General features: G+C 41.7%; 10 protein-coding genes across 54 annotated transcripts in view; 7 read left to right on the top strand and 3 right to left on the bottom strand.

Moving 5' to 3' along the window:
- Positions 1-4,508, bottom strand: part of clasp2 (cytoplasmic linker associated protein 2) — a 55,309-nt gene extending 50,801 nt beyond the window's left edge. For 10 of the 20 annotated variants that reach the window (XM_034544602.1, XM_034544601.1, XM_034544607.1 and 7 more), the window contains exon 1: positions 3,409-4,506. In XM_034544602.1, the coding sequence (XP_034400493.1) occupies positions 3,409-3,606 (198 nt within the window). In that variant the 5' untranslated portion in view covers positions 3,607-4,506. Of the gene's footprint in view, positions 1-3,408 lie in introns of all 20 variants that reach the window. The other 10 variants (XM_034544589.1, XM_034544593.1, XM_034544596.1 and 7 more) reach the window with 2 other exon arrangements.
- A 183-nt stretch (positions 4,509-4,691) lies between these two features.
- On the bottom strand, positions 4,692-20,214 carry fbxl2 (F-box and leucine-rich repeat protein 2). 3 transcript variants are annotated; one of them, XM_034544616.1, is made up of 14 exons: positions 19,655-20,214; positions 14,970-15,031; positions 12,110-12,164; positions 11,264-11,338; positions 10,799-10,893; positions 10,160-10,324; positions 9,611-9,737; positions 8,661-8,735; positions 8,420-8,547; positions 8,056-8,116; positions 7,894-7,938; positions 7,472-7,528; positions 7,138-7,350; positions 4,692-6,736 (listed from the first exon to the last, which is right to left on the bottom strand). In XM_034544616.1, the coding sequence occupies exons 1-14, from the start codon at positions 19,682-19,684 to the stop codon at positions 6,629-6,631; spliced, it is 1,296 nt and encodes a 431-aa protein (XP_034400507.1). In that variant the 5' UTR covers positions 19,685-20,214; the 3' UTR covers positions 4,692-6,628. The 3 variants fall into 3 exon arrangements, with proteins under 3 accessions (XP_034400507.1, XP_034400506.1, XP_034400508.1); XM_034544615.1 differs by having other exon boundaries at positions 8,420-8,550; positions 19,655-20,184; XM_034544617.1 differs by lacking the exons at positions 12,110-12,164; positions 19,655-20,214 and having other exon boundaries at positions 8,420-8,550; positions 14,970-15,021.
- A 5,696-nt stretch (positions 20,215-25,910) lies between these two features.
- On the top strand, positions 25,911-37,151 carry susd5 (sushi domain containing 5). Its single transcript, XM_034545349.1, has 6 exons — positions 25,911-25,992; positions 26,921-27,098; positions 30,510-30,619; positions 31,810-31,998; positions 33,651-34,616; positions 34,833-37,151. Exons 1-6 carry the CDS (start codon positions 25,911-25,913, stop codon positions 35,783-35,785), a joined length of 2,478 nt encoding a protein of 825 aa, XP_034401240.1. The 3' UTR covers positions 35,786-37,151.
- Positions 37,152-39,534: 2,383 nt separating this feature from the next.
- Positions 39,535-44,593, bottom strand: crtap (cartilage associated protein). The gene is made up of 7 exons (XM_034545258.1): positions 44,006-44,593; positions 43,156-43,305; positions 41,719-41,890; positions 41,381-41,509; positions 41,153-41,298; positions 40,469-40,552; positions 39,535-39,936 (listed from the first exon to the last, which is right to left on the bottom strand). The coding sequence occupies exons 1-7, from the start codon at positions 44,465-44,467 to the stop codon at positions 39,859-39,861; spliced, it is 1,221 nt and encodes a 406-aa protein (XP_034401149.1). The 5' UTR covers positions 44,468-44,593; the 3' UTR covers positions 39,535-39,858.
- An 834-nt stretch (positions 44,594-45,427) lies between these two features.
- On the top strand, positions 45,428-55,900 carry fkbp9 (FKBP prolyl isomerase 9). Its single transcript, XM_034546012.1, has 10 exons — positions 45,428-45,752; positions 46,652-46,797; positions 48,445-48,634; positions 48,721-48,866; positions 49,568-49,757; positions 50,776-50,921; positions 51,422-51,611; positions 54,051-54,196; positions 54,430-54,593; positions 54,705-55,900. The coding sequence occupies exons 1-10, from the start codon at positions 45,550-45,552 to the stop codon at positions 54,879-54,881; spliced, it is 1,698 nt and encodes a 565-aa protein (XP_034401903.1). The 5' UTR covers positions 45,428-45,549; the 3' UTR covers positions 54,882-55,900.
- A 410-nt stretch (positions 55,901-56,310) lies between these two features.
- LOC117738883 lies at positions 56,311-84,902 on the top strand. Of its 2 annotated transcripts, none has more exons than XM_034545027.1 (48): positions 56,311-56,582; positions 57,888-57,956; positions 59,092-59,116; positions 59,244-59,261; positions 61,092-61,157; positions 61,548-61,675; positions 61,755-61,868; positions 62,286-62,343; positions 62,428-62,475; positions 62,722-62,790; positions 63,519-63,658; positions 65,072-65,203; positions 65,283-65,340; positions 65,453-65,533; positions 65,682-65,741; positions 65,923-65,957; positions 66,116-66,184; positions 66,299-66,323; positions 66,424-66,447; positions 66,772-66,837; positions 66,931-67,070; positions 67,396-67,512; positions 67,737-67,794; positions 67,979-68,023; positions 68,116-68,172; positions 68,260-68,405; positions 70,579-70,680; positions 70,780-70,828; positions 70,923-71,003; positions 71,560-72,120; positions 72,203-72,280; positions 72,469-72,605; positions 73,364-73,465; positions 73,583-73,640; positions 73,753-73,871; positions 74,007-74,946; positions 75,050-75,171; positions 75,269-75,382; positions 75,550-75,607; positions 76,089-76,217; positions 76,976-77,158; positions 77,327-77,599; positions 79,780-79,854; positions 80,259-80,392; positions 80,498-80,653; positions 82,319-82,376; positions 82,454-82,534; positions 83,066-84,902. In XM_034545027.1, exons 1-48 carry the CDS (start codon positions 56,556-56,558, stop codon positions 84,451-84,453), a joined length of 6,873 nt encoding a protein of 2,290 aa, XP_034400918.1. In that variant the 5' UTR covers positions 56,311-56,555; the 3' UTR covers positions 84,454-84,902. The 2 variants fall into 2 exon arrangements, with proteins under 2 accessions (XP_034400918.1, XP_034400917.1); XM_034545026.1 differs by having other exon boundaries at positions 77,324-77,599.
- A 7,570-nt stretch (positions 84,903-92,472) lies between these two features.
- si:ch211-199g17.2 lies at positions 92,473-98,798 on the top strand. 9 transcript variants are annotated; one of them, XM_034545076.1, is made up of 13 exons: positions 92,475-92,649; positions 93,684-93,738; positions 94,104-94,181; positions 94,268-94,410; positions 94,500-94,622; positions 94,715-94,772; positions 94,906-95,199; positions 95,936-96,072; positions 96,199-96,315; positions 96,436-96,493; positions 97,030-97,095; positions 97,220-97,344; positions 97,466-97,600. In XM_034545076.1, the coding sequence occupies exons 2-13, from the start codon at positions 93,714-93,716 to the stop codon at positions 97,490-97,492; spliced, it is 1,251 nt and encodes a 416-aa protein (XP_034400967.1). In that variant the 5' UTR covers positions 92,475-92,649; positions 93,684-93,713; the 3' UTR covers positions 97,493-97,600. The 9 variants fall into 9 exon arrangements, 7 of the variants coding, with proteins under 7 accessions (XP_034400967.1, XP_034400970.1, XP_034400969.1 ...); XM_034545077.1 differs by having other exon boundaries at positions 92,476-92,649; positions 97,439-98,798; XM_034545079.1 differs by lacking the exons at positions 97,220-97,344; positions 97,466-97,600 and adding an exon at positions 96,637-96,686 and having other exon boundaries at positions 97,030-97,102.
- A 579-nt stretch (positions 98,799-99,377) lies between these two features.
- LOC117739438 (regulation of nuclear pre-mRNA domain-containing protein 1A-like) lies at positions 99,378-107,728 on the top strand. 2 transcript variants are annotated; one of them, XM_034545843.1, is made up of 7 exons: positions 99,378-99,801; positions 101,918-102,047; positions 102,713-102,819; positions 103,652-103,746; positions 104,032-104,158; positions 104,731-104,906; positions 106,624-107,728. In XM_034545843.1, exons 1-7 carry the CDS (start codon positions 99,651-99,653, stop codon positions 106,720-106,722), a joined length of 885 nt encoding a protein of 294 aa, XP_034401734.1. In that variant the 5' UTR covers positions 99,378-99,650; the 3' UTR covers positions 106,723-107,728. The 2 variants fall into 2 exon arrangements, with proteins under 2 accessions (XP_034401734.1, XP_034401733.1); XM_034545842.1 differs by lacking the exon at positions 106,624-107,728 and having other exon boundaries at positions 104,731-106,597.
- A 120-nt stretch (positions 107,729-107,848) lies between these two features.
- Positions 107,849-116,845, top strand: si:ch211-13c6.2 (uncharacterized protein LOC100000125 homolog). 4 transcript variants are annotated; one of them, XM_034544955.1, is made up of 13 exons: positions 107,849-108,155; positions 108,334-108,402; positions 110,396-110,420; positions 112,793-112,879; positions 112,966-113,105; positions 113,228-113,347; positions 113,443-113,488; positions 113,990-114,962; positions 115,119-115,215; positions 115,332-115,397; positions 115,502-115,603; positions 116,074-116,329; positions 116,466-116,845. In XM_034544955.1, the coding sequence occupies exons 1-13, from the start codon at positions 108,102-108,104 to the stop codon at positions 116,699-116,701; spliced, it is 2,271 nt and encodes a 756-aa protein (XP_034400846.1). In that variant the 5' UTR covers positions 107,849-108,101; the 3' UTR covers positions 116,702-116,845. The 4 variants fall into 4 exon arrangements, with proteins under 4 accessions (XP_034400846.1, XP_034400847.1, XP_034400849.1 ...); XM_034544956.1 differs by lacking the exon at positions 110,396-110,420 and having other exon boundaries at positions 107,869-108,155; XM_034544958.1 differs by having other exon boundaries at positions 108,103-108,155; positions 108,334-112,529.
- Positions 116,846-117,319: 474 nt separating this feature from the next.
- On the top strand, positions 117,320-138,677 carry nfyc (nuclear transcription factor Y, gamma). 11 transcript variants are annotated; one of them, XM_034544941.1, is made up of 13 exons: positions 120,608-121,316; positions 126,169-126,225; positions 128,022-128,128; positions 128,287-128,358; positions 129,819-129,932; positions 132,132-132,227; positions 133,295-133,471; positions 135,139-135,180; positions 136,255-136,323; positions 136,665-136,823; positions 137,156-137,260; positions 137,367-137,426; positions 137,955-138,677. In XM_034544941.1, exons 3-13 carry the CDS (start codon positions 128,030-128,032, stop codon positions 138,072-138,074), a joined length of 1,113 nt encoding a protein of 370 aa, XP_034400832.1. In that variant the 5' UTR covers positions 120,608-121,316; positions 126,169-126,225; positions 128,022-128,029; the 3' UTR covers positions 138,075-138,677. The 11 variants fall into 11 exon arrangements, with proteins under 11 accessions (XP_034400829.1, XP_034400833.1, XP_034400838.1 ...); XM_034544938.1 differs by lacking the exons at positions 120,608-121,316; positions 126,169-126,225 and adding an exon at positions 117,320-117,430; XM_034544942.1 differs by lacking the exons at positions 120,608-121,316; positions 126,169-126,225 and adding an exon at positions 117,337-117,430 and having other exon boundaries at positions 128,290-128,358.
- The last annotated feature ends 1,984 nt before the right edge of the window (positions 138,678-140,661 follow it).

Here is a 140,661-nt window from a genome sequence, read left to right as displayed (position 1 = left end):
GGAGGTTTTCTCCTTCAGGTAAAAGTCTGACTAGGGGTGAGGAGAGAATGAGGGAGGAAAGAAGAGGGGGGTAAATAAACATCTGATGGGCTTTTGGGCATCATCTCAAATAATAATAACCATCAGCGATGTGTACCAGGACATCGCTGATGGTTATTATTATTTGAGACTACAACCTTGAAAACATCAGTGTGATGGAGGTATGCTGGAGGAAAGAAACCTGTAAATATTTAGCCCATGAATGGCTCTTTGTGAGAACTTGAAGGTGGGAGCGTGTGGGGACTTAGCCTCCTAATTCACATACCATGTACAGGGTTTATTCTGGATTCACGAGGGGCCTGAAGTGATTTAAAGGTCCAAGGTTCAGACAGCAACTTAAAAGTGCAAAGATGGTGACTAGTTTGAAACAATTACACCATTAATCTATCAATCCCCAATAAATTAGTCAACAAACAATGTAAGTAATTTGGCAAGCAAAAAAAAAAATGTTTTGGTTCCAGATTCTACATTTTCTGCTTTTCTCACTTTTGGACGATTGTAAATTGATTGTTTCTGGAAAGTTGGTTGGACAAAATAAGTTATTTGAGGTTGTATCAGGCTCTGTAATGGTCATGTTTCCCTACTTTATGACATTTAATACATTACGATTAATCATTATAACAACACAATCAACAGAAAAGCATCAGATTTAATAGGTGCTTACAAATAGAAATGCAGGGCTCTCATATGATTCATCTCTGTGCAATTGGTAAGCATGAGGTAAACTGCTGTAACGCTGAATTTGGTGATACACAGCGATGGCAAAACATGCATTTTGTTGTGTGGTGCAAGATTACAGTTGCCTTTTTTTGTCATGTTGGCAATTATGAGAGGATTGCTCAGAGTGGTGCCCAACATTACTGAGGATGATGGCAAGAGAATGGGAAAGAAAAATCATAACTTAATTTTTTGTATTTGATCTTAGATATTTGACCAAACTTCAATAACCACCTGGAGTTTTTCTCCTCACCACTGATAACACTTATATACTCATAATAAAGCACCCAAAAATATGTGGCAGTGTTCTACTAGCACCCGTAGGAAGAGTTGAGTTTACATGAATAGCAGGTTTAGAGAAATATAAAAAAACAACAACATATCTAAGCTGGATTGGATACATTTAACCGATAAATGCTCACTGTAGAGAGTTTGTGCACTGTATCCCACAGTTTGCGTTGTGATTAATAGTTAATTAATAGCATGATTTGCATGTAAAACATAATTACGAATATCCGATACTCAATCTTAAATCTAAACCAAATCAATGTTTCTGGTCAGGGCAGCCTGGTAGTATCAACCCTCCATCAGTACAGTCATCTGGTTCGGCTACCCATAAATGCAGCATGCAATATTAATGCCCTCTGTTTTCATCTCTGGGATGATGCGAGAGCTAAGCGAATGAGAGGGGGAAAAAAGAGAGACCCAGACAAGCACACACAAGTGAAATGTGGCAATGAAGAGGGCTATGGAACTGATGAAATGCAGTATTTTATTCATTCCTAGACGAGGAACGTTGGTGCGATAGTCGCCTTTTTTCCGAACATTTAATGTATTTATGAATCCAGACTTGTGATTTTAACTCACCTACCTGTACCCCATTTCTTCCTCCCGTGCTGGATTCTCCCTCTTTTTCTCCATTGTTTGTCAACACTGCATAATCTGTCTATTCATCCCCCACACTCTGTGTGGACTCAGTCAGCATCTTGTTCACAGCTAACTTTTTCGTCCTTTGGCCTGACAGGCAACCAACCACTCAGCATCACTAAAAGCCTGCTGAATGAGGCCTCAGGGGGGGTCATAACTCACCCGCTCATCCCTGCCAGAAACTGAGCTCATGTTACTGTATGTGTCTTACACAAGAAGGAACAAATCTGAACAAAGGGACACGCAACTTGTTACAGCTGGAGAATAAATTACTACAGGTGTATTTAAGAGGTGGCAATAGTTAACTTTTTCACATCAAACATTTTGAGTCTGCTCAGTCATTTCAGAGGATGCCGGAAAACTGCATCACGTAACCACATTCATCAATCAATTGATGTATAAGTCTAAATAGCAAACTGTTTCCCCGTTTCTATGAATTTCTACGGTTAGCTCATATAATCACTTACACACTATTGGAACCGTGTATTTGTTATGAGGGGCTGGATGCAAAGCCAGAGCATCATGGGAGTGTGGATTCAGAAATTGGAGGACGCTTATTGGAAAATTGTTGAAAGCTAAACCTAATGAGTTAAGTCTTTGTTTGTCAATGACAGAAAACAAATGCTCATTAAAGTTGGTTTGGTGTTTGAAATTACAGTTGGCGATTGAAATAGCAGTATTGGCATGTATTTATCTACCTCTCGGTGTAAATGGAAATGAAGTTGTACTAAAAGGATTATGACAACAAATAGGCAACCAAGTCAAAATAAAATGTTCTACCACTAGAAAGAGAGACTAAGAGAGCATGCTTTCTTTATGCTGAATGTAAAATGTCCACACTCTTACAGTCTTTCAAACAGTTCAAAAAAATGACTCAGGCTTCAAATTTCAGCCCACCCTGAAAAACATTTCAGACCGTTTTGTCTTGCTGTCTGGTTCGGGGTGATACCTTGGCAAAAATGTCAGATTCCAACGTATCTGACAAGAGTGACAAAAGAGTGCAGATAAGGCCTCCACAGAAACACAGAAAGCATGAAGCAGGAGAGAGAATGGGGAGGAAAAAAATGTGAAACGGGAAAAAGAGATTGAGAGTGTCCGTATGTGTGAGTGAGGGAGAGAAAAAGAGAGCCGATGGAGAAAGCAGAAGGGTACAACAATGAGTCTGCTAACCCCTCCCCCATCCCATCCAGTGCTACAGTAGTCCACAGACCTGACAATGGGTCCCCGTCAACACAGACACATACGTCTCAGCCAATTCAACAATATAAACTAACAACCCAGAGGAATACCCTGCAAAAGCCCTACTCTGTCACTGGGATGACATTTCGAATTGTCTGCCTTTTGTGATCCAGGAATAAACTACGAGAAACACACACCCGTAAGCTTGTTCTAGGTTTGGTAAGAAGATGTGCTGTACATAAAACTGCTAATTAAAATGTGTATCTTCTGACTTAGATAAGAAATGGGGGTACCAGTTTGGTCATAGAGATCCTATAGTCCTCTTCAGACCACTTAGGTTAGGTTATGACAGCTCGTTTGAAAAGCCATTTCTCTGCTCAAGTTCATCGCATTGAAACCAAACTCTTTGCACGTATCACATAATTCACATTACTGCCCTCTCTTCCAGCTCAATGGGTAAATTGGTGGAAAATCATTCATGAGCAGCCCGAGAGGATGACTGCTGCAGTGACACTGCGATAACCTCTTAAGAGGATGAGCTCTCACCTTGAAATTGCTGGAGTTCACCCATCCCGTCAGCTCGTCCATGGTCTTATCCAGGCGGGGTTTGTCCTGCTCCACGTCCGGGGAGCGGTTCGGGTCATTGAGGTAGTCAATGAGGTCCTGGCCGACCTGCAACCTACGGGTAACATCTTTCTGCACTACCTGCTGGTAAAAATAGTCCATGTTGTCATGATCCTCCATTGGGCACTCAGTGCCGTGTGGCCAGCCACTGAAGCCGGCCGAAGACAGGAGACAGTGGTCACTGAGACGGGGTGTTGTGGACCGAAATCGGTTTTAACTTTAGTTCCGTGGAGGGGTCGAGAGCCTGGACTGTGTCTGATTGATGTTTGATCATCAACATGCAATCCCTCATAGAAAAATACTTTAGCGCTCAAAAAAAAAAGCTCCACTTTGTACGACAAAGACGTAGCTCGCTCGTTTCCTTATTATACAATGTTAGCTCAGAAGGTTGAATTAAAACTGCTAGAAAGTTTAGGAAACGTGGCACGGAGCGGCTTCCTTCAATGCATCAAAATCAAAACAAGCCAGCAACCCCGGTTGGCGAATTGTTATGCTAACAGAGACAACAGCTAGCTGGTTAGCACAGCGACCCAAACAAGGATGAACTGCTCCCGTCAGCTAGCTAGCTCACGTTAGTTTCCCTCAGGCCTCGCGCCTGGCTCCACTTCGCCTTTCTATTTCATGACCACGGGCTGAAAAAGTCTGCTGGGCATTCAGCCGTCGACTCCAGGGGCGGTAAAGTTGCACCAAACGTCCACAAAAAGGGCTCAACTCCAGTCCCGCGGTAACTGGTTTCACTTTAATCCAGTAATAATCGCGGCCGCCACTAAACCCGTTAAGAGGCGCTGAAAGCTTGCGCGCTGCCGGTGACTGCAATTCACCAGGAGGAGCAACCGATCAACGATCGGGCCGATGGGTCCTCGGGCGCCGCACAGCTAGCCAGCAGAATGCCTGATGGAAAAGGACGAATTACCAGATGTGCTGTGGACCTCACTTGCGCCTAAATAAGGACATATACACAATAAGTAAGTACAAACATGGACTATGTGTTTCATCCATTCTGGCTAGATAATGTATGTTTTCTATGAAAGAGTCATGAATCAAACAGACCGCACTCTCTATGTGGGCGTGTCTGCCGTCTCCGCGGCTCTTGGGTGACATCTAGTGGTTTAGCTAAGATGTGGCCTGTGTTTCAGTTTGCCGCAGTTTACTATAAATTACTCTTTACATACTAGGACACAAAATCTTACACTGGAGAGACAAAGCACATTTGCTAGTAGTCACTTTATTTATTCATTATTTATTCATAATTTTTCTCATCATTTCTTTATTTTCTTAAACATAAAACTGTTATAACAGCTGTCAAAGAGAGGACATTAGTATCACAGCCAGTCACGTCCGTCATGTATCTGAGTCTTTCTTCATCTTTCTGTCTGCTCTCATTGTTTCAGTCCTATCCATTGTCCTGCCAATCTACCCAGTCTTTGAGCACTTGGCACTACACAGCACATGCCAGTCTCTTGTTCAGCGCTAAAAGGTGAGCTTCTTCTATTTTTTTGTATTTCCAGTGCTTTGAGATATTTCATGCCCAATACATGTGTTAATCTGCATGGCAAGACAGATAATGTTGAGATCCTGTTGATCAGAGGGAGTGTCTGTAGAGAGTGAAACAGCTGTTGGTTCTGAGGCTTTTCAGTCACTGTATTCCTGCTGTGACATATGTTGTGTAGAATTAGATGAGTGGGAATTTGTCACCGATTAATTTAATAGATCTACCAGATCTATGTTATATGCTATTTACTCTAACTCATTTAATATTGTATCTCATGTGCTGCTTTATTAAGCAAGTGGAGTTCTTTATATCCTACATAGTCAGTATATTGCCAATTGCACAAAACCTCACAGAATTAACTGTCAAATACATACATTAATTTGATTGTCAAAAAAGTTGAGGTGCCTTTGCTCACATTCTTCAAAACTATTATATCAGCTTTAAGCAAAGTCCCATTCATTTGGAAGCAAGGTTGCACCAACGTTCTCCCTGATTAATATCCAAATACCACAGTTGTATCAGTGTTGCTAAACTCACTCTGAATAGTAGGACACTGGAAACCTACTGATGTAAACAAGTTTGTCTGTGGTGCTAACCTAATTCAGGATGTAAACAAATGCTTAAGTGGTCAAATGCACAGGGCTACTGACAGGATTGGATAAGGGCCAACATAAACATGTAGAACAGAGAAGAGGCCACTCATCCCAGCAGCATAAAGAGTTAACATAACACTTTTCGACGCTTAGGCTCAGAATCATAGGTCCTTATTTTGTTAAACAGCAACAGTTGCCTCTTTTCAATTTAAAAAACAATGACAAACATATCTCCCTCTCTGAATAGACAGGCATGGACAATTACAATAAGCACTGAAGTCTTATTCTTATTTTTTTCCATTGCAAAACATTCTCTGTACAAACACAATCTAAATCTCAACAAAAGTTGATCCGATGCACAAATATGTGACATGTCCCATTCGGCACCTGTTTTTTTTCTCTTCCACACGAGAGAGTTGAGCTGGCTGTTCCAAAGCTTCACTGAAGATCACCATTACCCACAAGCCAGCTCTCCTCTCCCTCTGTGCTGCATGTTTATTGGTCAAAGCAGAATGAATCACAGGATGGTCACATAGAGGTGTCATTTGATTGGTTGAGATGATAGTCCACAGAGAGCAAACGGTTGCCCAAGATGACAACATTGTCTTTTTTTTGTTTTTTGAACATGGTGCATTGTAGTTCCACTGTTCAGACCCCCTACCCCCATCTTCAGCTGACCAGAGGCAGTCCTCTTTACCCACAGGTGGGAGGAGCAGGATGGAGTGGAGAACCTGTTTCTGTCTTGAGAGAGAGAGAGAGAGAGAGAGAGAAAGAAAGAAAGAAAGAAAGAAAGAGTTCATCCGTGTTGTTTCCACCCGCCCCTCCACACCCAAATCCAGGGCTGCTGCATCCTTATTGGTGAGCAAGAGGAGAGAGGAGGGGCGGGTTCAACTGATCAGGGGCAATCAGCCTATGTATTGATCACTGATCAGGAGCAGTGAGTGGGTCCAGCCCCTCCTCACCCCTACCCCAGTCCCCCCTCCCCCCCCAATCCCATCAGCCCATATCAGAGCAGCAAGACCTGTAGACAGAGGTGGCCCCCCCTGGCCCTCCACTGTCAGAGGATGATGCAGCAGCGGCACAGACGCTGGCCACCTCCATGTACAGAGGGAGGGGGTGTCACTGGGGCAAAGTAGGCGTGGACTTTGATCTCTGGAAGGTGGGCCTGTGTAGGGAGGAGGTGTGTTAATACAAAAAGGTATAAAAAGACGTATGATTAGGATTCTCTTCTGTGTCCAGTCAACTATTTTTGGAAATACACTTATTCGCATATTTGATAAGAGTTAGATGAGATACTCAATATCACATTTTCATACTGTATGTGAGAGTGGTTTCGATCTTCTCATCCAACTTACTGCAAGAAAGCAAACAAGTGTATTTCCCAAAATGTTGAAAGGTTTCTTTCAATCCAGTATAAACTACAGTAAATACTTTTACATAAAATAAAGTGGAGAAGAGGAGAGAAGGAATTTTAAGAACAGACTGATCTAATCCACAACAAGAGCAGATTATATGTAATAAAAAACAGCCTATATTACCCCCCCCCCCCCCGCGATTTCCACTGACCCGGATGCGTTTGATGCCAGCCCTAGTGACTTGCTGACAGTCGTAGAGCTCAATGCGCTCCAGGCGATGGCAACTCTTCAGGTGCTCCAGGGTCACGTCAGTGATGAGGGGGCAGTTGTCCAACTCCACCACTGTGAGGCGCTCTTGGCCACAGGTACTGCTGCTCAGAGCTCTGATACCATCATCTGTGATCAGCTCACAGTGGGACAAAGACTGTCCGAGACACACAGCAAACCAGGTAAAAGAAACACAGATAGATGGATTAAAGCTCCATACATACACAGGATTCGGCAGAACCTGGCAAAACATCTGAACTGCAGGTGTAAATGTTTACCAGTGCTTGCAGGTGAGGGCAGTGGATAGACAGTTGAACCAGGGTGTTATCTGTCACCTGAGGCGGGGACAAGCTTGATCAACGAACTGTTCCAACATGTCTTAAGACAGTTAATTCACAGTTTGAAAAACATGTTTGTGTCTGGTTTTGTATCCGGTTAAAAACTTTTTCTCCCGTGTCCCTATTTAGCTGTCTCCCTTTCTGCTGTTTGTCAAAAACAATTTAAATATTAAATAATTGGACTGCTTATTCTCTCTCTTGGCCGGAGACATACCCTGCCATGCACACAATCCTGTGTGTCTGTTTAATCCAATCTCTACCCAGACAAATCAATCAAAGCCAAGAATAATTCCAGATTCAAGATAGATAAATACCATGAGCACGATAGTGGGGATAAATAAGGAAACAACAAATTGTCTTACCAAAATACATTCTTCTAAGTCCATTTTTTCGAGCTCATGACAATTCTGTGAAGCAAAGCAGAAATCATTCAACTGAACTCAGAGATATTGAGGAGAAGAGGTTATCCAAGAAAAGGTTCACGGACGAGAAAACAGGACAAAGAGAGCAAAAAGGAAACTCACCCTGGCCAGCACAGTGAACCCGGCATCTGTAACATGGGAGCAACGTGCAGCTTCAAGGATCCTAAGAACACACAGACGCAAAAAAACACAATGTGTAAAGGGCGACTTGGAGATGTTTTAGCGTGCTAAGATCTTAGACCTTGTCAGATCGTAATCTTGTCTGTTTTTATTTCTTTCCACGCTTTTGCGTTGCCCTAAAGTGATTCTGGCATTTACAGGCAGCTACAATTCATAATGCGCATGTTGATTCTAGACCATTTTTGGGAATTGACAGTAGTTCCAGTGCCTGTGCATGTTTTGTGGATCCTGAAACAAGCTTTTGGATTACTTGTAAAGGACGGTGGGAAAAGTGTGTTTTTCTCACTTGAGTCTGGGACAGTTGAGTCCCATTGCAGTAAGGGAGGCATCAGTGATGTTACTGCAGCCAGACACACAAAGGATCTGCAGCTTGTGGCATCCTCGACACAGACTGACCAGGCCTTCATCAGTGATCTGCTGGCGGCAACAGACATAGAAGAGAAATTACAATAACATGGAGGCATACGGACACATCCATCTCGCATTATCATCAGTCTGCCCCTCCTAGAACCAAATGTGTGTCTTACTGTGCAAGACTGCATATTGATGGTGGTGAGTTCTGGGCAGTGTTTCTGGAGGTGTTTCAATGCTCCATCTTCCAGCTGGGTTAAGATTGAAAGAATGCACAATATTGTTAACAACACACCTGGATAAATCCTTTATATGGGTCTGTGTTTTTGTGCGTTGATGGGAGAAACTTTTATTCAATTACATCCTCTTTTTCCAATGAGTTAAATCAATTCACGTGTGATTGCCCTGAAAAATGATGAATGGGGGTTTCATGGTATTTGTCCAGGCAAGAAAAATAGACTATATGGTTAAAAAAACAAACAACTGAGCACACAGTCGTAAGAAAATATTGGCCCTACTGAGGCAGCAGAAAAAGAAAATGCCAGCCTGACACAAACCACTACATTAACAAAAGACCAACCAATAAGATTATGTAAAACAAAATCCCAAATTCAATTGGGATGGAAAATGTACTGTGTTGGGAACAGTAACTAGGGAAAAGGATCAAAGTACTCCACAGTATGGCCAGCTTCAATATGTCAGCAGTGGGAAAGGAGTGTGGGGTATAATGTGGTTTGTTTTTTATCCTAATAATATGGGATAATTTACGTATTTGTTTTAAGTTGACTGTATTTTAACCATTTGTTTTTAACATAGTGCATTTGAGCTGTCTTTACCACCAGAAGACCCTGTTTATATTAAACTGTAGTCAACACTGTCCTCTTGCAGCAGGTAACACAACATGTTGACATGATGGGAAGATTTTAGGTAAATAAATCTTGGGATTTTGCAGTGAAAATTTGTTGAAAGAAGAAGTCTTTTATAGATTTAGCAAAAACAGAAAGTTGAGTAAGTGTTGCATTTCAAAGAAAATATTTCAACGTGATATAAAAGGACTCTGGAAATGGTCCAAATGCATAACAATTCCAAAAAAGAAAGCTTAACTGAAAGAAAAAATAAATTGTACCTGTGTGCAGCCTCGGAGGAAGAGTGCTTGTAAACCAGTGCAGCCTCTAGCCAGAGCCTCAATGCCATCCCGTGTGATCTGGTCACACCATGACAGGTTCAACATCTCCAGCATTCTGCAGCCGTCACTGAATATCCGCACACAGTGAAGATAAAAACACACAGGACATGTGACGATGAAGATATGGCTTCAATGGCATGAGGAAGAGCAACAGAACGGTGATCACTTTTAACTTGGCATGTTGGACAATCTCTTTAGTCTTTTCTATGTGTGTATTGTATATTTGTATCCGTATAATGTCACCTGTAATGTTTCTGTGTTTGTTACCTGCCAAGAGACTCTGGATGTTATCTAGCATTCTCGCTAACTCAGGCATCTTTTCAGCTTGTGTGTTATACTAATGTTCATTACTGTAATCCGTCCCTATCAAATACACACATACAATTAAAAAAAATTATTGTATTTTATAATATTATTCAATATTGCGTGTGTGTGTGAGAGTTATGTTATATGGGTGTAGGGAACCAGGGCAGTAGGTATAGGTGCTACCTGACGGCCTTGAGGGAGTGGTTGCTGATGGACACACAGGAGGTGAGATCTAGCTGCTTGAGTTTATAGCAAAACTTGCTGAGGCTGAGACAGGTGCTGTCTGTGATCTTGGTGCAGCCGTTCAGGTTCAACACCTCAATGTTTCTGCAGTTCTGAGCAAACGTCCTGGAAAACAGTCAAACAGTAGCGAGGGAGGAAGGGAATTACTCAAGAGTCGCTTCATTGAATAAATAAGAAGTCAGATGCTCGGAGTTGCTCAGGAACTAATTAAAAGTCATCTCCAGGCCCTCTGGAGGTTGTTGTACAGATACTGTAGCTTTCCTTTTTTTACGAAAGACTTACTCTCGAAAGAACAGCTTGTATTTTTTTTAAACAGTTACTTATAGAGGTTCAAGTGAAACCATTAAATTAACATTAAAACCCTTATTGTTCTTTAGTTTAAACGTGTGTGTACACAGTAAAGTGAGATTAAATGGAATCAGAGTCCCCTGAGAGCTGAGGAGGCTCAAACTCCTAATAATCACTTTCAACAAAAACAGCGAGTAAACAAACCAACAAGAGATGAACGTTTTAAAAAAGGTCAAAGCAAGGGCACATTTATTACGTGAGAGTATGCCAGAGTGACAATGACAATCTCACTTCATGGAGGCATCTCCCACGCTTAGGCAGCCCCGGAGGCTCAGCTGCCTCAGGAAGCCTCCGCAACGCTTTGAAATGTTCTCCACTACGCGGCCCTGAAAGACACAGTGATGGAGAGAGAGAGAGAGATGGAGAGATAGAGATGGGAAGAGAGTAATATGACTTTGGCCACGGGACAGAGGATCAGCTGGGACGTCACAGTCCGCACCAAAGCCTAACGACCCAGCGTTAAGCCTTGTGCTGGATAATGCTACTCCACACACACACACACACACACACACACACACACACACACACACACACACACACACACACACACACACACACACACACACACACACACACACACACACACACACACACACACACACACACACACACACACACACACACACACACACACACACACACACACACACACACACACACACACACCCTCACCCCCTCACCCCCTCACCCCCTCACCTCTATGTCTGTCTGAAAGTTGAACAAGTCAATCTTCTGCCAGTTACTGCCGTCCAGGGCCAGGACATTCCACGCCTGAGAGGATGACAGACAGGTTGTTGACAGAGACAGACATGTGGCTCAGACAGAGGTAAATATTATAATATGCAGGAGAAATGAATGAACTTGGCTTCTTTGTTCACGGAGCAGTTGCAGAAGCTGCTGGTTTCACTTCTTACATCCATCCATATCCGCTCTAATGTTAGAATTTGCTTCTTTTCTCGTTTTTTTTTAGATAATTGTTAACTGATAATATTTGGGTTTTTGGACACTTGAAGACCTCACAATGGGCTCCAGGAAATTATAATAGGTATTTTTCACTGTTGTCTGATACTTTGTCATATCAAGACAGAAAATAGCCTGTTGACCAACTTTTACAATAATTGAACATTTAGATACACGGATCACATGCATGAAGCTCAGTTTACAACAGATAAACTATAAGATTAAAAACCTGTACGTACACAGAAATAACACTTTCCTAATAGAAGCACGTTGGAGTTTTTGTACGAGAAGCAGCCACCACAGCGCTGCATTCACAGTGCACGTGCACATGTCTTTGTTATTATTCACAGATAGCTCATTCATAAATGGCTTTCAGCTGGCACTTTGGCTAAACAGCGGCCCATTTACTCTTAACCAGCAGATGGCACAATATTATAGACGTTTCTAGAGAACTCAATAATGGTAAACTAGATTAAATGTATCCATAAAATAGTTTAAAATTACATTAATCCATCCATTTAAACCAATGAGTGCGTTAGTCCACAGTGGGTGGTTTGGAAGTGTAGAGAGGGAAACACTTACCTTGGAAACTTGGGCACACCTACAGAGTGTAACCACATCTAGATAGGAGAATATTCTAGAAATAGACAGACAAAAAGAGCACGAGTTTGTCACGATCCCTCTCTGATAAAGAGCTCACTTGTTATTTGAATATCTTTCCTCTAGTGTGATTTAAGACATGTGTTTTTGTGTGTGTCTGTAGAAAGCGGAACAATCCCCTGTGGTGTTTGGTTGGAAGCAGGAGAGCCCCACAGACAGGCAGTGTTTGAGCTGTGGGGCGGTCGGCCACAAAGGGCTGCATGCAGCAGGCTACTGGGTCAGCTCAATCCATTAATCTGCCAATGAGTAATCTCTGGCACAGACAGGCAAGGCCACAGACAGACAAACGTACAGACATGTACAGTAGGACGAACGTACATGAAACCTAACACGTATACCTCGTCTGAGATCCCCGTGACTAAATGTTTACTGCTCATAGAGGTGCCTTAAAAGGGCCAATCTATATAAAATTTGAGGTATTCAGAGAATTGTCATGGTGCCAAAGCTTTGAGTGCAGCTGGGGTCTGGATGTCCTTTTAACCCTAGGAAACAGGAGCTGGCCATTGTTTCCTCCATATAGACGCGAACAAAGGCTGTGTGTTGATGTGCGTTGGGCCAGGGCACGTTGGGACATCCATCAGGGACTACATGCACACAATCGACAAAGCAACGCAAAGACAGACACACACACACACACACACACACACACACACACACACACACACACAGTCCTTGGAGTGATTGCAGGACACCAGAGAAGCTGACCAATCAAGCAGGTGCTTATCGATCTCCCTTCTAGTAACTGGTTAATGGCTGTGACGCTGATCATTGACTGACTGACTGTTTCAATCAAACACAATCTGACTTTCCATTATGTGCGCACGAGAGGCGTTTTACTGATCATAGAACAATTCTGTTAATCATACTCAGAGAAAAGCCACTCAGTCTGATTTGGTGAGACCTGTTAACCTATTTTACGTTTGCGCTCGATAATAAAAGCATAATGGTTGAGAAGAGCCCTGATGTTTTTGATGGAGACAGACTGTTGAAGACAGACTATATGTGTATCACTCACTTTTTAATAACAGGTAATATAATAGAGCAAATTCAGACGTCCCACATATGTGTTTTACTTTATTTCACACAAGATAGCCCTGATATCGCCTCTGAACACAGACAGAACTGAAAATATGGATGTTGCCTTTGATTGCTTCGTCAAATTCTGCCTTTTTTTCCCCGACATAGTACATAATGGGATTTTAATGGAGCATATTCCCATTTGGAGACTAAATGTACAGTTAATATAAGAGTCAAGCCTTCACCGTGGTTGCTAACTCCAATCTCACATGAATTTGTGAGTTGGTGGGGAAGGTGCTGAGTCAGGGCTCCTGGGTAAGAGGAGCCTGCACCACTCGGCGCTCTGAGGCTCGTCTGTCAGTCAAGGCTCTTCGATAACACGGGACAGTTTTCACAACTTGTATCCATCCTGCATGGCCTAGATAACAGCTGTTTACAATGCACCGCCTGAAAGGCAGACACACGTTAAAACAAGCTAGATACTCGGGCTCGCTCACAAGTGATACATTAAACATAAACAGTAATGCTAATGAGAAGGCTAATTAAACAAATTAACACACTAAATAACAAATATTCCTATGGCAACGTACTTGCTACTACATACAACATGGGTCATCTACTCCAAACCTTTTTTTGAGTCTCAAATCGCTTTGTTTATTTTGTGTCGATTAGTCAATCCACTGAAAATATATCAGCAGCTATTTTCGTCGTGTTTCAAGCAAAAGTAACGGACACTCGTTTGTTTCAGCTTCTCAAATGTGAAGATGTTGTTTTCTTTGTCATAGCTACAAACCTTTGGGGATGGGACTGTTGATTGAATAACAAAAGCAACATAAATACTTGACATTGGACTACAGTTCATTTTTATTGACAAATTTATTAATTTGTTATTAATGATAACAACAATAATTGTAAGATGTAGCCCTGTTTTAATGCCTTAAGAGGAAAAAGGGTCCAGTTTTTCTAAATAATAATAATGTTCTACTACTTCTTGAGTAGTAGTATTTTTTTTTTTCTTGTTTCATTAATCATCTGATGAGCACTTAGATTTATCTTGCAACACATTGTCGGGGTACCGATCCCTAGGCTGGGAACCTCTAATTTATTACTAATATATAATTCTAAGAGTGGGTTGAATAATATCCTGTATGTGTTTTTTGTGTTCACAATGTCTTTACAGAGATGTATAGTCGCATTATATGAACAAACCAGGGACAAGATAATGTCCATATTCTGTGAGACAAGGTGACCGTGGTCTCAACATGACACATGTGACAGTAGCTCATGTGCCAGCGAGTGCATGTGAGTATGTGTTTCTCTGCCCCCCAGTGAAAGTAGTGCTGGTGGTAATGGGTGTACTGGTAGTCTCTGTGGAGCACAGCTGGGGCAGCAGAAGAGCACAGCACTGTGGAATTCCCCACCAGCTAAGATGAGCCATTTACACCACACATACACAGACGTACAGTTTGCATAGGCCCAGGAGTGTCTCAGGACAGGGTTACTTATTAGCTGAAGCAGCCTTGAACAGTATGTGTGTGTGTGTGTGTGTGTGTGTGTGTGTGTAAAATTAGGTTTTGTTAACTATGTGACCTACAGACCAATATTATTGTCCTACAGCAACAGTTGCACATGACCCATAAATCTGACATAACACACGCTCTCACATGTGTTCATCCTTCACGCTGATTTATGTGTGCGTGTGCGTGTGTGTGTGTGTGTGTGTGTGTGTGTATGGAGGGGGAAGATTTCTTATTATTAATCTTACCTAAGAAGAAGCTCTTTTGGGAGCTTCTTGTTAATGGGCGCTTCGTCGCTGTTTGAGAACACCTGCCAAGACACACAAGAAAAACAACAACTATTAATGTGTGCGTTGTGTGTTTTAGGTGGTTGATAGCAATGATACAAAAAGGAGACAAAAGTTGTGTACAATGGCAACAGAGATCAAAACATAGAAAGCACATTATCAGATAACACCCACTAGAGCAAATACACACACACACACACACACACACATATATACATATATATATATATATATATATATATATATATATATATACATACATACACACACAAAATTATTTGGTTTTGACAACTCAAAATGTGTTTAGAGCATCAGTAAAAAAGTAAAGTATACATATTCTCATATGTACATTAAAAGCACTTTGGGTTACTTTAATTGTACACCTTTGTGTAATTTCAATGTGATGGGGGACAAAATTCATTTGATAACATCCACTGCATCTCAGCAAGAAAGCATAGAGAGAACATTGCTGCTGTAACCTTGGAAGATGCCGATAGGATTTCTTTAAATATACATATGAGCATGTGAGTGTTGGTTTATGACAGACTAGAAACCATGTGAACCTATCCTTTAATAAAGACATTAGAACCGTACATCTTTACAGCTACTAGTGTGAAATAAAAGGGAATTACTTCCTTAAGTGGTGCTAATAAACAAGCCAGAGCCACATTTGGCTTCCCACGTCCCCTCCTTACAAAAGCTTATAATTCTGTTAGCCTGGTCAGCTTGTTGGCATGCTCATCTCAATTAGTCTACTCGCTGGATGTCTGGCCATCTGCTGAGTGGGGCACACTCACACACTCACACACTCACACACACACACACTCACAGGTGATTCAAGTCAGACCTCTCTGTGAGAAGAACAGAGGCAGAACATTCCAGATCAGGTGGACTGTATTCAGCCATGAATTTAAATTGCGTCAAACACCCACATTGTCTGTGCCTCCGCATCCTGCCAGTGATACACGTGTTTCCTCAAAGACTCAGAAACCGTATCTAATGAGGGTGGAATCCCCGCTGTTTCAGACACAAACACAAACACTGAAATGTTAAAACACAAAGGGGAGCCAGGAGGAGCAAAGGTTGATTATTAAAACGTCTTGGCTCCAGCCATCTCCATAACAGATGTGAGCTCCCTCGAAAGAGAAAGCAATAAAGGAGAGGGAAGATGGGAGGAAGAGGGAGGAAGGGGGAGCAGGAGGAAGTGAGAGACAGAGGCAAACAAAGAAATGCTGCTACAGTCAGGAACTTACAGCGAACATTAGGCCAACGGTAATTATTAAAATCAGGGTGAAAAGAGAGGAGTGAGAGGGAGTGAGGGAAGGAGGAAAGGCCATTTGAGAGGAAATGAGGTCCAAAATAAAGTAGAGAGGGAGTTGGTCCAGTCAAGGTCCAGCAAAAGATTAACAAAGCTAGTTGGAATTTGTACATCCATGGTGAAGTAACAACACAGCAGAATAAGAGCTTTGAAACAGACCGTAGCCTATATTCTTAAACCATATGCAATAAAAGCTCCAGGATACAGTTAAAACTGTTTCCATTATTGGTTCCCACATGTATTGAATAACACGTTCTCACAATCTACCCATGAGGGTTAGGGTCAACTACTTAATGAAGGTTCAGTCAAATCTCTGAAGAAAAGTTTCAGAATAAAGCCTTCATCTCTGTTATGTGACTTTCAGTTTCAGTTATATGGGAATGGTAGGAAGTGACCACGCCTTCAGTTAATTGACTCAGTATGTCTCTAAAGCCAGAGGTGGTTTAGGAATAAATTTAGACTTAATTCCAAACCACCTCTGGTGTGCTTCATACCCGATGGCATTGAACATAGGCCAAATAATCTTTTCAGGATATGGTTTAACTGTGCAAACTGAAACAACTTTTATTGTGCATCTAAATGCTAGACGTTGAAGTTAAGGACATTTCAGATTTTTGCTGAGACAATTCTTTAAGTCATCCACATTTTTTTTTATTCAAGTCTGTTGCTATTCTCCCTTTTATATCATTGTTGGCTACAATATGACAAAAAGATTATTGCATACTGTCCTTTAAACTTGCTGTCAGAGATATTTAATAATAACAATAATCTGATGTCTGTGCACCTGAGGTCTTCTCCTACGCACCCGTTGACCTACAGGTGTGCTAAAGTTCAGCTCTTTTCATATCCACTGCCACAAATGATACTATACTAAATCATACTCAAACATATTCCCTGGAGCTCATCAAATATCTTGTTTTGTTCAGCCAAATATTTAAAAAAGATAATCAGTTTACTGCAGAATGAGACAAGGAAAGGCAACTAATTCTCACATTTGTGATGCTGCAACCACTAAAATGAATTGCATTTTTGTACTTTGACGAATAACCTATTATAAAATAGTTGAGTAAATGTCAGTCGTTTGACGTTAGTCTGATAGACTAATCATTGCATCTTCAATATTAATGTAAAATGATGATGATGGTGATGATTTTGGATTGCTGGTCATACATAAATTTCAAACGTTTTTTTATAGACTAAAGCGTTAACCAATTCATCAAAAATCTAATCAATAATCAATAAATAATCGTTAGTTTCAACCCTATTTCATATACATTTGATTTGCATGTCAATGGGCAGAACATTTAAAAATTATGTGTAACCCAAACCCCGATGGAGAGGTTTTCGGGTGGAAAGGCATGAACACAGTATTTGGTGATCTCAGCCGTATAGTTTTGACATTATGACGGCGAGGTTCATCTCTGGTACACATGCTTCCTTAAAGTTATCACCTTTAGACCTTGTTCCCTGTGCAAGCAGAGCAGCATTCCCAAGCAGGGAGTTCCTCTCTGTAGTCAGACTCCTATTCCTAGTAACTGTACAACTGGATAGATGTGCCAATCTGGTTCATGAACTTGTATTGCAGGCCAGAAACTGAACACATAACCCATAACCTAATTGTATCATATTTGCTTTTATGTTGCAACTCTAAACCGGAGCCATGCAACAACTACAAGTGGGCTTGTTCCAGGTGTGTATTATAAAGCATCATCTCAGGTGTAAGGCTATAAGTCAACCCTCCATTTCCTCCGTCCGACACACACACAGCCCCACCAACTAGTTTCTCACCACACACTGGTGTTCGTCTGGGTCCAAGAAGCTTACAGCGCACCACCGCCTTCTGTTCTCATTCCCCCACACGTAGACACACAGGTTCCTACTACTGACAAGCTAACAGCGAGCTGAACACCTGATGGAGAAAGTCAAGTACTATCGAGTCAAACCCAAAAGCATCTCAACAACGTGAGAATCATATTTCAGACGAGCATGCCTCACAGCTCAGGAGGACCCATCACAGTTGGACAGGAGCTGATTGAAGGTTTGTACAGAATTGAGATGATAACGTTGACAGAGCAAATCATGATTGTTACCACAAGTTATGTGCATGAACTGAAGGCATGCGAGCTAAACTGCACTTCAAAGCCTTCTGTAAAAATGGATGCAGTGGTGGAAAGTAGCCAAGTAGGTTTACTCAGGAACTGTACTTAATACAGTTGAGGTACATGTACTGCACATTCATATTTCACGCTACGCTATGCTATAAATATTGTACTTTTTACTGCATTATAATAATTTAACAGCTGCGGTTTACATGGTCACATTGAAAAGCAACATTTTAAATACAAAGTATATAATCATCTTTTAAAATATGACATATTGTTATGGATTAAACTACCCAGTAATAAAAAGTGATCTTATACCGCAATCGGTTTCGACAAAAGATTGTACATACACAATAATGTGTCAATAATAACATAAAGTAGTATAACACTGACACTGCCTGCATTATGAGTTTATTTTTAGATAGGTAAAATAGATAAAAACAAGTAAAATGCATGAATGCAGGATTTCTGCAGAAGTGTTTTTTTCCACCTTGAGGTATATTGAGGTAAAAGAGCTGAATACTTCTTGCACCACTGCACCGAGCTCCAACACACACACACACACACACACACACACACACACACACACACACACACACACACACACACACACACACACACACACACACACACACACACACACACACACACACACGCACACACACGCACACACACGCACGCACACACGCACACACGCACACACGCACACACGCAAAGGAGAGTGTGTTTACCACTTTCCTGCTAAATTATCCTGGAAAGCTTGCGAGGACACATTCACAGCACTCATGATATATGTTATGATGTTACCGATTCTTTAACACCAAAAGGACAATCTGCAGTGTGTCAGACAGACACACAAACCTCCGGTGGCACCTGTCATTCACAGGTATCACAGGAGGTGCCTCCGTGTTGTCTCCCAGACTCCAGGGGATGACTAATTGAATGCTGTTCACTGCTTGTTTTGACAACATGACTCTCCACCTGCAGCCCCAGTACCCAGGCTCATGTAACCCCAGCCTCGGCCCTGATGTACGGACTATCCTCGGCTACAGCCCTCCTGTCCCGCAGTCCTGAGCTCCATGTTGTCGCTGTCGACTGTCGATAGGACAATAACAGGATTTCGGATTACCCTTGACCAACAAAACGCCTCGGCTCATGCCTGCATGTAAAACCAGGAGCACGGTCGACCACACGCACACACACATGTACACGTCCCTCCGTCATACCTCGAACCGGCCCTTGGTGATACCGTTCATGTCTGCTGCGGCACGTCCCTGCTACACACCGCGCAGACACCAGTCGAGCCGTTTGACGAACGCCGTTATTGTTTCGCCGTTTTATTTTTGGTCGGCCGGAGTGTAGGAGCCGAGCTGGAGCTGGGTCCTCACGCCCTCCCCCCCAGCCGTCAGCGAGGCTCCCGTCTCCGGGTCAGCGAGGAGGTGCTGGTGGTGAGGGCGGCGTCAGTGCGGGGCGGCCTGCGGTAACGTTAACGGTCGTGTTGTCTCGGAGACCAGCGGCTCCCCAGCGCGTCTCATCACAGGGCTACCGAAATAACAATAATAACATGGACGGTCTGTCAAGTGACTTCACTTCCGCCTCTCCCTTCATCGCTCCAGCGCGAGTCAGCTGGCCCCGAATCCTCGAAGTTTGCTAAAAACACACGAGACCCGTTAAATGGACGTCGGCTTTCCTCTCTGACGGCACCCCGCGCGCATCAGGCACTCGTGCGGCGGTTGACACGGACGTTTTCCTCAATGTTTTCTTTTTTACTTGCGGGGAAGGGGAGGGCTTCCGTGACGTCATTGCTGCGGGAAAAGCACGCGTGGTCGATTTGTTTTGATTGTGGGGTCTTGCGGAGATTTAGGGGGAAATTACAACAACGGGTCCTTTTTGGCCGCATTCACCGTGGCAGGCACGGATATCACAGCACCGAGACGCGACCTGACACCAACCCGTGGGTCTGATTAAAGGAAGGAAACACTCGCGATCTGTGGACTCCAGATCCAAGAGCCAAGCTCCATTAGAGATGTGTAACACGGTCACATGAAGGTTTCGGCCTGCAGACACACTCCCAAAACATACTTGGATCGACTTCTCTGTCACTCCTGTGTTAGGTCCAGTGCTTACGTATCAACAGTGGTAGAAAACTCCTTCATTGAAGTACATCAATGTAAAAAATATTACACTACAAGTGAAATTCTCCTTTCAAAGTGTTTTGCATTAGATTATGTATTAGATGATGTAATATATAAAATATGAACATATATGATTATGATCCCTGATGCATCGATGCAGCATTTGTATTGTAGTTTCTTAAAGTATAGCTAAACTTTTTTGGTAAACTATTTTATAGTGACAGGATAATCTGCAAAATAGAAGAACAAACGCTAAAAGTTAAAGACATTCTGAGTTTTAAAAAAAAATGTCACACTTAAATTCTGTTTTGAACTCAAATCAACTAGTGCAGGTTAGGGAAGTCAAAATATGAAAAAAATAGTCTATATAAGTATATAAATATATAATTAATATGCGTTTAAAACAGGAAGAAATATTCATACTAAAATGGCAATTCAATTTGTATTAGTTTAGAAAAAAAGACTTTAGCGATCATGTTTCAAAAGACAATCATATAAATATATAGATAAGTCTGTCCAGTCAGTAAAAGGTACAGTATTAAATTTTTTTGCAGGCGGAAGTTATTTCACTGCACTGACTTTGATTCACTTGTTTTAATATAATTGTAGTTAAAATGACCTCCAGCATATCCAACACAACAATAATGCACAATACATTATTTTATTATATGTGTATAACACTGAAAGGATCCGAGCTGCAAAAAAACAACTTTACATTTTGATACTTGGTGCATTTTGTTTCTTAGATGTTGAATCGAGGACGTTTTTATAAATAATCTAAATACTTCTCCCACCTCTGTAACTGCAGGTGTTGCAGACAGGGCTGCATATATACTAAAGTGTGAGTTACACATCCAAAATTAAATATCTTCACAGATGTTCTCAACCTCCACAGCTAGAGGGCAATCTTATGCAATATTATATATTCTGAACTGTTGAGGTATGATCACTTGTTGTGATAAATCATTATTCGGAGGGAAAAGAATGGAACATGCACTACTTGTGCCTTACTTGAGTAGTTTCATTTTCTTTCATTTTATACTAGGTAAAGATCCTACTTTTTACTTCACAACATGTCAGCTTTAGTTCCAAATTAAAATGAATATGTAATATCCGTTCTATCCAGTTAAAACCATGTATCTCCAATTTGTTGTGATTTTGAATTAGCTTTATCTGATAAACTGAAGGATTAGGTGTTCTTTTATGGGTTGAGAAAACTCCTACTTCTTAAAATAAATAAACTATTTAAAGCCCCCCTTGGATTACAGTACTTGAGTAGATGCACATACTACACCACTGCCTCCAGATTAAGGGTCCTGGTATTGCGCATGCTTGTTCACTGTCATACTGTCCACTGACTACTGGGACTTGTGAAAAGAGCCATTGTTAATGTTATCAGTAACACATGTGCTGTGACAAAGGCCTGGAAACCAGTGTGTTTGTCCCTCTCTAACAATTGCACCAGATGTCAGTCACACTCACACAGATCCTGATAAGAGGTCTAATTAGGCAAAGTGAAAACACCTGTGTGGGAGCAGGTTGATGCAGCTAACACTACACCTGGTGAATAGGGCGTTCCTTTCTTTTGGTCAACACAATACAGGTGTAACTATAATGAGATAATTAACTAAATCATATTCAGGTGTGGTGCTGTGGTTTATGCTGGGATGACTGGTCCACCTGGGCTCTTTCCTTCCCTCTTTCCTAGATGAACCTAACCACAACTGAAACCAGAGCTATTTGATAAGAAGGTTTAATGAAGGAATTATGACATCTGGCAGCATTGTCTGCCTGCAGCTGCAGGTCTATCACTGCAGAGTCAGAAGCTTCTGCAAGGATTTGATTTTAGCCCTGCAACCACTGATAGAAGTCTGACATGATATTTAGAAAGGTTTGTTATTATTAAGTTCCTGTTACAAAAAGAATATTAGCGGAGAGAGAATAATATCTGAACAGAAATAACAAACTTGTTTCTGGCATTTATTTGGACTAACAATTATATGAAAAAAGGTCATGAAATACAACAGTCCCTTATTTATTTTGGGTCTAGCCAGAAAATAATATAAGGAGGTTTTGATGGCCTTATTATATATGGAACGTTATTTCTTGAATTTGAGTGAAGAATATCAGAAAAACTAAATACCCCAAAAATATGTCCAAAAATGTAAACATACTGTGTATCCTTATAAACAGTTTGATTATTTAACATAAATATATATATATAACAGAGAGAGGACACACTTTGTGCATGCATGTTGGCATGAACACATACATTTTATGACGCTTGTGCGAAAATGTAATTTTTCATCGGCACGCAACTCATTTTCAATCCTTGTGCCACCTAGTCTCACCGCATTGCATGGTAATTAACATCTCTCATCAAAAGTCAAATTCATTAACTCAGCTCTTTGAATAGCTCCGTGCCCTTCTCATCCTGACTCTGCTGTGGCTGGCAGCTCAGTGTTGAATGTGTGCTGATGTCGAGCAAGGACATCTGTGAAACACAGATACTGCCCTCAGCTGCCGATACAGGGATTTTGATGCTATTAACTTCTGTGTCTAATTAAAGACTTCTTGTCATAATCAGTATTTATTGCCAACTCCTATTTTGTATCCATCTGATTAAGAACATGTTTGAGTGTTTTGTTCATTTTATTGCTGTTTGATTACAATTTGCTAAGTTTGAGTTTAGTTTCAATTACTCTGTTCCCTATGTGTTCTTTAAAGTGCTAAACAAAAATGTTATTGTGTATTGTAGCTAAAACACACATTTATTTGCAGGTTCAGACACAGATATTGACTCCACAGAAAACCATTCTACCAAAGGAGTATGTGTTGCCATGTAATTAGAAATTCTTCAACCTAAAACAAACCGTTTAAAACCCCATTGGTTTGTTTCAAAAGTGTATTGTCTGAAAGCTCATGAAAAGTTGACATTTTGGAAAAACATGTTTTTCAAATGACAGCGACACACACACACGCCACACACACGTATCAATCATCTCTCTCAAAACCAATTTTCCCTGCATGCTGCATCAACTCTTGCTGTTCGGGTCCCCCCCCCAGCTTCTCATGGAGGCTGTTGCTATGGAGGCAAAGCCATACCCTCCTTTGTCCCTGGGCTTCACCAGTATGACCAATGATTTCCTCTGAGTCAGTCACACACCTGTACTACACCTCATTCTGACAGGACATGTCTCACATGGGAAGTCACTGGTCTCACACATACTCAGAGCGATCCTGTGGTTGGCGTGTGTGTGTGTGTGTGCGTGTGTGTGTGTGTGTGCGTGTGTGTGTGTGTTTACTTCAATAGCACCCATTTCTGATGGGGTGTGTGTACTGGAAGTCCTGTGAGATTACGCACCTGTGTGAAGGACACCTGCAGCAAACATAATTCTCACCAGCCTCTCCGAGACATTGCATGTGTGAATCACTGTCTCTCTCCTCCATGCCATCACTCTCCCCTCTTTGACTGCCACCTCTCCAGAAATAGCCCCCAGTAGTGTGAGTCAGGATCCCAGCCCGGGCAGGGGGGTGGGGGGGGGGGGGGGGGGGAGGAAGTAACAGAGAACAACAGAGCGGCGTGGGTGACTCCATTGGGGCAATTGTGAAAATGGTAAAGGTGGGATGTGAAAGGAAATAATATAAAGAGATGTGTATGTGTGAATCCTCAACTAAAGTGTCACGATTTATAAATGGCTGTTTAAAAAATAATGTAATTCCAATTGTTTTTCTGTATTCGCACACACACACACATATTGTTGTCAGTCTTCTCTCCCTCCAAGTCACAGTCATCATCTTTACTGCAGGGAGCAGGAGAATAGTCCTTTCCTTTTTAATGTTCTCATCTTCTCCCCTCCTCCTCCTTTGTTGTTTGGATTTTTGTGGCTAATTATGACGATTCTTACTATTTCCTTACATTTCAAAGACCAAATGACAAATCAGTTAATCAAGACAAATAACTAATAATCTGTTATTAGTTGCAACACTGACAATAACAATAACATGATGCTTGCACATTATTGCATCAGAAATAATAACATGATTTATAACACTACCCACTTACAGGTATTTTTAGGCAATGAGTACTTATTTATACTTTAAGTACACTTTGCTAATACTTTTACGTATACGTTTACTTACCAGTAACATCTTCTTCAGCAGATGATGCCCAAATGTCATGAAATGGTAGATGATCAAATTTCCATTTTTCTTTTCACTTCATGGACTTAAAAGTTGAAAGTTTGGAGGAGTTCAGAAATGCTGTTTGATCTTTTACATTTCTATTATAACTCAACGTCCACCTGCTGAGGGAAAATATCTGAAAGCTACAGAACAGCTACTAAATGGGCATTTTGGTGGCATTCCTTCATCAAAAAATAAACTTTCCGCTTTAAAATATCTAACTCTTATCTTGCATTAGATATTTATGCATATATGCATTTGAAAATGAGTGGGAAATGCTTCTGTGTTGACAAGTGCATTTACTTTTCTCAAAAAACATATGCGATAACTTTTATTGTCTAACTACTTATTGGTTATAATGTTGCTTTAGGTTCAGTGGTGTGGATCCTGTATTGGTATGCGTGGGTTATCTTCACCTGCAGATTCACCAGGACAATGTCTGCATGCTCCAAAAAGCTCTGGGCTTTGGTCTTGATCTCCCTCACCAAATGGGACTCACACACATTAACACACACACACACACACACACACACACACCGCTCAATAGAGGGAAGTTTTGCCTCGCAGAGGGGACACTTCACCTTAATTAAGATGTGATGCTCGAAGGATCAGCTCTACTTGTGTGTACTGGACCCGAGAGCCCTTATTAGCCGCTGGATGTTAAATAGTCTTTAAATAGCAATGCGGTGTGAGTCTATACTCTTCAACACAAATACACACTTCCTCACGTGTATAACATTTAGCTGCGGCTTTTATCCATGATGCCACATCTCCTCCCCTCCCCTCTCTCTCTTTCTCTCTCTCTCTCTCTCTCTCTCTCTCTCTGTAAAGGAGCAGTCCGGCAGTCTCTATGACCGCCTTTGCCCATCCTCAAGATTTTGAGCTGTGACGTATTTACTAACAGGGACACGCGAGCTTTCACACAGACGCTCCATCTGCTTGCGGGGGCGAGTATTTGGGGGAGATAAACGGCGCCTCGCTGGTCAGCCGCTCTTACCGTTTTCTTTCCGGTATCATCCTCACCTGTCAACCCGCGGACCTTCCTGCTGCTCAGTGTGCTCTCCTCTGATACTCTGACCTGCAAGGTTGTGAATACACAAGTCGGTTGGAAGTTCTCGGACACGCTTTGCAACAAACAAAAGTGTCTTTTTTCCCCCAAAAGATGCTGGATCGTTGTAACAAAACAGCATTGCTCTTTGGATGCCTGGCTTGTCTCGTGGTGACCTCTGTTGTAAATGCAGACGGTAAGTTCATATTTTTGTACTTGAAGAAAATCATGGAAAGATATAGCCTCCAATGCAAATGAGACAACAAACCACAGATCACAAACTCACAATTTATTCCTAAAGGCAATTAGCCCACACTCTTTTATTGGAATATCGAATGAGTTTCCTTTCGTAAAGTTGGGGGTTGGCGATGCACCGACGGTTGCTGACTGGGAGGGGGGGCGGGGGGGGGGGGGGGGGGGGGGGGGGGCGCGCTAAAGAATCGAACCCTCGCCTTGCACATGTCGTAATCATCGCCTGTATTTTTTCTTCCAAATGTAAAATGTTTCCGCAATAAAAAAAAGCAATTTTCGTTCAATAAAGCAGTGCATATTTCCAAATATTTAGAAATCTTAACAGTTAAGAAGTTAAACATTTGCTTTCGTGATTCTCAACACCAACTCATGATTAAAAAGAAGGTGTTCAATAAGTTTCTTATTTCTATATGAGCTTTAACTCTATACGGTCAATCTTCTCTGCTGAGATCTGCTCCAATGCACTGACATGCTGCTGTTATAGAGTCATCCTTTACACACAATAATTGGACTTGTTTATCAACCTTTTCACATCTGCCAACATATATATCTCATGACATATATTGTGAAATGTATGGGGACCTGTCATTTTATGATAAGGAGAGAAATGTCTTAATTAATTGATGATTTACAACAGTAGTTCAATTTAAATGCAAACTTAAATGCACATCTGTATTGTGGCACACATGGTTTTACATAGATTTTGTGATCCGTCTCAAAATCCATATTTGTCATATTTGTCTTCAGGTAAGACACACATTTAAACTGGCGCTCATGAAAATGCGTGTGACATGCAATATAAGGGGTTAATAAGAGGAAATAGGAAGTTCCAAAGGTGTTCCTCTTACTCCTGGCTCTCTCTCTCCTCTCAGGTCGAGTGTTCGTGTTGGACCTGAGAAACTCCTCCGGCCTGCAAGGCTTCAGAGACGCTGAGGGGGCTTGTGCCTCTCAACAAGCCCACTTGGCATCAGCCGAGGAGCTCCATCATGCTGTGGTGGAGTGTTTCTTCTCCCCATGCACCCGTGGGTGGCTCTATGGAGGCACAGTGGGGTAAGAAAAGAAGTATCGATGGTCTTTGTCTGTTTAAGGAACATGTTGGGCGTCTTTAGATTTCTAGAGAGGTCAAAGGTCATTTTGGTGTGCGCGCTTTGAGTGTGACAGCGGTTGCAGGAACGGATGAAAGAGAAAGGAAGTAAAGGCAGCAGCGGCAGTTATAGAGAGGAGGGGAAGATAGAAGAAGAGAGTGACACATTTCAGGGGGAAAAGAGAAAAGGAGAGAGGAAGAGAGGGAGAAAGACTCCTCTGTTCCCTCCTGCAGGAGGAGGGAATTCTGAGCCGGGGTGTCATGTCGACAACTGCCTCCATTTACACCTCTCATCTCCACGGTAACATGACACACAGCTTTCAGCACCCATAGACAGACAGATTCCCATGCAGACAAAGACACAGGGCTGATCTGGGCCTGCAGGGAGAAGATGCACTGTTAGTTTATCATGAGGGGAATGACAGTTTGTATGCTGTTCTTTGGGGTAATGACGGCGGATACATGAAAAGTATGTGGTCTTTGTGGTTCCATTATAAGGTGTTTTCAGGGCTGCAAGGTTCATGCTCTACAACATTATATAGTTAAAATACTGCCTTGAATCAAAGATGAGTGACTGCTTTTGCAATATAAGCATATTTAGTGTGATGTATTAGCAGTGATTGAATATTATATTAATAAGAATGCTTTATTTTGTATAGAATTAGCTTGAATTGAGGCCAATCACGTTTGACATTTGTTCCCGTTCAGCCATCGTTCTCTTCCATACTTGACACACGGGAGAAGTTTCAATTGGGAAATGGATAAAAAAAATCTTAAACCATTTTCTTTCTATGCCCCCTCCCCCCATTTCCACACCTAACTCATTCAAATTGAAAACAGAAACATATTTCGCTACTTCTTTGTAAAAATTAAAGTTGTTACAATTTAATTTCATAGCAATCAATAGTTGTTGAGATATTTGGGTCTGTACTAAAGTGGTGCACCAACTGCCAAACCACCAGACAGACAGACCGACAGACTACCCCTAGGGCCACACCTCAAACATGGCTAATTCATGCATGGATAGCACAAGCATGGTTCAAGAATGATTATGACTGAATAACTACAAATCTGTGTAATGTTACTATCAGTGCATCAAGTGTGTTCAATGAGCTAAAGAATATATTGGATGAATGTATAATAAATGGTGGTTTATAAAGTAATGACTTGAAAATTAACATGAAATATAAATAAATATGTGGAAAGGGTTATTCAGAGGAGGAATCATCAGTGTTATGAAACTGAACCTGCTTCAAAATGGCTGCCCAAAAAATGACGAATGTCTGGTCACAGGAAAAGCTGACATGTTTGTTTCTCTTTCCTTACGCTGCCTGCTCTCTGCGTGTTGGCCAGTGGACATCAGCGTTCACACCTGCTTACCATGTTTCACATTGTATCACCCACCTAAGGCTCTGTGTGTCCAATCTGAGTTCATCTCTACGACCCATGGGCTCGCTCTAAGTGAGCAGAACACATCAGAGAACTTCAAGGTTCATACCTGAAGAGAAGGCCGCCAACCACATTTTTCTTCAGAAAGTTTCTTCTTTCTACTTAAATACATATTAGTTTTTTAAGGAGGACTGTAGTCCTTGACATAATTTTTAGGTCTGTCGCATAATAACAAATGCGTTTCAGATTGACGTTCCTACCTTAATGTCTTCCTCTTACCTGTCAATCATAGATCTGCTGTCACGGCAACCAAACACAATAATGCCAGCAAACTCATACAAACATACACTTGTCTTTGGGTTTTCCCGGTAATAGTTATGTCATGCAAGGGGAGGGTTTTATCAGGTGAAGTGTCTCTGATAGAGGTCAATCTTTCTCTCACACACGCACACACACACACACATGCACACACACACACACACACACACACACACACACGCACACACACACACACACACACACACACAGATGCCTGCAGAGTTTAATGTGAAAAAAGTCATATTTCTTTGCCCTGCTGCCCGTTTCTCTCTCTCAGAATTGTGTCCTTATAAGCTGAAGTTAGCATGGCACAAGCATGCAGTATGACTCACCACTTCTCACATTCTCACTGCACTGCCAGACAAATTCTTTCCAATTACTGATGCTTTGATTAACTCAGTTACACAAGTACACACATAAACAAATACACGCACACACACACACACACACACACATATGCACAAATGCACACAAACACACTCACGCATGCAAGCACGCACACACACACACACACACAAACACACACACACACACATACACACACAAACACACACACACACATACACACTCACACACCTTTTCCATTGGATGAAGCTTGATTAATGTTATTACCGTGTAATATTATATGAAAAGTGTGATACGTCTGACTTTTAATTATGTTTCTAAACTGTGCTTTGAATTGTGCTTTGAATTTTCTTTCCAAATGAGGTTGATTGGTTGGATCAGTTGCTATGGGAACATGATTTGATTGGTCTGGGAAGTTTGAGTCAAATGGGCTAGTGATGCTGTAAACCTTAACGTGGCAACATAAATAGCCTGTTTACTCTGCATTATTTTGTAGGCATTGTGCACTGACCGCATAATTCATTTGGTCTCTGTGGAAATCGTTTTAAATTAAGTCGCTAATGTTATGATTGTTCAATATGAAGTTGGCTGTGACTTTAGGCTTCTGCATGGGAACATCTATTCGTAATGTGTCACAGTGTGATAACATTGTGCGCAGGCTGCAACTGCTGATAGTGCAGCATGTCTGAGCCATGAGGTACGTTTCTGGACCCAGATGTCACACTGTAATAATATTTGAAGAAGCAACAAATCAGGCGGTCACCGAGAATGTAGCACGTATATCTGTTTGTGTGTGTCGTCATATTTTCTGTATATATATATAAACCAGAGCTGCAACTTTATTCAGCAGAAATCTCATTTCACTGTTATCAGTTGTGTAATCAATGATGGAAGAATTATTGAGATCCTTTACCTGTGTAAAAGTACTAATATATTAATGTAACAATACTCTGTCTGACATTCCTATCAAGTGCAAGTACATAAGTATTATCAACTAAAAAATAAAAGGAATCTGCAGAAAGATTTCCCCTGTGACTGACATGTTATTTATTTATTATTAGATAATACATTAATATTTTAGCAGTGTTGTAGCTGCTCGAGGTGATGCTAGTTTGAACTACTTTACATACTGTTCGGTATTTTACTCGTGGGTCAAAAGATAAATCTGAGGGGTCAGGAAGTGATTAATGAAAGAGGAAAGAAGAAAAAACAAACAAAGTTATGCTACTCTTGTTTTGGATGTAGGGTCAAAAGTACCATATTTCCCTCTGATATGTTGACGTATAAAGTATCTGTCTATTGATTATTTATCTTTTGATTTCTAGGACCACGGTGTGTAATGTTGTGGGCAGTGCACTGAAAGCAGTGGACGTGAGAACAGAAAACACCATAGAGGACACTGCACACCTGGACGCCTTCTGTATCAAAGACAAAGGTCAGTAAACACACAGCACACTCAGATATATACACTCATAATGTATACATCTGTATATACATAAGTAAGTCCTGATCAGGTTATGAATGGATGAGCTTTGTCTGTATTTGTGTGAGTGTATATGTGTCTTTCCTGAGATATTTACGAAGGTGTGAATGTGTTTCTGCGTTCATTACATCCTCTACTTTCAACACTCCCCATCCTGCAACATTGTGTGTGTTCGTGTTTGACATTTCTATGTTTCATATTCACACATTTATGCATAAAAGAGGAGCCTTGAGGACATTAGATGTCTTAGCTTTGATCCCTGAGGGGAGAGTTACATTAACAGCGGGTTGGCTGTAGTATCTTTAGATATTTGCGCAGAATGAAGGTCTCATAGATGTTAGAGATGAGGATGAGTTTACAGCTGATGATCTATTAGGCAAAGCAAATAATTCTGTCCAGCTGCTTCCTTTGAGCTGTGGACTTGCCACACAGATATAGAAAAGGTGAGAACACTTTATATCGCTGGACTGCAGGATCTCCACTCTTTACACGCAGGAAAAATAATGTTTTTTTTATAGTTGCCTTCCCATTTCAGAGAGGAGTAAATTGTTAGAGGCCATTAGAGCTTTACCAACTCTCCAAAAGATGACTGCATGAGCCCGACTTACAACCATATTTAAAATTCTAAACATACATTTTGAAGAAGAAACCCCCTCCTTAATTTTGTTATTTTAAAAACACTAACACAGGAGTTGAATTTATTAAAAAAAATGTTTAGATAGGAGTAAAAACAACAACGTGTAGTGAATGGCATTTTTTTGAGTCAATCAACATGTTATTATTTGTCAAACAAGCTGTGTTGCTTCTGTATAATTACCATAGAGAATTAGACCAGAGTCAAGACAATACATATCCTTGATCTCATCCAGTAGCATTGTTTGTGTTCCTGTTAACATCCACATGTTCCATAAAGCCCATTGCTTCCTGTCCCTTGAGTCATTCTAATCTCTTTTTGTTTACAAATGGGATAGTGATGCTGTGAAGCTGGATAATAATGATGAGACATGGTTCATTAACCACACTGTGCCGTACTGAAGAGGGATTACATCACCTCTGTCACAACTCAATATAACATTTATATTACACTTTGTATGTTGTATGTTTTTTAAGACCACATGCATGTCTGTGTTTGTTGTTGACAGGTGTGCCGTGCGGTGACCCTCCATCCTTTCCCAACGCCCGTCTACAGGGGCACACTGGGTATGACATGGGAGATGAGCTGCTGTACACCTGTGTGACAGGTTATGCAATGCCCAGTGGACACAGTGCCTTCAGCCTGCTGTGCGACAGCTGTGGAGAGTGGTATGGACTAGTGGAGATATGTGTCAAAGGTAAGAAGGTCTTTAAACTGTTAATGTTTGAGAGTGGGACAGAAAGGCCCTCTGAGGCAAATTTGTGATTCTGGGCGATACAAAATAAACGAATGAATTGAAAGGGAAAGAGGCAGAAAGAGAAAACACCCTTTCTGTTCATCCTCTTCAAAGCATTGAGCTTTGACCGAGACCGAGAATAGACCTGATGTCAACCTCCTCACTTCTTACTCGTTATTTCCCAGCAGAGGCGGAGCGACAGGGGGGCTCCCAAATGTTTTCTCAAAAGCCCTGAATGTTTTAGGTTTTTTTAATACTCAATTCATATTAAATTTAATTCATATTCAATTCAGAGTATTGAAGAGCACATTAACTTGGAGTTGTTGGGGATCCTTGATCCATTTAGAGCAGTCCAGATTATTACAGGATTTTGATTCAAATGAAGCACAATTGGCAGCTAAACCTTCGTTATGTGAACTCTACTCCAACAGTATTAAACAATACATTTCAAGATTAGTAATCTTGTGTATGCCAAATTCCTACCCTACCGATGTATGTTAGGTAACTTAACGATAGTAACATCAGAACATTTTGTTGGAGAACAAATCCAAAATAGGATGTAGACAGGTCATGGACAGGATGGTGAGTTGGCCATCCTGTCCATGACCTGGACAGGATGGCCAACTCGCCAACAATAATGTTTTTTCCTGAATGATGTACAGATTCTTTTGTCATTCTTTTATCAAATTGTTAATTGAAAAATAGAGCATAGAGCTGTTGTAAATTGGAAAGATCTTCACCTGGGCCCCTCGGTCTTGGGCCCCGGTGTTGTTAGGTGATCGGTGTTTGATTCTTGGCCTTTTGAGAAACAGAGCCTCAGTTGTGATGCTTTGACACCTCAGTGTGACATGCCATAGTGTGGCCCAGTTCATAGCAGAGGGAGAAGGGTTGTATGTGAAAGCAGAATGCCAGGCCTGTGTCCATGGCCAGCTAAGAGGGTCGTAGTCATGTTTGTGTTCCTGAACCGTTCCAAGATCAATCTAAGGGATCACAAAATGAAAGAGATAACAGAGGGAAAACAATCTGTTGAACACAGTTATATTTACTTTACTACTGACCTATTTTGTGTGATATACAGAATACTTTCACCTTTCACCTCTACAAATCCTTCAAATAAGCATGTGACCCTGTGATTCAGCATCAGAAGCAGACAATGCTTTACTTTAAAGGAACACTTTTGCTGAGAGTTATTTTAGAAGATTGATGATACTCAGTGGCCGCTTAGCGTAAAGACTGTAGAAGAAGAGAAACAGTGAGCCTGGCAAAACAAAATATAACTACCAGCACCTCTAAAGTTTACTAGTTAACACATTATATCTAGTTTGTTTAATCCGCATAAAAACTGAAATAAAGCCAAAATGTTGCCAGGCTATTTCTCGGCCAGGAGAAGTGACTTATTGAAGTTTCCACTGGTTTCCTGGCAAATTCAGGCGGCTTCATAAAGGCAGTAGAGTCCCTGCTCTAAATTACTTCCACATTGTCAGAATTTAAAAGTTGTGTTTTAATGCAAATGCCTTTTTGATTTTTTTTGTTAAGTTGTTTTATAATTACTGTTCACTTGACTTCGCTTCATCAGCTCATTGAGTAAATGTGTCCTTGTTGTGTTTCTGCAGATGAGACTGAGAGTCCTGTGGACTACGAGGACAAGTTCACCGATTCCTATGTCGAGGCAGAGCGCCTCAATGAGAGACCACAGGAGGCTCATCAGGAGGTGTACGAGGAGGTACAAAGAGCTGCATACCCGGAGGAGGGGCGGAGTCAGGAGCAGCAAGAAACAAGCTTCAGTGTCGAATTAGAGAAGGAGCATGAAGACCAACATGGAGAGCAGGGTGTTGAAGGAGAGGTGATTATTAGACCATTTGAAGGAGCTGAAGGAGGAGGAGAAAAAGACGAGGACCGAGCTGTTGAGGACTTCATAGGCCATCCGAGGTGGGAGCAGGAGAGGAGGGTGGTGGTCAAGAATGATGCAGCCACAGAAGCACCTGTCTCTCTTCTCTCCCAAAAACACCTCTTCTGGTTCCCCTCTGAGGCCTTCCAGGAGGAGGGACATCCTGTCTCCACCAATCCAGTCACCCAGACTACACAAAGAGCCTCAGGCGCCCAATCAGAGGAGAGTAAAGAGCATGACAGCCAAGAAACGCACCACCACCAGAGTACAGTTGATGTTGACGACCGCGATGACGAGCGAGGCGGCTACGCTGATCCGGACACAGATGACAGAGATGATCACCATGAGAGCAACCATGAAGAACTGGATGCCCATGACGACAGCCTCCATGATGATCTCGATGACCACGCCAGTCGCCATGACAAAGATGACGATCATGTGAAGCATTACATTCCAGCTCAGCATGAGGATCTGGACAGACCTGACCAATACGAAGAGCATGATGATCATGATGACCATTACGACATGGGTGAACACGAAGAGGGCCACAATCGTGTTCGCAGCCAGGAGTATGAAGACACTTACGGGGAACATGAAAGCTATGAAGAACATGATGACGTGACCGGCGATCGTGGTGATGACGATCGAATACATCCTGATGGCTCTGAGGAACATCCAGACTCTGATGATCCAGAGGAGGATGACAACGACCGTTACACTGATCCCGATGATCATGACCACGATGGCCATGAACACGATGACCATGACCACGCTGACCATGACCACGCTGACCATGACCACGATGACCATGAACACGATGACCACGCTGACCACGCTGACCATGACCACGCTGACCATGACCACGATGACCATGAACACGATGACCACGCTGACCATGACCACGCTGACCATGACCACGATGACCATGAACACGATGACCACGCTGACCATGACCACGATGACCATGAACACCATGACCACGTTGACCATGAACACCATGACCATGAACACCATGACCATGAACACCATGACCATGACAGCCATGAAGATGACAATGACGGTCATCAGCATGTCATCTTTTCTACAGCAGCAGATGAACATCAGAACGGCACCCAGAAGGGAGCAGAAGGAGGGGTCGCCACAGATGACACCTGGCTGGACGGCTACCCTGTCGTTCCAGAGGAAACAGAAATTGCTGACTCCACAACAGAAAGTGTAAGACCAGAGGATACAGACAGGGGGGCCGTTGTCAGGGCAACAGACAAACCTAATGAGGTGGAAATTCGTGGACCGGGCCCTCACACCACCCTAGCAGAGGTGGGCGGGTCTCCCACCACAATGCCTGCCTTAAATCAAGGGGGAGCAGAGGAGTTGTGGCCTGGATTCATCCCCAACGCTGCCCCCTCACAGCCCTCAGACTCTCCCTCGTACTCTGACACCCTGGACTACGACACACAACAGGCAGCTCCCACCCACTTCTGGCAGGGTGACCTTACTGAGCACCCCTTACTCGATCACAGCCCAGTTCCACCGATGCACGACGGCAACGACGTAGTGATGGAAGAGCACACAGTATACATTCTGCCTGGTGAGACGGGCGAGAGGGGTGAGATGGAGGGAGAGATAGGGGAGGCGATCTGTACAGGAGACAACTGCCCTCTCCATCCTCCGAGCTCCTCCAGCCGAGGTCCGACGGTGGCAGCAATAATTGTGGCGTTGTGTGCAATCGCCACGGCGGTTATCGTTGGGGTGTGGTGTTACCGACGGCAACAGCAGAAGAACTCAGTGTATGAGATGAATGGGAAGGGCCAAAGTCAGACCAGACAGGGCCAACAGATAGAGATGCAGCAAAAAGTGTAAGAGTGACGGATGTGGACAGAGGGACCCTTATGGAGGAAAGAGACATTTAGGAGGGATGGGACGATTCGGATGAATTTGAGAGGAAAGCACAGTCCCTCATCTTGCTAGAAATTTGAGATTTTGGATAGGTGTGAATGGATGAGTTGTGCTACAGCCCTGTTTTGAAGAGCACCTATGTGATGTAGAAAAGTGCATACAACTGTAAGAGCTGATGCTTAACACAGTGAAACCTGAGTGAAATGGTGGTAGATCGAATTTTAGTCATCTGCATTACACCTACCCAATATTTTCAAAGCTCTGACATCTAGCTGGACATGTGGAGAGGTATCTTGACTGGACTTAACTCCAGGAACTGAAAAAGGAGACTTTAAGGATATAACCATGTAGGAAAACCACAAGAAGGCATGCCTGCCCACCTGAATATATGAACTGAGACTTCAAAGCTCTTGGACAATAGGGTAAACATTCTGTGTGTTACCTTTTCGTTCATTGATTTAACTGCATTGTTCTCGATTCCCCATCTTTTGTCTCTGAGAATTGTGTTGATAAGAACTGTATTCCACTTGTTACTCCAACACTTTGGGCAGGTAGTGACAAATGAACGACCAGACTTCTGTCGAAACCAGCAAGAACAAAAAAAAGGATGATGATGATGGTGGTGGTGGTGATGAGGATGATGGTTAGACTCAATGAGAGGGTCAAATGAGCGGTACGGGGGGAAGATGTTAGAAAATAAGTTTTTTTGTGTTGACAGTTGGCATCAGTCGGCCAGATTCAGCCCCTATGAGTGTGTGTGTCTGCGTGTGTGTGTATGTGTGTGTGTGTGTCTGTGTGTGTGTGTGTGTGTCAGGTCCGTGCAATCCGACGGTCAGCGGTATGTCATGTTTGCTGACGGGATTCTGACCAACCAGAGATCAAACATTGTGGTGCTGCCATGACAACAGAGATAAACTAAAATCACAACCCTGAATATTTTAGTTTAAATTAAAATCTGGGTTTGGCTGTTTATTTTTGGCATCATTGGGCATAAAATCCATAATATCCTTTCAGCATATTGTAGTTCAAGTGGTCTGAGAGAAAACTAGACTTCTGCACCTCCTTTTCGGCCTTCATCAAGCGTGTGAATGGACGTTGGCCAATCACAGGTCATTTTGGAGAGGGGGGGTTCCCATTGGCGGTAATAGCAACATTTTCTCTCCATCTCTGAAACGTTTTGTGGATATTGTAGTCTCAAAGGCCTTTACAGGCCTACACGTTTGCAAAGAAAACAGGACCGTAATTCTCATACAATTTCTGCTATATAACGGCATCAGGATGAGGTTTCTATATAAAACGTGCCACACTCTTCTGGTGGGAGGAACTAGGACAGGAGGATATTCTGGTGATTTCTGTTGCCTTTCCAGAAAATTGCTTGCCCTGGGGTACCATTTATAATGTTGAAAGGTTATTATGGAATTCTTGCTTAAGAAATGTTGCCTCCCGCATCTTTAAAGGATTAATGATAGTTTGACATATGCTCACGGTTTAGGGTGTTCAATGAAAAATGTATTTCAGAATACTTTGTGAATTGTAGCCTATCATTTTGGGTTAAAATTAAGGCTGGACCACATGCCCTAAAATGTATATCATGATATTGTTAGATTTAGCTATATAATGATGAAGGGAATGCTAATTATTTTTCTGTACATCAATTGATTATACTTCCTTATTTGTGCTCTGCTATGTTTGTCCTGATAAAATCCAACATGAGAAGTTTAAGAGGGTTATTTGAACCGGACTTGGCAGGATTTGTTCATTTAACGCTATTCTGTGCTTAAGACAATTTACAATATGTGTACATTTAGTTTGGGTTACAACTTTGTAGATTTGGTTTAGTGTCCAGTCCTTGTTCAATTTTTTTAGGATTTTACAATGTACTGTAGCTCGGCATGATTTGGTAATATTTGTTTGTGCTGTTTCTGTACTGTGCCAAATACTTAAGAACAAAGGTAAAATGTTAAAATAGAAAAGCTGACAAAAAGGCGCAATTGTAAATACATTCAAATAGCCATAATGGGGTTTACACGTAGATAGTAAAGTGTGTAGTTCTTGTGATGTAAAAAGACTACAAAAAGTATGGAAATAACTTATAGAAAGTGCTTAACTTGTAATAAATGTTCAATGTGAGGGATGGCGCTTCATGATGTAATGATCATTCATTTTATTCCTCACATTCAGTGTTTTCAGCTGATTTCTAAAAAAAATATTTTTCATGGTGTTGAGTAACATATTTAGTTAGTTTGTTGGATTTGGACGGGTTAAGTGAATAACAGCTATTATTGATTTTCTCAAAATATTTCAGCAACCTTTTTGATTTCCGTATTGTGGTGTCTGAAACTGAATTGACACTAAAGTTGATGTGCCGAGGGCCGGGGGAGTATAGCACCTGCACGTTTGTGTAAATATGAATCTTTAACTGTAATAATTCGCTGTTCATAGTGAAGCATTACTGGTGTGTGGGGAAATAAATACAGTCAAGCACATGTGATATTACCTCTTAATGTCTTTGACAGCACATCTCCAATTTAGACAAAATGCTCAATAGCATAAATTGTTGATTATCGATGAATCTCACCAGGTTTGCCACATGATCCACAAATACTGATCATCATCATTAAGACTCAGAAAATACGGAGACTGGTTTTGGGACCCATGTGCAAAAATCATAACAAATTATATAGAAAGCAAAGGACTCTTATTGACATAATGCTTATAGTTTTCCACGTCTGTTTATTCTTCATCTCAAACAACGTGATGTGTGTGATGTCAAGAAGAAATGTGTACTGTATTTGTGTCACAATAAACTTCTAAACATGTGGTATCAACTCTTCATATCTACTTTTATTTTTGCAGGGCCCTGTTCTAGATCTATAATTGCATGGTTGTCATTCACTGTATACGTTTGTGAACGTGATCAACTTTTTATATTAGGGTGTGACTTTGACCTGTGACCTTGATTCCTGACAATCAGCCTTTTATGTTACCTGTTACCTAGACGTTAAGCCCCTATTTCTTTGTGATGTTTCCCAAAAATGTATTAAAAGAATGAAGAAAGGATGTTTAAAGAGAAGAGGGCAAGTGAAAGGCAAGAATTGGCTTGGGAGAAGAATTGGGAATAAAAGAGACAGGTAAATACAGACAGGAGAGAAATGAGCACGCAGAGTCAGAAAGAGACTAACAGTAACACAGCGAGAATGTTCCCCAGTGGGTTTTTTACATCACCGTGTGACAAACTGCACAGAGACTCAATGTTCAAACATTATTAAACAACTCAGTGTTTCTCTGCTCAGCACAGCCCGGGCCTCGCAAACGTCCTGCTGTACTGGGACCCCAGTCAAAAATCAATGGACTGAAACTGAGTATTATTCGATTGATCAATTAATTAATCATTTAGGTCATTTTTCAAGCACAAATACTAGATCATTCCCTGGTTTCAGTTTTTCAGTGTAATTATGTGCTGCTTTGGTCTTGTGTAATAGTGAGTTGATCATTTTATGGTTGGACCGGAAAAGCCTAAAGACATGAACGTAGGTTTTAGGATATTGTGACGAGCATATTTAGCTATTTACTGACATTTCATAAACGAAACAATTAAGCATATTAGTTACTTACTGGCAGATATCGTTGCAATCCTAGACTAAATAGGTGTTACTCACAACCGATCACACCCCCAACAGCAGCAACTGTAGTATTACGACAACACTGTAATATTTACTTGAAAGACATGTTTGTCGAGTTTTATTATCATTTCATCGTTACCGACATACTTGATTTACAGTGGAGGAACGGATCCATAAAAATCAAGTACAAACATTTCTATCTTTATTAACATCATTGTCTGTAAATTAATTAGCCACCGTACTGTGTATGTGTTTAGTGCACAAAATAGGAAGTTAAAAAAAATATTCAGGATGCGGTTCTGCAGGTAAAACCCAGTGACCAATCAGAGCCTCTTGCTAAACCCAATAAATACAAACTGGGGGGGGGGGGGGGGGGGGGGGGGGGGGGGTTGGTGTGGTTTTGTTGTGTGTGTTTCAGTGTTTTGGCGGTATTTCCAATTTGAGCAAATCATCACCATCCAGGAACTCATCTATAAACTCCAGCACCTCCCCCTGCAGATACACACACACATGAAAAAGAAAAGAGACAACTCAGCGGGGTCTGTTTGAAGTGCATACACATTCAATATTTGACTCACAGTTCTATCTGTGAGTTCTCACCTGGCATTACTAAAGAGATAGCAGCCAATAACTGACAGGTGTTCACCGCATGCAGCATGTAGTCCTGGTTTGTACTGGGTGTGCTTGGGCTGCATCGTAAGAATTTAAAGAAATTGTTTTGCTGCCATCTGATGGCCGTCTGCCATATTACAGCTTAATAAACACAGCCTACATTGTACTGCAGGGTGTCATGTGATCAGACTAAAGAATCCAGGATTTTCCAGGACCAAGCCTGATCCAAACTTGAACTGATAACATGGGAATTATACAGGTCTATTTTTAGCAGTAAAAATGATTCCCTTGACTAAAGATATCCCGCCGCATAAAAGCATCCTGTGATGCACTAGATATATATATATAAACGTTATTAATCCCTAAGGGGAAATTTGTTAACACACATAAATATGTAAACACAGGCACTCACCTCGTCATCGCTCACCAGGTGCTGTCTAGAGAACTCCAACATCTGTTGCTGCATGGTGGTCTGATTGTAGTATCGCAGTGCCTCCTGAAGCACAACAGAGAAAGAAGGCAGAGTGCACGTGCTGAATCAGTTTCACAGCCTTAATTAAATATGCTTATTTGCTTTATTTAGAGAGTTACATTTGTAGATTGATATCACTATAATACTGTATATATCTATTAAATATAAAGCAGACGGACACAAACAAACAGCCACCTTGGTTTTGTCACAAAGCCTCTGCACCTGGCAAAGAAATATGCACATACAACCTTTATGGTTTTCCTTTGTTTCAAGTATTTTTGTTAAGCTAAGCTAACAGACATGAGAGAGCTGTCAAACGTCTCATCTAACCAACTAAAAGACCCTTTTCAACCTATTTGAACTAAAAGCAACACACTTATTTGCTTTCTTGCCATGAGTTACTGTAAATGGGAAGACTGATACCACTTAAAAGTCTGTCTGTGCTAAGCCAGTTAGTTTAGCTTAAAGATTAGAAACTACAGGAAACAGCCAGCCTGGCTCTGTCCAAAGGCAACCAAATCTGCCAAGCAGCACCCAAAAAGCTCCCTGATTAGCCTGTTGTTTGTTTATTCATAACTAAAAGGAACTGGGTGCATAAGATATGTAGTCATTAATATGTCTCACTGGTCTGGCGAGGAAGTCCTCCTCCGTCAGCTCCCACCGGCTTTTGTGGAACTGGTAATAGGCCAAGTTATTCTTCATAACTTCATCGCTGGGGTCAAAGAGCACGTAGCTGGCTGCACACGGTACTGCGTTCTTCAGGTCATTCACTGAAAACACGATTACAGAACTTAATCCAGGGAATTCAGTCATAATAACACAGTAGACGTTTGGAAACACCACGCTACTCACATTTGTAATAGGCGAACTGCAAGTAGTGGTACATGGTGGCCACAAAATTATCCACCACAAAACCACCTACGACTGGTGTCAGTTCACTTTCACATTTCACTTTCCTGTCAAGGACCTCGATGTAGTGATCTGAGGAGGAAAGGTTCAAAATCATATGATGGAGAGAAAAAAAAGATTACATTTAGGCCTACCAAGAAAGTTTTGAATAAAGGGTTGATTAAAAGACAAAGAGACGACAGATGCAAAAGGTTTGGATCTTTAACAAAAGAGAAATGCAGGTGTCGATGGACAGGGCGGGAGGATGAGAGTCAAAGGTGGCCCACTGCAGAGGAACTGACCGGCTATGGAGGGGTAGAAGTCTTTGAAGTCTTTGACGTCTCTGGGCCCCTCGGACGCAGCCAGACACTCGTCGTAGACCTTGAAGAAATCACGCAGAGACAGCTCCATGTCTGACACCGAAGTACGGAAGTTTTCTCCGTTGTACGCCCGTACAGATCGCACAAACAGTGTCTGCAATAACACATACACAAAGGAAATATTGTTTATTTTGGACAGGATTGCATTACTGAAGAATTCCAGGTTAAAAGTTACTTTCTTATTCAAATCAATAACATTTCTAATGATCTTTATTGCTATTGTGACCTTTACCAACATTGCTGCAATGCTTCTAAACTTAAAACCTTATGGCAGGCAGTATAACCATGAATATGAGAAGGAAAAAAATGACAATATGAATTACATGGCACTCTTATCACTGAGTCGCAAATATGGCTTTCAATTATTATTTTGCTCCATCTCTTAAAGAACTAACACACCCACATGTTTCTTCTTCGACACCCCACCAGTTCTCATCCTCTGAGATCACACAGAATTAACTGTCTGACGTTTCAAACTCGTTTACAATTCTCCATGTTCAGATAAACTTCCTATCAAAACTCATCATATGAGCTTTATGCCTTTATGCTTTCTATCTTTCTCTCCGGCTGGAAAACAGCTTGAATCATGCATCCACGGGGAAAAGGCATATTCAAAGATTGACCTTGAGATTTTATGAATCAACATCAGATCATTCATACCCATTCACACACAACAGGAACAGCCTGCGGGGCCAAATCCAGGGTTTAGTGTCTTGCCCAAGGACACAACGACATGGACTAGCAGAGCCAGGGATCGAACCGCTGATCCTTTGATTGAAGGACAACCCTGCTCTACCACTGAGCGACAGTCACCTTGCGAAATGTGTTGTAACAATGCTGTAGCTGCCATTGCCATTTCTATTTGTGCTTGATAGAAGTCTTTGCGGGCAGGTTGTCGGCTACAAGACTTCCTCCCATCTCTTTTATTGGGATCCTTGAAATGTCTTAAATCTTCTTTTAGGATTTAAGCTTTAGGATTTTGTAACATTAAAATGTTACAAAATGTTGTAATTTATAATTGTCTTTGACAATGACGCTGTGGAAGCACTAGTGTCTATGAATGACTTTAACCATGATGTGGCCAGCTTGGCCAGTTCAACACAGGCTGTGTACTCCTTCAGCACACCCACAGCCAATAATAGGATGGCTTGTGTATATTTATATGAGTTAACAAAGAAGTGGGTATGGGTGTGACTTACATACAAACGCCTTTACTCCTCCTTCTGATTCTGTGTGTGTGTGTGTGTGTGTGTGTGTGTGTGTGGGTGTGTGAGTTTGTGTGTGTGTGTGTGTGTGTGTGTGTGTGTGTGTGTGTGTGTGTGTGTGTGTGTGTGTGTGCGTGTGTGAGTGTGTGTGCACCTCATAGGATTTGGTCTCCAGGTCTTTGAGGTGCTCGTCGGATCCCGGCAGACTCTTGTAGTAAGCCATGTTCCTCTGCATCATCTCATCATTTGGGTGTTTCAGCAGGAAGGTGTGGGCAGCCGACACCGCCTTGGCCAGGTTGTCGGACTGGGAGACATAAAAACACACATTGTAAACAGCTATTTTTGTTGTGTTTATTAGTTGATGAAATATTATAAAATAAAAAATAATATAAACTAACTGATCAATGCAATGCAAACTCTACACTGTAGTACAATGTGGAGAAGTCACAGGGACCTAATAACTCAACAATTACTATATTTTAAATCATTAGAAATCAATGTTCAGGTCACATACATTTAAAACAATTCAAGTATTCAGGTTTTTCCTTTTAATTTGTCGCACCTCTGTTTCCATGGCAATATAAGCCTACATCTAGGCCAAATGATTTTTCCGATTCATAACTTCTTAGTCCTATATCGAAAATAGTTCCCTTCTAGAGGTTGTGAACCGTTAAATGTTTTTTGTTTGTTTCATTATTTGTGTCCATTGTACTTCTTAACTGGAAGGGCAATACAACTCAAGCATTCACAGGTAAAAAGTCCAGGACCTCCCCTCATGATCAACAGACCCGAACCCTCACAGACCTGTGCATCCGTGGCACGTAGGTGACGTCAGAAAGCAACAGAAAACACTGTCAGTGACGTTGAGAAAGAAAGTGTGGGCGCATTGAAAACCACCACCTTACACCGACTATCACAACAAGGTACCCACACACGTACAACCACACAAGGGTCGGAGCCCCTCGACACTCTGATGACCCCCACACATGATGTGACGTGCGTACCTTGAAGTAGGCATACTGCAGGTATTTGTACGGCTCTCTGTCCTCAAACTCAATGATGGTGTCCCGGCTGGGCATCGTCTGCCTGAAAGCGGGCAGCCCCTGCTTGCAGCGCTTCAGGCACTGCGCCCTCTTCATAACGTTTCCAAACGCCCGCAGCTCTGGAAACTCCACAAACTTCTGCTCGTCTTCCAGCCGGACGGAGCTGCAGTTCAGGTTGCAGAAGGCCTCGCTGTCCCGCAGCAGCCGGTACAGCCGCAGAGACACCTCCATGTACTCCACCGTCTCCTTCCACTTCTCTCCGGTGTACTGGTCCAGTGCGTGTTTGTAAGCGGACTCCAGGGGCATCAGCTCGTGCCTGGGGAAACTCCTGAAGCTGTATTTTTCATACTGGGAGTGCACCACAGAGATGAAAAATGCGGCGACAAGCGCCGAGAAGAATTGGGAAGAAGTGGAGGATGCCATTTTTAAGTTTGGTTTAATGGTGGACTCGGGGTGATCCTGGTGTGGGAGCGTGGTTCTCTAGGACCGCCTCGAGTTCCACGACGTATCCGGACAAAGCCTCTCCACCCCCGGGCGCAAGGCTTGATCAGCCGCTCCATTGGGTGGGGGCTGCTGGAGCTGCTCCTCCCACTGAACCACACGAGTACATCTCTGCTCTTGTTCAGTCCTTTTAAAGGACGAGTAAACCTGACAGAGAACAGAGCTGAGTAACTTCACACGTGAGGGATAACTTACTGCACTTTATACATAAGGGACAACGTCATTTAGCCATTTTGTTAAACTTCAGGACTGACCAAGAACATATAATTCAACGCAACTCTGCTCTTTAAACTTGTTTCCTCTCCGTCACCAATTAAAACCCTGCATGATGCGTCCCTCCCACTGCCACGTAGAGACATTCCTGTCCGGTCTCCCCCCCTCAGGCCTGCACCCCAACACAGCAGTCAGGATCAATGTATCACATCTTCTGGGGGGGGGGGCCTTATGTGTTCTGCTCATTTGACTGCAATTCAGAGTCGTATCCATCGTTGGATGCGTGATTTATATGGGTCGGGGGGGGGGGGGGGGGGGAGTGTGGAGCCCCTACGTTACCACGTTGACACATATCAGAGGCTGCACTGCGCAGGAGCAATACGTGGTGCCCAAAACTATCCCATTCAATCCCAAAGGGCGTCAAAGCAGCCAAAAGGAAGCGGGAGTGGACAGGAAATATAAAGTATAATTTCAAAATAAAAGCACAATTTATAGCAACGCTTTGTTCGCAACTGTTCGCGTCTCACAGAGACATCAGTTTAAATATTCGTGTAACCCTTTGTAATTCAGCTTCATCAACAATACGCGACGTTCAGGTACCCAGTCGACGTTGTCACGTTAAAGTTCAACCGGAAGTGAAACCGTTTTATCTAGCTTGACACGTGATCATTCCTGCTTTGGGACCGAAGGCAGGACTTCTATCCAAGTCGGAGTAGAGGAAACCACCGGGGAACAAGGAGGCAGCACATACTCACACAAGCCGTACCCAGTTATCTCCATCGGCAGTGAAAATGACCCAGTGCGTGCAGGGGATGCTGTATTTGTCGGTTCTGGTGGCGTTCGCCGCCTGCAACGCTCCTCCGGTACCGTTAGACGACATCTTCATTGAGAAAACTTTCGTGCCAGAGCAGTGTGTGCGCGCAGTCAAAGACGGGGATTATGTCAGGTATCACTACAATGGCATGTTTCCGGACGGCAAGAAATTCGACTCTAGGTGAGTATCACGCGAAGAAAGAATTTATTCCCACTTCTTGTCTCTCTGTGCAGAGCAGACCGGGTGCACGGTGGGGATAGCGTGCGCGATGCGTAAACGTGCGCGTTGAGCGGTTAGCCACGCAGGCAGGCTGACTGGACTCTGAATCCATGTATGCTTAGCTCAAGGGCCCCAACACCTTTTATTAGCACAGGGATTACACTAAAGGCCCCTATCTGATCAGATGGAGAGTGTTGCTGCTGTAGAGATATTAGCCTGCTTGGTCACACTGAATTCAATGAAACCTGAGGGCCATGTCCTTATACTTAAAGCTATACCTGCTTCCAGGACCTCTGAAGGTACCTGCACTCCACTTTAGAAACCACCTATATTATCGAAAGTAGTAACAGTGTAACATGCAAAGCGGTCTGCTTTCAACCCAGGGCCCCTTGACACCCGAGGGTCCCAAAAGCCTCAGATTCACTGTTTCTTCGGTTATTTTCTGAATTGCACATTTCTAAAAAAATGTACTAAAGTATGCAGGCCCTGCAGTATTAGCTAACTGTGTGGCCTCGACTTGTAGAGGGGCCCTGTGCTCAAATAAATGTCTAAACCAAGTAAAATGTGTACACATTTAAATCGGGCCATGTCTATGTGTGTTCTATCTCAGTACATCACAGGCTGTAAAGATGGTGACTTTTAAATCTCACATAAATAAGAGAGTTGTCAAAAGCAAGATTTATTTGTTCCTCCGAAATTGATTTCCGACAACATATACGGTCACTGATAAAACAACACTACACATTTTGTGAACTATATAGAGTTTTATGGTATAAATAAGTTTGCAGCAAGGCCCCAAATGAATGTAGTTGTTTCCTTACAAGTATATAACATAACCTGTTTATGTGTATGTGTTCCAGTTATGACCGTAGCAGCACCTACAATGTGTTTGTTGGCAAGAAGCAGCTGATCGCAGGGATGGACAAAGCTCTGGTGGGGATGTGTGTGAACCAGAGAAGCCTGGTCAAGATCCCACCTCACCTCGCATATGGCAAAAAGGGATACGGTGAGTTCTAAACCTCCTTTCATATTAGCACATTCCTGTGATCCCTGATTGTTCTGAATCAGACAGGACATAATATCACATGTTCTCCAAAAGGTTTGAGGACAGTGTGTTTATTCCTCTGTTATTATAAATACACATGACGAGTGACCTGCTTACGCTAACAATGAGAGAATTTGGTGGGACATTGCCAGGAGCTTAAGGGACCAAAGTTTGCAGTACCATATTGTGTTGTACTAGAGTCAGTCGAAGCAGAGAGGAAGTGGGCTGCTCCCAAGCGTCCATGTTTAATGATGTCAGAGGGACGTCACAAACCAGGAAGCAGGTCAGAGGAAGATGCTCAAGATTGATGGATCAAGATTTTCAGCAGGTAGTAACTACACTGCAGATGCCAGAGCATTAGCAGATGGAAGATACACTTTACAAATCTTGATCTATATTTGAACATAAATAAATCTGGCCCAGTGTGCACCAGATAGTGTTTGTGTCAGAACATGTTGATATATTTGCATGTAATTGCAGTGATGAGAGTAAACATGTAGAGGCTCTGTTTACATGTAGAGACCGTTGCGTCACTTGTGTGTGCATGAAATAGTTAGACTACTATGGGAGAGAGAGGAGAGAGGGAGGCATGTGTGGACAGGTAAAAACAAGTCTGTATCAGAGAAAAGATGAGAGAGAAAAAGGAGAATATAGAGAGGTGAGAATTTAGAGGAGGTAGAGAGAGATTTAAACGGGAAAGAGGCCTACCAGGTTATTGGTAGTGAAGATTGAAAGGCTGCCACCCACACATTCCTTGCCCCCCTCCTCCACCTCCCCCGACTCCCACTTCAACTTCTCCACTGTCTCCTGGAGGCTTGTTGAGCTATTAAATGCTCAAAAGACAGGGACTGTGCTCATGTTTGCAAACAGCTGGTTGAGATGTTGGTGATTGTCCAAAACCAGAAAGCAGTGAAAATAGCTTATCACAATTCTCTTAATCCCAAACTAAAGCCTTGTTTTGTCCAAACAACAGTCCACAACTGTACAAGTCAAGGAAACGCAGTAATTCAGTACATTTGATAAGATAAAACCATCAAACTATTTAGATAATCCATCATCATAATTTAGACCTGTGTTTCTGAACCAGAACAGTGAGGGAATAGTTCATTTTCATTATGAATTCACTATATAAATTAGTGAAGGTCACTGAAGAGAAATCCTATGTGATGTGTATTAATTTAGTGGTCAAAGTCAAAACAACTAAATAAAAGAATGTCTAGTCTTACCCATTACTATAATTAATCATTTAATTAGGCTGACTTCATAGTCCAATGAGATATGACATAAATCATAATTGGTTTCATAGTAAGCTTTGGTCAAAGTAACCATATGTTCCAATTTTGAGGTAACTTTCAAAACTGTGTTATTATTTTTTTATTTAAAATATAATACCCACATTTTAAAAATGCATGTTTAATTCATTGACCAACACAAACAACTCCTGAGGGAAAAAAAACGTCTGTAAATTTGTATTTGTAATGCAGCGGTCTAATGAACGACTTCCCAACCGCGTCAACTCCAAAGCAATACTCTCGCCTCTCACTGCCAGGTTCATGGAGAAGGGAAGGCAATCATGAGGATTTATCTTGACTTTTCTTTTTCCCTTAGGTGAAATCATCCCTGCAGATTCGATCCTCCATTTTGACGTCCTGCTGCTCGACGTGTGGAACCCGGAGGACGGCGTCCAGATCAACACCTACCACACGCCGTCCAACTGCTCCAGAAAGGTAGAGGTGTCGGACTACATTCGCTACCACTACAATGGCACCCTGCTGGATGGGACCCTCTTTGATTCCAGGTTGGTTCTGTGCAATAGTCCCTCATTCACACAGACATGCAGCCACACAGCTATATGTAACCTCTCTCCCCCACCCTGCGATGCAGCCATACCCGTATGCGCACCTATGACACGTACGTTGGGATTGGGTGGCTGATTGCCGGTATGGATCAGGGCCTTCTGGGAATGTGTGTTGGAGAGAGACGCATCATCACTATGCCGCCGTCACTTGGATACGGAGAGAATGGAGACGGTGAGTGTTCACAATTTCTTCATCATCATTTGTTTCCTCGAGTCTGATTACATTCCTGTTGGGGATCTTTTAGAATAACAATAGATTGATATTTACTGTGGAAAGCAACAGGTGCTGTAGTTGCATATTTATGGCATTAGGTGGCGGTATATCACACATATGTGTGAACATATGCAGTTAAACTACATGTCTCATCTTGTTGTACTCTCTCGTCAGAGATGGAGAATGCCAAATCTTTCTTTTTCCAAACCCTAGCCCTGATCAATTTCTTTGCAAAATTGCAACTTTGTATTTGCATTTTTTACTTCTTATCTTAGAACGTACATTTTAATGTAAATAAAACATATTACTTTTATGACAAATTTTGTCATCATTTTCCGTCCGAATACACTTTTGCTTTGTTGTCAGTCGTTGTGCTAAGCCAAGCTAACGGCTGCTGGCTGTATCTTCATGTTTACGGATAACAACATAAAGGCTTTTGATCCTCTCGTCACACAGAAAGGGAAATAATGACTCTCGCACAAGTATTCCTTATACTGACTTTTACTCGCAATATATTTTATTAACATTTTCAAATAACCTCCAACAATAACATATAGTATGAGGGAAACTATCAACAACATTTAACCGACCTTGTTAATAACAGTAACTCCTGGTCAATCTTGTATAGTTCCTGAACCCTTTTCTCCTTCTCGCTCTAGGAAGCGACATCCCAGGACAGGCGTCTCTGGTGTTTGACGTCGTACTCCTGGACCTCCACAACACCAAAGATGGGATCACAGTGACCAATCAGATCATACCTGAGTCCTGCACAAGGAAGTCCGTTGCTGGAGACTTTGTACGCTACCACTACAATGGCAGCCTCCTGGATGGAACATTTTTTGATTCCAGGTGTGTGTCAGTGTTTAGTATTCATCATGTTAACCACGCAGAAAAGCTCACAGTAGATTTTATTATAAATATAAATGTTTAATGTCTGTTGTTCCTCAAGTGACCTCAAGGTGGCATCATCTCTCTGTGCACTGAACATGTTTTGAGAGGTGAACAACCTAAAAAACACTGGTGGGAACTTCCTGTTTGCTTACAGAGTGCTGCATCCTGTGATTTGTCACACAGTTCTGCTTATGACAGATGATAAATTCAGGCAATGCACATATCATTTCTAATCTGTGGAGAACATGACAGTGTACTTTTTTAACCCTGGTTATAGCTTTAGAAAATCTCTGAAGATGACAGAAAATATCAACCGTCACTTTTTGAAGAACCTTTCTTGCATACTACTTTTTAAAAAAATAGTCAGCTCACTGGGTAGAGCGCGTCGTCCTCTAATAACATGGCGCTTCACGGCATCAAACTGCTTAGGCTGTGTTAACGGCAGAGGTCGAATTTAATGTATGTCTGTGTAAAAACCTTTTCCGTGTAAGTTCTCACTCTTACAGCCTTCACAGCTGTGTGGGTTTGGCCTTGTTGCCTCTCGTTTGATTGTGAACAAATTCTTTTTCACATTCTGTATAAATGAAGAGAAAGCCAATGTGTGAGCTCCCTGCCACTCACATTTTCTGTCTCTTCATGCATATAGTTTGGCCAGGAATATGATGCTCTTGATATACTAAAATGCCACCATACTTACTGTATGTGTGTGTGTGTGTGTGTGTGTGTCAACAAAAACCACAAATGCATCCTCCAAAACAAACTGCCGGTGGCAACTCAAGCCCAGTGGTTTTGAGGATTTTTGAGCATAGTCACGTCCTTTAGGTTGTCATGTGTTATTCAGATGTGCTCTTTTGTTCACTGACCTGTATATGTGATTCAATTACATCTCCCTTTATACAATGAGACAATTGACTGTGATTTTTTTTCAATGGATCAGTGGGATAATAATAATAATAACACATTTTCTATTCCACAGCTACTCTCGTAATCGTACCTATGACACCTATGTGGGTCGAGGTTATGTGATCGCCGGCATGGACGAGGGTCTGATAGGAGTCTGTGTCGGAGAGAGACGCACCGTCACCATTCCCCCACATCTCGGCTATGGAGAGGAGGGCACAGGTGTGTGTGTAATGCTGGGATGTCCTTATCTTGACAATGTTCAAAAACCAGCAGACACAAAAACTGTTTATTTTTGCAGGCTGATGAACAATTAAGTCCTATGTGAATAACATATAAAATGTCATAGTTAAAATAGTCACTCTTCTTTATCACTTTAAATATAAGCATTGCATATAAAGCAACCTGTTACAGTATCATCCCATATTTATTCCAGCCTCCTTTGCACTATTGCACAACTGTGTTTGTGTCATTGGATGGATAGGTACTTTATATATATGTGTATATCTGAACATAGTTGTCAAATGTTTATGTTTACATTTAGCTGTGTCTTGTGGCACTTTAAAGATTAATTCACAAAGATCTTGTTCTTTTAGAGTTGTATTTCAATGAATAAGGGAAACATTTCCAAATGCAGGGAAGCTGATTCTGATTGAGTTCATTTATCTGCAGCTTTAACATTGTATTTGTTGTCTTTTCCTTCATTACCATGTCTCTCTCAGGCTCTAAGATCCCTGGTTCAGCCGTACTGGTGTTTGACGTTCACATCATCGACTTCCACAACCCGTCAGACACCACCGAGGTCATCGTCACGCACAAGACAGAAGAGTGTGTCAAGCAAACCAAGAAGGGAGACTTTGTCAAATACCACTACAACGCGTCTCTGATGGACGGCTCGTCCATCGACTCCACGTGAGTAAACTTCTGTCAGACACGTTAAGGCCGGATGGAAAATAAAACTTAACACCGTTCTGGCCTGTTGAGTGACGCAAAGTGTCAGTGGAGGAATAGGAGGGGGTTACAGGGGACGCTGCCCTGGATGCCCGTGCACGTTGGCACTGCCTCACTGCCCTTCGCGGTCCCAGGGGGCTCCCAGTAGTATTTCTCTCCTTATCAAAGCCAATGTGTGTAGGGATATATAAGTGTGTCAATATCAGTGTGTGTAGCCGTGGGGATGTAGCTCAACTCACCTCAGGGGCTGAAGGATGACGACGTTGTGAAGACCTCTCAGTCGGCAGGTGACGTCTCGATCAAGGAACTGATTAATTGATGGCTCAAAAAGGCTCAAAAACAAGTTATTTAGTATCGTATCTTTCAAGCGGCAGTGATGTTGAAGAATGAGGATGAAAGAATCTCCGCGGACACTGTTCTTTCTGGTATAATAGAGTTTATTACAGACAGGAATCACAGGTCAGGAACCGGCGACTAGTCAGCCCGGAGACTTCTCGGTCAATCAGAAGGTCTCCTGGAGACTGCAGGGCAGCTCAGTTATTATCCCACGCCGTCGTGCCCAGAACTTGAGATACATAACGTCACACAGGAACCCCCAATCTAAATACTTACCTTCCAGCTATAGGAAGGAGTATCATACATCAAGATTTGGACATAACATAATGTCACACAAAGGCCTCTAACACATACCCTCCGGACACAGGAACAGACCCTTCCTCCAACAGGTCAAAGGGCATTCTTTGACCCGCTGGAGGGGGACCCCGACCGGTAACACATGTGGAACGGTATGTCGGAAGCGGAGCTTCTAAGGAAGCGCAGGATACACGACATTAGTTAAACTGCAATGCACCCGTCAATAAGAGCTAATGAGCTACATAGTGATCCAATTTATTGATGTAAAGGAAAAGTAAAGTAGAAGATTGCCGAGGCCGTTTTGATGATAAATCTAATGGAAACTGATTTTTATTTTTTAATTTTCTTTGGGAAATCTTCTAATAATGAATTACATAAAATATCAGAAACATTAAAGATAAACTAATCTTTTTCGGAATAGCTTGAAGTCTTGAATTGTCCTTGATGCCAGTTTCAGCCTTCAAAACTATGTTGGTTTCTGAATTCAAACCGAGCTGAAACGCTTGATAAAATGCAGACTTAACTCATATACTCTGACCACATGACGTTGTGGCAAAATGACGAGCAGAGACACGTTGATTTGGAGTAGCAACCCAGTGGGAAGTGTTTTAATGAGCACAAGGCAACATTCAACAAGTCCAATGTTTTAGGATATTCAGCATATAGTTATAGTGTAAATTCCCCTATCATACTTTCCACCAATCAAATAAGTTGTTGGAATCAGAAACCACAGCTCCTCCTGCTTCCCAAACATGTCGTGTTCTTTCGGGGTCTCCCTCGCTTACCGAAACGACCTGGCACACGATTTACTCCGGGTGGATCAAGGTGCCCTTTTTGCAGAACACACGAGTCATGTATGGCAAGTTTATGCCGCAGTCATTCTTCTTTCTGTTAATTGCCCAAGTCCCAATATCTAGGAGACATCTGTTACAAAACCAGATGTTTCCAACATAACAAGTTATATAAACATAACAAGTTATATAAACTGTTTTCTGAAGGCCAACTGTATGTTAAATTATGATTTTCTCCAACGATCATCAGCCTGACAAAGAAAGAAGAGGTAAAGCTTCATCTTTACCTCTTATTCTCACATGAGGACATGCAAACATGAGGAGTTAGTAAATGATAAGTGGTAAAGGACACTGTAAGAAGTTATTCCGCATGTGTGCTTGCTTAAGAATAAATAATGTCTAAAATTACAGGTATTTTCTGTGTCGCGCTTGTCGGGAGAGTGAAGAGGAAGACAGCATTCGGGCAGCCAGTGGGGAGCCGTTTATTTTCTTGTTCAAGATGACAAGCTTACAACAGTCCCTAAATCTGAATTATATACCTCGCTTAATGCCACTTCTCCACCAATCAGGTTTAGCCAGTCGAACCAGACACATTTGGTCGGGTATTTACTTACATATATCTCTTCACTTTCATTATCACATACCTCCACTTTCCAGTCTGAGTCAGGTTGACTTTTTGGCTGGTGATACAAAGTTCCCTACTCCACTTTTCTGGGAATAGCTCTCATGCCTATCCTGAAAACGGGGGTCAAAATGACAGATCACATGAGGTCACATACAGTTATTCTTCAACATCTCGTTGCACAGTGAGAGGCCGACACAGATGCGAATAGAAAAACTCTTGAGTTACATTCATTTTTATTCTTTTGTTCATTGTTTTCCATTCATTCAGTGCTTCTGGGTAACACCGTAGTAATTTAATGACCAAGAAACTTCTCTTCGCCTCTTCCAACAACCTGAACTCAATTTGTTTCAGATATAATTATGGAAAGACATACAACATCGTCCTGGGAGCCAACCAGGTAGTCCCAGGGATGGAAGAAGGACTGATGGACATGTGTGTGGGAGAGAAGAGGCACCTTGTTATTCCTCCTCACCTGGGCTATGGGGAGAGAGGAGTCAGTAAGTCACACACAACCACACAAGCAGTTAAACCCAGAATACATGTGATGGTGCCAGCTGTTTACCCATTTCACTAATAAACAAACACAAACCATAACCATAAGTGGTAACAGTTTAATATGTACAATACAGATAGTTAAAGGAAAAGTTTCTCTTGTTGTCCTCTTTCATCACATTTTTGTCTGAGCTCTACCACTTGACCTACGGCTAATTCTGTTTGTGTGTTTGTATAGCTAACGAAGTCCCGGGGAGCGCTGTGCTGGTGTTTGACATCGAGCTGGTAGACATGGAGGAAGGACTTCCTGAAGGCTACATGTTCATCTGGAACGATGACGTGGCGACCGACCTCTTTACTGAGATGGACAAAGACAAGAACGAGGAAGTGGAGCCCTCTGAGGTATGTAATAACTTGTCCATAATATCTGTAACATCTTAGATATTTATTTCTGTTTGCTACAGTCCATTCAGCCTTAAATCACCCTCCTGCACCCCTCGTTTGTTTCCATAGTTTACTGACTACATCATGCAGCAGGTGAACGAGGGTAAAGGTCGCCTGGCTCCTGGCTTCGATCCTTATCGCATCATTGATAACATGTTCTCCAACCAGGACCGCGATGGAGACGGAAAGATCACAGAGGCCGAGTTCAGACTTAAAGCAGATGAAGTCTCCCATGACGAGCTATGACGGGACTGAGTGTACAACTCAGAGCAGGGTGAAGGCGGAAGGGTCAGACAACGGGGTAGTAATACATATGTGGGTGGTAGAGTAGACGGGGCCGTGAGTGTAAAGTAAGCCAGTGTGAAGCAAAAAATGTGCTGAGAGATGATTTTTATTTTATTTTATTTTTTATTTTGAAGATGATGTTCGAAGGGCTTCTTGGCCTTTAGGAAGGAAATGAGAAGAAACAGTACAGATTTAGGAGTGAGATTATTTTGAGTGCTAAGTATTGGAAAGACTCGTCTGAGGTCTACGATGACTTTCTTTTTTGTTTACCTCCACTCCCATCAAGTTCTTCTTGTTTTATGTGACATTTGTTTGTTTTTTATATTGAAGGGTACAAAAGCACTCATGTGTGAAAGAACAAACCAAGGCCTCACTCCACGATCTCTATATTCAACACTCCTTTGTGACTTTTTTTGTTGTTAACATTTTGTTATGTGTGTGAAACTTTGTTTTCTTTTCACTGGGTATCTGCTTGTCTCGGAAATATCGGACAGTCTTCCAAGAGCAATTAGTCAGTCATCACTCACTTGTTTGTTTCTGAAAGTTACACCTCATTTATTGATTAAAAAATAAGTGAAAATGTTAAGTGAGCTTAAGTTACAATAACATTTTATTTACATGGTTTACAGCTGACACATTTTACTCCTTTATCTTAATTGTCAGGATGCCTTCTGTGTTTCTGCTGTTAAAATCATCCAAGATAACACTGAAAGGTCCCAAATCCTAAAATGTTGGGGCTTTGCAGTCTTTAAATTACTCTTCATCCAAATGTCAAAATCTGTATGCAATTTAGGACTTTAAGACTTTAAGTGTGTGTGTACGTGTGTGTGTGTGTGTGTGCGTGAGAGAGAGAGAAAGAGAGATATGTGTATGTAAATGTTGCTTTTGTTTTACTTTTTCATTCAGGAGAATACCGAGGCTTGATGATGAATATGTCAACACAAAGTTTAATTTGATTAAATGACCTGACCTAAACATAAGACTGGGTCTGTCCTTTTGTCCTATACGTGTCTCTCTTTGCTTTAAACACTTATTTTAACATTTCATTTGACCAAAAGTATTGTCACACAATGGACATCTCCCTAAAAACATCTCAACATGTTCTCCTCATACTCGATGACAGCCAGAAGATTGCACACTCCTTCATCAAGTGTCAGCTTCAGACTATAGTTTTATAAAAGTTGTGTTTAATACTTGGGTTTCCATAGTGATAGCAGTATCCTCCACTAATAAAACACAGCCAACCAGCCAGCCCGTTTCTTTGCAGTTCAACCAGGATACTTTCTTACCGACTACGCAGGTGTGTTGCCTAAACTGAAGCAACTTCCTGGCAAACCAGCGCCCCCCGCGCGCGGACCGGAGGTTGAGCCTGACACGAGGAGGAGGGAGGAGTCGCGCGCTCGTCTCGCTGACGCCGCAGCTGCTGCCAATCTGCAGCCTAAAAGTCTGCTGCGCAGCGTGTGACCTCCTACAAAGAAACTCAAGCTAACAAAGTGTCGTCCCAAAAGCACGACGGCGACACTTCGGAGTAGTGTTGTTCCCTTCTCGCTCTGCAGCCCATGTTGCACTTCTGCATGCGACAACGTGACACCCCTTCCCTGTCTGGAGAGAAGCGAGAACCGTTAGCGTGTTGCCATGGAGCGCATCAGCCTCTGCTGCCAGGTACGTGCTTTGCTCATGCCGCCATGTAACAGCGTCAAAGCCGCGTTTTGGGGCCGGAATGGAGTGAAAAACACATTTAGACTAGTCGGACCGTGTGTGTGTGTGTGTGTGTGTGTGTGTGTGTGTGTGTGTGTGTGTGTGTGTGTGTGTGTGTGTGTGTGTGTGTGTGTGTGTGTGTGTGTGTGTGTGTGTGTGTGTGTGTGTGTGTGTGTGTGTGTGTGTGTGTGTGTGTGTGTGTGTGTGTGTGTGTGTGTGTGTGTGTGTGTGTGTGTGTGTGTGTGTGTGTGTGTGTGTGTGTGTGTGTGTGTGTGTGTGTGTGTGTGTGTGTGTGTGTGTGTGTGTGTGTGTGTGTGTGTGTGTGTGTGTGTGTGTGTGTGTGTGTGTGTGTGTGTGTGTGTGTGTGTGTGTGTGTGTGTGTGTGTGTGTGTGTGTGTGTGTGTGTGTGTGTGTGTGTGTGTGTGTGTGTGTGTGTGTGTGTGTGTGTGTGTGTGTGTGTGTGTGTGTGTGTGTGTGTGTGTGTGTGTGGTGTGTGTGTGTGTGTGTGTGTGTGTGTGTGTGTGTGTGTGTGTGTGTGTGTGTGTGTGTGTGTGTGTGTGTGTGTGTGTGTGTGTGTGTGTGTGTGTGTGTGTGTGTGTGTGTGTGTGTGTGTGTGTGTGTGTGTGTGTGTGTGTGTGTGTGTGTGTGTGTGTGTGTGTGTGTGTGTGTGTGTGTGTGTGTGTGTGTGTGTGTGTGTGTGTGTGTGTGTGTGTGTGTGTGTGTGTGTGTGTGTGTTAGATTGTACATGTTATACATATTTAAACACCATGGAAAGTTTATTTGCCCCTTTCAACATCAAGGCAATCCAAAGTGCTTCACATAAAACAAATACAAGCATCAAAACATAATGCAAAAAAGAAAACTAGATTTAAAAACTATTAAGAACATTCATTAAAACGTAAAGCAAGAAATAGAATAAAAGTTGCAGTTAAAGAAATAAAATGCAGAAGTTGATTGAGGGTCTGAGCAGACCTGCAGCTTTCAGGAACTTTATTCCAGATATGTGGAGCAGAAAAACTGAACGCTGCTCACCAAGATAAACGATTTTAGTTTTTTGTCTTTTTATGTTCACTGTTTTCTCAATCTGGTGTATTTTTATCACCCACATCAAATTTTAGACCAGGGCACTACGTCTATGAGATATTCACATACAATTGCCTTTCTTCCAACAACTAATAATACGTTACACTGTTTGTTTGGCTACATCTTTGCACTATTATTATTATTATTATTATTATTCTAAAAACTTTTTTCTTTTTCTCCTTGTAGGTCTGCCTCACCACATTTGACCAGGTGTCTAAATTGAAGGCGCATGTGTTCTCACAAAGACATAAACAGGTGGGCATCAAACTTCATGTGCACTTTACCAGGTGACTGAGGGTTTTCTGGAGTTCACACAAAATGTGCTCCCTGAACCATACAAGAACCAAAGTAAACACAGAGATTTGGGTGATGAAGCAGCTTTACTGTTTGCTACTTTTGAATCCTTTTTAAACTGTTGAAATGTGGGTCACAAAATTCACCACTTCCTGCCCACTTCAGCTCAGTTTTGTTTCCTCATATCTGGTAAAAAACCCAGATGTTCAATCAAACTAGCACCTTTCTGCCACTTCTGTTGTGGGTGAGACATCAGCTCTTTCTTCCGCTTCTACATCCTTGCCATGCCGTGCGAAGCAAAAGTGGATACGTTTACACAGTCACACGGGAGAAACATGGTATACTAATGGTTCACGGCAATCCCTCTCGGATTCTGTTTAGGTGCGTTTCCGAGCATGTCAACATTTTTAACACAGTTCACATAACGCGACATTAAAAGTTACCTCGATGGAGAGCAGACTACCTGATAGCTGAATGCTGCATCCTTGGCTACTGAAGGGATTCTTCTGCAAGTTGAACTCATTCAGGCAACAAATCAAATCTTGATTGGAGCGCATTTATTCACGCGTACGGAGACATCACAAAATACATGTAACCGATGTTAAACACAAAGGTCCTAAAACATAAATGGCATATTATTTTGACTCTGGCTTCTGTTCTGGCATGACACACGAATACTCCCTCCAGCCTGGGGAACCTGTGATACTCACTCTCAGGAACACGTATAATAACGTCCGCCTGAACTGTAATGAGTATTGAAAGCAGATTTACAGGATATATCAAAATGTATATTATAACAATATAAGATAAAGACACATGATTATTCCATGTCGGTACATAAACATCATCTTATCTGCTACTTCAAAGTGTTCGTCTGTCTCTTGAACATTATTAGAAGTGCTGGTTAACTGTTGAGTTAAAGCTGGAAGCCCTGGACCGTTGGAGTCAAGACACCAGTCCTGTGTTTGACTCTGTTGGTGCAGAGGTCCAGTTCACTGTCGTCCCGTGTCATGAGGCGACCCTGTAGTCGTGTTTCTATGTTGGCCTCGACCTGAATAAATCACCTCTGCATGTTTCCTCTGTTCTTTACCAACAGAAAAGCGCAATAGTCTTCAACCAAGGTAATCATTTTTTAAAACCTTTTTATCTTTCATGGCACTTTTTATTTATGTTACCAGCATGATAATACGTGTACCTCTGATTTTTATATCCAGTTAATTCATCATTTTGTCTTTGTTCACTTTGTAGATGTTATGAAGGGTTCAGGTAAGCCTACTGCTTCTTCTCCTTTTTATTTACTTCTCAATACTGTTTCTGTTTACATTCAGCGTGACTCACTGAAATGTATTCTTGACGCCCAACAGATGTTTTGAATGAATTATTTTTAATTAAAAAAACATGTCCTGCCTTTGCTTACGCATTGCAGTGTTTTTTCAGCAACCCTTGCGGTTTCCATTAAGTTCCAACATGACATTTTAATTTCTATGAGAATATTAGAAGTGGATTCATTGCAGAAGAGGACAGAACAAGATAACGTAGTTAAAAGAGCATCCGCCAAACCTGAAACTATTGATAACGTGATGAAAATATGGTATTTGTTTTTTTACGTGTTAATTTCAGGAGTATTACAGTCTCTCAACGTTACAGTGGTCTGTATCCATTGCAGCATGTCAAAACATTTTTTCAATGCACCAACTGCCAAGCGTAATGTTTCCACTTATAATGATTGTTTTCACCTCATCTTTAAGCTGTGATGGAAATTAACCTTTCCAATCTCCCTTAGAGAAAACAAGAGTAATGTCGAAACACTTAAATATCTTTTAAGTATTTATTAAACAGAAACTTGGAATAATTCAATTGAATGACCAGAGCTCCACCTCACAAATGATTAGGAGATCTGACCCGGAAAGATAGTGTGACATCTTATACACTCATAGTATTGATGAAAGGTTTGCCCTCTATCCCCCTTCTCTTACTCCTTCCTCCTTTACACAGCGTCCTGTGAACAGGTTCTGTCTGCTTCCCAGATGGTGTTGTGGTGCATTCCTGAGGTGATAGAGAGAGAAAGACAAAACAACCTGCCATACAATAATAAGATCTGTTATTGTCCCTCGCAAGATGAGCTGAACTTTGCTCTCAGAGTTCAGTAACACAGTTACATTAAGAAGAACACTAATGATACATTTTCCACCACAATTCCCCCTTTGGTCAGTATAGTGAGCATTAAAGTATTTACAATGTATCAATACATACTCCCAAGAATGGTTTACATAAGCACGTCATCCATCGGTAAGGTTAAAGGATCAGCTGTTTTTCTGAGAAGTAAGCAACTCTGTTGTAGCAAGCTGAGGAATCTTGACCTAATATTAATTAAACCCTGACACGGTCTTGGGAGATGAGTCAGCCGACCTCCATTCTCCAGGGTTCTGGATTCAAAGAAATAACATGTCAGTGAGGTGGTAACAAGCAATGATCACAACAACTTAAACAAATGCATTCAATCACCTGGTTATTTGATCAAAACAATCATTAGGAACCAATTGTTGATCTAATTGATTCTTTTTTCAATAAGCATTAATTGGATTATCCATTCGTTATTATACCCCATATAAAAGAAGAACAAAAATATATAATATGGAATATAAGTATCATTACTCAGACACCTAAAAAAAGATCCCTTTTTCACTCCTCTTCATCAGAGGAAGGAGGGAATCCGATACGCACTGGATTTCAAATTCAACCTTAGAGGGGTCAGGCATTGGATCTTGTGCATCGATTTGTGGAAGATTCACCAATTGGGAAACAGTCTGTTATGGTTCTTTCAATCCCCCTTCTAACACATGGAATGATGCAACAGGCAAAGAAAGTACAGCCAGACAAGCAACTATCCACCACATAAGCTAGAAAACCTTTTTTAGATGTAGTCTGATTCTTGACACACTTTTAGCCCATTCTGTGGACTGAGATGGTTCAAATAACAACACAGTTATTAACTAAATTTCATCACTCAATCTGTTAAAGTGAATATTGATGTCACATGCTCTCCTCAGTAGCTATAGCTTATTCATCTGTTCTCCATTGTTATCTACTCTACAGGCATCTTTCCATTCATTACGTTGATCAATCAGTGGCCCAAAGGAGACATCAGACAACCCATCTTAGGTTAGTAAAGTGTCTTTAAGTCTCCTCAGGAGACGAACCAGTCCTTGCCGTTACTGTGGCAGTTTAATGGCAATATGATGAGGAACAGGGCAACGTGGTACACATGGTTGAAATGTCATCCAATATTCAGTGTATGCAGACGCAGGATTGTATACTCTCATAATAACTGAAGGGTAAAAACGGCTTATATTGTAAGCTTCTTTTTTTTTTTAATGACTTTGTAATATTTGACTTACTACATGTTTTAGGTGGCTAAATAAAATGTATAGATTGTGTAATGTGTCTGGCATTAAAACAAATGTAAACCTGTGAGACCATGTACGGTACTGCTGAAGATGTAAAAGATTATGTTTTAAGTAATTATTCTATTTTGAATGTCCTTTCCTCCAGGCTTGACCTTGTGCTTTAGTCTAAAGATGCATGGATCCTTTTACTTGTGCCACGTCTGTGAGGAAACGTGTCCATCAGACATGATTGTATTCCACCTCTCGAGTATTGACCATTGCAGAAACTACTTTGTAAGTGCAGAATATTATAAAAATGAAACAATGTTTAAAATGTTGAAGCACAATTTTAATTAGTATTTTGTGTTTTTAGAGCCACACAAACCCGAATGCACTGAGGTTCTCCTGGATCCCCAGCAAGATGGTGGAAAGCGTGTTTAGGCCCGAGTTCACACGGGAAGTAAAGAAAAGCGGCGGACAACTACAGGTTTGTACCGGAGGCCTGAGATCTTTAATTTGAATGTATATTGATAATTCTATATTGGTAATGGATCACATCACTATTTGTACATGAAAGTTGTGACTCGAAGAGGAAACCCAAAAATAATTATCACCCAACTCTTCTGCTCCCCTCAGCTCTAAGGAGCTTCTCTGTGCCTTTCAGCAATTTGTTTTGGTTTTTCATCCCACAATTTTCACTGCTCTGTGTTTTGTGCCACACAGTATCACACAGCTTTTCTCATCCCTCTAAACTCCGTACACTACCGACTTAACACCAAACAACCAAAGGTTGCTGCCTGGACTCACCTAAACTTTTGGTGTTGGTGGGAAGAAAGCCTTTTTAGATTTTTCCTTTTATGCAATTTATGATGATATGCATTTTCAGTGTATTTTCTCTTTGCAGCTGTTTGAATTACCTAAAGGTCTGTTGGAAAAGCTTAAAACAAGAACCTACTCTGAAGGTATACAATTCTTTCTCTATGTAATACTTGATTTGAGAATTGTATTAAATTGTTTAACAAATAGGATCTGCTTCTACTCCCCAGTGATGCGCGTACTCCGTGAAAATGAAAAGCTTCTCGAGCTGCTTGAAGGTGTGTGCACATTCTCTCATTTCTGCTCATGGTTTAGTTATGGAGGAGTTATGGCATTCAATAACTAAAATCAAGCAGTGCTTAATCAGTCTGTTTAAACCATAAGGTTAATTTGTTAGCTGTTGTGGTACTTTCAATAGAGCTCCACAACAGCTACTCGTGGTCCTTGTGGTGAGATGTTTAGATTTAGTATTTATTATCCTTTAGTCCATGTGTCATTGCTGCAATCTTGTGTTTTCCCTCTAGCTGTCAAGCCAAAGCAGATGATGATACAAACATACCAAAAAGACCTCCAAAGAGAACATCCACTTCTTGGTAAGTAAATGTCTCTCAAAATGTGATTTATTTATTTTTTGTATTTTTTTTGGGAGTTCGGTTGGTAGTGACATTTTCCTTAATGGTAAAAGAAGATTTTCTTAAAACTGGGGTCGGCAGTTTTCTGTCTAAAGGCGAAAAAAAACCTTCACAATTTGAAAATCCAGGTTGCTCTTCCCTCGGTCATAAAGCCTCGAACATACTTTCCGCAGACGGCTGCAGGCTCCGTCCATACTGCAAGTGAGGGTCTGCAACCTGCGGTGATGCACCATTACGTTGTTTGCCAGGAGTTCAACACCATTAGCGGTCTCTATTCCTTTTAAAGACAAATTGTATAAATGTCTTTGACGGTGGATCTCCTCACACAACCTCTCTCCTGAAATGTGTCTAAAGCCTGAACACAGAGCCAAGAGGAGATCTATCCAGGAGTCTATTTCTTCTCAGACCACTTGAATAACAATATGCTGAAAGATTATTATGGCATTTTAAACTGCCTACCCCAGCTTTAAGTACAGAGAACAGGAAGAGTATGTAAAAGACTAAAGGGGGAACGTTTTATGTTTTAATTTGGTACAAATCAAATGAATTCACTAATTTGGAGACGTGCTTTCTAATAGTATAACTTTCCTTGTCACTACTCTACAGTGATAATCAAATAATACCAATTTAACTCAATTGATAGATCCAAGGAAGGATTTATTTTTTAACTTGTTCCCTGTGTCTTGTAGGATTGCAGCACCTTGTTGAATGCATTTGTTTCGGGAAGATCGAGAAGAGACACTACCTCTGCACTCTCTGCCACCTGACTTTGGCCGCCCATGCGATCGTCCAACACGTCCTGAGCTTTGACCACATCTTTTGTTACTTTGTAAGTATCTATGAAGAGAGCATTTGTAAAACGAGTACTTATCAGCGTGGTCACAAGACATATAGATGCATACATGTACCCTTCAACGAGTACTTATCAGCTTGGTTACAAGACATATAGATGCATACATGTACCCTTCAACGAGTACTTATCAGCGTGGTTACAAGACATATAGATGCATACATGTACCCTTCAACGAGTACTTATCAGCGTGGTCACAAGACGTATAGATACATACATGTACCCTTCAACGAGTACTTATCAGCGTGGTCACAAGACATATAGATGCATACATGTACCCTTCAACGAGTACTTATCAGCTTGGTTACAAGACATATAGATACATACATGTACCCTTCAACGAGTACTTATCAGCTTGGTTACAAGACATATAGATGCATACATGTACCCTTCAACGAGTACTTATCAGCTTGGTTACAAGACATATAGATACATACATGTACCCTTCAACGAGTACTTATCAGCTTGGTTACAAGACATATAGATACATACATGTACCCTTCAACGAGTACTTATCAGCGTGGTCACAAGACATATAGATGCATACATGTACCCTTCAACGAGTACTTATCAGCTTGGTTACAAGACATATAGATACATACATGTACCCTTCAACGAGTACTTATCAGCTTGGTTACAAGACATATAGATACATACATGTACCCTTCAACGAGTACTTATCAGCTTGGTTACAAGACATATAGATGCATACATGTACCCTTCAACGAGTACTTATCAGCTTGGTTACAAGACATATAGATACATACATGTACCCTTCAACGAGTACTTATCAGCGTGGTCACAAGACATATAGATGCATACATGTACCCTTCAACGAGTACTTATCAGCGTGGTTACAAGACATATAGATGCATACATGTACCCTTCAACGAGTACTTATCAGCGTGGTCACAAGACATATAGATGCATACATGTACCCTTCAACGAGTACTTATCAGCGTGGTTACAAGACATATAGATGCATACATGTACCCTTCAACGAGTACTTATCAGCGTGGTCACAAGACATATAGATGCATACATGTACCCTTCAACGAGTACTTATCAGCGTGGTTACAAGACATATAGATGCATACATGTACCCTTCAACGAGTACTTATCAGCGTGGTCACAAGACATATAGATACATACATGTACCCTTCCAGGAGGGCTTTGTCAGCGCCCGTACAGCCCAACATGTGGAACATCACTGAAACATGCAAACATCAGTTCTTATACACTCAGGCATAAATATTGGTATGATAGTTTGCTCAAAAACGACTTCACTTCATCAGTGGACCTCTATAAGAATATAATATACTCGTAACAAATAAACATTTCCATTACACTTATTTCGTGGCATTTGTAACTCACACCAGTTTTAATCTGCAGAGAGCGTGGCACCCGTCTACTTTGCTGGCAAAGGAAATCTACAAGGATTACACTCAGTTCTTTGCCTACATGATGCTTGATTTTGCAAAGCAGGCGGAGCAGATTCATGGTACTGCACTTGCTGATTTGACGGTAATATCATTTACAAAGTCACTAATGTAGGTTTCCCAAATGTATGTCTTTGTATTCATTTGAAACCTTTCTGTTGCAGCAAGTGAGACTGGAGCCGACCAAATTCGAATCAGTGAATTTCACTTGTTATGCAGATGGTTGGTATTTGTTATTTGATGGCTGACTTTACGTTGCGTTCCCCTGAATGAACTGGAGCTTCAGTGGAACCCAGAAGGATGATTTACTAATTAAGCCTGTGGTTTTGTGTAGCTTTGAAGGAACTGGAATCCATAAGGAAGGAAAACAAGGAGAGCAGCTTGATTGCAATTGTAACACCAGGAAACAAGCTGGGTATGTATTTTATTTATTTCACTTGTTATGCAGATGGTTGTAATTTATTATTTAATGCCCGACTTAACGTTGCCTTACACTCAATGAGCTGGAGCTTCAGCGGAACCTAGATGGATGATTTACTAATTGAGCCTGTGGTTTCTTGTAGCTTTGAAGGAACCGCAATCCATAAGAAAGGAAAACAAGGAGACACCAGGAAACCCGTTGGGTATGTATCCTATTTATTTTATGACTTTCAATTTTTGCTTGACAACATACACATTAGTCATACAAATATTACATTATATCTCAAACAGTCATCAATTTATTTTATTTTTAAATGGTGATATTGAAAATGTTTTTGCATTTTGAATGACAACCTAAATCTACTTTGTTTTTATTCTTTGTAGAGTTTTCTTCTGGATTGTACACACTTCGCTGTCAGGTAAGAAAAACCCTCACAATTATGCATTTCACTACAAGACCTAGAAATTAATACTCTACCTTTTTACACTATTTATTTTGTTGGGCAACATAAGAACACCATTTTTGTTTAATACAATTAACTTTGGTTCACTTTTCTTTTGTTTTTTCTGTTGTCAGAACTGCAGGATGAGTTTTCTGAACATGTCTCAATATTGCAGCCATTTGTCAAACTACAAACACAAACTGGTATATCAGTATTTCATTGCTTTGTTTCATTGCTTTTTGCATTGCAATTATTTGTTATTATTCATGCTGTAATAGGGAATAAGTTCTTACATACTGTCCAATGTTCTTCTCCAGCGGGTGAAGACATTCTTTGGGGGAGGTAGCATTCACCTTTTTTTTTTTCATAATATATAAACATTGTGTATAACTTTTAAGCTCTTTTACATAAGATATGATTTTCCCCCCTCCCTTTCCTACAGGTGCTGATAGTTCAGACCAAAGAGGTAAACTTGTCGTCTTTTTGTAACGTGCCAACACTTCATCAGTTTAAAACACTATTGGCCAAAAGGTCTGAAAATACATCTATCTAAATGTGTTAACTCTTTAATAAGATACATACCATATTAATATAATTTTCTTAGAACTGATTTAGCTTCAAATCACTCATTAATATAGTCTCAGCATTTTGGAATATTTTCACAATTATTTACGGTATCACAATTTCATATATTGTCCGAGTTAATGTTCACATCTGCTCTAATTTAAGAAAAAAAGTAATCGATTTTGGTATTTATTGATCTCTTACACTCTTTCCTTTTAAACGTTAGAATGGACACCCAGTCTGGACTTATACAAACTCGTCAAGAACATGAGGCTAAATCAACCACTTGTTGGTGAGCGGACCTGCTTCTTCTTGTCGTGTTTTGAACTGGTGTTGAACTGAAAAAAAGTGTCATTTCCTAATTTTCTTTGTTCTGTTTGTTCAGGCGTTCCCCTGGTTGTGACGTGTGTCTGCTCTCTGGTGCAAGAGGACCCCATTTACTTGTGCTTTGCTTGTCAGGACTGTTTCACTGAGTCTTTTCTCAGACAACACTTTGACTCTCATAAACACCTCATAAACACGTTGGTGAGCTCTTAATAGTTGTGTGTGTAAATTAATTATTTGTATTACATATTCACCTACTGACTTAACTTTTTTGTGAACCAATGTCATCAGACTTGTACTTATGCTGTTGGATTGAACCACTTTTGAATGCATGATGTGCAAGTAGTATCAATCTAACCTGGGAATCCATTATAATTAGTCATTTCAAATGTGTTTTTGTCATTGATGGTAATGCAGTTTCAACAGAATCATTTAAAACATAATACTAATAAGTCTTCCAGAAACATTGTAATGTACAACTTAGATACAGCTTGGTTTATAACCAGCGTTTGTCTTCATTTCTTAGCTGTACCAGAATCCCTGGAGGCTGACACTTGGGTGGGAGCATCGTCTGGACGTGAATGACTTGCGTTCAATGGCTTGGGAAGAACAGAAGGAAAGACCACATCAGATGATGCTGAAGGTAAAATGCCAAAGAACTGTAATTGACTTTTCACACAGGTGTTTCCCATCTATGTAGAGGTAAACAAAAGTCAATTATCAAACATTCAGTCAAAAAAGGCAATAATTAACCACAGTAAAGCTTGTTTATGTAAAAGAACGAGAAGGTTAGTTTCCTGCAATCATTTTCTGTAGACTAAATAGATTTCTTTAGTCATTAATAATTGAGAATCTTTCCTTTCTCAGATATTTGACATGCCAAACAGCATGATTCAGAGACTCTTCACACTTAGTTTCCCAAAAGGTAGGAATTGGTCTTGCATGACATTATTCAGATATAGATGAGGGGACAAACTCACTTCCTCGCTGCTTTAAGTTCCAGTTTTTTTGTGATCTGAGATTAATTTGAACTGGTTTTGGTCAAACAAACTCAAACGGCATGAAGCAGTTTAACATTTCTATTGTCTTATTCTTAATTGTGTCTGCAGTGATGGAGTGTCTTAGTCTACAACATATTATCTTAAAGCGTGACGGTTAGTGATTAAATCATTTATTGTCCATAAATATGATAGATTAAATTGATTACTTTCAGCTGACTCGTGCACGTTTGTTTTTATGTCTGCAGTTCCACCTTGTGAAACGTACAGTAAACTCAAAGAAAACAACAGATTTCCTCTACTAGGTGAGTACCACCGTATGGAAAAGGTCTTGCCAGAAATCAGAGGTGCACTCTGGGTGTTTTTGACTTTTCTTTCTCTCCTGGATGCAGGAAGACAGTTCCTGGTCATTCACGAAGTGTGTGTCTTAGGGCAACAGCCCACAGCGGCATTCCTGTGTCTGCTCTGTCAGAGGAGGTTGTCAGAGGAGGAATTTTATGCTCACGAGTTCAGTCGGAATCACATTGCAACATTTATAGTGAGTATTTTTTATTGCATTATTTTCGATCGATATTTACCGTTAGGCTCTTATCAGTTTGTCTTGTGATTATTTGTGGTGTTATGCAAAGGCAGACAAACAGTGCAGTAATATAAATATCAGGGTCCATACGGTCATGGAAAAGTCCTGGAAATTTAAAATGGCTATTTCCAGGCCTGGAAAATGCGTCTTCTAGGCTTGGGTGCACTTCTGGAATGCAGTTGTGCTGAGCATGAACTCATCTACCTCTGTATGTGCTGCTCCCTGAAGATCCCAGAGAAGTACTTGTTGTTATGTTCATTTACGCTGAGTTTGAAATAATTAATATGCTTTTAAAAGGAAAGACGCTCAAAATATAAGCAGGCATACGCTCTCATACTCGCGGCACTCATTCTTTTTTTTTTTTTTTTTTTATAACGTTAATCTTCTAAAAATCTTCATTTTAATATCTCTCCCAAAGACGAGGATCGTAACCAATTAGTAGAGATACACTGGTGACTGGTACCGCCCACTTCAAAAAGAAAAACTACTCGTGAGCGACTTTTGCTCGTGCAGTGACGCGAAAGCGCTCGTCAAAGTAACGAAAAGCCAATGTCCTAACTGCGGCCACTGAAGGTTGCCAATTCGCATTATTCTTTGAGCTAAATCATCCGAAGATGCCAGCCTGCTTTTTCGATGCATGTCTCGCTCCTTCACTTCAAGAGTCTCAAGTTGTCCAACGTGTTGGCCGATGTCATTCTATTTGACGAAAGCCTGGACCACTATTTACAGTCCAAACAGATGGATTTGCACGTAAGGGACAATAGTTTGACTAAAAGAATAAACAGTTATAGACTATAGATGTTTGTTCTTTTAATCAAACTATTGTCTCTCATTCATGTGTCATTTAAGGGCACTCTCGGAGCAACGGCAAGTAAACATAAAGTTGCATCTGTTTTCTTTTTGTTCCTGTCTTTTATCAGGGAACGGCATAAACAGTTTATGTTCAGTGAGGCAAACACACTTATATGTAGCTTAGTTACAAATAGCTTTTGCTTTTATCAACTACACCGTCTGGTAGAGATTTTAAATGAAAATGTCCATTTAAAAGTGCAGTCCCTTTCTCCATTTTTTGTGGTTAATGTGTGCAGTGTTAAGCCCCTCCGGATGCTCCAGAAAATACAGACAGACAGACACACACAAACACTTAAAGGAAACATGGTGTTCATTTCTTTAACGACCACAACGTGTGCAGGGGGGCAGCGGGAGAGCGACTTGTCCCATCTTCACCACGCAGATATTTCTGTTTGCTTTTCACGCGACATATTCGACACTGCTGGCTGGTGGGAGTGTGCTCACCTGTGTGCGCGAACGTGTCTGTGCGCATCGGGGCGGAACTCCGCTGCACGCGATACGGAGAGCGGAGGCAAGTGTTAATGCGACCATGTAGAGACAGAAATGACGTTGTGTAGATACGATTAATAACACACACAGCTGTTTAGTTTAATATAAGAACAAAGGCCTGTTCTTTAGGAAAGGGAACCTTAAATTACTAAAGAACAAAGACCTGTTCTTTAGGAAAGGGAACCTTAAATTACTTCTGTTGTAATCTGGCGCTATTGAGAAAATTACAGGGAGGGTGACCGAGACAGGGTACAGCCCGTCTTTACTCCTTTTACTTTAATATGGCCTTTTGGGTAAACAAAGTGAAAAAATCCTGGTTGCTCAACAACAAATGTGGAGAAATTGCTATCTGCGGCCCTTGACACACAGGCAACAGAAGTGGGAGAAATACGACCGTTGGTCAACTGTATTTGGTTGACGTAGTGCAAGCGTTGTTCAAAATTGTCTGCCTGGTAGGAGCCTTTGGAAGAATTCAGCCAACAACTTCTCTCGTGCTGGTAGATTTATTCTCTGATCACAAGCAAAGTACAAGCGCTGAGATTGCAATGCCAGGGAGTCACAACAACTCTCCCTCTAACCAGCCGCACATTCCCAGACAAATTTCAGTACCCTGACAAGAGCATAACATTATAACAATATGTAAGCGCCAGAAACTAGACAAAGTCCATCAGTGGAAACTCCAGAATGTGTGTGAGACTGACTGACTGATTCTGTTCTATAGTCTGCAGGCTCTCTTCTTTCTACAAGGTCCCCATGTCTTGGTGAAAACAAAACCTTTGTGTCTGTGTAGGACCGTTTCCATCCAGGCTCTCTGGAGTCGAGCTCTGATGACGAAAGCTTGTTGGACTTGGCAAAGCAGGCAGGACGCCATCACTCCATATCACATGTGCAGGTATTCTATACCTGAAATTGAGTTTCTGTACCATCCTCATCAAGAATCCCTTCTAGCCATGTGCTTATGCTTTTGACTCCATATTTTCTACCTTCAAAGGTAATAAAGTTGAAGAAGCCCATCTCGGAGCCATGCACCTACTCTTGTGGTGAGTGTGTGTGTGTATGTATTGTGTAAATGCAATGAATGCGCAACATTGGTATCATTAACTCAGAATTGTTTTCGTGACTATTTTGTTCCAGCATTATTCATCCTGTCATCTGCAAATAAGGGAGAGTGGAAAACAAAACTGGATCCACCAATAATTCCCAAAATGAAGCTGGGTAAGTTGTGTCGATGTTTTATGTGCTATATGACCCTAGTACCAGTATGTAAATGATACATGCATTTTTGGAGTGCTTGGGTTCTTATGGTTTTTTTGTATGCCTCCACGTTGGCGACATCCGTAGCCAAAGGTATTTTGTTTTGGAGTTTTACCGAAGGCCATATCTTAGCAAAAAAAAGATTTTTGCTAAGATACTTTAATTCAGCAAGCACAGTCACAGCTGGCTGCTGGAGCGCGAAGTCCGACCTGCTTAACAATTTCTTGTTCTGAAGTGCACTCAGTTCCCCCCAGGAACCAGGCATTATGTCAAAAATCAAATATTCCAATATTTTAGACCAAGTACCTTGATATTGCAAGGTTGACTATTCGTGCTTTTACAAAATAATAATCAGTAATGAGGACATAATGACTAAGTAGGTGAAGCACAAAACATTGACATATTTGGCGTCATAACTTGCATTTTTATTTTATTTTTATGCATTTGATTATAATTGGACATTGTTTAATCAAGTGGGTGTAAAAGAGATGTATATCATGAAAGTCTCTTTTTTTAGTCCCCAGAAAAAAACTGAAGGATGAGGACAAGGACCACGTGAAAGACAACGTTCAGAAAAACAGCAGGATGACGGAGTGTTTGGAAACGACGAGTCAAACATCTACCAACAACAGTCAGACTGTAGAAGTCGGTGCTAAAGTCACTGATGCACACAGTCTGAAAAGTGAAGAAGATGCAGAAAAGGGAGAGGACAAAGGGTTCAAAACGAGTTCAGAAGATACTCAGCAAAGTGAGACGTGCCAGGCGATAAAGGAGGAGGAAATGTCTACAGCGAGCAAACCCAGTGGGGAGTCCACAGAAAACAGCCAGAACACGGACAAAAATGAGATCGGAAATGAGAGAATCGAAAGCCGTGAAGATGTCTTGACTCAGAAGAGGGAAATCTCACAGAAGGACACCTGTCCTGTGGAGGCTGAAAGGCAAGAAAATAACCATAAACAGCAGCGGTTCCCCTTTAAAGAAGAACCCCAAAACCTGCCGATCAGCGGGCAAAAAGAGGTGACCACTAATTACAAGGGAGAACGTGGAAAACCAAGTCACAAGACGGCAAAGGACCACGGTATGTAAATACCCCATTTAATTTTTGTGGAATATTTTGCTCAGCGTTTCTAAAATGATGTCCTATTCTGTGGTTGGTGCAGCGTCCTGTAAGGCGGACCAGCAACAAGCAGATCAACTGTGGCAGTATGTCAAGAGGAAGCGCAGAGAGCCTGTGGTCGGTCAGTGTCTTTAATACCATTTTACCTCCAGACCAAAAAGTTGTCAAATGTATATTAATTATTAGGTTGCTTGTTTTAAAATGTGTTCGATTCCTCATAAAATTGTACTAATTGTTTTGCATGTGAACATTTCTTGCCAGGGGAAAGATTTCTAAAACAATATTAATGGTGAACAATGTGTCTTCTAGGCTTGGGTGCACTTCTGGAATGCAGTTGTGCTGAGCATGAACTCATCTACCTCTGTATGTGCTGCTCCCTGAAGATCCCAGAGAAGGACATAATCAGCCATGTTATCGGAGTTGACCACCAGAAGATGTATCTGGTGGTGAGTAAATGTTCAAATCTGTCTCATATGCCATTGGTCGTTGTAATCCCTCCTTCTCTCCATACTGGTCTTAAAGAGATCCCCTCATAGAGCGAAGAAATGGGGGGAAATACAGTACTTATTCTGCGTTTCTTAGCATAGTTGATTGGGAACTTTCAAAGGTGCATTTCCCTCGTTTTACCTTTTATTGTTATGGTGACCAAAAGTTACCTTTTTAATTTTTATAACATAATATTATAGCCGGATTACAATTTTAGGATACATTTAAAATAAAGAATGATATACCATGCAGATGGCCACAAATTGCAACACTTCAGGACGCACGTCTCATGTGTTGGGAAATAAATGTGATGAGAAAACTCCAATGTTTAAGTATCTTATTGAGCAGACACTTTGAATACTACATCAGCTACATGTTATCTCGTCTCCCCCCTTCGCAGGCGGACTCCCTTTTCGGCTGGAGCTAAGATGTCAAGGCCGATGTTAGGCCTTGACATCTTAGCTGATCTTGTGCTGATGTTTCTGCTTTTGTGAGAAAATTGTAGGGAGGACATCAGGTTTAAAATAAAAGTCTTCTCTATTATTTTGTATTTGTAGAGTAGGATGAATTGCGCAGAATCCAGATCATCATGATTATTCTTTTCACTTAATTGTTCTATAACGTTAACATTTTAATTCTTATTAATAACTTACAGATTAATGTGTGTTATGTTTTGTTTGTTATAGTAATGGCTTTCCATGTATATTTCTGACATCAGGGCTTGCAGAAAATCCCACCTCCACCAGGGATGCACCAGGGGAAGACAATGAGACACTTTGCTTCTCTGTTTGAACGAGAACATGGATATGGAGAAGCTCAGGTTTGGTTCTTTTGTTGGTGGACATTGTTATAATGGTCACTTCATGAACTAAGATTGAAAATAAATAGAATTTTCAGTAATACATTTAACTAATTGTTGGGTATGCCTTATATCCAGGTTGTTGAGCTGGATGATGAGATTTACAATAACCTCTCAAAACAAGACTTTGATTCAGGTAAGGGTACACCTGCTCTTCATTTTGAGATTTTCAAATGTTTTTTTTATTAGTTTTGGTTGAAGCTCATTTGAGTCAAAGTCAGAACTTTGACTGTTTCTGTCCTCCACAGTCATTCAGACATTGAAAGTTCAGGATCAGAAGAACAGTGGCCATGCACTCCCTTCAACCTCAGCGCTGCCTGGTGTTCAACCTGTGGACACCATAGTCACCCTTCGTGCTCAGCACAAGGTCTGTAGTTTTGGTACTAATAGGTTCATAAAATCATTCAGAGATCAGACTGCATGCTGAGCTTATGAAATGGAGAAAAGAAAAAAAAATGCAGCTTTTTGTTTGGTAAAACTGGTTTTGATTTCCTTTTTATAGGTGATGAGCATTGCGATTGATGATTCAGAAGACTCTGAGTCACAGTCATCTTCAGTAACTATGTCTATAATGACTGAAAACACCTCCAATACAACCAAAGTCCCCCCTGACTCAAATGAAGTCCATATCAAAGCCTCACTCAGTCCGTCACCTAACACACTTTCCAAAAGAAGTGAGGACAAAGCTGAAATAATTTCAAACACAACTGTGGGACCGTTTAAAATGGCAACTACTTCCAAAGTGGTGGGAAGATCTGAAACTGCAGCATCTTTAGACTCCAAATGTACAACCAAGTCTTCCAATTCTACTCCAGCCGCCACCAAATCGACAGCACCTATCTCCAAACTCAAAGCCGCCACCTCCAGCTGCAATACAGCTAACACCAAATCGAGAGACACTGCTTCCAAATGTACAGCAACCATCCCCATCAGCACTGCAACCACCTCCACCTTGAGTGACGCCATCTCCACGACGATCTCCACCACAACATCTGTAACAACGTCCAAAACACCGGAAAGCAAAACAAGAGCTGCAACTAAAGTGAGAACGGCTTCATGTAAAGCTGCCGCTCCATCTAAAATCAAATCCACAGTGGTGTTTGAAGCCTCCGGCAGGACTGAACCTGGCTTCACAACGGAAAAGCCATCCAAAAGTTCTGAGAGCAAATCCCAAACTGTGGTTGCGTCTCAAATTGTGGGGAAATCTTTTGCCACTGCTAAAATGACTGACGCATCAGTTGAAGGTCAACATATTAAAGCCTCTGTTAACACTGCTCATATGAAGAATTTAGTCAGTTCAACTGCTGATGTTGCACCAAACGCACATAAGAGTGTTCAGGCACCTGCGGCGACCCACCTGACCATGCCCAGAAATCCTCCTGCAGAGCCGCCACTTATCTGCACAAATGAGAAGAGGCCAAGTGGAAGCTCTCCTAAAGTTGGTATGTATTATTTATATTGGAACATTCCTCAGTAAGTCTCTATCCATTGGTCTGTTTTTTATTTTAACCAACCAGAGGTCTGCATTGTTTCTTTACTTTATAGGCTTAAACCAGCTGATTAAGGTGTCGTGTGGCCGGAGGAAGCAAGTCTACTGTCAGCTGTGTTCAGCCCGGTTGCTGAAGTCCGAACACACATGCAGCGCTACCCACCAGCTCAACTATGTGGTGCATGCTTTATACGTCTCTTTGGAGAAAATGAAGGAAGCTTGTAAAGCGGGTCAGTGTTACAGATGCTGATGTGTGCGCTTGTTGGTCTTACCAGAAAATGAAGTTCCCTCAATGGACTTGCAAGCCGTCAGAGCTGGAGAGCAAATTGCAGGAGATGGTGAACCACTTGGCTGCGGTTGAGGGAAATGTCGGATCCCCATCCTTCCCGGTGAGCTGCTCTTCACACATTCAAAAAGGAGCCACAATTATCAGTCAGTGTGTGGTTGTTACAAGAGAGCATACATCATCAAAGTAAGATGTCACAGACTTGAACATGTATTTAACCAAGTAGCTTGGTATGGTTTTTAATTACCATTGTTTCTTTCTTTCTGCTAGACAGTGAAAGTGACGATTGATGTGTACAAGGAGCTCGCTGATCTCTCAGCAGAAAAAGGTAAATATATCCTAATAACTCCACAAACATCAAATTCTATGTTACTTACAAACTCAGGTTTTAGCTTCGTGGAAAATACTGAAAGAGTTGGCAACCAATAGACGAGGCATGAAGGCCTTTATCGAATTCATATCGTATTATATTTGCAGAGATCAATCTATAGATCACTTGATCGTTGACTATTTCACAAAGAGACCTTCCTTCCATGATGCATATGTATATAAGACATGGGGTACTTTCATAAAATATCTCTCAGCAAGACTTTGCAGGGCCCACACATATTTTAAACATTTCAGAAACACTCAATATTTTCCAGATGTTGGTCCCCAAGGTTAGAACATAACTAAAAAAAAAAAAGCAAAGTAATATGCTGCCCTTTCTTTTTTGTGCTCACTAAAAAAGAAAACAATTCAGATTTGTATCTGAATGAGAAGTGTACCTGGTTAAATAAAGTATATACAATTATCTCTTTTATTCTCAGCTCTAGAAAGACTGAAAGCAATGCTGGAAAGAGGCTTGAGGGTCTCGTCCCCCACCACATCCAATCCTGAGATTTTTAGACGGCAAGTTTCCGGTTCCGATCAACATGAATCTTCAAGCCCAGATTATGGTATGTTCATGTGTCCTTTCTCAGCACCATGATTGGACTGCTTGTGTGTAAATTCATTGGAATGTCGCATGCACATACATCAATGGGCAGAGTTTATTTTCTGAGTTTTCATTCTTGGAAAAAAAAAACACAATGTGAAGTTTAGACCTGTGCCTGAGTTACAGATGTATGGAGTTATGATGCATATTACTCCTGTCTGCACATGCAACAAACTAAAGGATTTGCCTCTCTAACTAGTCAGAGCAGGAGAACTAACATGTGCCCCAGTCATTATATAATGATATAATATAATGAATAGTTGGATGTTTAAACACAAGGAGGAGAGCAAAGGTGAGGGCTCTCACTTCCTGAAAACATAACAATTGCTAATACAATAATTTGAAAGTAGACATGGAGGAAGAAGAAGCGTGAGTCGCAAAGGCGAGGTCAAACAAAGATGAGATGCCAAGGCGAGAGGTCCCTCTGGTATGTCGGAGAAAAATAAATGTATCTATAACTTTTCTTTGGCTTGAAGCCATTTTACTGTGTCAGAACTGTGGTACAGAATCTTGTGCTTGTAGCTTAGTCTTGCATCATCAACAAGCGCCAGGTGATATGCTGTTTTCATCATCGGCAACAAGATGTTTTTCACCTGTTGGGGTCAAGTCGCATAACGGAAGCATAATATAATCATTTTTCATCAGAGAACCCACATACAAGATGTGACTCTTTAGATCTGTCATAAGATCTATTCTCATAAGTCACTATTCTTATTTCAGAAAGTGAATCCAGTTCAAAAGGGGAAAGATCTCTTGTCGTGGGCCAGTTCAACAGAGCTCAGAGTATGGAGAGTTCAGAGCCTGAAGCCAATGACCAGATTCTAGACCAGCTAAATTCATGTTCGGTCTTGAATCAAAATGAGCCCATCAGGAATCCTTGCATTCAAGGCGCAGGCGTAGCAGGTACGTCTTGTCAACATAAGCCACTATTATGTGTGTGCTTTTTGTGTATTGTTATGTAAAATTATCTCATTTTGTTAGTCCTTGTAACGGTCTTATTGTTATAAGTCCTACTGCATCACCACTCATTTACACAAATACAACATTTGTTTCATCTCTACCTCCCAGCAGCCAAAATGGAGAAACCTCAGGGTTGTGCTCCTCCTGCCACTGACGCCCAAACTCCTGGATGCAAAGAGACTCCCGAGTGGAGACAACAGCAGGAGAAAAGTCACCCAGAGGTACAGGACACACGGAAAGTGTTGGAAGGCTCTCGGAGAACATCACCTGTAACAATCTTCAACCCGGACCAGCTCTCTTCTGATGCTACAGTGAATACAAAACAACAGAACCAACCAAGACTCAGCCAGAAAGCAGAAAGAGCACTTCCAATGATTTTATTGGGTATGATTTTATTATACAGACTCGCAAGCTTTACTGTATTTACTTGGTGGCAGAGGACGGGGACAGGAGAGAAAGTTGCCTCATAAGGCCATGCACACTTATATCAATATGCTAAAGATGGCGTAGTACATGTATTTGTACAAGGCATGAGGATATTGCTATGTTAGTAAGGTGCATGATTGTTGCTCATGGGAGGAGTTCGGGGAGGCCATGGAGAAGGACTTTCGGTTGGCCTCAAGGAAGTTCTGGCAAACCATCCGACGACTCAGGAAGGGAAAGCAGGGTCTACCCCAGGCTGTTCTCAGCAGGGTGGGGGAACTGCTGACCCGGACTGGGGACATCGTCGGGCGGTGGAAAGAGCACTTTGAGGAACTCCTAAACCCGGCCAACATGTCCCCCGGAGAGGGGGCAGCGCCGGAAGACTTTGGGGTGGTTTCACCCATATCCCTGGCAGAGGTCGCTAAGGTAGTCAAAAAGCTCCTTGGTGGCAAGGCGCCAGGGGTGGATGAGATCCGCCCTGAGATGCTGAAAGCACTGGACATTGTTGGGCTGTCTTGGTTGACACGCCTTTTCAGTGTCGCATGGGGGTCGGGAACAGTGCCCATGGACTGGCAGACCGGGGTGGTGGTTTCCATCTTCAAGAAGGGGGACCGGAGAGTGTGCTCGAACTATCGTGGTATCACACTGCTCAGCCTCCCGGGAAAAGCTTATGCCAGGGTTCTGGAGAGGAGGCTCCGACCGCTTGTCGAATCTCGGATTCAAGACGAACAGTGCGGATTCCGTCCCGGTCGTGGAACAGTGGACCAGCTCTTTACCCTCGCAAGATTACTGGAGGGGTTCTGGGAGTTTGCCCAACCAGTTTACATGTGCTTTGTAGACCTGGAGAAGGCTTTCAACCGGGTCCCTCGGGGGTTTTTGTGGGGGGTGCTGCGGGAGTATGTGGTGCCGGACCCGTTGGCACGGGCCATCCGGTCTCTGTACGCCTGCAGTAGGAGCTGTGTTCGTCTCCTCAGTAGTAAGTCAGACACGTTCCCGGTGGGTGTTGGCCTCCGCCAGGGCTGCCCTTTATCACCGGTCCTGTTCGTGACCTTCATGGACAGGATATCTAGGCGCAGCCAGGGGCGGAGAGGATCCGGTTCGGGAGTCTCGGGATCGCCCATCTGCTGTTTGCGGATGATGTGGTCCTGTTTGAGAGTTAGCACCTCCAAATCTGAGGCTATGGTGCTCTGCCGGAAACCGGCGGATTGCTCCCTCCAGGTGGGGGCAAACTGCCTACCCCAAGCGAAGGAGTTCAAGTATCTCGGGGTCTTGTTCACGAGTGAAGGTAAGGTGGAGCGGGAGATTGATAGGCGGATCGGTGCGGCTGCAGCAGTAAAACAGGCGCTGTACCGGTCCGTCTTGGTGAAGAGGGAGCTGAGCCGGAAGGCAAAGCTCTCCATTTACTGGTCGGTCTACGTTCCAACCCTCACCTATGGTCACGAACTCTGGGTCGTGACCGAAAGAACGAGATCTCGGATACAAGCGGCCGAAATGAGCTTCCTCCGTAGGGTGGCTGGGCTCAGCCTTAGAGATAGGGTAAGGAGCTCCGACATCAGGGGGGAGCTTGGAGTCGAGTCGCTGCTCCTTCGTGTCGAAAGGAGTCAGCTGAGGTGGTTCGGGCATCTAGTCAGGATGCCTCCCATTAGAGGTTTTCCGGGCACGTCCAACTGGTAGGAGGCCCCGGGGAAGACCGAGGACACGCTGGAGGAATTATATCTCCCGGCTGGCTTTGGAACGCCTCGGGATCCCCCAGAATGAGCTGGAAAGTGTTGCGGGTGAGAGGGAAGCCTGGGTCGGCCTGCGGAACCTGCTGCCACCGCGACCCGACCCCGGATAAGCGGGTGATAATGGATGGATGGATGATTGTTCATGGATGTCCGAATTGAGTGTGCATTGATGGTTGAATATAAATTATATTCGGCCATTGTATAGTTTAGATTAGATATTTTGTAGTAAATGTTTTAATCTTAATAGCATTTAATTGGAATGAAGTTGCTTCAAGGAAAGAAAAAACACTGTTAAACTACTTTTTGCACGTTGCTGTATCTAAGCTTGTAGGGCTTGCTTTGTTTAATGACGAGTAACTGGTAGCTATGCTCACTGCACTTACACAAGCCATATCTGTTTTTGTATGGTCACAGGGGAAAGCACTGAGGTCTGCAGTCATTTGTCCATCTACTTGAAGGTGTTGGGACCGGACCGTGAACCGATCATAGGTGGGTGTGTCCATCCTGCGGTGCTCTGCTGTTGAGTCTTTTGAAGCTGAAATGACAAATGCCGTAAAACAGAACTTATCTATGAAATGATTTGTTCTTGAAAGAAGAGGCAGAGTCGCAAAGAGTCTGTAGAACAGTCAGATAGAGAGGGAACAAATGGTGGGTGGACTTGTCTGTCTTCCCTTAGTGTAACATTCTCCCTTTGATTGTTATTCAACAGGAAAGAGGATAAGCATGCAGTTGGGCAGCTGCTGCATGAACCACTATTTACTTGTATAAGAATATAAAATACTCTTAAGAATATAATGTTTCGCATTACAATCTTTACACAGCAAACCCTTTTCACTCCCATTATTTCATTTCACAAAATCATTCAATATGTTAAAGACGGCTGTCGTCACCAGGTATGGACTTTGTGTGGGAGTGTCGAGGGCCATCCTTGAAGCCCTTCTTCCTGTGTGAGAGCTGCAAGGTGATGATTTCCCTCAATGACATCTGTCAACACATGGTCAGCAACGATCACCAGATCAACTTCATTGTGAGTGTTTTCTCAATGCATTAAGTACCTTTTTATAAAACTTTATTTTTATTGTATTGACAAATCATTACCGCATGTTATGTCATAATGATGCATGTGTTTCAGTTGGGTCAGAAAAGTCAATTTATGTACTTCTGGCCGGAAAGTTATCTCCTCCAAACCCCTGATGTGTACCTGGAGAAATGGATGAAATTGGAACTTCTAAAGGACATCGCCCAGTGTCTGTCGGAACAGGAGCGCTACGTCAAGACGGATGCTCAGGTAAAGTGTTAAGCATGTATCACCTTGATCTTACTGTGGCTCGGTAGTGAGCAGGGTTGTCCTTCAATCAGAGGGTCGGCGGTTCGATTCCCAGTGCCACAAGCCCATGTCGATGTGTCCTTGGGCAAGACACTTCACCCCAAATTGCACCGTGTGTGAGTGAGACTCCTCATGGGCAGGTGGAACCTTAGCTCCTCCCATCAGTGTATGAATGGGTGTGAATGATGACATAAAGTGTGAAAGTGATTGAGCGCTCTACAAGTACGGGTCCATATCAAGCATGTTTTGTCCGGGAAGTAATTTGGACAAGATATGTTTTTAAACATATGTTGTGCTTTTGTTAATCACTGAAATAGATTTTTATATTTATGGTGGACTTTGTTTAATATTTCACAATTATAGACAACCCATTCCTCCCTACTCTAGCCTTTCCCAGTGGGTATTCTTGTGGCCGCTGTTGCAAAGACAAATCAATAGCTTTCCTTTTTTTTTTAAAGAACATAACACAAGCAAAAAAAATGTGACTTAACATATTCAGACCATCTGGGAATAAGTAAGAAATAGTCAAATATAATATTTTGTAAGTCATTCCTAATGCAGTTATCGTAGTCCACGTCTCTTCTGCCAACACCAAAATATCTCCCTTTCCTCTTGCAGCATAAACGGTGTAGAGTTGTAATAGATTTTATATTTACTTGCACATGCATATAAAGAATGAATTTAACAACAGCCACTCTCCCTGGATGCAACGGACACAACCACTAAGCGTTATGTAATGGTAAAATATAGCATCGCTTATGTTACAAAAGGTAGAGCAGAAGTTGCATAGAGAACTGCTTGTGTTTAATGTGCTGATGTAAGTGACTTGTAGGGTCACAGGGCAAAAGAAGACAATGGGCATCTGTCTTAAGCTAACATAGATGAGAACAGATCGCAATGTGCATGAGAGAGCTGTTTTGAATTGATTGCATTGTGTTTGAGAGATGTGCTTACTTTACAGAATCTGGTTGACACTGTCTGGCCCTACATTGTGTCTCATGATTTCTACTTGTTTCTTTAAACGGGGTGTAACTTTCAGGTCTGTAAAAATGGGAATGAGACTTTCAAATATTTAAGCTTATGTCACAGTCTGGGGTAGCTGTTGCATACTTTTCCCTTGCAAGAAATAAATGGACAAAGACGACTTTAATTCAGAGACTTTATTCCTCCTTTCCCGATTGACAGAGAAAATCTTTCATCACAACTTCATCACAGTTATGCAAATAAATGCACTTTTACAACAAAGCTAGTGCTATTTACTTTAATTAGAAAAGAGTTGTCATCACTGCACAGGACACGCTGCTTTTTGTCTTCTGTAATTACTTTGTGTGTGCCCCCGTCCACCCTGTGGATAGTAACGGCAAAGAACTTCCACTGATGCTGTTTGTTAACTCCGGAGAGACACTGATCCTCTTCCCGTTTCCGTTGCTCAAGGGTTGATGAACTTTCTTTGTGCAGGAAATCAAGCCTTCATTTTCCAGGTAGATCATACCGGGTGGCAGACAGAACTGTATAGTGAAAGCCATTTACTACATCATAATAAGTTAAAGCAAAAAAACGTGTTCATAGTGGAAATGCACATCCATTAAGCTAATTGTTGCTATGTTTGTCTCTTCACTCTCAAAGCGTATACTGCTGGGACCGGAGCTGTATGAACGTGTTCGGACTGCTCCTTTCAGTAAAGGTAACAGTAAGCAAAGTCTACAGAGTGTATGATGCAGCGGGGTATTTGGTATCAACTCTGCACTTTACATTTTGCAGCTTTAGAAATAGTTAAAAACATCAAGAAGGAGCAGAAACTGAGCATCTCCTGTCAACCCAGCTGTACTCTACAACGAAAGGGTGAGTCCCATTAGCCCAGATACACAATTTCATGTTCTTACCGGAGAAGTGACAACGGTATGATTTATCATATTGTTCACAACAGTGTTGGATACATTTATTTTGGCGTATTACTTTTACTTTTTTTGGAATCAATATTAGTTACTTGGTGTATTACCATATTTTATTTCTGCCTCCTTTCTATTTCTTTCATTCTTACTATTTAACTTTAATGTGTTACTCAGTAACGCATCACTGCCCAACACTAGTTCACAAAGTGCACTGTGTAGAATTGTCTTACTGGCACAACCAGTTAACCAGTCGTGCAGAATATCTGTAGGTTTGTCCTGGTAATTCAGCTTTTTATGAATTTCAAAATGTGTATTCATGTGATCTGGTGCTTTTAAATGTTGTATTTACAACATTATATTTCTTAAGTTAAATATACACTTTAAAGTGTAACTTAACATATGTGCACTGTATCAACTGTGTATACATGTCTTTGAAACTACTCTCTGTTCTCCGGTGCTTCCACTTGTTTTGGTCATCAAGAGCAACCAGATCCCAGATCCTCCGTCTCTCCGCACCAGAGGCCGATCCCAGAGTTGCCAGTGAAGCAGGCAGGAGTGCGCTCAGAATCCACATCTTTCTCCGGTAGTCCTCAAACCCTGTCGGTGTCTTCCAGCGAGCAACATCTTCCAACCAGGAAAAGACCAGCTGTTGAATCTATTGAAACATTGATGAGATATTGCACCAATCACCCCAACGATCCCACACCAGCCAAACGCAAACCCACATACAATGAGCCGCAGCCCATCATTCAGCCAAGCCACGAATCGGTCTCTGAGTCCACTTCTGTTAACCCTGCTGCAACCTTCGCCCCCCTAACTCCTCAGGAGAAAAACACTGAACTTGGATCTGATGAACAAGACATACTTGCTGTGGACTGCGCAAAGGTTGCTCGCCTAATTGCTCTAGTGAGGGAGAGGAAGTCTGCGCTAAATGCATTCCGTTGCATGTCCGCTCCGGGTAATGGTGAGACTGCGACCTCCTGCGCTAACAATTCATCCAAAAGTGGGGTGCAAGGAAGATGTGGTTCTAAGTCTGTGCAGACTACATCTAAAAATCCAGCCCCCGCTTACGCATTGGAGAAGTTCAACTCCTCTCTTGATGGCTCTACTTCAGCAAGAGACGACCTTTTGTTCTGGCCGACTGGAGCCAAAGCAGTCTGTACCATGTTACCTTATGCCAGCGCTGCTGACCCAAGTGACCCACAACACCAGAGACATGTCAACGCTCAGACCACCTTTGGAAACACTAGCCAGTCCAACCCTAGTCCCATTAACTGTGCAGTCATCAACAGTAACGTAGGTCACATACCACAGCCACAAGATTACTCGGAGAACCACAGAACTGGGGCTCATCAGTTGCCCATTAACTCCATCGTAACTGTCAGGTCAAACCAACCTAAACAGCAGTTTATAGGTGGCAATAATGAAGAGGACCTCACTGAGCTGAACAGGGGCAGTCTGGTCACTCACAGTTTATCCTCTGTTGCAGAAATATGCTCCACTGACGTTTTAGGAGGATATGGTCAGTACAACCAAATGGTTTATGTCACCAATCGACAGTCAGGTTATTTTTCTACTGACGCTGTTGGAAGTTACACAACACCAGGCAACCCTCCTGTACAAACTGGGAGTTCATTTCAATGTGAAGGGTACCCTACAGGGGGGCTCTACTTCCCAAACCAGATTCACCCAGACCAGGAAACAACCCACCAAAGTCTACAATCCTTTAAAGGAAACAGTTTAGAAACTCAACCGCCCACAGAATGGGTGAGGATGGGAATGCAGCAGCAGCAACTTTTACTGCAGCAGCAGCACCAGCACCAGCAACTTTTACTGCAGCAGCAGCAACAATGGCAACATTACCAATGAGGCTGCCTACGTAGGCGCCATGTCATTCACATCCTCCTGCCGCCAACACTTAAGTCATATCCCAGACATCTGCAAACTCCTTTTATGCCTCTGGCGAAGAGTTTTTAAACTGTAGCTCCCTCTATGGTCAACAGCCCTCACATGTCAATAACAAGACCACGTTTTTACTGTTGTACACCTGTTAAATACTGCTTTGTATCTAGTATACATGATTAAGTATAGATGTGTGTGTGTGTGTGTACTTAATTTTAATTGAAGTTAATCTGATATTCCGTTGGAATTACAAGTTCAGGATATTAAAACTATTTCTTGCTTTACATATGAAGGATTATTTTTCTGTACATTTGTTTTTGTACATTTCTAATTTCACATTTTCAGCAGACTGATTTGTTGTTTTTATATTATTGATTTGTTCATTTTAATAAAATTCCTGAAAAATACAGTTATTGAATGTGAAATATATTTGTATATTTTTTTCTTCTTTGACTTAACTTTTTTTTCATACAAAGAAATGACATTTAATGTGTCCCTTATCGAATTCTTGGTGCCATGTACCGAGTACATTAGCCACGAAAGCTCTCCCCATTCAAATTACCAGGGCACAAATGCTCCAGAGCTTTAAAGGGAACGGGAGTTATGAAAGCTATCAATTTCAGCAGAATTGGGTTCTAGACCAGGGCACCAAATTTGACGGACTGAACTTTTCAACTTCATTTTTCGTAACTTCACAGATTTGTCTCAATTCTTACCCCACACAAAATCCCCAAGAGGTCCACTATGCCGAATGCTAGAAACTTCATAGTTCCTCATTTGAATGACACAAATTGGATCCGACACATTTTGACAGAAAAAACCTGTCTTTGCAGTTAGCTTCTTTTAATAAAAGTAAATACTTATCGAAGGTTGGCCGCCTATAATCTCTCCCAAACTGAACGGATTACTCTAAACACTCTACACTCTTGTTCATTCATAATAGATAGATATATACTTTATTAATCCCCAAGGGGAAATGTGTTGTCATAGTAGCGCCCAACACTTTACATACACCAAATGGAATAGACTAAATAAACTAAACACACAAAATAAAATATAAGAACAGGGATGACAGATGTATATACAAAATAAAATATATATACACGCTAGAATACAAATAACTGCAGTGGGTATTAAGTAAATGCCACTCCCCCAGCAGACAATGGTGAAATACAAGACACTGGCCACAACTGACTGGTAGAACATCTCCAGCATCTGGCTGCACACGTTGAAGGATCGAAGCTTCCTCAGGAAAAAGAGTCGACTCATCCCCTTCTTGTAGACGGCGCTGATGTTGGCCTTCCAGTTCAGTCGGCTGTCGATGGAGACACCCAGGTACTTGTACTCCTCCACCATGTCCACGTCCACTCCCAGGACACTCAGAGGTCTAGGAGCTGTCGTCTTCCTCCTGAAGTCGTCCACCATCTCTCTGGTCTTGGCCACGTTCAGAAGCAGGTGATTCTCACCGGCCCACTCCACAAAGTCACTCACCACTGCCCTGTACTCCTCCTCCCGTCCATCCCTAATACACCCGTCCACTGCAGTCATCAGAGTACTTCTGCCGATGGCATGACCCCGTGTTGTACTGGAAGTCAGTGGTGTACAGGGTGAACAAGAAGGGAGACAGTACAGTTCCCTGTGGGGCTCCAACATCACTGACCACCATTTCAGACAGCACACGGCCCATTCTGACAAACTGTGGTCTGCCTGTGAGGTAGTCAGTGATCCAGGAGATGGTGGACGAGTCTACTCCCACCACCCGCAGCTTCTCACTCGGTAGCAGTGGTTGGATGGTGTTAAATGCACTGGAGAAGTCAAAGAAAGTGACGCTCACAGAGACACCGGTTCCATCCAGGTGCGACTGAGCTCGTTGCAGCAGGTAGAAGATGGCGTCATCCACTCCCACATGAGGCTGGTAAGCGAATTGCAGAGGGTCCAGCGATGATTTCACGTGCGTTCGGAGGTGGGCCAAGACCAGCCTCTCCAGCACCTTCATCACATGGGATGTGAGGGCAACCGGTCGGTAGTCATTGAGGCCAGATGGAGTCGACTTCTTTGGGACCGGGACCAGGCACAACGTCTTCCACAGCACCGGGACTTCCTCCTGCCTCTGGCTCAGATTGTAGAGGTGCTGCAGGACACCAGACAGCTGGGTGGCACAGGTCTTAAGGACCCTGGGGCTGATGCCATCAGGACCTTCCGCCTTGCGTTGGTGAAGTTTCTTCAGCTGTCTTCTCACCTGGTCAGTCTCACAGAGGGAGGGGGGGGGGGGGAGGGGAGGGGAGGGTGGTGGAAGAGCCCATTGATGTTGAGGGCTGAGTGGTTGAGCAGCTCAACAGGGGGGACAGACAGGGAGGTGTGTTGTGTGGGGGAGACGGATGAGGGCTGTGAAATAAACCTTTTGACGAAACAGTTTAGCTCGTTGGCCTTCTCCAGGGAGCCCCCAGGCTGTCCAATTCTTATCCTAATTCAGGTTGGAGTCCAATCGCCAAAGACTTTGCACTATTCAAATATATACAATTGTAATACATTATTGTTAAACTCTAAACTAGTCTCTCCTGATTGAACACTTGCTGTGTGAGATCTTTGCGATCTATGAAGATGAAGACTTCCCAGATGTACAACTTCCTCACTCCTGTATCGCCCCTTTTATCAGAATCGTCACAGGAAAGCGTGTCATTGTCGAGAGCTTACGTCCCACCATTGGATAGGCCCCTGCCATGGGGTTAAATTCCGTGTCTGAGGGTACACATGGCAGAAAGACATCTAAACATATAACTTGTGTCCCTTATGGTGGACAATTATTTGACCCGCTGTTGAGTCTTTTTAAGGCGAAATTAAGAATATTGAAAACATAACTTTTCTTTTAAATGATGTATTCTTGCAGGAAGAGGCAGTTATACATAGTCACAGAGTGTAGAAGTGCACGCTCCAGAGATAGTCATACAAAGTTATGAGAGTGATCAAGGTTGGGTCCTGGAACATCTGGCTCCAGGCCCTGGCCGTTAAAGGAGATATATGTTCTATCCGAAAGGCAAAGAACATATGCGTTTTTATTTGACAGCAGTGAAGAGGGTGTGCATGCAGGCAGTCAGCTGCTGCATGGACCACAAATGACACAATGCAAGCCTGTGATGGTTTGCACAATGACAAGTTATACAACTTACTTTGAGGAATATAAATACTCATAACATATCTATTACATTATGCAGCGTTATTAGGGTTATTATCTTCATTTAACTCCAATTTCAGAGGCACTGATAGAAGATTTTATGAGTTATTGGAAAGGGAACACATCTCATTGGACTTATTGATTGAAAGGTTTCTTCTTAGTGACATTAAATATATTATTACATTTGCATACATTCATGTGAGCAACATTTATTCTTTCTATAACATATTTTTCACTCATTTTATATTTGTGAGATTTGATCTATATGTATCTATACATTTTGATCTCAAGCTAAATATATCAAAAGTGTGGTTCGTAATTTTTTTACATACTGAAATACTTTTTTAATAATTCCAGCAAGTCAGTACAATTCTTGAATTGTTTTTTAAGGTTTTAACAATTTCCTCCAAATGAAGTCAAGATGTTCATTGAGTATTGGAGGGTCTAATCAATGGATGTAGTATAGACAAGAGACTATAAGATAATACATATATTTAATGTATTCACTGTTCACCTGTGGTCTCAGGTAAGATTATGTGAATGTTCCTTTTCATGTACAAAAACATCTGTTGGTTGAGGATATTTCTAAAACACTGGGCTGCTTCCCCAGTTCCTGGAAGTTGAATATTAGTAATGGTGGCAGTAGAGAAAGGGAGGAGAGCATTTCTGGGGCATGTTCAGTTTCACGGTCAGGTTATTTTGACTATCCTCCTCCTGTGGCATTTGCAGGAGCTTCAATGTCACGCGAGAAGAGGCCGGACCTCTGTGGGAAATGAATGACAACTGATGCAAGGGGAAAATCTTCAACCCAAAAGAGAGGAGACAGACCCCATATGGATGCTATAAATTGTCCTTGTTTTAATTACACCTAATATGTGACTTATCTTCTGAGAGATCATTAATAACATTTATGGTATGAGGGCCTTGCTGAAGGACACCAGGGAGTATATTTCTGCTTCTCTGGAATGCCTCAGAGCACCCACAGAAAGACCATCGAGACCTGATCTCATGGAAGCTAAGGAGGGAGCTGCGTCCAGTGGGGTGAAATCTCCACCACCCCCTCCTGGCATGAAGTGTTTGCCACAGAGTATAAAGGACAAGACCTTTGAGTATTGACTAGAAAGCATAATATGTGTTTGATTTCCTTATTGCAAGAATAAATGACCCGATTATGGATTTTTACACATGGTGTTGAGTAGAATCTTTCCAACACAGGCCTTTATTCAAAACAAAGTCTTGGTTTCCTAATATGTCATGATTACAGAATATTGTTTGCCAATTAGATAAATGCACTAAAATGTTGATCCATGCCCAAACTTCAAGCCTATTTTTAACTTGTGTGTCTTGCTTTTGGTATTTCATATTCTCATATAAGTGAATAGCGTAGACTATTAAAGCTTGCCATGTGTGACTTGTAGTTTCATGCAGCAGATGTCCCACTACATACTGTCGTATATTTCAAGCGACAGTGATGTTGAAGAATGATGATGAAGGAATCTCAAAACTTGAGATAACACAACACAGGGGCCCCTATCCAAACACATATGTTCCAGGCACAGGAATACAGACCCTTCCCTCCAACAGGTCTAAGAGCGGGAGGGGGGGGTGGGACAGACATATGGAACGATGGTTTGGAATCCGAACCTCTAAGCAAGGCCGAATATACCACAATACAAATCCTCTTTTCTGTCTTTGAATAACAATCAAAGGAAAGTGTGACCCTCCTAACAGACACGTCTCCTCACGTAAAGGCGTCTCCTGCGGCCATGTGGTCACTCTGTAAATCCGTTCCTCCCCCACCCAATGTATGTCTCCCCCTAACCATGTGATCACTCTCTATATAGTTGGATGTGACTTTCTTTCTGGAGGTCTCACTTCCAGGATGTAGGCTCATTATTACAGAATGAGCGTGTGAGGAGTCCATTGAGTGTGAATGTTGATGACTGGTGGGGCAAATACAAGTATAAACATCAATTACAGAAGATATAAGAGAATAATTTAAGTCTTACTATTTTACACTTCTCACCTTGACTGAGTGAACTTTGTGGGTGAAGTGCAGAGCAGCAAACAAATGTAATCCATAAAGTTTGAACTAATGTGATGATGTTTTAGGGTACCTTCCCTCGAAATGTATCAGTGCCATTCAGGGAATTGTACACGGTCTTCCGAAACCAATCGTCTCTCTTGTGAGTCACATCAGCCCTGTCCTCCAGGGGACTCCTGGCACATTGTATGTATCCCTGAGCCGCAATCAGAAAACCTGATGTCTGGAATTGTGAGTTGATGGTAATGAAATACCCAAACATAGTTCCTAAGAATGTTCTATTGCTCGTAACCAAGAGCAATCACTTATGCTTACTGGGGAAACACATCTATTCTACAGTACACAAACCAGTTACTACTTTACCATAGACATCCTTGTAGAGTGACTTTACTTCCTGATGTTTGTATGACTCTTGTGTAGTAGTGTTGTTTATGTTATGTTGTTTAATATCTTAATCTCAGTGAAACATCCTGATAAAGATTAAAGACTAAGATTAAGTTTGCGTTCTACTTTCACTGGGTTATTTACAAGTCAAAATACAATTACAGATATGTATGTGCGTATACTGTATGTATGTGTGTGTGTACGTGCGTGCGTGCACGTGTACATTCCGATGTGAGGTCCTGGGACAGGGATGTCGTATGTGTACAGATTGTAAAGCCCTCTGAGGCAAATTTGTAATTTGTGATATTGGGCTATACAAAATAAACTGAATTGAATTGAATTGAATGTATGTATATGTGTTAATGTATGTATATCCACTATTGTAAATAACCACGACACATTATGATCTCACTCACTGCAAACACAGAAAAGTTATCCCTGAGGGTTATGTGGAAAGTTGTGTGTGACGGAGGATGGATGTGGAAAGGTGGAAAGGAAAAGGGCTGCGGCCAGGGAGGAAGTAGATCCACTACAGTGACTGTCAGAAATAAAGACAAGGACATATGGCAAATCTTAGTTAAACAAGTTGTATTATGTCACATTTTACATTTTAGACTCTTATTCTTGTTTGGTTTTCACAACAACAAAAAGTGTTGGATCTGTAATGCAATACAAATATGTTTCCGATCAAAATATCTGATTCCAGCATGTTTTACTGCCATTTCAGGAGTTTTAAGCATATTTTGATTTGGATAACCATTTACCAATGTTGTGAAATACAATAATTTTGGCCAGGATAATCATGACATGAAATGTTCTTATCTCCCATGCCTAGTAGAGGATGTGATGGAAGTCTTATGAGCAGATTAACTGAAGACAGAAGAAGCAGCAGGAGACTTTCGATGTCTTAAACTGAAGGTTTATTGAAGCTTCAATTTAAGGAGAACCGAGTTCCAGCAATACAAGTGATGAACAAGAATGCAGTCACAATACAAAGTGCTGGATGTACAGAGATAAGATATATCAAATATGGAGTATTTTCCCCGCCAGGCTTTACGTCTCAGTTATCATGCGGCTCAAGGCTTCAATTATCTCCCTTGGAGTGGTGTTCCTTCAACAAGCCTCTCAATGTGTAGGCATGTTATGATTTAGGTGTGGCTCTCTCCCCCTCATGTCCTAGATGAAGAGACAGTGTAGCTATCACCCCACAGCCTTGGAGGCAGTCAGCCCGGAAGGAGAGTCCTCCTCCCACTACGCTCTACTTACTTTTTTTTGCAAAATAACAGCACTTTTACTATACCGATTTTGGCTACTCTACATTTGTGTAGTTCCAGAAAACTTATAAATGTATTATTGCTCACAGAGCTAACATGCATGTGTGGCCAGAAGCACAGAGGAGCTCAGGTTACAACAAACACAGGAAGTGTGAAAACGTTCCTGTCACCACATAATATGCTTAGTTATATGTTTTAAAATATATTTCCTATAATGTATTTGTCATATGTGTTTACTTTACAACTCCACTATATCGCCACGTAGCAAATAATTGTTTGCTGCTATATTATTGTTCTGAATTTAGAATTTAGCACCTTTAAACTCTGACAAGAAATACTCTTATATATTTATCTCCATGTAGGGTTCAACTAATTAATTAAGTAAGTAAGTAATGTCAGGGAAACAAATACTTGGAAACATTGCTGCAAAATCGTGAAACTGCGGTGAACTTCAAGTGAACTCTTTGAAAGTGAAAAGCAGAAAGCATGAGGCCGTAAAGTCTCTGTGGTTTTGAGCACCTGGCTGACACTTACACAACGGTGAGCTTTGTAACCATAAGTCATTAGTGAGTGGTATCTTAAAGTGTAATATATATTTTATTAGTAATGAGATTTGTTTTCATTTAGAAATGGAGTATGATTCATCCTCTTCTATCCCTTGGCATGACTTATCATCTTTTATTGAGCTAAAAGCAAAGTTGAATACTTTCAAAAGTTATATTGTTGACCTCCTACTGTTTTATGTGTTGTGTGTTGCTTATGTCCTCAGGCCTTGTTTAGGTGGTCGGTGTTTGATTGGCATCTAAATTAGGGTCGATAGGAAGTGTGAGTGGATTTGCTAAGGCTGAATATAAGTCTGTTTCACAAAGATAGTTATGGTGTGACTTCTCACACAGGCCTGTCTCATGACACAACAAAGGCTTCCCTAACAGATAGCTGTCAATCATTGTCAAACAGTTTCTCTCAACTAGGCGGGAAAGAGGATACAAAAAGACAAGATTTAATCAAAAAGACTAACACTATTTTCATCTGAGCATTCAAACAGTCATCGGATGTAAATATGGACCAGATGCCCTTACAGTGCAGAAATATTTCAAAATGATTCACTCACTGACACACACACGCGTACACACGCACACACACACACGCGAGCACACACGAGATAACTCGCTCCTCTCCCGCTGGTACAACTGAAGTCTTTTTATCCACATTGTCCTTGAACGTTACTTCCCGGATCTCAGATTTCGACCAAGTCGAGGGAGCAACGAGGAGACGGACCCGGAGTAACGGTGAGCTCCCCGCGCGCTCGATAGCCTGAGCTTTAATGTTACCTGAACCAACTCATTACAATTGTTTCTATGACACGTTTAACTCAAGCGTGTTAGTTTAGGTGGTTTAAATTGGTAACTTCAGCCCTTACTTAAATCCGCTGTGTTAAATAGCGACAACAGATGTGACGTTAGTCACGCGGGGCAAAGTTTAGTTTTAAACGATTGAGGTGAAGTCACGATTTCGATGTAATCCTTAAACGTAATTGTTACACAGTGTTCATAACTCTGTGCTGTCCGTTTAGGTTTGAAGTGACGGTTAACTTGCCTGTCGAGGAGGTTTACGTTATTGTGAGTCGGCGCTCGCGCTGAAAGGTGGTTTAGTTTAGTTGAGCTCGTCGGGTCATGAAATGGATCGATAACCTCCTGAACTGGACGGAGAGTTTATTGTAAAGCGTTCATCTGTGACACTGAAGCTATAGAGGGAAGCTAACCAACCATAACTAAAGTGATCAAAATCACTTTGGCAACTTAATACTAAGTCCCATTCCGTTTGTGTGATGCTGCTGCTGCAGCGCCATCTAGTGGTCGGTTTGATTTAGACAGCTTACAGTATCGGTGTCAGTGGTCCTATTATTTTAATACAAGACGAATGTGATGTCCAGCAGATACAAGTAGGACTGGACACAAACAACTACAACACTAAACATGCCTAACCAATATTCACAATTATCGTTGCCATTCTGTGGCTTGGTAAACTTTGGTACAGTGAATAGATGCATGATATAAGTATTTATGTAAGTTAAGTTAAATGAAGGGACTCTCCATGGGGACTGATGTAGTTTGTGATGGAATTCCTGTCATTGCTGACCCTAATTCATCTCGTACTCTTTATTCTCTTACATTTTCATTATTCAACTAAGTTTCTGGAAGTTCTTTTATTTTCCTTTCCCTTTCCAAATTTGCTTAACTTTTTAGGTAGAACTAAAATAGTCAAGGCATCTGGACACAAGCGCACTCAAATTAGATTCACTTACTGTAAACTCCAACTTCAGCTGTGTGCAGGTGGTGTTTCTATCTGCAGCATGCAGCCGGTTGAAGCCCAAACAGGTATGTATTTTGCTGTCTGCATGTGGGCTCCCATGCTAACTCAACTTTTGACCAGGGCTCCGCAACAGCGACCCTGGTATTGTAAGCAATTTTGAGTACTTTAGCAGGTGAATACATTACTGTTTGTCTGTGCAAGATGAAATCATGAAACTTTACAGGTGTGGAGTTGAGAGCAACATGGAGGCAGAGTTTGAAGACGGGTGTGGGATGAGCGCGGTGCCAGAAGTTTGGGGGTAGAAAGTGGAGAAGAGGCCAATGGCCCCTCCCCCCACTGTATCCCCTTGGCCTGGTTTGGCGTTGTTATCCCATCTCAAGGTGGTTTCTTGTCTGTAAGGAAGTTTGTCTGATACATTCTCTGTTTGTAGGCATTTCTACCAAAAGCCTGCTGTTCAATTCTTTGAGGGTCTATCTGAACAACAAGAACAGACTGCAACCCATTATTGGTCTGTTGAAACAACTCCCTATTTTGTGTGTATGTTGCATGTGTTCTGTGTGTATTTAAATAATTTGTAATTTTTTGTACCTTCAGGCCTGGGCAGCATTATAGAATGCGTGAAGGCGGGTACACAAAACAGAGAAGTGTTTTACCTGTGTGACGTGTGTGTGTGTCGACTTGGTAAAGCTGACATGCGGAACCACATTATGGGAAGCCTCCACAGATACAACTACATTGTAAGTAGTGCTGTAAAATAAGTCATGGTGGCAAGCGTTTGTGCTGCCTTGGATTGTAGCTTATTCACAGGTGTTGTTTTGCTTGTCAGAAAGCCTGGCACCCTCACTTAGTGTGTGAATGGCAGGAGAAGTCTGACCTGTCTAAACTGGCCCGGCCGCTGATGGAGATGGCCACGGTACTTGAGGGAAAAGAGGGGCCTGGAGAAGTCCAGGTATGCTATTTTGACTGTATGTTTTAGTTTGTAGTTCCAAACCGATCAGTGTTTTGAGTACTCATATCTTGTTACACCTTTTTTATATTAAGTGGTTAGAGGTTGAAGATGCTGTATACCAGAAGATGACAACACACAGTGAGAAAGCGGGTCAGTGACTATTCACTCGTTTAGAACAGTGGTTTTCTATCCCTCTCCACCCCTTCATTCCCACATGCTGTCTTCTCATTTCCGGTGTCTTTTTTTTGTGAAACTATTTTCAGTCTCTTTCTATTTTTAACAGCAGTAACAGCAGTAACTCTGATAACAATCTTAAAAGATGGGCAGGGTGAACCTGAGAGACATTCACCTGTGCAGCTGCAGCCTCATCCCGTCCAATCGCAGAGGATCGTATTGTTCTCCCAGAACCAAGAAAGAACGTCCACGAAGTTCCTCAAGACCTCAGCAGAGACAAACAAAACTGTAGCTTTGGTCAAGTCCGAAGGCTGGTTAGAGAACACATCACCTGAACCCACGGTTCTATCGGAGAACAGCCACAGCCTTCTTGACGGCTACACAGGAACCACGCCTCTTATTGGTGAGCGCAGATAAACAACAGCAACAGGTGCTAGAAAATGCAGAAACTTCTTTCGACATGATTTGAAAAGTAAACATTTTAATCGATTGTAGGATGAGACATTTTTGCACATATGGATTTTTGTAATGCACTAAAGCCGTTTAGGAAACTAAACAGAAATGTTGTTACTTGCACCATAACCAAAAATAACTGTTAGACATCAGTAATTTCACACTGGTGAGAATTCAAGTGATGAGTGCTACTCCATAGATTATGGTTTTAGATAATTTTAAGGAGTAGAATATTCATATTCTTGATTAGAAGATCAATACCAATTTCATGTCTGTTGGATAAATATGTAGTTTAGTATATCTTATTTCTTGACTCGGACTAGAAACGTACAAGGGTCTCCATTGGTTGCCTGGAAACTGTTCCCAGCCAATGACTAATGCGGCAAAGATATTCAATATATTGAATCTCCGTAAATTGGCGAATTGTAGTTTTTACACTTACATTTTTGTATGGATTAATCAAAGAGATATAACATAAGAACATGTTTTGTAGTGATGCTGGGAGGTTGATTTTGTTACTTTTGTGGTAGCCATGTCGTTTCTTTACAGTCTATGTGCTAACCAGCCTGAGGCTACATATTTATTGTACAGTCCTGAGTGGTATTGATCATATCTAAATCGGTGTATGTTCCCAAAAACGTCAAACTATTGCTTTAAGAGTAGCTGTTTACACATGTTTGCAACAGGTCTTTTCCGCGTGGTTGAATGTAGAAGTGAAGATGGCCACACATACTGTTTCTTATGTCACTGCTGCCGCATCCGATCCAACAGAAAGGACATCATTGATCACCTGACCAAATCTTCCCATCTTGTGAACTACTTGGTCAGTTGGTTTTGAATCAGTAATGGCAATAATCAAGAACAATACTACTTCACCATTACGCACCCCGAGGCTGCAGAGAACATGCAAGGTTTTACTTTTAAGTTCCCTGACAACGTCTGTGTTTAGATGGAAATTCATCCTGAGAACGTGGAGGTGATGATGGCAGATATTAATAACAACTATCCGCTTCTCCAATCTCTGGCTAAGAAAGTGGAGCAAGAGGAGGGCAGAGGAGAGCTGCAGGTATCATATTTCCTTTAATTACAGATGATCCCCGCCTTGATTATGCTCACCTGGGTGTAAATGAGGAATCCACTCGCTCTCATCTGTCTATCAAAATGTTCAAACATCTCGTGTTTCCAGGTGTTAAACCCACCAGAATCCCTGTGTAGCCTACTGACTGGCAAAAGTTACCACTGGTGTAAGTACAAATGCATGCCCATCCAGTTTTCTTGTTAGGCCATACACCATTTCCTCTTTAGTTCCAACTCTCTGCTCTTGATGACTGATTTGTGATGTAAGTAACACACTGACTTGACTCTCTGCCCTCAAACACGCTTACAGATTCATTTCTTGAGGTAAAGGTGGTGTGATACTTGATGCTGTGATTAAAAGTGATGCTTCACAAAGTTTCAAGTTTGAAACACTCAACTCCCTCCAGGCTTGAAAGGTGGCTGTTTAAAATAAAACATGCATGCATGCATGCATGCATGCAGTAATCACCCAAAACCAAGGTGACCACAGCCTCCGTTCTCCACGATGGACCGCCACCTTTTTATAGTTTAGGGAGGAGTGAGTTTTGAGATCAAATAATACTTTGAGTTTAACTTATTAACTTGCATTAACAGCCGTTTTATTATTCACTATCTTCATTTTTCAGCATTTAAACACACACTTTTTCAACTCCATACTATTCTTCCATCCAGTGCATTTTGTATTGTTTTTTTTCTTTTACAGGTATAAAGATGCTGTGTAATGGATGGGTACATACTGACATCCAAAAGCGGAAAATAGCTGTCAAAGGTTTGTGTCTTAGGAAGCAACAGTTCATTTGAAGGGGAGGGAAACTCTGTTTTGTCTCTCAGTAATTCAATATTTTTGTGATTTATTGTGGTTTTGTGGGTCGAATTTACACTTTTTCTTTAAGGGCCAAGTGTGAACAAGACTTCAAATGAAGTCATGCCAGAAAATTGTGGCGTGTTGCTGTCACAATGGCCAAAAACGTTGACTGCTAAGAGGAAAACGAGGAAAGGGACTAATCCTGTGTTCAATGTAAGCATGGCTCTCACCAAAGGTTCAATGCTGCTGGAGAGGACCTCTCTCAGCACAGACTGCCTTCACGTGTCATCTGCATATTCCCCTCCAGCCCACTTAGATCTCACTCCCCTGCCAGAGTCCCAATCGGAGTGCTTTGAGTTGAACGATGACACGGGACCATTGGAAATGAACCACGCTGAACACGCCTCACAACTTCAGCATGACCTCTATAGTGGAGATGCAGATGCTGGTCAATACATGGAGCCAGAAAGAAACTCCACAGTCACTCAGCATCAAGAGGGGGAGGGTTATTTCAATGACGCTGAATACGACAAGCAGTCAGAACACTTAACTGTAACAAAATACCGAAAGGTTTATGGGGAAAATAATCACACCGGACAACATGGTTATGAAGAAAGATCAAGAGAGAGGTTTTACAACGAGGGTCAAAATGAAAGCCCACAGACACAAACCGGGTGGCTGTCACCTGCTGTCTCCTACACTCAGGACTTGTCATCCTATAACGCTCACTATGAACGGGAGACGAGCTGCACGGAGCAGTGGTACAATTCAACTTTACAGAGTAACGTTGGCGTAGTGTCAAGAGAAGGACACAAGATGAACTTGGATGTTGCGCAGCATTATTACTACCAACAACTCCAACAGAATCAGTCCATGGCACAAGGTCATACAAGTCTTCTGACGGGCAGTGCAGGACAGCATGGTGTGTCTGGTGAAGTGGCTGCTCAGTCAGATGCTGCGTGGATCAACGTTCACCCTTGCTTGGGAGATCCCCTCTCTCACAGTGGCAGCATTGCACCGGAGCCTACTGTACCGTTTCTTGAGATTGAACAGAGACGATTGCCAACATACATGGGAGTTCACCATTGGTCATGATTTGATGATTTCTGGAAACTCGGATTGAGCAAATCCATTTCTCCAAGTTTAATTCTGCTTATGTTGCCACCATTGAGACCTCTACTGAAGGGACTGGTGTCCCTATGTAATGAAATCCCGCTCCGATGCTCAAGCTTGATTTGTTATTGTACCGTGGCGTATTTTTATGTTCCTCTAAATTGAATGGTCTCTGTCAGAAATGGGAACCTCTTAATGGATGGATGTTTTTTTCCTGGAGTGTTACAACCTTTATATCCTCAGTTTGCCACTTTGGCCCCTTTTTATTGTTAACATTATTTATGACTACTTTTTTTTTTTTTTTTGTGAAACACATGTTGATTTAGCATTTTTTTTTTTTTTATCCAAATCTTAAAAACATGCGATTGTGTACATTTAAACTGAAACAAGCCTAGATTGTGACAGTTTATTGGATGTGCTACAAATAATACTAATATCTAAATGTTCTATTTCTTTTGGACTACAATGTCAATGCGATCTGCATTATGTACAAGCTGTGTTTGAATATCTTCAAAGAAGAATTTATTTAAATTAATAAAATGTTTGATGGCCTACTTTAGGTTTGTGCTTGAGTTTATTTTCTCAATTTCTTTTGGACGACCTGTTATCACCAGTTGGCATTGTACGGTTAGCTAACAATATTAATGTACTGTACGTTTAACAATGCAAATGACCGGTGATGTGGTGCAAAATGATAGGATGTGAAAGAATGTCTGTCTCTTGATTTTAAATGTAAGATTTTAAATCAAAGTTCACATTATGGAGGGTGGGGAAAGGTAACTGATAGGTTTAAGCCTTGGGGTACATAGCTGCAAAGTCTCAACGCAGTCAAATTCAACAACATAATTTCATCCCCATACATGACTGGGAATCACACACGTGTACACTCAGTGACCAGTGGTCTGTGTGCTGCCGACCAGTAGAAACCACCAACAACCTCACAAAAACATTTGTCATGGCTTTAATGAACTCATCGGATAACCCTGATAATGCTATATGTATATATGTATGTATGTGTATGTATATGTGTGTGTATGTATGTGTATATATATATATATATATATATATATATATATATATATATATATATATATATATATATATATATATATACACACACACACACACATATTGTCAATTCCATCGGACTTGAACGCAGCATGCGGAAGCAGCTCCTGCAGACTGCTGTGGTCACAGGCTAAACCAGAAAGGCAGCTCATCACTACTTAGAGGACGGTGGTAGCGAGCTAGTAAGCAGTAACCCCAAAGCTTTACACAGGGCAGCGTATTATATTTAATTTGGATGGCTGCAATGCATGTGACGTTAGTGACTGGTGGCTAACTAGCTGCAGAGACGCCGTGAAGCTGCCTCTCCCAGTGCTGCCGCCCCTTCGCAGCTCGTCAAAATGTCAGCTTTTTCTGAGGCAGCTTTAGAGAAGAAACTGACCGAGCTCAGCAACTCGCAGCAAAGTGTGCAGACGTTGTCGTTGTGGCTCATTCATCACAGAAAACACTCGAGGACTATTGTCAATGTTTGGATCAACGAACTGAAAAAAGGTAAGGTCGACATAAGCTAACAGCTAGCTAGCTAGTTCCCCATAACAATACACACACAGACGCAAGTTAACTTGAGTGCAGAAGCTGGCTATAGCTAAATAAAGCCTGATTGTTCATTGCCCACTGACGTTATCGTCGCTATTTAAAGCACCGTCACTGTTAACGCCAGCCACATATAGAGCGACACCGTTGGCAGTTGAAAAGGTGTGGACTCACCTGGCTAACGGTAACTTAGTTTTTAACATGTGACCTGTCCAACGTTGGCCTGGTTAATGGTCACGTGTTAGGACTAGTTAAGTTAAAGGTAGCCTCTAAATGTAAGACATGACTGTTAGCACTGATGAACAAGATGCCAGTCTCACCACATGGCGGACTGAGGATGTTCGTGAATAGCTGGTGAACATAATGGAGCTTTAGCAACTGAACCGCCCACAGACAAAGAGGCGGAGACCAAAACAGAGCATCCAGGTGTTTAGTTAAGGCTAATGTCGCTCCACATTTGTGGGACGTGTAAGTATCGTTGAAAGGTGATAATATATCAATGCTGTGTTTACAGTTTGTTCTACTGCCACCAAGTGTCCAACAAATCAATTCATGTAGCTTCATTTATGTATTTATGACAAGAAAAATAAAAGATTGTGTGTGTGAAGTTATACCATTTGAAAGGGGATTTATTTTAGTGATACACCTGCTTCGCGTAGACTAAAACTTATAATCAAGTGAATATTGGACTTACATTTCCTAGACACAACTTCAAATGAAAGATAATGTTACTCTGTAACTGCTTGATGTGTGAACGGTTTTTCATATCAACTTAGATGTGGTTGTGTTGCTCAAGTTCACAACTTGTTTCTGATGCTCCCAAGTGGCCCGACAAGATCAGTTGTTGCATTATTTTTAGTTTCATGTTCACCCCTACATTGACATTTGTTCTCTTGATGGACTGCTGGAAAGTTCATCATTCATCTGGTAAACACTGAACAAATAGGTCAACAAATAGGTCAGTCACGTGGGATAACTGATTGTCAATCAATAACTTCAACCTCAATTTCAGGTGGCCGATGATACTTCCTCTAGTTAATCGGGTATTCTAGCTTCTGCTGTTTGTCGCTGCTAGGACGGACCTTAATTTTCTTCTGGAATGTAAGAAAACTTAAGCTACGCCAAAAGGGGTTTTCAATAATTTTTTCCCTTCATTTCTTTCTCACTCTTCCAAGCGTGGCTGTTGTTAGGACTCACAGCTGTCAAACTATAGCAGCTTGTCGAAGAGTCCGATGAAGAGTAATGAGCAGCCCGTCCACTCACTATATTTGGGCCGAATTAACTTATTGGATGGGTTTATTACAGTCCTGCGACAGACACAGATATTGGATTTTTTCATCACAGTTAAAGTCTGTGTGTTCACACTTTGTCAGTAGATGCAGTTACAGTAGAAGTACATAATAGATTCTTTATGAATATTTTTAAGAATTGGTTTTAAAAAGCATGTTGCATGGATGTCTGGTATTACTACAATGTAGTTGTAGCTAATACTGGCACACGTTTCCTTTGGGTGCTATTCAAAATCCTAATGATATCTCAAGAGGTTGTTTTATTTTAGTACGGTCTCTAAGGACTTAAAGGAGTGTACAGTGTTCATAACAATGGAGACAGAAATCACACATTTAGAGATATGCAACATTACTTGTATAATATGACTGTGCTATGAAGAACATGTTGGTGGATAAAACCCAAATGGAAAATACATGTAACATAACAAGCTTTGTGATTAGATTGAAGAAAATATAAATTCTTCACCAACCTATTCCTATACGTAGTTAATGTATAGTGAAGAATGAACTATGACTAAATGGTTGTTACTGGATATATGTTGTTGTAAGCTGTGACTGATTGTTGTGAGTGAGGGGATTTGCTGGTTTGAAGAGTAACTTTAATATACAATGGTCTGGCTTGGTGGGAAAACCATTTTCCTGGAATCATTTCATGAAGAATGAAATCAATATTTTTTAGTTTTAGTTGGATAATTGACCTACCACTGGGCTTAAAGTTCAGTCATGTAAATTATTACCAACGTCCTCACTTTAATATGTGTATTTGTACATTTGAATGCATGCAGCTCAGGTATCACGCAAGCTGACCTTCCTTTACTTGGCCAATGACGTCATTCAGAACAGCAAGAAGAAAGGACCAGAATTCACACAGGACTTTGCACCGGTCATCGTTGATGCATTCAAACATGTATCCAGGTCAGATTTTCTTTTACAAATCATTTGTAGATCTACATTTCTATAAATGGCTCATGAAAATGAAAATGCATTGTTGACTTATCTAATTTAGGACTGTGTAGGTGTGTTTTTTTATTGTTTGTCTGTTGTTTAATTACAAGGTTAGGAGGGTTACTTTTACAAATGTTATCCGATATAGTTACTAATGAATGACCTGTAGTACCTATTAACCTAATCCAAGTATCAAAATGTTATAGTGAAGTAATTTGATTACTTATCTTTATACCAAACATGCAAATCAAGACAACAGAAAAGGAAAAATGCAGAAATATAGCCATCATTTTGAAAAGCAGAAAATGAGATCAACATCCCAGTATGCGCTTCCTTTTCAGTTCAGACCTTTCTGTCATCTTCCATGGACTCGAATCATTCGGCACACAGTGTTGCCAGATTTGACCTTGGAGAAGCAACAGTACAAATATTCATCAAATTAAATTAACCAACATGAACATTTCCCAGTTTGTCCTGTATTATGTTTGATGGACCATAAATGTAAAGCAATCCGCTCATTTCATACAAACTGCTATTTTAGCTGACATTTGAGCTGTCAAATTAGATACAACACAATACAGGAATTACATTTTGTTTGACCGACAGCCTGTTCTGTCTTGTGTTTTCCTGTCCAGAGATGGCGAGGAGGGCTGTAAGAAACAGTTGGGTCGGGTTTTGTCTATCTGGCAGGAGAGAGCTGTGTACGAGATCAACCTGCTGGATCAGCTCTCACAAGTCCTTTGTGAGTTCACCCAACACTAACACTAACACTACTACTACTACTACTACTACTACTACTACTACTACTACTGGAGTATTATTACTTTCCCTGGTAACGAGTCGTGCAAGGAATTACAATTTCCAAAACGGTAATTATATTACGGTTATTAATCTAAATAATTCTGCATCATTGCAGTAAGAGAACATAATTAGTTCATTTGTGCCCGGTAAGTTTGTGTTACGATGACGTGAAATCACAGCAGGTTGTTTTGCACCTTCGCATCGCGTCACGCTTTGGTGAACCTTCAGGTGTATGTGGTGGCCTACATTTTCCTCATATGACATCGGCCGGTTACTTTGACAACATTGTCTGTTTTAGTGTGTTTGAAATGCATCTTAGAGATAGCGCCACTCTAAACAAGCATAAAGATGATTAATTCATGAAGCCCATATAAGTCTGTCACTTACCAGTGGAATTTGTTAATTTACTTACTGCACAAACGACCAGTTCCTTCCACCGGTTCTTAATGTGTGTTGTCATCAATTATTTTAGTAATATTTGTGAAACACTGCCGACCACTTTCCCTTTTCACACACATCCATAAAGAGCCTGTGGGGGCGTGACTGATGCAGGTAGATCACACGGTTCTCTATCATCTTGCTTGCATTGTTTTAAGTGGAGGCCAGTGGTCGTAAAATGTACAAGCATTGTTTTAGTATTTATGAACACTATCTTATTATAATCAAAAAATAATATAATAAAGTACCTGGCTTGAGTTGAATGAGTAGCTGCGTGTTTGGCTGGCAGCTGACACTTATGGAAAGCTCTGTTCATCTTTTCTTTTAAATCTTAGATGGAGAGAAGAAGGCTAAGAAGAGGCCGTATGAGGAGATCCGACCAGATGATGAGGACTTTGCTTCCCAGAGTTCCCCGGCTGAGCCTCCGCAGGTGATTGACAAAACCAACAACGTCGCCATAAATACAGGGTGTTAACGTAATATACTCTACCATGTAAAGGTCTTTTTAATGATGCTTTTTACAGCGGTTTCAGCTGCCTCTGGATGGATTTGTATTGCAATACTTCCTTTCTCTGCTGCCTCTAATATTGCTCATATTTGACACATACTCATGCTAACTCCTAAGTTTATCATACTTCCTTAACTTCTCTCTTTCATTTGCTCCTCTCTCCTTCCTTCCCTGTTCATCATCATCCTCCTCCTCCTTCTCTCTCAGACAGCAGAGTTAATCCGAGCTCTTCAGGAGCTGGAAAATGCAGCCTCTGGCGACTCAGTGCTGCGTCAGCGCATCTCATCCCTTCCTGCTGAGGTGCAAGACACGTCACTGCTTCACAGGATCACAGGTAGGAGGCAGGAAACGGCACACTATTGTACATACGCGTATGATCCACAGCTCATTCACACATAACGTATAGTTGATAAAGTACCTCATTAATGTCTTCAGGTGGAGCAGGGTTTGGTACTAGAGAAACTGTTATTAATGTAAAAGACCAGTGTTCACAACTATTATGCGACCTTCACAGATAACTTTGATAATATGATATAGTGGAGTAGTAATTTGGTCCACACTTCACTCCCCTTTTTGCCCTTCTCCACAATACCTCATTTGTTCTTTGTCCAATTATCAACAACTCAACAGTAGAGGATTTTTCTAAATACTCCAAGTTAGTTCACTGGACCTTAAAAATGTTGTCATGATCCGTATGGAAAACCGTATTTTCTCGGCCTTGAGCAGGACACTGAAACTGGAAAGATAAAAAATGTCGAGCATTGGAAACAATGTTTTGATTTGGCAGTGAGTTTACAGAAGCTATTTATATTGTCCCAGTATTGATGGATAACTGAATGTTGAACCCTCTAGAGTGGTTATGTTTACGCATTGCGTCCTGCTCTCTGTGTGCGTTCTGTCCTTCAGATAAGGAATCGGGGGAGCGTCTCTCCCGGCTGGTGGAGGAGGCCTGCATGTTGCTAGCAGACTACAGTGGCCGCTTGGCAGCGGAGATCGACGATAGACGGCAACTCACTCGCACACTAACGGTCTTCCTGCAAAGCCAGAAGGACGGCCTGACCCAGAACGAGCAGAAACTTGAAGTGCGTAAATCAATTTTCTTTCAATTACTGTACGTCTCGTCCACCTCACCTTTGTGTCACCATTATTGTTTCTCGTGTTCATCTGTCTTGTGTATCTGTGTCCTCAGACATCTTTTGAATAAACATTTCTTTTCATGTATTTCAGCATGTTGCATACTTCTGCTGAGTGCCTGTCATGTTGCTGAATTAGACTCTCGATTTCAGACTGTAGATTTAAATTTCATTGACAGGCCTTCTGGAGAGTATCCTGATTAGATACACTTGGAATCATTATAACATTTTCCCTTCTCACTAGGAGATACTTGTTTGTCATTTAACCCGGTTCAATCTTTACTCCATATACAGGATATACGTCTATATATCTCAGTATATATCTATATCGGTAAGTATCGGCCAAAGCACTTGACCTTGAAAAACTACATGTTTTCTTTTTTGTGGTGACAATAACTGTCCAGTCTTTATCCACAGGCTACCAAGAGGATAAAGTATTTCATATGTGTATCTTCACTCAGTCAAGTCTTTTGTAATAAAACAAAACCTGAAAATAAAAAATAAAAATGATTTTGTGAGTGCTTTTATTTTGCTGCTCATGGTGGTACATTTTCAATTTTGAAGATGGTCTATATTAACAGTATTTATTGTTTTTGTAGTATTGACAGTAAATGTTACCTAGACACTTGAGGTTAAATTGAGCTCAATTCAATAGAAATCAAATCACTCAAATAGAGGAAAACTTATAACGTTATTAGAGGTCAAAACAAAGATTTTACAAATCTTGTTACAGGGAAAGATTGTGTTGCCTGTATTTTTTTTTTTTTTATTGGTGACATGATTAGATATTAATGGAAACTAATGTAAATTTGCAGTGTGTTACTCGCACAAAATTTGGTGAGGAAAGCAGTTTTTCTAGCACAACACACTGACATGTATCAGCTGTAAACGTATACAATAAACACACGCATGCAGCAAAGATGATACCTTTGAGTGACACTACATGTTGCTGTGTCTTTAAAAACATGATTTATAGGTGGCTTTGCTATCTGACCCTCAGTTGTGTCAGCCATTCATTCATAGTCTAATCGGCCACTACGACTTCCCTGCAGATCTGTTAGGTGTCTTGTTCAGAGAGTAAAATACACCTAAATACTTGAACCCTCTTTTCTTTGTGTATTCTCAATCGACTGGAGGAAGAAAGTTTGTTTACATTTTGATAATCTTACACATGTTTCTTAGATGGAAGTGAAACTAAACTGTGTAACTAGTTAGTCTTATAGATGTGGCAAATGTAGTGATGCATTAATTTTGCTCAACTCTCATAATAAATGTAGGTGTTTGAAAGAGTACAATGGGTTGCAGCTTAGTGGACAAACACTTTTGTTTAACATGCTCACGCAACTCTTTTCAAATGAGGCTTAACTGTGAACACAACATGTTCGTTGTATTTAGCCAGAAATCAAAACTTTGTGTCATTCAACTTAAGTTAGACTTTTAACTAACTCCCCATTCTGTAATACAAAATGCAATACAAAGTTATCATATCAATGACATAACCTTATTTCTATTTTTGAACGGTCTTCATATCCTTTTCTTCACATTTCCTAATTACATGATGTCAATCCATTACAACTGTCTACTTGTCACTAAATCACAATGTCACTAACTCCAGCTATAAGATATTTGAGCTCTGATGAACTTTTTTTGCTGTGGACATTTTCAGGAATACAAACGCAAACTGGCGAGGGTGACCCAGGTCCGGAAGGAGCTGCGTGCACGTCTGAACAATCTTCCAGGAGGACTCTACAACTCTTCAAAATGACTCACGTTTTGCCTCCTGACCAGATAACCTGACCCTCCTGCTTCTGCAACATCTCAAATTGCCTCTTCGATACTTGCTCAGTGACATTGCCACAGTCCTTTGTTCTTGATTTTGGAAAGCGTCTGCTGTCGTTCTCATTCTGTCTTTAACATATAATTATCCACACGGCTTTTGTTAACAGAATGTCTTCTTTTTCTGTCTGTGAGTTAATCTCTTTGTGCTGAAAGTTACATTGAAAATGACGCTTCATACTCATCAGACACAGGCCCCTCTTGGTTTGGTCCCTCTAAAGTGGCATCGGTGATGCTGGTGTGATATTTTTGTATTTATAGTGACTTAAGATAATGCACCAGAGAATATCCCCCTAGTGTGATCATGTATAATATGTTCAGTGTTTTGGATTGTTTTCACAAGTTTCTTTAACTGGTCTATGCCTGTAAATGTGTCTGTCTAAGTCTTGGTTATATATCATTGTTTGTATGCAGTGTCATAATGGCCTCGGAAGAAAACAGTACACTTGTTCAATCTTTAGGAAACCATATTCTCAAGTTGAGCAGTAAGCCATGTCCCAGAAAGCAAACCAAATGTCTAATTATCATTTATGTAAAGCCACTTTCTGAGAGGGGCTTGGAAGTCATGTATCAATGTACATATTCAAATTTGCATGTAAATATGATGGGAGTTATACCTGTAAATTATTTGTATCCATGTCGACATGGCTTGTGGTAAAATAGTCATTCAGACAAATCACTGAGGTATCTCTCTGCAGTCTACATCTTCATAGCTGCTCAGACCTCCACTGTACTGAATTAATGAGTGAAGGAGTCTTGTCTTGTTTACTGTATCACACTGCTTCATAGATTCATGCTTAACTCTACTGAATGCTGTCCAGATGCCTCACACAGCTCGATAGGTGTCCCCGTTTCCAAAGCCAGACTTACGCTGTTGTTTTTGTACATTTGAAGCAAATTCTTCTTTGAGCCAAATAAACAGAAAATGTACAAATCTTTGCATTCCTGTGTGCAGTGTGTAGTATGTAGCCATTCAATGTCATTGCACTTGTCGTATCCGGCCGACAGGGGGCGTGACAGACGACCACCAACAGGCGCGGAACTAAGGCGACGTCGCTCTTGTTTCCGACGGCGACATGTGCACGAACACAGGAAGTAGCACCAGCGGCAGCCTATTTGACCAATATCGTCGATTGATGAAAATAGAAACATCTGAAGATCAGACACTATATGCTGTACAAACCACACGCACGATAATTCGCTAGCCTTGGAAAGACTGCGGGCCGGTTATGATAAAAGTCTGCTAAGCAACGCAAGTATCGCTTTCTTGAGAAGACAACGTCAACACGAACCGTAAAACATCCAACAATGGACACTTTCGAAACGCCATACGAGGAAGCGGCTGCATTTATTGAATGCACGGTAAGCTAGCGTGACGTTACTCGTGAGGTTGGGCGACTGTATGGTTTGAGACGGATGCAGCACCACGTCAGGTGCACCGCGGTTATCTGAACTCAACTCCTCTCCCAGTAACGGATGTGTATGGTATAATATAACCGGCTGTGATACTGATTTATTTCGGTTCTCTCTTTGAATGCAGGTCTGTGATAAATCCATAAGGGGGGATACCTTGTACAAGATACACCTGACGACACCAGGACATAGAAAGGTACCCGGCACAGTTGACTGGTGCAGAGAGCTGTGTAGTCTATGAACGACGTGTTGATTTGAATGCAGCTTAAACACCCAGTGAGAGACATATAGGCAGTGAGCACTATACTGTGACTTGTGTTTTTTTCTCCATGTCCTCTTTTTATTCAGTCACAGGTCTTCCACAGGTCCAAGATCAAACTTAAAACAAGAAGCATCCACAAGTCATATTACACAATCTTTCCAAGCCATCTGCAACATCTGGGGACTTCTTTTTTCCCCCAAGATCTCAGAGTGTTTTATTTCTCATTAATTGCCTGCTGGTATATCCTGGGACCTTACTTACTTCTGTTGTGCTAGCCAAACCCTATGCATTTTATTATGCCACGGTGTTCCACATTTCTTCTTGGGCAGACGTGAAGCTGAACCATGCCATGACTGCATGTGTGTACACTGTTCAGTCCCTTCTTAGCAACAAGCAACCAGGCAAAATGAATGGTTACCAACGTTTATCTTTGACCATCATGAAGACTCATTTTGGAGGAGTGCAGTGTCTTGGTGGAGTGCACCTTGCAGTAAGTTACACATAAGAAAGCAGCCAGACGGACCAATACGACTTGATCTACATTTCTGTCTCGAATCATCACATGTTGATGATTGTGATGGACACAACCTTTGTACAAGAGCAGCAGGTTTTTTAAACATACTTTGCTCCACAAAATGTCGCCGTTTTCGATTTTTAAAGCAACCATTTGTTCTTTTGGAGGTCAACACCTATAGATCAACCTGCATTTTTCTTGATCCTTGCCAGTCAGGTATTGAGACTCAAGGCAACAAATACATCTTATTGCCATCAATCTTTCTCTCACACCACAGGAATGGTTTTGATGGTTTGCACAATGCAAGCCGTAAAGTCTGAACACTGCATTGATTTGCGCTTGATAACTATCTTCAATGGAGCCTGGTCCTTCTTTGTGGTGTCACATGGAGGGTGTGCTTAATCCTCTGTCTCACTGTATGTGAACATGTTATGGCAAATTTCTTTGCTTGCCTTGTATAGAAAATATGTTTTCAAACTCCCTCTAGAAACTTGCCAGCTCGAGGACATTCTGCAAATCTTCTTCTGTGGCTTTCAATTCACCAAAAGCTGCAGCACTCCGAGCCAAAACAAGTGGAACCGTCAAAATGTTTCTGCATTGGACGGTTTTATGTTGTGCGAAGCAGCAAATCATGAGCAACTCTGAAGATTTGTGTGTTGTTGGGAAGCGTCGACAACTGACCTCAGATTCAATTCTTTCTATCTGTTAACTGATAAATCAGACCTGGACTACAAATGGGAAATAATGATGGACAATAGTTTGACAACTGAGCATTACAGACTGTCCACGCTATCTAGCTCCAGTAGCTCGTCAGTAGCTTCAGTCTTTAGTCGGTGTCTATTGTCTACACGGGAAGCATTCAGATGAGGGATGGACATTTCTTTTCCAGATTTCTAGGAGATTCCTGTGGGATTTTCATCAATTTCACGATTTCCGAAAGTAAACTGGACCGCTGGGAAGGGAATCATAATGATAACAATACAACAATATTGCTGGAATTTCTTTACCCTTTCATGGTATTGAAACGGGCTAAGAGGTTTTTTTGAGGCAGTGGAGTGAAAGTCCGCTCCCTTGTCACCCTTTAGTTCACACACCGTACTGGTGTGTGGTCAGCTGTGTTCACTGTCAGAGCTCACCGCCCGATACACGATCACTTATGCTCGTAAGCAAAAGTTGCTTAAACATTGGTCAAGCGTGTGTTTGGGTCGTGTTGACGGAAACTGTATACTGCTTTTCTGTATATAGATATTCATCTTCACGGCGATATGTAGGCCTACTTTTACTGCGCCTCAAGTGGGCCATGGTTTTGGTCAACCATTATTGTTAAGAAATATATTTATCCATGATATAACCCTTTCTCTCTTTGTAGCACTGATTGACTTAATGTTGTTGCTCTCCTTTCGTCCCTGCCAGAAAGAGGATGTCCTTGTTGCTTCGGGTAAGTAGACTTCACCTTCAGCTTTGTCATTTTGTTCTCGATCATCAATGGCTGTGATCCTCTCAGAATGACTACGAAAGGACTTTAGTTAGACTGTATTGTACTGCGAGAATGTGTGCAAGCGCTTTATTGACATATAGAAACTTAAAGTTCGCTTTTAAAAAAAAAATCTTTATGCATTACAGCCAAAAGACCGTCTCCACAACTTGATGTGGGCTTTTTGTCCCTGGCTATTTTCATGCTTTGGCTTAGACCCTTAATTCCAGTTAAGGGGAATCTTGACTCACCTGCACAAAGACCTGATCGTACCCCACTGAACACCTTCATGATGAATGGCTTTGCAGCCAGGCCTCATTGCCCAACGTCAGTGCGAGACCTCACTCATGCGTGTTGCAGTAACTGGCTCAACAGCCGTTTGAATCCAGCACGTGTGATTGCCAGACGAATGGAGGTCTTGTGCCAGAACGAACACATCATTCTGGGGACTGAAACCAGCCAAAGCTAGCCAGAGTGTAGCTAACTGGATTGTCAGTTCAGATGTCCACATGGACATTTTGTTAATGTTGGAGGACAGGCGGTCCACTGGGTCTTGAGCAGTGAGATAATGGCTCTATAGTCAAATCAGGCTGGAGAGCAGGACGAGAGTCAAAAAACTCAGAAGACTGAAGGATAGGCAGCGTTCTTCTCCTTCCTTTTTTTGAATGTGCCGCTCAACATAATTAAGTTCAGGGTCTTCGACTGTAATCCCATTATGTCAGCGTGCACTGGGCTTCTTAACATTACTTTATAGTAATAGTGCGCACCGTTAACTTTACAATCTTTTTTTAGTACGCAGTCACTGATTGTGAAGTACAAAATGACCTCCAATCGGATTTACCAGTGGGAGAACCATTATTAAAAAATGCCATCTGGACGAGATCCAGCCTCAGACGTAAAGGCATCAGAAACTTGGATTGCACAAGAGCCGAGCTTTGCCCGCTTTGAGCCGTCCGGGGGAGAGGCTTCTTCTGCTGTGTGGTCTGATTTGTCAGTTTTGACTCGGTGAGCACAGCTGGCTAGCTCTGAGAATGCGCCTCACTTTCTTAAGTGGGCCTCTTGAGAACATGTATAAAGATCCCTGTGTCATTACCCTTACACAGAGAGTTTTACATTTTCACAAGTTAGCTTTGTGAACGCTGACAGTCTTCGTCAGAGTTTGACTTCAGACCTGTTGTTGCCTGCTAGCTGAGAGTGTGCGCGCCCTCTACTGGTGTCCTTTGAGTCAACAGAAATATCACTGATCCACCCATTATACAAATGGGAGGAGGGGCGGGGGACACATGCCTTTATGGCTGCTCCAAAACTTATTGTAGCCAAATTTGGTGGCTACATAAGTTCCTGTGGTGCTGGAACATCAGCATGACCTCCGCGTTTCAAACGTGCTGATAGTTGGGTAGGTGGGTTCAAAATGGAAGAAAAGGTATGTTCATGTGTGTTGCATGTATAAGAGACACGGCCACGAAAAGGTTTCCGACTGACTCCTGTGCACGTGTGTTTGTGTGCTGCCTGTGGAGGAATGTTCCACATTCAGCTGTGGGATAATGTGGTTCATGCTCAAATATAGAAAGGTGGACTTCAGTTTGTTTAGATTGAGCAAAGAGCTGTGGCATGCTCATGCTTAAGGTAAATACACCTTTTTTTGGACTCTATTTTGGTTGTTTTTTTTTGGGACGTAGGAAAAAAATATTTTTTCCCTTCAATGTTGGTTTTGGCGGTAACATCAGCATTCAACAGCCTTTGTCTTTAAGATGTCACGGTAGGTCAGAAAGTAATGCCTCCAAAGGTGTTAAGTGTTTGTCTTCCATAAAATCATGGTGTTTATGAACCTGAAGACAGTCGCACAGCAACACCAAACGAGTCATGATGACCTCCCTGCTGATGTAAGTAGAGCAGAATTTGAAGACTGAAGCGTTGGAGATCATACAAAAAACATATATGGTTACCGGTACTCATTTGCAGCATTTAGATTTCTGACGTCAATACAAAGAACTTTCCTCTGCAGTGAAGATGGACCTGGGTCTGCCCCTTGGGACCTGGTCGCTGCCGGAGTCTGAGTTGATGGACTTTCTGGTGAATTTGCAGGATTTCATCTGAATCCGACACGGTGACGCAGATGACACGCATTAAGAATAACTATATAGACATAGCCAATCTTCTCACTGATGGTCTCGGTTAATTATGTAGGTCACATTGAGGCACCACTGTATAATAGATTGTTTCATAACCTGATAATAGGTCCTCACAAGTATCTTAAAGGAGACCATGCACTGAACATATTTATACTATCTTTGAATGAAATACTTTTTGTTGTAATGTTTTCTTTTGTTTCTCAGGGTTTGCTGTCAGACACCCCCGCATACCGGAATTTGAGGACATATTACAATATCTGGTTTACATGAAGCTTGATGAGCCCATCATTGGTGAATAACTTGATACCATTTAAAAACCTATTTTACCATGTTAATTTCAATCCTAATGACCTTTTTCTGCTTTTCCTCTTTCTTAGGTTTGAACTATTTGGAGGAACTACCTTGTAATGATCCACAGACAGGCCCCAAATACCTATGTAAGCTCTGTCACCAGAAGGCAAACCTATCGGAAATGGTTCATCATGTGATTGGACGTAAACACCGACAGAAATATGTGGTAATGATATGTGAATAGTTTCAAAACATGCCAGTGAATTATTTTGAGTGTTAGCTTCTACTTTTTCATTAAAAAGACAAAACTAATTGAGGAATGCTTCACCTTTTTTTTTGTTTTTGTAGGAACTGAAACGGCCAGACTTGGTGACGTGGAACAAACAATCCATAATAACCCACGGAGGGAAGATTGTACGAGCCAGAGCCGAGATAATAGAGAGACAGGATGGACGAGGAACTCCAGTGGTGGGACACGCAGATTTCGGCAACCAGACATGTTGAATATTATTAAGTGATATGTACTTTTTTAAGAGTAACATATTTCCTTTTTTGTGTTTCAGCTAATGGCGAAAATGGGGATTGAGAACCAATGTAATCTCTCAAGAGGTACATTCATACTGTGAATTATGTGTAGTAATAGACTTTGTATACGAAATTCGCACGGCTACATAAAATATTTCCTATGTTATTGTGTTCTTACTTTTCGGTCTGAGCATTAATAAATGTGTAGAAATGTCAGAGATTCACTGACAGTATTAAAGGATATTATTGATTATAGTCTGACTAACACTTGAGTTTTGAGGCCGATATTGATAATCATATATAAGCTATTAGGATTTTATTTATTTATTTTCACCTAATTTTCGATAAAAATCCCTTTTTAATTTTCTTACGGTATTTTTGACAATCTTTTACAGAATGTCATTCAGTGCTGAACTGTGTGACTTGGGTGATTGGTAGTTATTTTTGTTGTAATATGCATTTAATGCATTTTGGAGAATCTGATGTAGTACATCAAAGTCACCTAATAAAAAAAGTAAACGCTCATACCAGCAATACTGTACCGGATATTTGTACTTTAACTATACGTTTGCTCTTCTTCTCTAGTTCCCCCAAGGCCAAATAAAAATAGGGATCGGAACCTTTTACAGAGTTTGACCCAACAAGATGTGCCGTCCCTCCTACCAGACCTCGAGGGCTATCGGGATGACTACTCTCACTCAGGGAGGTATCCCCCAGGTCACCCAGATACAGCCCCATTGCGTCCACAAGACACTTACATGTTGGACAGAAACAGGCCGATGTACCAACAGGAGGACACTCTCAGCCATGGCCGCATGGAAGAGGAGCTGCAGAGGGCAGATCACAGGGAAAGTTCTATGTACAGAAGAGAGTATATGGACCCAGATTATCGGACAAAGTATGAAGAGGAATATGTTGACGATCCACAAAGAAGAGCCAGACCAGAGCCAGGTGGTGATTCCAGGTTTGGTTTAAGGCAGGAGATGCCTCGTGGCCATGCCCAGCATGGAGAGTATTACCCAGATGAGGCTACTTCTTCCAGAAAGCCCTATCCAGAAAGGGATCCACTGAAAGAGTTCTACACTGAGGAAGTTCAGAGGTGTGGGCGAGTTTCTTCTGAGTACCCGCCCTCTCAGCCGGTGGACCTAATAAGAGATGAGCAGCGGTGTTCTCTGAACTGGGAATCTGGCAGACGTGAAAGTATGAATGGAGCCGGCAGGCAGAGATCGACTCATCCAGAGGCCAAGAGAAGCAGCTTTTCCACATCTATGGAGAGTGACCAGACGCCTGATGGCCTTTTGTTTAATTTCGTCAGAGATTATCGTCATGAAATGAGAAAAGCATATCAAGAGGAGGCAGTTGCCAACCCTGGGCAGAGCAGAACAGGAACCCCTTCCACCCAGAGACAAGTGGAGGCTACTAGGGCCATATCTGACATCCCAGAGCCATTCAGGCGTTTCCTGAAAGGGACCGCTAATGAGGACGGATACGGGAAAAGAAAAAGAAAGAGTCGCTTCTCTGATGCCACTGCAGAGGAGGCGGAAACAACAAAGGAGATGTGAGTGATAATGTTCCTCGTAGTCTTTCTGTAAAGATTGCTCTCATGAAACTGGCAGGTTGATACCTTTTTAAAATAACTGTTTTTATATTGTTTGACTGAATGCTTTTTGTGTCTTACAATATTTTTCTGGATATGTTTGATTCTTGTTTTAAGGTTCAGTGATGAGTATGGACCTCCAAATCCAAAGTTTGGCGGTCGTACTAGACCCGTCCATGAAACACAACATCCTGACCTCTACATAGAACCACAGGTAGTTAATAGTAAAATTAGGCTATTTGTTTTGATAAACTAATAACCTGCCAAAATGTTGGAATGCTCACTTATGTATAACTGCTGTAGTGATGTCATATCTGTTGTATGTTTTAGGGCCTGCGTCATACTGAAAGCTACCAAAGAGAAGGCTCTGAGTCCATGGGTGTCTTTGATATGCTAGTAAGATTATATATTTGTTTTTGCAATGTAGCAATGATGCGTTTTGTCTTGCAGCCATTTATTAAAGGGTGCATCTTAACTCTGTCTTTTTCATTTTTCCCTAGAACAACATTGAAATTGAAAATGTGGAAGAGGCTGACTTCCTGAAGAACAAACTTTGCGACCTTCTGAAAGAATTCAAGACCAAAAAATCTGAGAAAGCCGTGGTATGTGTCTTTCTAACTCGACGTGTAGTTTAATTCTCCGCCTGCAAAGCACTACAAATGAATTCAAACTAGGGTTGGTAATGTTGAGAAACTAGCAAGAGTAAACTGGATTTGAAACATTATCCAACCCAAAACAAACAGCCCAGTGTGGCCAGCTGTTTTCCAATGAAACTCTTCTCTCAGAGCCACTTCCCCCCCAAATTCTCATTATGGAAGTAAACAATGAACATGGTTATTGTTAGTACTCACAGTTTATGGAAGACTCCGACGATGCCCAATGAGTTCAGTTCAAGCATGAATGAAATTGGAGTCCTGCAACAGCCACAGATACGGGCTCTTTTTCTTTTTTTGTAAGAGCATTTGATTTGTTGATTGTTTTTGAGGATGCAATGAGAAATGTAACAAATATTAAAACAAAATGTGTTTGAGGACCATTACCAACCTAAAGAAACATGTTTTTGTTGCTCTAGCAAAATAACCACGGTCGAGTAGCCATCTCCAAAAACTACAACAGCTTTAACCCGGACCCCGAGCTGTCGCCAAGACATCATTACGACACAACCCACAGAGAAGATTCAGACCTTAGACGACCAGAAGACTACTTAAAAAATGATCACAGAGGAGGAGGCTGGCGACAGCATGAGCAAGCACCTGAAGATCAGCGAAATGAATACCTCCATTCTGTACGCGGGGAGCCCGGACAGTCAAACAGAAGACGTTATGAAGGTATGTATTTGTATCTACGTCATTTAAAGTATTGACTGGAATAACTTTGTGTTGTGTGAAAAGTATCTTGAAATGTGTTGTCTAATATACTATTTTATTTTAAATTCATGTGCAATAAATATAGTTTCTCTTTCAGAGGTGTTTGGGTTGCCCAGGACGCAACAGGCTAGCCGTCCCGATGAGCCAGCACGTAATGCTGGTAGATTTGAAGAACCCATGCATCCTTTAGACTACCCACATGCTGCCGAGGAGTTTATGGACTCCCGATCCTCTGCAATAGAACAAAGACACAGGATGGAAAGGGGCCTTCGGTACTCCAACAACCTGGACAAAATCACCTCCACCCTCTTGGAACTTGTGGCAAGGAAATAATTGACATTGAAGTCCAGTAGACGTATATCCAGAGATTTAATATGGTGCTTTTGTTTGAAAACGTAATTTGATAGCAAAGTTCATTCTTCCTTGTTTGATAAATATGTTTAAGTTTAACTGTGAATATTAAAACATTTGTCTACAGCGGCTGTCATGTCTTTACATTTTTTTTTATATTACTGTTATCACCAGCAACAAGTTATACTATTGTTATTGCAATATTAGTCAACTACATTTAACTTAACACAATTGGTGTTTTATTGTCCGGCAGATATTTGTGAATTTTTGTTCTAATGTAGGAGTTTAATGAAAACATAAAACTATTTTGGTAAATCAGTTGAAGCAGTTCTACATATTGTTGTTATTAGCAGTAGTGGCATTCATATATTGCACTCATGTGTGTTATTGCATCATTGTTACATTGTTTGGTGTAATTGGACATTTGAGTTTCCTCTCAACTGACATGTACTAGTTAACGTATGTTTCACTTTGACCAATACCACTGTGAGACTTGATATATTAATCATTTAGTTCATATCCCTATAATATAGAACACTTAATGAAGTGCGGTAGATGACACCATTACCCAGGGAACGTAGCGTCAACGTCATCACGTTCGTGCATGCAACTATTTCCGGTTCGAGTTGCAGCCATCTTGTTTTCCCCCTGCTAGCTAAATAAAATAAATAATACGCTGAGCCGGACTTCACTTCGAACCCGTAAAACAAAGTGAGTAAGAAATTAAAATTCGTTTGTGTGTATCACGTTTACAATAAAGGAGCCCGGTCGGTGGAAGTTTGAACAATTAGTTGGCTTCTTTTCATTTGCTGTTCTTGACCAATAGACGATTGTTTTGGAAGATGAACATAGGCGCCATTTCCCTCCCCGCTCTCTGAGGCGCTTATTGGTGGCCCGCTGAAGGATCACGGGCGGTCAGGAAACTGAGGTCTCGTGTCCGCCATGTTGGCTCTTGTTTAAGTTGTTATTAGACGGACTGGCCATTTCAACTGGAGCCCGAATGGCGTCAGTTGCAGAACGAACTTAGCCCTAAAAACCTTGATTGGTGGAATCTAGTCCGAGGTTTGATTGGTCTGAAGGACAGATCCAAACGTTGCCTTTATTGGTTAGACTGCTTCTTCCTAGCTTTGGAAAGCCGTGCAAACTTTCACTTGATGACAGGACTCGTTGTCCAGTGCTTATTAGAAATGAACACACTGCGGGTGGTCACCTATGCTGTACAGCAATCGTGTCTCCAACCAGCTAACATAAACTTCACTCACGTTAGCATGAAGTCGCACAGTTTCTGCCGTTATCATACCGTTAGCTACTGTTGCTCAACGTGTGTGTCAAACGCCAGCTGTCCGGGTGTTTTAGCAGCTGATATGTTACAGTTTAGCACCACGGTGCATTTTAATGTTAGTTTATTTGATCGATCTTTGTCTTTTTGATACTTAAATCTCCCGTCTGCTACCATAGGATGTGGCATTGGAGTAGCCGCTTTGTTCGTCCTCAATGTATGCTGTAGCGACCCAGCTCAAGTGTAACATGAGCAATGGTGCCCCACTGCCAGTTTAAATGCACCGTGCCATCTAGATGCAGATATCAAGTGTGTCCTTACTCTGATCAGCGGAAGCAAAGCTCCTTGATGCACATTAATTTACGTACCTTTTTATATACCTTTTTAATAATTAAAGAAGAGTTTCAAACTAAGCCACAATTTCAAAACAAAGCAATTACCCAACATGATGCACTTCATTGATTAGCAAATAAATGCATTTCCTATCCATTGTTAGCAGTTGAGACAAATACTGTTTTGCAAACTTATTAATCGGTTGAGTTCCTACTTCACTGTTGTTCACCGTCAATATAGCAGTTACATTATATCTAAAATGACTGGAAACGGGTGAGTCATACCTTGGGGAACTCAATGTGGGCTACCCATGTGCAAGTCAGTCAATTTACCATTTATTCATGCGTGTGCTTTTGCCGGTTTGTGGGTAAATGCATAGCTTGGTCTGGCTACCCTTAGGGTGCTGTGTGTTTATGAAACCCATAGTCTGGCTGGTGTATGTTTATCTCTAAACAGCGTCAGAGAGAGCAAACATGTCCCTGCTACGGGCAGCATAGGTCATGGGAAGGTCTCATTTGTACGGTGACCTTGCCAGGTGTTATTACTGAGGCATTCTGGGTAGCCAGAATACATCTACAGAGAGAACTGCTGAAGAGATTAATCTTTGTGCAGCTCGGCTCTAATCATTAACTGGATGACTGTAGAACCTGCTCTAGTCCCCATGCTCCTTACAAAAATAGTAAAGGGAACATTTGGCTTTGTTTCTCTTGAGTCTCTATCTTGTTCTCTCACCCTCTCCACTTGTTCTACCCCTCCCATCCTATAACAACTCTCATTTCTGTCCTTCTCCATCCTTCCGGTTCCCCTCCCCCTCTAGTTTTTTCATTGATGGGGCAGGTTTGCTCTCTTTTTCTCTCTCTTTAGCTTGTTGTATTCCTCACTACAGTCGGTATTTGTAGTAAACTGCAGTATAAAGCTTCAGGTCATACCTCTATCCTTTGCACTAGTTTTTCAGGAAAAGGCATACTGGCCCCCGTTTTATTACCGTCACACCTGCAATTTCTTACACTTCTCAAAGCTTAATGTCTAAGATCTATGTGTCTTAATACGTTTGCATATTCAATATGCAATTAACTGATGCAGCAATGTCATGCTTTGGTGCTCTAAAGTAAAGGTTACGGTGTTGAAGAAACAATGCAGTGGTGAGTTAACAAGAAGGGCATTGTATGACATTGCTGACAGTTTTTTGATGACGTTTTAATTGTGGAAGTAGCTGCGAGTGTAGTTTCTTGTGGTCAAGACATGCATTGCTTTATTTACAGACTTCTACCCATATGTTAGTCTTGTTTACCCACAAATAGGACGGGAATCAAATGGATTATTTTTCCATCCACCGTGGCTGCTCTCTTACCAGTCAGCTGATTCCTCTTCATCTTGTCCAAAGGCTCTACAATGACCGTTTTGCCATAATTAGTTTTTATGTTAATTAGACTGACACCATGATTTAGATTTTCATTGTATTAATGTTGTGGTTGCAATATAACTAATTGTTCTTGAGTCAGGGGCATTTGTTGAATAAAGTCAAATAATAATGATGAGTAGTCGTAAAGTGCCTTTAACTGATAACTTGTGCAAAGGATGGTGTTATGACCTGAATGTACAATGAATCTCATAACAAGTGGCCTGGTTATAGGCTAGATGATTATGGTGTGTGACTGTGAGCAATGATGAATGAGAAAGCAAGGACAAAGTGTGTGTGTGTGTGTGTGCACATGCGCCCCGTACCTGTGCACACGTATGAGACAGCAAGTCTACCTAGAATGCTTTTGTACTTTAAATCATGTGGATGCAACATGCGGCATCCATTCTGGCACTTGTTTCAGCCAGTGAGGGCCAGCGTGGCTGCCTGCATCACTGTGCTGTCAGCCTGTAGCGGCAGAGAGGAGGCGGGGCGAAGGGAGACATTTAGTTTGACATTGTAAATAAGCAGAGAGCAGTTGTCAGAGAGCAGCCTGGAACCGCTCTCATCCGTCCAGCAGCAGAAGAGGCAGGGGCCGCTCGACAAACAATGCCGAGGCAAGCCACCACTATCACACCCTCACTCAATCCCAGAAGAGCTTTCCACAACTTTATATAATCTTTTTCCCCTCTTCTCTTTTCTACTCTCTCTTCCTCTTTTCTTTTCCCTGACCCCTATCCTGCAGCTCAAGGTAACTTAGAGCAGGAAGTTGGCTGTCGGTAAAAGGGGGCTGAGCGGAGGAAAGGGGAGGAGCAGGGGATGTGTCATAGCTGATTGATGTGCACAGCCTCCAATGGCACAGAAGGGTCTTGTCTTCTCATTGGTTGCAAGTGTGAGAGTGAGGCGGGAGCCGGGCGTGAGGCGGGATTAGAGTATCATGTAGCATGCTAGATTGATTACTCTTGAACGTTAAAGGGGAAGGAGGCTAGAGATTTTAGTCTGAGAGTCAGGAGTGCCGCTGTACTGTTTGCCTGCTGTTGCGTTGTTGACTGCTGCTGTGCTGGCTTTCTGTTCCCTCTCGTCCTCTTCTCTTCACCGGGCCAGGGGTCAGCTCAAAGACAAATGCACGGGTCACGACTAGAGAGAGGGAGAGGGGTGAGAGAGTGCAAAAGAAAAAGAGAAGGTCAGCTAGTTGAGGGGACTTGGTCAGAAGAGAAACGGGACAGACGGGGCTGCATGTTTAGGCAGGAGGAGGACGTTGGGGTGCTGCTGAAGGAGACGGGGCAATGTGTAAAGGAAGAGTGGAAGAGAGAAGGGGGAGGGGTAAAACAAGGGGGGCTTGCTCTTCTCTGTCCAGGCTGAGAGCCTTTTTTAGTGCCGTCCAGTGAAGCCAGAGTGCCTTTTGTCTGTTGATACGATCAGGGGACTGGAGGAGGTGAAGGAGCTTGAGAGTTTTTCTGTCAACCTCTGTGCCTCTTCTTCCTGCTGCTGCTGTTGATCTCAAGGAGACTTGGACAGGGCTATCGGTTTCCCTATATTCTGCTCAGCTCCAGCACGGCAGACCATTCAACATGAAGGGCACAGGGGTAAGTCTGACTGCTGAAAACACACAGGTCAAGAGAAGACCTGTCAAGTTGGTTAGGCATTAAGTTTCTGAATAAATTGTTCACATCAGTTCACTTTTTGAGGTCTCTCTCTCTCCATCATGCTCAGCAGTGATGAGAGTGTCCTTTACAACCATCCTCAATCCCACTCCCTTTCCTGTCTTGTAGTACTCTCCTTGGAAGATTGGAGGTGTGTGTGTGTGTGTGTGTGTGTGTGTGTGTCTCATCCACGTCCTTCAGTGTTCACTCCAGCAAAGCAGTGATGCATTTCTTAAAAAAGAAACTATGATTGTTGTTCATGTTGTATGTTTGTCATATTTTTGTCAATTCTGAAGGTAAAGAGTGGAGTCTGTCTGCCTTTGGCGGTCACTAGTTTTTACTTTTAAACCACGCACACTCGCGCCAACCCGCGTTAACAACTGCATGTAAGTGCATGGCTTCCAGACTCTCTGCTCAGATGTCCTTCACTGTCCTTTCACTTTGGTGTTGATGTCCGGGAGGCCTGTGGCTGCAGTGCTCATAGTGCTGGTCCGGAGCAGCCCCCCCCCCCCCCCATGACGTCCTTGTTTACACGCCAGCGCCAGACAGTGACGCAGAGCTAGGAGCCAAAGACGGCATCCACGTTGAAAGGAGATGTTGCGTATGGCGAATTCTGTGAGCATATCTCAGTGTTGTTGTCGCTGTTGGTGTCGCGGGAGCCCAGGGGTGGAGGTGCAGCTGGTTGCAGTGACCTCAGGACCCCCCAGGCCCCTGCCCCAACAGTGCCAGATGCCCAGATGGGACAAACTGTCAGTCTGTCAGCTTCATAGACAGAGGAGGCTAATCGTTTGATCTGATCTCTTCTGATGGAATCTTTGGAGGGTGCCTCTCCTCTCACTTGCTGCTGTGACTGGTTTTGCCTCCACTCACTTGCTCCCTAATTGAAAGTTTCCATTGGTGCCTTTGGAAAAACTAATTCCCAATGGGGAAAGACCAAGAGAGAGACTAAAAATAACTCTTAAGTTGAAGCCATTGCTGCCAAATCCCAGTGTTGGCTGCTGTCTGGATGAGATTTGAATATTTGTGCCCCATTCCGTATTATAGGCAAACCAGGGGAAGGAAAAAGTTGACGAAACATGCACACCCCTTAGACAATGCTAGGCCTTTCAGCTTATCGCTAAGGTGACCACTACCGTCGAGCATTCGCTCTTTTGCCCTTGCCACCTTTTTGTTTTTACATGTGTATACTTTCACTAAAAACAGTGTGGGCAGCCAGGGGCAGTCAGCTGTGTTCCAGCGTGTAGTATGCAGGTAGCTTTAGCCCTGCCTACTTTGATGCCAGAGACTGGGCCTAGCGTTGGATGAAGGTCACAGGAATGTGAGATTGGCTCCTGCAAGTCTCTCTGTCAGCAATGACAAGGAAACATGTCGAGGGAGATGAGAGGAAGCAAAACCCAAGGGGAGATACGGAACATAACTAATATGTACAGTATGTGTTGTTTTTATAAAGCTTCTTAGAAAGTACATAGCCCGAACCACTGGGGTCACTTAAGTGCTGCAGTGAAAGTTGAAAAGCCTGTCCGTTTCTATCCTCCCCCTCTCCCTCCCCTTCTCTCTTTCATCTTTCTCTCTCTCTCTCTCCCTCTCCCTCTCCCTCCTCCCTCTCTGGTTTCTCTCTCTCCTCTGTTGAATGACCTTGGGAGATCAGTGACTAGCACTTCCTGGAGTTGGCTTGAAGCAGAACCAAGGGCAAAGTTTGCATGGCTGTTTGGTTGGCTGGTTCTATCCAGCCATGCCAAAGGGATGTTGCATTGCAGGTCACAGCGAGCACGTCCACCATTATAACCCTGTCTGTTCTTTTTTTAATCACAAAGCATTTGCACCAACATCTGTGAGAGTGTTACGCGTCTGTGCGTGTAGTTAATCTGTAATTCCTGGCCCGGGAATGTCTTGTTTTTTTTTATTTTGCCCGAGTAGATCATTTACCCTGCATGCTGTAACCGTGCCAGTTTGTTTCTTTCATCAAGGTGAATGCTGTAATAGTTCAGAATTTGTAACCCCTTTTGATTTATGGCCGCCATTTACATTTGTCAGTATGACATTTGTCACCTAGGCTGTATATATTCCATCTATTCAGGTATAGTAATTCAGAATAAAACTGACATACCGAATGCTAAACATTAGGTAAAGCGTCTCAAGTGGTCCAATGATATGTCCTGGTTTATGGTATCGTAAGTTATGTCACTTTCTGCTTAGTCCACATAAAACCTAGCCGACTTAAACCTTAAGTGACCTTCCTGCCGAACTGCCCATTCTGCATCATTGACAGTTTCACACAGCAGTATGTGGAAAATTGACCTCTTGCTAGACATGTCAGTGTAGCAACGCTCGTCCAATAGCTAGCACGATGTTACACAAAAAGCATGTCTTTGATTGGGCTATTGGTGGATTTCATCAGTTCTAGTCGCCATGTGAAAGATGAGACAGTCCATGTGGTTACATGTTTGCTCATTGTCCCGCCTGATGTTTTGACTGTGAGCAACCTTGAAGAGTAACAATGTGTACGGTCACATTGGAAAAATAAATCCTTTCTCTTTTTGGCCCCTCTTGTTTGTTGTCCCCTTCCCGCCTTCTGTCTTTTCTCAACACAATTTATCTTAATTTGTCTTTGTGTGAAAAGCTATGTATAGTTCAGGTAATCCCAGATAGTTTGCAATGCACTTTCAATTAAATATGTCTGTGTGTGTGTATATATATATATATATATATATATATATATATATATATATATATATACACAGACATATTTAATTGAAAGTGCATTGCAAACTATCTGGGATTACCTGAACTATACATAGCTTTTCACACTGGTAGATTAATAAACAAATCAAATAAAGCAGATGTGTTAACAAAATAGGTACAATGGTCATTTTCACTGAGCTGTGAGATAAAAATCCACAAATTAAAAAAAACCTTAATTTACACATTAATGTGGTACAGTATATGCCCCTTTTATTTTTGTGTGGGTCAGGTCCTCTCAGTGCACAGCTGCTTTAATTTAAAGTGTCAGCTGTGCTTCAGGGAAAGATCTAAGATAAGATGAGTTGTTCTTCAGCACAATGACAATGTGATACTGAAACACCTCGGGGAAAAGTTCACTCTTTTGCCTCAAATAGGCCTCCAGTTTGTCCTATTGCCTTGCCTTATTACCTATCAACCCCACTGCAAAATTAACTTCAATTCACACCAACCGTCAGGTCATTAAGGGAGCAATTAACTGCTGGACATTTCATATAATCAGAGACCAGTTCAACTACACTGTCTCTCTCTCTCTCTTTTACAACGATGCCGATGTCTGAGTGTGACACTAACAACTTTGCCCTTTCTCTTCTATAAACTAAAAGAGCAAATGAATAGGCATACGGCTAAGTGATGGTATCTTGATGTGTTTTTTTCGTTCTTCTGCCGACACTGCTTTCAGATTTATTTGGACAGGTCTTTTTTAAAGTGGTGTGATGTCAGAGTTGGAGCCAGTCGCTGATGCTGCTGTGAGTGGCCACTTGATGTGACGTGCCAGTTAGTGAGAGAGGGAGGGAGTAAGGGATGAGAGAGATGCAGGACTCGACTGGCAGAACCACATTAGCGCTGATTCAGCTGCAGCAAGCGGAGCAGCATTGACTTTCTCAAAAGTTGGAAGAAGGGGAGCCAGGTGAGAGTAAGTTAGACCGAACAAGAGCGAAACCCCCACCCACGAGTGACAGAGAGAGATGGGAAGTACTGGAAAAGAGACGGGAAGAGAGATGTAGCGCCGCTGAAGGAGGAAGAGCACGTTGCTGTGTTGGCGACAAAGTACAGACGTCACATTTGTCCTCAAAGACACACACACACACACACACACACACACACATACACATACACATACACATACACACACACACAGCAGAGTTGGTAGGAAACCCAACACCGGCATCTCTGTCTCAATGACCTGATGAAGGACAACAGGGCCGCAGGAAAGAGAAGAGGAGAGATGCACAGCACAATGTACACTAATATAGCATACAGTGGCAGCTTTGAAAAACACAGCAGAGATGCTTGTCAGGTTAATTACAACAGAATGATACCCAATATTTTTCAGAAGCGCACGTCAAAGTATAAAACGTTTATTATACTTGCACTGACACTGCTGACCATGATTATGGAGTGAATAGAGCTTAAAGGCTTTAGAAGATTCTTAAGTACATATATCCATTTAAGGAATACTTCAAAGCTTACTATAGATTAGAGACAGGATATCAAGAACCAAAAAGCAGATTGAATAATCAATCTTGACACTGGCGGACTCCAGCTGTCTGCATCAACCTCTAGACCTTTTACAACTTTTATAACGTTAACATTTATGAGCTTTTGCTGAGTTTCAAAATCGATTTTCTTTTAGTGGTGGATAGCCCCACGTTGATGCTTAGCCTTTCTCTTCATACGCACATTGTTGTTCTGTTTCCTTTTCCCCCTCTCACACATCAGCCTGCCTCTTGTCACACTTGCTTTCTCATTTCTTTTCACATATTAACTTCCCCTCTGCCCCCCTCCTCCTCCTGCTGCTGTGGTTAGTGCATGGCTGTGTATTTAGATTGAAGGTCACAAGGTCAGAGAGAGGGGGTTGGGGTGTATGTGTGACTTAATAACAGCTCTCTCTCTCCACAAGTGTTTAAAAAAAAAAGAAAAAAGTTTAAGAGAATCATTTGCTATTTTAACTTTTCTATCCTCCTCTGTTTCCTCTGAGACAAAGTGTTGTTACCATGACAATTATCCTGATTGTAATGCTGTTAAATGCCTAATTATTATTATTTCTTATTAGGCTTCCAGTTGGAGAGAACCACACAAGCTGGCAGGCAGTAGTACACAGATACACAAGGTTGTCTTGTTTAAACTTATCACAAGATCATGTGCTGATACTGGTGCTCAAATGCTATTTAGCCGGAGAAGCCTTTTTCCACTCCATTTGCATAGTCATAGTGCCGCAAAGTACACAGAGGCCATGAAAGAGCTGGCAAAGGTCAGTTTACGCATTAGGCAGAAGAGAAAAACTACAATTCCCATTAGTCATTCCTGTCACGCAGAATGCTGGGATTGTTCTAGTGACTGCAGGATTTCAATCAACCTTGAAATGCTACTGGACACTGGAGCGTCAGACAGAGAAGGGGAGACATTGTCAAGGTCAATCACTAGCATGGCATGCCATAGCTACAAGCTGCCTGATTGATTTATATAACGCCACCCCCTGCTGCCATTCTGTCTCATTGATTTAGGCTACTCTCTGTCAAAACCTGAATGACAGAACAGGATGCAGCAGTACTTCTTATATTATTCAGGAACTCCCACAATGGACAGAGATGACATCTTTTCTGTCAAAAATCAAATATGGATTCTGGATTAGTGATGGGTCGTGGTCAAATATTTATAACTGCATTTAAATGGTATGAATAAAGCAACTGGCGTGAACCCAGAGTCAAAACCATCTTGCACAACACCGCTGTAACAGGGGAGACACTAGATGGAGTGCCTGAAAGGCTGTCTTTTGTTTTATATTGGTCTGTCAGCTCGGCCAGAGCTGGAGCCATTCATGCCTGTTGGCCCAGAGTGAGAAGATAAAGAGGTGACCCCCCCTTCTCCGAACACTCTTTTTCTTTGTTCTGTCATGTCTCTCTCTTTCTGTCTGTGTCTCCCTCTTTCTGTCTTGTTTGACCCACATAGCTAGTTTGCGCAGCAGTCTGACTGTGGGCCTGTTTTTCTCTTACCTCCCCCTGTTAAAGCCTCTGGCACTTCGTCTTAGCGCTGGATTAATGCTGAACTGGACAAGGCTCTACCCCTCCCTCAGCAACACACAAACATAACCTGTCTCTCTTGAGTAGCTCCACACACTCATCTCGTGTTCCCCTGTGTTTCTTTTTTTCTCCTCTGGCAAATCTTTTTACTGAGGTGGGGGGGAAAAGGGAGAAAGTGAAGGAGTGCGATCCAGACACTCCAAGCTCTGCATGTTCAGACAGGCAGGCCAATACTCCCCCAGCAGATTCCTGACATGCCATAGTAACCGACTGGATCCTCTTTCAAAGCCCTTGTAGAAGCACTGTCTTTTATGTCAACATGCAAGTGTGTGTAACTGTTGGTTTATTTCACTTTACAGCTCTTGGTTGGTTTGTGTCTTTTTGTGTCTGTGTGTGTTGACAATGTGCATCCATCAAAAAACTGGAATGCAGTTGTTGTCAGGAGACAAAACACACGTGTCTTCTTGATGTGTGGCTTCAGCATTGTCTTCAGTGTGGTGGGTCAGTAGCAGCAGTGGACTTGCACATGACATGCTTGTGTTTGTAGAGCTGCAGCTTTGTGCCAAAGATGGGCCATTCATAATCAAGTAGTGTGCAGCCAGTCTGGTGGTGTGTTGTTGGGGATGTCAACACCTCACGAGGACAAGAATAGCCTGTCGGGGCTCTATTTTAGATTTCTCTGTATTATAATGATAGGCCCTGATGGGATGTGTGGTTCTGACACACGAGAAGAGCTCAGCACAGGCCTGGCTTGGACTGACACTGTCCAAGCCAGGTGAATGACCTGTCTTAAATGTATGATGAATTGTCACTATGTCTTTTGAGTGTTATATTAATTAACCTTTCGCTTGCACCTCTCTCCTCCTGTCATTCCTTGATGACGCAGATTAAAGGATGTCTGCAGATGCATTTGGAGCCGGAGGGAGCGATGCCCAGCAAACCCTGCAGTCCTTCTGGCCTCGTGTCATGGAGGAGATCAGGAACTTGACTGTGGTACGCTACTCGGTGAAACAGACAGACATGCATATCAGCCAAATTAATACTAAGATTCAATGGTTTTATGTGGTTTCTTTCAAACATACACACATGCAAATACACTTGTGTGTGCTTTACTCTGTGTCCCTAACTGACCACCTATACATTATTTCCAGAAGGATTTCCGTGTGCAAGAGTTACCTCTGGCTCGTATCAAAAAAATCATGAAGCTGGATGAGGATGTCAAGGTAAGAAGACCATTATACCACCGATTTACCTTTTTGAGAAATTAACTGTTATTGTAAGAGCATATGACACTGTGAATCCCTAATAATATTTCCACGTTATTGTTACAATTGGTGAAGCCTTCCATTCATATTTAGCACACTGGTAATTTTGAAGAATTTAGAGAAAGGATTATGGGCAGAAATATGCAAGGTATAGCTTGAACTAGTTCTTTGAAATATATATTTTACTTCCATTTGAAGACAAAAGTTTGATTATTTTAATGGGTAATGGTCGCTAATGTGGTCGCTGTCAAATTCTTGGTTTGTGGCCTGTTGGGCTTATTTTATGATGGCAAAATATTATCAGCTCTTACGCCTTCAGCAGTGTCTTTTGACAAGAAGTACATTATTTATATCAAATGGGAATCATATTAACAGTGTGCATACAGCAATAAGTGAAATTGCATAATTGATTGTATAGCAATGAAACTCATTGTATTCAAGAGAGGTAGCTGTACGTAGCTGCTTTTATTTTAATTTGGCTCCACTTTGCAGAGACTAATAGACTATTAGTTAACCACAAGTTGTGCTTTATGTTGCACCGCAATGGGGTCAAAATATACTAACAATCTGAATTTTATTGGGCTTATCGTAACAATATATTAATCGCTTACATTTTATCTCATACCAATCTCTCAGATCGGCTAATGATGTACCGTAGTTTTAGGGCCATATGCCACATCCACTCATCTCCCAACATTTGTCAGTTGCATTGAACTCAACAGTTGAGGCACAAGGAAGGATTATTTTACCCCCATTACACCAGATTATCATCCAGGACTGTTCCTAGTCTCTAAAGAGAGATCCTGTGTGTGTTTGGCTTGGTTTATGTGACGTGTTAACAGCACTATCCTGTTAGTTAAGCTGTAGCTTAAAGTGGTAAAGAGATCAGGAGATCAGTAACATATCTAGAGACGGGACCCTTCTGTCAGCTCTGACACAGCAGCTTTCACTGCATGTGTACATGTGAGTGGCGTGGTACTATTACAGTCCATTTAGTACATTTAGGCTTCACATCTATGTCCATGTACTTAACCAATTACTGCGTGGCTTGGCCTGAGAGTTCAATGCCACTCTATGAAGAAGTGGAGTGACAAGGCGTTGTTTGGCACAAAAGGTTTGAAGGTAAATCACAGCTGTTATGAAAAGAAGTGTGGTTTTGTGAATACCAATGACATTCTTCTGCTCAGCAACATATTTCTGTTTTGAGTACCGGTAATGTTTTAAACAGACAACATTGGCTCTAGACTGATTATTATCTGGTCATTTCAATCAAATGAATATATTCATTGCTTATTGAATGTGAAGCAGCCATTTGTCCCTTAGCTCCTGAGTGATTCATGTTATAGCTGCGTTGTGATTGATGTAAATATAGTCTGTGGGTGTATTCAAGCAGGTGTAACTTCATCTCTTCTGTACAGATGATCAGTGCAGAGGCTCCAGTCCTGTTTGCCAAGGCAGCTCAGATCTTCATCACAGAGCTCACCCTCAGAGCATGGATCCACACCGAGGACAATAAGAGACGCACGCTACAGGTCAGATACACTCAGATGTATATGAACCCTGTACGACACATGTTTCACCATTATCAGATTATGCTTTAGTTGAGGAAACCAAATGACTTGTCAACCTTTGTCCTCTTTCTCTTTTGTGTTCTTACTCTCTTTCTGACATGTATGTTTGGATTGTCACAGCCATCTATTGTAATAATTACATAACCTCTATTTTCCTTTTGTACACTCTCCCACACCTTTACATCATTTGGGTGTCTCTTTAGTTTGTTGCTTTCTATTCACTGGGTGCACATGTCTGTGTGCGTATACAAGCAGAGGCCCCATACAGCATCCCCTTGAGGACTAGTCCTCTGTTTTAGTTTTTTCTCCCTCAACTGACTTTGAAAGCAAAGCCAGACGGGTGGCGTGACCCACTTTTCCCTGCGGTGCCATTTTGCCTGCTCTGCTGTCCCAAAGTTAAATAAGATGGACTCTGTAATGCTGTGAGGGAGAAACACGTCGCAGAGAACGTGAGGACAGTTGGGAAAATCTAGACAAGAGTCTCACCTGGATGTCAAGAGGGGAGAACGCTGGAGCAGAACATGAAAGCCCTTAAGTCTACTTTATCCATTCACATACTTCTGAGAGATTATCAGCCCATGGATATGTGTGTGTATGCCAACGCAGGTAGAAAAGGAGACTGGAAAAAAAGACTGTGTAATCGCCCTTATCGTAGTTGGTCCGGTAGGAGTCTTAAACTGAAGACCTACTTTGGAAGTGTGTTCACTTTGCTGTTGTCTTGGCTAAACTTTGTCTCAGAGTACTTTTTTTAGCATGAAACTCTCAGGTGTAAGCACTCTACACGGCATGCTTTAAATAGAAACTTAATTTACTTTGCAGGTTTACATGTTAATGACATTTTACCCCACAGATGACGCATTAGCTCCGTGTGACGGTTGAACGTCGTAGATGTGTGATTTTCTTTTTTCGGAAATGAAAAACGGCATTCCCAATTCCATATTCAAACACACGCAGAGCCCTAGTCCTATTGTTAGGAGGTCCGCCAATTGAGGTCACCATAGCAACACTCATCAATAGAGCAAGTGTAGATGTGACCTGGTGTTACCAGATATTAATCAAGCTGCTAAAAATAGCCTCCAGTGAAGGGAGGGCCACAATGGGGGGTCCTGACAGCCAATATCCTGTGGAAAATTCCATAGAGACGGCACACTGCTTCTGTTATAGGAAAGTGTATAGCTGCAGAGCCTCAGCTTATGAGGGCAGGAAAGCATCATTCGTGTTCGTTTCCACCCATCACACATACCCACGTTCATGATTGTGATGCTAGGGTGATTGTTTTTATTAATTAAGTTACCTTTACTGACTGTTGGTTAAAAAACAACTTTGAACAACAAATCCAAACACTTGCTAAGCTGAAACAGGCAGATGTTTGGCATTTTTACATGAAAGTGACACATAATTAATGGTCTAAACTTATCCTCTCTCACTTTTGAGCTCAGTTACAAAGCTAATACCTGTTAGAATACTGCTGGGAACCTCGTGTGTGTGTGTGTGTGTGTGTGTGTGTGTGTGTGTGTGTGTGTGTGTGTGTGTGTGTGTGTGTGTGTGTGTGTGTGTGTGTGTGTGTGTGTGTGTGTGTGTGTGTGTGTGTGTGTGTGTGTGTGTGTGTGTGTGTGTGTGTGTGTGTGTGTGTGTGTGTGTGTGTGTGTGTGTGTGTGTGTGTGTGTGTGTGTGTGTGTGTGTGTGTGTGTGTGTGTGTGTGTGTGTGTCTGCGTGTGTGTGTGTGTGTGTGTGTGTGTGTGTGTGTGTGTGTGTGTGTGTGTGTGTGTGTGTGTGTGTGTGTGTGTGTGTGTGTGTGTGTGTGTGTGTGTGTGTGGTATGGTAGATTGTACATGTTATACATATTTAAACACCATGGAAAGTTTATTTGCCCCTTTCAACATCAAGGCAATCCAAAGTGCTTCACATAAAACAAATACAAGCATCAAAACATAATGCAAAAAAGAAAACTAGATTTAAAAACTATTAAGAACATTCATTAAAACGTAAAGCAAGAAATAGAATAAAAGTTGCAGTGCAGTTAAAGAAATAAAATGCAGAAGTTGATTGAGGGTCTGAGCAGACCTGCAGCTTTTCAGGAACTGTGTGTGTGTGATATTGAATTAGCATAATTTAAATCTGACTTCATCTCTTGACCCTCTGTGTCTGTTATGTTTTCAGAGGAATGATATTGCCATGGCAATAACAAAGTTTGACCAGTTTGACTTCCTGATTGACATTGTGCCCCGGGACGACCTGAAGCCACCGAAACGACAGGTACGAAATCACAGGCTGCACAGTGACGGGGCAAACGGCAGATTTCTCCAAAGGTGGTCAGAGTTTTAAAGTTAGAGCAGGAGAACGAGGGTCTTCATCTCAGGTGCTTTTCAATTGTTGGCAACCTGGAGGTGCTGTAAACATCCTTGACTGGAAGCTGGGGTTTGGACAGCAAGGGCTTTCAGTCGGATGTTTGCAGCATCTTATTGCCACTGACAGCCCAAATGTAACTTCAGCGATGGCACCATTTTTGTACAATTGGTAACAGAAAAGTACAACTTCATCAAGCATTTTTATACGTTTCTGTAAGAATCAAATCAATTGCGATCTCTTACAGAAAAATCACATTGCACTGAAGTTTTGCTCTAGCAAGATTATGCACATGATACACATGTAGGGTACCAGATGGAGGAGTGAGCTATTTAAATTAGTTGTCAAGTAGACTGTCTCCAGGCATGTAAACATCCTACACTCTCAGCTGTGTTGTCATGGAGCTGGGAGAAGGGTGTTTACTCTTCTGGTGATGGAGAAACCTCATCAAGATGAAGCCCTGCTCATTAATCAGTTATCAAGCAGGATGACACAGGTCAGTCAGTGTTTATTGATCATTTGATTTGTAATAATTGTTCGAGCCCCCATGCCAGCAAGCATCTAACCTACTGAACCGTGCTCAGTAAAATAAATGCCAATATATCCTGACGCTGCATTGCTTGTAGATGACCCAGGAAGAAGACATATATAAAAAACATATATAAATTAGTAACTGTCACAGTCGCTTTATTAGTTCAACTAAACCAATGTTACAGTAGAGTCGCAAATGGTTGATGCTGTTTTTTGGTGTAAATTGTTCTGGCAGAAGCCTTCAGTCTATATGTTATTGACCAGTGTGAAGCTTGTAATGGATCTTGCGTCCAGATTCCATTACTCTCCATCCACATCCCATCAGTTATTTATCAGACCTCTACCATTACACCTGCAAAAATAATTCATGGAGATGTAATGGACTGATGGGCCTTCTTCGTGTGTGCGTGTGCGGTTGTGTGTGGTTGTGGTTATTTCATCATCAGGAGGAGATGCGTCAGTCAGTGGCTCCAGCAGAGCCCGTGCAGTACTACTTCACTCTGGCCCAGCAGCCTGGAGCTGTACAGGTGCAGACCACACAACAGGGCCAGCAGCCCGGCGCACAAACAGCCACGACCATCCAGCCTGGACAGATCATCATCGCTCAGCCACAGCAAGGACAGGTAGTATTAGCACCTTGTTTGAAGAGCTTATAACAGGGTTCGCCACTTATTACGCACACCACGATTTAAATAAGCTGCAACAACTAAATGAAATCACAGCTGGATATGAGAATTGTTGCCAATAACAATGGCGATGTGGAGAAGCACACTGACTACAGCTCCCAATGAAGCAGAAAATACCAGTTAATGAAGCATTCACTTACCTTTTAAGAAAGTGCATTTGTGTGTTTTTATGTGGATGTGTAACACCTGAAGGATTATGTAGCAAATTCTAAACTCCACCTTGTCTTAGGAATCATGCTGCTAAAGGCTTGTTTCTCAAGTCATCACACCTGGCTTTATTGATATTAGCCGTAGCTCGCATTCAGTCGCTGACCACTCCCCCCAGCAGGAATATCTGAACCTCAGAACACACCCAGGCCACATAACTACAGGCACACATGCGCACCCTTCCTCTGAAACCCTGCAGAGAAAACATTTGATCTGAACAGTTATTTACTTCTCTTAATTACAATCAAATGAAATGTTTCTAAATGTTCTATAACTGATTGATTTGAAATTTGTGCTGTTGTGTTCCTTGTCTATTTTTGCAACAACATAGCCAAACGTTACACATACCATACATACAGTGTGAATCACACTTTCTCAAAACATATAGATAGTTGGTGTACGTTTTGCTTTTATAAGTTAAGCAAACAGCGAAAAAGATAAAATCTTATAAACCATTAAAAGTAACATTATCAAAGGCAATCTTTAACTGTTTTTTTTCTTCAGATTTCTCATCCGATCTCGTGCTATTTGACTACAGAGAAATTAGCAAAAAATTGGAAATCAATAGATGTTTCTTACGACGGCCAAATAGGTCCATTGTAGGTTAAAAACATTACAGAGCTTGGTGAGGGGTTAATATTCTGAGAATAAAATCAGTATTTACGAGAAAGAAAGCACAAATATATAAGAAAATAACTTGAATATTCGCTGAGACTATAAACAAATTTACGAGAAAAACCTTTTCCATGGAACCGCTTCACTTTGCAAGGTTGGATCAACCTCCTCAGACGCCACTGTTAAACACTGCAGTCATTTAAATTGAATTGAAGAACATGAAAGAAAACGTCTATGTATCTTTTGGGGCCTTAACCTCGCCCAGAGACCGTCTGTTGGAGAGGACATCAGAAAAATCTATCTTTAAGATTTATTGAATAACCTATTATCAATATAAAACGTCCACTGGGTCTAACATGAGGACAAATTACAATGCATAACAATGTCAGCAGTGTGTTTATAAAAGAACTTCACCTCTCTCAGAGTCCATCCTTACCGTAAGAACACTACTTCACCACAACAACATGCGTTTTCTTTCTTGCGACTATATGACTTAATTATTACAGATAATATTCAAGTTTCTTCTCTCGTAAATTAACGTCTTTAATCCTGGGAATTCTGAGTGTTTTCTCTAAATATTACCAATTTTCCTTAGTTTGTTTTTAACCTACAATTGCTCTAAAACGCCGTCGTAGTTTCTTAATTGTCCCTAGCACACACATACAAAAACACACGGTTTCTCTCTCACACACACCCACGCAGACACATGCACATGAGTATTGGGGAGAGTGTGTGTCCACCTCTGGATCCCATTTTCTCATTCTATTCTGTCGGGCCATCAGATGCTGCAAGGTGCCACCATGCAGCAGTTACAGCAATTGCAGGTGCAGTCACAGGGCACACCAATCACACCCATTTTCAACAGTCAGTAAGATAATAAACATGCATATTTGGGTACAACTTTCAATTGTCTCTCTGTCTAATTACCTTACTCCTACTTTTGCTGCTGTGCGCTCTCTCTCTCTCTCTCTCTCTCTCTCTCTCGGTCTTTGCATGTCATGTAGCTGTGCTTCATGCTGCTTCAGCAGACTGCCTTTAGCTGAGCTGTCATGCTCCTTTAGACCTGGCCTGATTCACTGGCACTGCTATGCTGCAGTCCCCACTGAGAGCAGGGAGGTCACAGTTTGACACTCACCTTACATAGATTCCATTGTAGGCTATTTACAAGGTAGCACTTTAAAAGGTGTACCTTGAGGGAATACGTGAAAGTTGAACATTTTACTCCCCCAAAAAGGTATATGGTTTGTTAATCCCTCTGCCATTGCAACCTGCTTATCTTAAATTAATTCCCCCAGTTTTGCATTTGATGCATAGAGTATATGTTTTGTATACATCCCTCTTGGCACATATGTTTTGTATACATCCCTCTTGACACATATGTTTTCTGGAGTAAAACAGCTGGTTAGGTTGTCACGACCTACCAGGCACATGCTATGTTTAGCACAACATATTTGGTGGATAGAGTAAAGTATTAGCAGGACATACTTTAAAAATGAATAAGGAAAAGAAGATATAGAGAGTTGATGATTCATACCCTATAGTTATGCATATCTGTGTCTGTGTGCAGAGCTTTCAAGGTCACTAGTTGTCTAGTCTTCCTCTTTTCTTAGGTCATCAACTCTCATCAGTACTTATGAAAACACAGTTGACATTACTTGTCACTATGATGTATATGCATTTTTTAAATCTGTCCAAAGTCCCCATGTATTTATTTGACCTGTTTCTGACTTTCACCTCAACTTCTTTTTCATTCATAAGCATGTCATTAGTCACTTTCTGCTGCTCTAACATTTAAGCGTTCTACACACACACACTCCACATATGCTTACATCCACGTGTTAAGTTGTTGCAATCGATGCTTTCTCACTTTCTCTCATTCTGTTCTGTTGGGCCATCAGATGCTGCAAGGTGCGACAATGCAGCAGTTACAGCATGTGCAGGTGCAGTCACAGGGCACACCCATCACGGTAAACACACATTTGCATTTCTATGTTCTCTCACACACACACACACACACACACAGCCGTCCTGCTCAGGTGACTGAGGCCTGTAGGGGCCTCTCCTTGATTGTGGAGGACAAAGAGCGGTCTTGAAACCTTTGAATGAATTGTGTCTGCTTGATAATCTTTTACAGACTTTTTAAAATGTAAGAATACATAAGTTTTGACGGTACTGGTTAAAATCGTACTCCAGGGAAGTTAGTGATTTCCTGGTACTTTGTGCCAATCATAAACTACATGCCTGTAATGTGTTACTTCTGTCTCCTTCTCTCCGTGTCTTCTTTGCTTCTTCTTTTTCTCTCCATTAGAGTGCGCCTGTCACAATGCAGGTGGGTGACGGCCAACAGGTACAAATTGTCCAAGCTTCAGCTGCCCAAGGTCAAGCCCAGACAGCTCAAGCCCAAGGCCAGACCATGCAGGTCATGCAGCAGATCATCACCAACACAGGAGAGATCCAGCAAATCCCGGTAAGAAATTAGGTTAAGCGGGGAAAAAAGCGATGTGAATCACGGGAGGGAGTAGTGATTGAGCAAAGAAGTTAAAACGGTGAGAGCAATGGCTAACACTGCTTTGTGTTCGCTGCATTGTAGTACTGCACAAACGTGGTGTTCTAGTGAATTATCCATCCTTCACTGTTGGATTGGAATTAGGTTTTTACAAAGTTAACGATTCATTTGAGGAAAGTGAATGATTCTCTCGCTGCTGTTCTCCAGAGAAGTAAAATGGCTGTGACCTCTGGGTTTGAATGACCTTTGCTCCAAACAAAACTTTGTCTCCCCCATGTGTCGGTTGGGTGTAGGTGCAACTAAACACGGGCCAGCTACAATACATCCGTCTAGCCCAGCCAGTGTCTGGAACTCAAGTGGTCCAAGGACAGATCCAGACTCTCGCCAACGCTCAGCAGGTAAATCCCATTAGCAACAAAAATAACATTCATAAAACAAATTATGTAACTTCCACGCATTTACTTTCTTTATTTGTTTCTTTAATTTAACTTGTTTTGCTTTCAGTTGACACAGGCAGAGGTACAGCAAGGACAGCAGCAATTCAACCAGTTTACTGATGGACAGGTAACAACTGTAATGAATGTATGCATGCAGTGTGTCAAAGCTGTGAAAATGAAAGTGACATTTTTAACTAAACGCTTGTCAGCATTGGTAACATTTTAACTAGTGCACACATTTAGCTATGAACCAGCTGACATGTGCCCCTTGAAGAAAAATGCAATACCTCAAATTAAACCAGTAAAGTCTTATTTAGATAAAACACTATTTTTCAAGGCTGTACCCACAAGAACGGCAGCAATAACACTGAGTTACAGACAAATAACATCAGACAGAAAACACTAAATGTGTCAGAAATCAGAATTTTATATATATATATATATATATATATGTATATATATATATATATATATGTATATATATATATATATATATATAATATAAAATCATGAATGAAAGTTGAAAACGGTCAGATTATTCCATTTTTAGAAACAATCTAAATAGCACTTGGTAACAACACCGTAAAATCATGTAGTTGGATGCATTGAAATTGAAACGCAGACCTTCAGCCTCTCTCATCTCTCTGTTTTACAGCAGTTGTATCAGATTCAGCAGGTGACGATGCCAGCAGGACAGGAGCTGAGCCAACCGATGTTCATTCAGTCCACCAACCAGACAGTTGACGCGCAGGTCACACAGGTCAGCACCGAATGAGCCCAACAAGGAACCTTTTCTCCACACACACAACACGCACACCAGCCCATTCAAAGCCAACAGATGTCACCGACCTTGACAAAGGATGCTCATAAACTCCAATTATAAGCACTGCTCTTCTAGACGAGGGACCTGAAATCTTAAAACTCTCTTTGTAATAAATTTAGTAAACTGGATAACGAAACAACAACCAAGGGACACGGACTGACTCAAAATGATGACATGTTAAGTTGCATCCATGCTTAGACACAGTTGAAGTCTTGTACTTCTGTCACCGGACACAAGAATATATGCATCCACTGCCACAGTCCTGACAGCAGTCTTTCCACAGACCGACTCAACTATACTTCCATGTCAAAGACTTTTCAAACATAAGAGAAGGTTTTATTCCTGGCGCCTTCCTTTCTGCTCTTTATTTGGAGATGAATTGGGAAAGTGTCCGTCTCTCACTACATGACATGCTCCTGGTTTCTCTGTGGCTGAAGGTAGCCATGATATTCTTCACCTCCTGAATCATACCCTCTTTATTGTTTTCCATATAGTTGATGGATGAAATGAAGCCATATACCTCAGATATCACTTTTTAAAGAAAGTAAATCTAAGGGATCTTGAGAAGAGGTTATAAGTTTCAATGATTTCATGTAGTTTCTCTCTCATTTTTTCCACATTGACGATGAAGCATGCCTTTTATGTTTTAAGGGACTTTAAACTGTATAGGTTAAAACTGTGTGTGTGAGGGTCGTCGTCACTCTTCCATATTGTTCCTTTCACTCTTTCTTCATCCCTCTGTCTTCAGAGTAGGGAAGCTCTTCTCTGCCTCTATGCAGCTTCACTCAACCCTCTCCACCCGGGTGGTTTTTGAGTCTTGTGCCCCGGTTTAAGTATCACGTACAAAACCGTCTGGAGCAAAAGAAATCTACCTTTTCATAGAATCCCTTTTTTTCAATACAATATTTTTTCTTTTGGTTTTGAGATGATATTTGGCCTCATATTTTCCCGCTCCTTTTTTTGTACAGTAATGATTATTGTCAATGTTCTTATTATTGTTGTTTTTGCATGTAGTTCAAACTGCCAGCTTGACATGCAATAGATGGGTAAAATTTTATTTTTGATGTTCCTTTTTGTAAACAAACTTTGTTTGTGAGAAAAAATTAAAAAACAACTTGTCTAAGAGTCGTGTTTTACTGAGTTTCTGTCAAGTACTAATCTTTGTTTTTATTTTAGATGATTTAGGCAATTTACTAGCGACAGGAGTGAAATACCACCAAGAGATAAGAATTAAACCAACCCAGTCAGGATCCTAATGTATTTCCAGGTAGACACACCCCTCTGCAAGAGCCACCAACATATCATTAAATTGTTGTTTTTATGGTAAAAGAGGTTTTTAAATGTTCAAGAAAATATTGGTGGTTTCAACAGTGTGAGGCTTGTGTTGTTTGCCCAAATGGCCATTAGAGGGCAGCACTGGTCTAACAAACCGTAAATGCCACTGATATCCTGTGTTAGAGCACCTGTCTTCGAGCACCTGATTTATTGCCGAAAAAGGGGTTAACAATTTTTCACCAAGTGCATTGTTTAATAGCCGAGACATTAATGTGTAATCAATATGTGCTGACGTTGCACCCAAACCACCAATCACCAAACTACATGAACACCACTGCTGTCCTCGAGTGCTGGAAAAGCTTCAAAGGACCAGTGGTTCACAATAGAGTCACAAGTTATTTGTCTGGAGACTGCTCAGCTCCTGCAAGATCAGACTGCATTCCTTATCCGACCTAAATCTTAAAAGGAAGAGAAGAAAATTAGATATGCAGGGTGATCAAACTGCCCCACTTAACACTAAAGAAAATGTCTCACTTTCAACATTGTGTCAGTGTTGAAAGCCAAACCTCAAAAGTTGCAAGTATCACTGTTAAGGTATTTCTCCCCAACACACCACTAACTACGCCATTGTCTGGTTAGGCCACAGTAGTCGGACCAGAGGGCCCTTTCTTAATCGACTTAATCACTGAACAATAACAGCATTAATGAGTGCAGACTCATGCTCGGCTCTCTCTAACAAGAGCAGCCAGGATTGTGAGAATGTTTGAGCTTAAGTCGAGCATGAAGAGGATTGTCTGGTGGTATTTTTCTTGGCCGGCTCGTCTGGTCAGATCAAGGCAACCTTGGCGGGATGAATTTTGGCCGACTGCCTTGGCTGCAGTCTGGACCTTGTGATTGGGCCACAACGGCAGTTGGTCCCACCAAGTCACAGACAAACCCGTAACAGGAGTGGACGTCCACTTTGTGTTTGATCCACTATGTGTTTGATCCACTTTTCTGCTTTGCTGAGGTGTCGGGAGAGTTTCTTTTAATCACCGTCAACTCACAATGCAAGCTTTCCCATGCAGGTCCTGTCATTTCAATGTAAGAGTAATGTGACGGTCCAATGAGCCGCATGGGGAAATGCTCTGAGTGTGTTTCTCCGTTCACGAGGAGCAGCAACAGACTGGTGAAATAGATTCACAACAAGTGTATCAATTAGTGCAATAGATTTGAGGAAAAAAGAAAATTCCTTCATTCAAATAAAAATCCTTGACGTTTGTTT

The sequence above is a fragment of the Cyclopterus lumpus genome, chromosome 11, assembly GCF_009769545.1.
Source record: "Cyclopterus lumpus isolate fCycLum1 chromosome 11, fCycLum1.pri, whole genome shotgun sequence".
Classification (NCBI taxonomy): Eukaryota; Metazoa; Chordata; class Actinopteri; order Perciformes; family Cyclopteridae; genus Cyclopterus; species Cyclopterus lumpus.
This window is presented reverse-complemented; position numbering and strand designations above follow the sequence as displayed.

Excerpts from the sequence above, each read along its gene's own strand:
- nfyc (XM_034544938.1), top strand. The coding sequence starts at position 128,030 with ATGTCTGCAGATGCATTTGGAGCCGGAGGGAGCGATGCCCAGCAAACC. Across the intron at positions 136,324-136,664 it reads CACAGGGCACACCCATCACG|AGTGCGCCTGTCACAATGCA; the intron begins GTAAACACACAT and ends TCTCTCCATTAG. Across the intron at positions 137,261-137,366 it reads CTCTCGCCAACGCTCAGCAG|TTGACACAGGCAGAGGTACA; the intron begins GTAAATCCCATT and ends TTTTGCTTTCAG.
- si:ch211-199g17.2 (XM_034545073.1), top strand. The coding sequence starts at position 93,714 with ATGCAGCCGGTTGAAGCCCAAACAG. Across the intron at positions 94,182-94,267 it reads CAGACTGCAACCCATTATTG|GCCTGGGCAGCATTATAGAA; the intron begins GTCTGTTGAAAC and ends TTGTACCTTCAG. Across the intron at positions 96,316-96,435 it reads AGGGCAGAGGAGAGCTGCAG|GTGTTAAACCCACCAGAATC; the intron begins GTATCATATTTC and ends TCGTGTTTCCAG.
- LOC117738883 (XM_034545026.1), top strand. The coding sequence starts at position 56,556 with ATGGAGCGCATCAGCCTCTGCTGCCAG. Across the intron at positions 62,344-62,427 it reads AACAAGAACCTACTCTGAAG|TGATGCGCGTACTCCGTGAA; the intron begins GTATACAATTCT and ends TCTACTCCCCAG. Across the intron at positions 65,341-65,452 it reads TTTCACTTGTTATGCAGATG|CTTTGAAGGAACTGGAATCC; the intron begins GTTGGTATTTGT and ends GGTTTTGTGTAG.
- susd5 (XM_034545349.1), top strand. The coding sequence starts at position 25,911 with ATGCTGGATCGTTGTAACAAAACAGCATTGCTCTTTGGATGCCTGGCT. Across the intron at positions 27,099-30,509 it reads CTCTATGGAGGCACAGTGGG|GACCACGGTGTGTAATGTTG; the intron begins GTAAGAAAAGAA and ends TTTGATTTCTAG. Across the intron at positions 34,617-34,832 it reads ACATCCAGACTCTGATGATC|ACCATGACCACGATGACCAT; the intron begins CAGAGGAGGATG and ends ATGACCACGCTG.
- fbxl2 (XM_034544615.1), bottom strand. The coding sequence starts at position 19,684 with ATGAACGGTATCACCAAGGGCCGGTTCGAG. Across the intron at positions 8,551-8,660 it reads TCAATATGCAGTCTTGCACA|CAGATCACTGATGAAGGCCT; the intron begins GTAAGACACACA and ends TGTTGCCGCCAG. Across the intron at positions 7,529-7,893 it reads ACTTAGAAGAATGTATTTTG|GTGACAGATAACACCCTGGT; the intron begins GTAAGACAATTT and ends TCCCCGCCTCAG.
- LOC117739438 (XM_034545842.1), top strand. The coding sequence starts at position 99,651 with ATGTCAGCTTTTTCTGAGGCAGCTTTAGAGAAGAAACTGACCGAGCTC. Across the intron at positions 103,747-104,031 it reads CCCCGGCTGAGCCTCCGCAG|ACAGCAGAGTTAATCCGAGC; the intron begins GTGATTGACAAA and ends CTTCTCTCTCAG. Across the intron at positions 104,159-104,730 it reads ACTGCTTCACAGGATCACAG|ATAAGGAATCGGGGGAGCGT; the intron begins GTAGGAGGCAGG and ends TCTGTCCTTCAG.
- crtap (XM_034545258.1), bottom strand. The coding sequence starts at position 44,467 with ATGGCATCCTCCACTTCTTCCCAATTCTTCTCGGCGCTTGTCGCCGCA. Across the intron at positions 41,891-43,155 it reads TGGAGACCAAATCCTATGAG|ACACTGTTTGTGCGATCTGT; the intron begins GTGCACACACAC and ends GTGTTATTGCAG. Across the intron at positions 39,937-40,468 it reads ACCTGGTGAGCGATGACGAG|GGGGAGGTGCTGGAGTTTAT; the intron begins GTGAGTGCCTGT and ends GTGTATCTGCAG.
- fkbp9 (XM_034546012.1), top strand. The coding sequence starts at position 45,550 with ATGACCCAGTGCGTGCAGGGGATGCTGTATTTGTCGGTTCTGGTGGCG. Across the intron at positions 49,758-50,775 it reads GGAACATTTTTTGATTCCAG|CTACTCTCGTAATCGTACCT; the intron begins GTGTGTGTCAGT and ends TCTATTCCACAG. Across the intron at positions 51,612-54,050 it reads GGCTCGTCCATCGACTCCAC|ATATAATTATGGAAAGACAT; the intron begins GTGAGTAAACTT and ends AATTTGTTTCAG.
- si:ch211-13c6.2 (XM_034544955.1), top strand. The coding sequence starts at position 108,102 with ATGGACACTTTCGAAACGCCATACGAGGAAGCGGCTGCATTTATTGAA. Across the intron at positions 112,880-112,965 it reads GCTTGATGAGCCCATCATTG|GTTTGAACTATTTGGAGGAA; the intron begins GTGAATAACTTG and ends CCTCTTTCTTAG. Across the intron at positions 115,604-116,073 it reads AAAAATCTGAGAAAGCCGTG|CAAAATAACCACGGTCGAGT; the intron begins GTATGTGTCTTT and ends TTGTTGCTCTAG.